Raw genomic sequence first — 140,101 nt, forward strand, 5'->3', positions numbered from 1 at the left:
AGGAACAGATAAAGCACAAACTCGAGCTGATACAACAGCTGTAGTGCCAATACAAAGTTACCTGGGTAATTATTCAAGTCACAAATTTTGTAAGAGGAGTGACAACAGCAAATGGCTAAGAAAGGCAAAGAATACAATATTTGGTTAATTTTTCCTCTGGCAAATTAGCAAGGTTCTTCTCCCCTCACCAAATCAGCAGCATTGACTCAATAAGCACTGCTGAGGTTTTGTTATTTTATTAGTGATTCCTGGGTTCCTTTCCCCTATCCTCCCTCGCCTTTGTCACTGCCCTTCTAATCAAGTTGGTGTACAGGGCCAGGACACAGCAGCGCACAAAGTCTGCTGCACATTAATTCTTTTTAGTATCTGAAGCTTTAATTCCATTTCAACACCATCAAGCACCTAACTTAATAGTGTTTACTTGTGTGGGCGCGATGAGGTGAAGGGGTTTCTTCATGCAGTAGTCTCTGCCCTCCTGCCAGTCTGCTTGGCTGACCTGCACTGAGTTCACCGTGCCAGGTAGTGCTTTCCTCTCTTCCTGCAGGTGAAAAAGACAAACTTATATTCTTAATAAAAAAAAAGCGGAGGGTCTTACTAAACTTGCATGCAGCCCCGCAGCATTGGCTTTGAAGGAGCAGCCCTTCCCTGACCCGTTTTTATCATCCGTCTTCTGCCTGAGCCACCCCGCAGAAAGGCTGAAAGACAGCTTTAGTTATTTTTTTTCATGTACCTTTTATTATTTTTTTCAATTAGTTTTTATTTTTTTTTCCCAATAGTTTTTTTTTTTTTTTACACGGCTTTCTGCCAGCCGAAGCTCAGCCAGTGCCTACCCTGCCCCGCGCCTGCGCATGCCCGCCCCCAAGATGGCGGCCGGCGCTGCCGCCCCCCGCCCCGGAAGCGCCGCCGCCGCCGCCCGGCCCGTTCCGCTCCGCTCCGTTCCTCTCGGCTGGGCTGCGCCTCGGCTCGGCGGGTCGCCATGGGGGTGCCGGCCTTCTTCCGATGGCTCAGCCGCAAGTACCCCTCCATCATCGTCAGCTGCGTGGAGGAGAAGGTGAGCCGGGGCGGGACGAGACGGGACGGGACGGGACGGGGCCTGCCCGCGGGGCAGCGGCCGTGGCGGCCGCGCTGTGTGGTAACCGGCGGGGGCCGCGGGGCCGCCCTGAGCGCCCCCTGAGGGCTGTATAATTTTTAGGTCTTTCTAATTGTTTTTGTTTGTTTGTTTGTTTGTTTGTTTGTTTTTGTGAGGCTTTTTTCTCACTTACTGGTCTTTCTGCAGCCTCCTGTCTGTGCTTTTCTCTGTTTTTTTTTTTTGTTTTTTCTTTTGAGTACCCATCAACACAAGATGTTGTGACTGCATCCAAGATCAACACAGGTCTGTACTCTTGAGCCTGCTGCTGGGCTCGTGTTGTGGCTTGCACTTTCCCGCTGCATCCTGCCGTGCCCTGGGAGAGATGTGCCTCTTATCTGAGAGTTACCATACCATGAGGGAGATAGAAATGTGCAGGAAAAACGTGATAAACTATGTATTGATACCGTTTTTTGACTTCGTACATTATCTGTTTGTCTTAAGCAAGGTTTCAGTGTATCTGAGTGGCAGGCCATTAAATCGTAGTTACTGTTCAGCTCTTGTTGTAGTCATGGTGTTCTTGCTTTTCAGGTTCAGGCAGGGAAACATCTGCATTGATGAAATGCTGCAGCTCTTTCACAGTTAAAACTGTGAGTTACTCTTTATCACCAATGCGGCTTATTAGCTTGCCTTAGCAGAATGTGTGAAGGTGGTTTTACCTGCAGCTGGAAGAAATTAATTTGTGACTGGTGCACAAGTGAGGTTTGAGGAACTGCTATAAAAAAGGTGGTTTGTTTGCTGACGGGTATTGCTTAAGAGATGCTTGTATGAATGCTTTCTCTGGAATAGGCTGTTGGCATCCAACAGTGATGGCTGTGGCCACTTTGGCCAAGTCTGGTTTTCTGTGCCATCTCAGATGTCATCCATTCTGAGGATCCAGGCTCAAGGAGACAGTGCTGCGTGCTTGCACGTGCTGGGGAAAGTAGGTGGCAAGTGTGTAATGTGGAGTCGGACCTTTATTTAATCAGAATTGCTGTGATGGCCAGGTAAAGCGAAGGTGTGTGCAGAGGTGTTTGGAGTATGTTTTTGTGCGTCTTTTTACTTCTAATAATCCAAATTATAACAGCAAACATTCTTTATTAAAAGAAAAGGGAAAAATATGGCAAGTCTTTTGAGTCAAATAGATAGATGATAGTGGAAGCTTCAGACAATGATGTCTCTATCTGTGTTGCTTTGTTCCAACTTAAGAGCATGTTGCATTTACAGCTAGGAGGGCTCGTGAATACCTCACATTTATGAGACCATGTATGAATATAAAAAGTTGTAATAAATTTGAGAGTTGACTAGGACCGCAGGGAGAAGCTGTAGTTTGTCTTACTATAGAGGAATTTAAATTTCTCACACAATATAATCGTTCCTATGTGTGTTTTAGGATGGCTTTGAAATCCTTCTAATCATAAATTTTGTACCTCCTGGTAGCTTCTCTCTGAAATATTAAACAGTTGATCCTCATTCTCTTACCTAGCTAGATCATTCATTTTTCTTAAATCTGATTAATCTTTCTTAAGCTGAGCAGGAAGAATAAGAGGAAGATCTTGAAGATAATATAAAATCTAGGAGATCCTTAATCAAATTCCTTCAAGCTGCATCTAAAGTATCATATTTGAAGATCTATTTTCAGTCATTTCAAAAGCAGCTGTAGATTAAAAGTGAACAGTTAAGTTATATCACTCCCAGATACTTAAGTCTGTTGCATTAAAAAGCTGATCGGTTTTGAGCGTGTAGTGGCAAAGTTGCTGACATAACAGTATGCAGATGAAAACTGAATGGTTTTCGAAGCCATCTGAAAGAGATCAGACTTATTTTGCTTTACCTTTAAGACTGAAAATAGGACCTGTGGAGAGGGCAATTTTATTTTCCATATCATATAGTTGTAAGCCTTTGATATCTTCTGAGTCACAGTTAGCTTTGGCAAGAGGTTTGATGAAAGATCAAGTAGAACACAAGACAAGCTGCTTGTCCTGTTATCTGATATAAGTGAGAATGAATACTCTTCTTTTAGAACTGTAGGTCTGGGTTGCCCAGAGTGACTTTATAAAAGCCATAAGCTGCGGTATGGTGTTTCCACTTGACAAGTAGTTTCTGCTCAAGCCAAGGGTGTTTTTGTGTTTTAAGAAGTTCAGTAACATGCTAACATGCTTTTTTTGAATTCTGAAGGATCCAAACGGTGGTCAAGATTTCATCTGTAGGAATTTGACTAATTTGAATGAATGATAGAAGAAAGATGTGAATTAGCATGAACTTTGTATGTCTTAAACATGAAATAGAGGTACTTAGTGTTATTTAAAATCAGCAAAATTGCACTGGAAATGTTGCATACTTCTTCAACTGTGAAAACTGTAAATGCTGAATAAAGACTTTGGAGGTTTAACTTTTGCCTTTTATGACTGGAATAAGTTCACCTAGTTCTGCTCCTACTCTAGGCAGGAAGACTGTAAGGAAACTGGTGCTATGGCCTGCAGGTTTTAGCTTCTGAATGCAGTGGTTGGAGCTCCCTCCTAGAGATGTGGGGAGCTCAGTACTGTTAGAAGAGCAGCAAGTCTGCGGGTGGGGGTTAAGAGGAAGCACTTGATGCTTGCACATTAGCTGTCGATGGGTTTCACCTCAATAGGAGAACCAGTTTTCCTTGTGGCCTCATGTAGTTCTCTGATAGTTGCCTTAACATAAAAATAGACACTATGAAATGCGAACTGTTCTAGAGTACTCTGCATTCCAACTTTGTCATACTTTATAACCTTTTCCAGCCATGACTTCTTTAAAAATGCATTTGACTTTATCTTGGTCACTCACCTCTCTTCGCTCCCTGATGTTACTGGTGTTCAGTCTGGTGATTTATACCTTCTGCTGTAGTACTGTGAAAAGGACAATGCAGAATTGCTCATAATTGCTGTGCGTGTTGCTAACTACTTATTGACAAACAAAACCAAACACACAAAGAAGTGTGGCGAGGAATCAGAATAGAATGTGATTGCTAATCCACCGTGAACAGAGGAGATGGATCTCACCCGTGTTTCCAAGCTTATTTTTTTGACTTCTTGGGAGAAGGGGATGAGTGCTCACGTAGGTATTATAGGTGCCAGTGCTGATCTCTGCCCAGGGCTGGTTACAGAGACTGTTCTCTTTGCCAAGACAGTTGCTTTTTGTTGGCGTGCCGGCATGAATAAAATAAACTGGTATTATGTTGACCCCGCCTCTCCTTGAGTAGTGGGATCATTTATTACTTCCTGGGTGTTCAGCTGAGATTAATTTTCTCTGTATTCGTGGATTTACCACACTTAGTTTCTTGCAAGCATTCAAGATCACTGAACAATTCCCAGAATATAGATGGCTGTAGGTGTTACTGTTTAACACTGAATTTGATGTTTGGCATGTAGCAGCCTCGTAGTACAAAATGCACTAACATAAAGAAAGAGAAGCATTAGAGCTGAAAGTTGACCCACTTTCAGAAGTGGGAAGTAAGGACGGGGATTTATTTAGCATTTCAAATATATCCATGGACAAACTCAGAGTCAAGAATTCAGAGGTTTGAGCACTTCAGTGCATTTGATAGCCAACAGGAAAAGTAATATGTATATATCCCAAATGGTGACTTTTGTCTGCTGGGATCTCCTTTCTATGTATAGCAGACTCCGGGGGAAAAGAAAATGTTCTTTTCTTTTGCTCATCAGGATGTACTGATACACTGTTACTTGCATAAGCTTGTCATGTCATCTGCTTCACTCCAATATGCGGTCACTGTTTTGGCTGCCTCCCCCTCCCCAGTTGTGTCTGTGAATTAAATGTTGGATTGCAGTGAGGAAAGACAATGGTACGAGTTTGTTTACGTGTGTCCATCTGGAAAATTGAGTGTTAAAAGTAAGAAGATTTTTAACGTTTGTTGTCACATTAACTTTAGAGCATTATATTAGAAACTTTGAAATCCCTTTACTACATTTTGAGGGAGTCTGTATGGTTCTGGTGATAAAAAGAATTATTTTCCTGGAAAATGCAAGGTGTGGAAACTTCTTGAAACAATATTTATAATACATGCTAATCAACAGGTATGAGCCAGCTCTGCTGTAGTTCATCATAATGCCTTCAGGTCATGCTAATTTATAAAGGTCTTAAAACAAAATCGCTTTAATACTATAAGTGTGATACTCCAGGTAATTATCTTGTGGGTAGTTTGTTGCTGTCTTTTTCTACTGTTCCTGAAGTAATCAGCTCCTGTGTGTCCGTACATTAGTGTTTCAGTTGGTTATTTTTTGCAACTTCCATAATTGAGTACTAAAATAATTGTTTCATCTGCTTTCACAGGCAAAAGAATGCAATGGTGTCAAGGCTTCAATCGATACAAGCAAGCCTAACCCTAATGAGGTTGAGTTTGATAATCTATATTTGGACATGAATGGTATAATTCACCCTTGTACACATCCAGAAGACAAGTAAGGCAGTTTTTTGTATCTATCTTTAAATAGGAATTATTCATAGCATTTCACGTGTTAAATGAAATAATCTATGTTTTAGGCCAGCACCTAAAAATGAAGATGAAATGATGGTTGCGATTTTTGAGTATATTGACAGGATTTTCAACATTGTACGACCAAGACGACTTCTATACATGGCTATAGATGGAGTAGTAAGTATTGATATATGTATATAGTTCCTGGTAATAGCTGTTGTCAGCATTAGGATCGATGACATCTGCTATTATAAGATCCTTTATGAAATAGTTTCCTAAAATGAAAAACTGTAAGTAAAACGTGCTGTTAATTAGATTTAGGTGAGGGTATTTAAAACCATTTGTGAGTTTTGTTGTCTGTGGGTTTACCTAGGCTAACTGATGTAGTCTATTGCAATTAGAACTTTGCTTCTACAACGCAGGAAAATTCCATAAGACGGTAACATTGCAACTATTTCTTATCTTCCTCTATTCTATGGCTTTAGTAATGATTTATGCAACAGTCTTGTTGCATAAAGATGAAAGGGAAAGACCAGAAAACCATTTAAACACATGCACTTGAAACAGGCAGTGACTTAATCATGCTATGGAGTGTTTCACAGGCTAGCTTTACCAGGACATTTAAGACTATCTTTTTCCATACCTTTTCCCTATCCCACCTGGCATATCAGTTGGTCTGATGAAAGATGCCACCTTTTTGTAAAACCTTCACTTTACTGAATTTATCTCTATCCAGACTGTGTTGTCTCAGTGAAAGACACCAAAATACCCTAGCAGACTTCTGGTAGGTCTGCTAAGTTTTGGCTGTTTGTCTAGGCTTTGCAGTTTCTTCAAGGTAAGATGAGCATTATTAAATAGAAAGATTTTTACTTGCATTCAAGTGCAGGAATTAGTGAGATATTTGTCTCTATAAAAGTGATCCAAGCTAAATGTTGGTGTATCCTTTTAAAAACCCCAACATACCTGCATTAAGTAATAACTAAGTACCGTCTGCTGTAGTCTTTTTATTTGCAAAAGAGTCACGAATACAATTTTACGAAATTGTTTTTGGAAAAAGGGTTATTTAATAAATAATTATTTTCAGATACGTGGCCCTGCAAGGTTAATTTGTTCTGTGAAGGAATCTTTGAATTCTTGAGCACTGTGCATTTCTGAGATGGTGGTAAGAGATGTGCATACTGCTGGGTTTCCTCACTTAGAAGCTGAAGAAATGTATTTTAAAAAAATTGTCCAGACCCCTGTCCTGCCATATGAGTGTTAGTAGTGGTGACAGGGGAGTGAGAGAACAGAATCCCAGTTTCAAAAGACTTGTCTTAAAAACCAGAAACAACCAGAAGATAGAAAATACTTGGCTAGATGCAATAACTGACGCATTGTGGTACCTGTTAGGCTCCTCGTGCAAAAATGAACCAACAGCGGTCAAGAAGATTCAGAGCATCAAAGGAGGGCATGGAAGCTGCTGAAGAGAAGCAAAAAATAAGACAAGAAATTCTGGCAAAAGGTAAAGCTGTGACCACATCTGGTGTTTTTTGTGTTTTTTGGTTTTGAGTGCCTCAGTAAAGGGTTGTCTTGCTCCCTGGATATTTATCTGTGCCTTACTAGAAGAAGAAGGGTATAGTAAACCTATGGAAGGATGGATCTGTTCTTTTCCAAAGTTAAGATCCAAGATAAGAGTGACATCTTGTTTTACTGTCCCCCTGCCTGAAATAGATTTGTGTTGAGTGTTTTTATTTTTTTTATGGAAAAAAAAGAATGAACAGAAGAACAGGGATAAATGTAGTAGTGGGACACTAAACAAAACTCTTAATAGAAGGAAATCCATATCGTAGGGCTTAACAAAAAGAGTCACAGCTTAAAAGTAGGGATCGTGAAAATAGTACGGCACAGGAATAATGAATGAACGGCAAGCAAGTGTAGTTACTTGTCAGAGTGGAAACTGAACTCAACAAGGGAACAAAGCACAACTTAAGAGTGACAGTAGCATGACTTGAATGAAAGCAGTGTGTGTAACTGAAACATGCTGGTTGGTTTGGAGAAATTAATTCAGGTGACTGTGTAGGAGGAATGAATATTCCAAGTGAGAGGGCCATTGTGTAACCTAAGTTAGAAATAAAAAAGGGAGGACAAAGACTTTTAACGCTTTTTCCTGTAGCATTTCTAGACTATGAAGGCCCTTTATGAAGCTCAGAGATTAAAGAAGTTGGTGTAACCTTGTTTGGGACCCCAAGTGAATAGATAGTGGAAACATAGGGGAGAACAAGTAAGAAAATTTCCTAATGTTTTATCTCGTTTAGCAAGTTCAGTTTTTTTGAGACTTCTTTCATGATTTTCGCTAGAATAGGTAGTGAAATCGCTTCTCTGAAGCAACAAGCAACATTTATACATGTAGGAGTATCATATTTTAAGATGAAGATAATGTAATGGTAAGAGCTGTTTTGAAACAAAGTAATTTTTCACTAAGTGTTAATTGTTATCAGGGAAGCGTTCAGGGTTTTTACAGAAGTAAACCAATATCGAACACTCAAAACATTTTGGCATGATAAAATGTCTTTATTGCTCTAGGTGGCATTCTTCCTCCAGAAGAAGTGAAAGAAAGATTTGACAGCAACTGTATTACCCCAGTAAGTAATCTTGCACTTTAACCAGCAATTGTCAGTGTCTGGATGATGGCTTAATTTATTTTCTTCCGTCACTTTTTAGGGAACTGAGTTTATGGACAATCTTGCTAAATGTCTCCGCTATTACATTGCTGACCGTTTGAACAGTGACCCAGGGTGGAAAAATTTAACAGTAAGTTTCACAATTTCATACTTAAGGAACATTTAGGTGATCTATCAGGCTATGTTGGGATATGATTGAAGAATATAAATTTAACAGATTTATCTCATCTTCTGGCACCATTGTTATTAATAATGGGCAAACTTGCACATTTTTCTGGACTTCAGGTATTAGGGTGAAACGCATAATACAATCTAAAAGCACCATTTGTTTTGATTTCATTTAAGAGCAATGAAAAGATTTGATATGGGGAGCTACAATTTGATGTAATGGGAGACAGTGTTTTAGGAATACTTTGTCATCTTGGGGACAAGTGTCAAGATCCACCGTATATGTGTTCTTTTCACTATTTTTAACTTGTTTGTTACCTCGGACTACATTTTCCCTATTATTCTAACGATGGGCAACAGCAGACGATCAACTTTTATGCTTTCTGGACTTTGAGATTCTCCCCTCTAGTTCCTCAACAACTCCACCCACATCGAGTTCTGTTTCTGACAACAGCCCTGTTTTTGCTGATTTGTACAAGAGGACAGAATAGTTAAATGCAGATGCAGTGGTCTCTTATTTTCTATAAGTTGACTGTAAAAGTGTTGTAATTAGAGAGCAGTTGACTTAATTCTTTCCATCAGACATGAGGTTTTAAAACCCTAATGTCTATTTCAATTGCCTTAATAATATATCAAGAAGCTAATGATGTGATAATTTCAGTGGTATTTGAATCAACTTGTCAGCTTCATCCTAGAATTAGTAGAGGAAATGAAGGTCTATTCATTCAAACTCTTAAATAACTTATTTTTATATCATAATATTCTAGTTGACACTACAAATTAAGATTTCAGATATTTGTAAATCGGATTCAGTATAAAAACTAATTTTTATTTTTTTTAACTGTGACAGCATAAATTGTTTACCTAATCTGTAAATCTTTCACAGGTAATTTTGTCTGATGCTAGTGCTCCTGGTGAAGGAGAACATAAAATCATGGATTATATTAGAAGACAAAGAGGTAAACTTGAAATAAATGTGATAGTTTTGTTTTAAACTAAGGTATTGTTAATAATTTGTCTTACATGACTTTGGTTCGCTAAATGTAATTTTCTTTTGTATAGCTCAACCAAACCATGACCCGAATACTCATCATTGTCTGTGTGGGGCTGATGGTGAGTTCATGGCTAGCAATGTCTTATCATCAAGGGACAACATAAGGCAGCTTAACGAGTTGGGCTGTAGTGTCTAGGCTTTCATTTGTATTTGTGTACCTAAGCTAATTAATCTGTTAATTTTTCAAAAACTGTGTAATACTTGGGGAAAGATCTAGCCCTGTCCATGAGACTGAAGGGCCAACTTTCACTTAGTTGTATTTGTGTTCACGCTTGCTTAAATTAGAATGTATTTGACTTAAGGCTTTTTCTTTTTCGAAAGAGCTAAACTGTTGATCCTTCATTGTATTTTACTCTTCTCTTTTGATTGGTAGCTGATCTAATTATGCTCGGTTTAGCTACACATGAACCAAATTTCACCATAATTAGGGAAGAGTTCAAACCAAATAAACCCAAGCCATGTGCTCTTTGTAACCAGATGGGTCACGAGGTTAAGGATTGTCAAGGTTTGCCTAGAGAAAAACAAGGCAAGGTAAGAGTTTTGATATTTCTAGAAATTCTTCTAATTTGTAACCAAATTTATGCATTGAGATCCTCAAGTTATTCTTGCTGTCAGTTTTGCAATTTGTCAATACAAATTATGTTGCTGGAATTACCTGGATTTCCTTCTATATTAATAAATAAAGATTGTAGTTCTGTAGCCTATAAATACTATGTGGAACTTAACTTCCTCACTTGTATTGGTTTGCTTTCTTTTTCCTACTCGTGAGAGAAAGCAATCAGTCACTTAACAGATACATAAAGTATCAAGATACATTCTTGCATAAGAACTTGAGAACCTGTGCTTATCTCTCTCTTTAAGTTCCTTTCAGAGTAAACTGTAAAATTGAGCTGGTTAAACGTTAAAGTGAGCTTGGATGTAATGCAACTTTTGCCTTTTACTGTAGCATGATCAGTTTGCAGACAGTCTTCCTACTTCTGAACAAGAATTTATCTTCATCCGATTATGTGTTTTGCGAGAGGTATGTTGATGCAGTTACAACATCTGTTTTGTATAAATAATGTTTTTAAACTCTATGCACAAAACTTTCTGATGTCTTTTGTGCATGTTGCAGTATTTAGAAAGAGAACTCACTATGGCCAGCTTACCTTTCACCTTTGATTTTGAAAGAAGTGTTGACGACTGGGTCTTCATGTGCTTTTTTGTTGGAAATGACTTTCTTCCTCATCTGCCATCTTTAGAGATCAGGTATACACAAATGTGTTTCACTTTTCTGTATATATAGTACAAGTATATATACCATATACGTATATGTATATATACGTATATGGTATATATACATGGTATACATATGTATACCATATATAGTATAGGTACTGTGGTTTTAAATGTCAAGTCTCATGCTTTTGTTTGTTTGTTTTTAGGGAGGGAGCAATTGATCGCTTGGTTAACATATATAAAAATGTGGTGCACAAAACTGGGGTAATTTTTTTCTCTTTTTTAAATATCTGGGTGCTTACCACAAAAATTGTTTAGATTTTTAATCATTTTATTTTGTATTTTACAGGGCTACCTCACAGAAAGTGGTTTTGTCAACCTGCAGCGAGTCCAGATGATCATGTTAGCTGTTGGAGAAGTTGAAGATAGTATATTCAAAAAGAGAAAAGATGATGATGTAATTTTCTTGTTACATTATAAGAGTTTCTTTTTGTTTTGTTTTTTTTTTTTTCATGACTTCTGTTAGGCTGCGACATTTCTCTAATAGAGTATGAAAAAAACCCTGTTATCTCTAGTGACTTCGTCTGTATTTGAAAATGAGTTGAGTGCTTCCAGTTGATTTACTTTTTCCTGGACTGCAGGACCTGTTTTTCTGGTTGCTATCCCAAGTAACAGCAAACTAAAAACTGTATGTGAGTTCTGTTACTGCCTTGGACTTCTTGAATAGCTGCTGTGAACACTAAACAAGGAATTATTCTGTACTTTGCTGCAACCTGTGGAAGAGCAAGCAACAGGCAGGGGTGGAGTACTAAATAATAGTTCAAAGTGCATTCTTGCCTTGCAGCACCTCCTGCCATTTTAAATGTGTTCAGAAATTATTTGTGTTTTGGTCTGCCTCTGCAAACTTTCTGTGCCATTTTTGGCACATGTATTTTGATTGCAGTGTATTCGTTAAGCACAGGATAAAGAAAATTGTCTTTACTATCCAGTCAAAAAATGGTCTGCCAGTGCTGGCAAAATGTTTTATTTATAATCGCCCCAGTCTATGCTACTCTTGAAATAAAAATGCTGATTTGTTGTTCAAGTTCTCAGTATCTTTGGTTCAAGATCTTTCCTTGTGCCTCATCTTTTCCCCTTTCTAGAACTTTCTCGTTTGTTTATTGTTTTTTTTTTTTTTTTGGCAACTGTTCAAGTCCAGACAAGGAGCTTATGTATGTGTTACCACTTAGAGTCCTTTGATACCTTCATGTCACCTTGAACTTAGTCTAGTACCTAAGCATAGTAGGTGATAGAAATCAATCAAAATTATGGGGCTCTGAATAAGCACCTACTCTTCACCTTTTTCTGTAGGTTTTCAGTGTAAGGTAGAAGTTTCTAGCCCACTTCCATTGGATTTACAGATAAAAGAACTGATCTTTATCTTATTCAGAACATTACTCTAAACGTTATGGTCTTCTTGTTGCTAAAGGATTATAGTATCTTTCCAAGAAATCTGTATGTTTGACTTTATTTCTCTTTATTCTTTACATAGGATAACTTCAAAAGACGGCAAAAAGAAAAAAAAAAAAGAATGAAGGTAAATTGATTTCTTTCACAGTGCAGAAACTTAGGAAGAATTAAAATATGTACTGTAGAATATGTTGAAGCTGCAATTGTAATCGTGATATTTTCTGGACTGTGTAAACTAATTTTTAGTGTTTTGTTTTTTTTGGTGGCTTTTTGCAAACTGGGGCTTTGAAGGAATTGTGTATTACAGGTTTCTTAAGGGGAAGGAAGGAGAGAGCTGAATATGTTGGCTGATACCTGTATGTTTTGTCCTTCAAGTGTACACAGTTATGCACTTTCATGATGACTTAATGGTTTAACATGAACACTGTACAAGAATTGCTTTTCCATGTTTTGATAGCAGTCTTCTCAGCAACCCTATTGTTTAGGCAGATAGAGTATAACATAAGAGTTTAGATTTAAATATGTATACCCGTTTGTGTTAAATTGGTTTGTTTGGTTAAAGACACATTTCTAACAGAAAAAAAAAAAAGCTTACCCCAGACTTATAGTTACCCATTCTGCCTGCAAGTAAGTCAGTGTTGCCAAATATCTCATAAATGTAATAGAGAAGCATTAACTGTTGTTGGAACATTTGCCCTTTCTGATCCATGTAAGCTGAATTCTTTAAAATTGTGATTGGAAAGATACTGAGTTTTCTTTTATTCGTGAAGTGTTCTGATAGTTTTAAAATGGGTTATGGTATGTTTGGTTCAACATAGGTTTTCTCTTGGTTAGGATATTCATGTAAGTGCAGCTTCCAAAATTTTCAAGGTGCATGATATACCTACGTGTACTCAGAGTACTATAAGTATTCTGTATTTATTTTTTAAATTAGGTATTTTCATATTATCCCTGTTAGAATGAGAGAGGTTATGCACTTTGCATACAAAGAGTACAATGTTCCTAGTAAGCCAGATGGAATCTCACTTCCCGAAAAAACTGCCTTTCAGCCCAACTAGAACATTAGCAACAAAAGTGTTGTTTGTTTGTTGTTTTTCTTTCTGAAAGAGATTAATAAATTACAGGAATGTTAGGGTCTCACGTGTCATCTTATGTCTGGCTAGGATTGTTAAACATAACTAATTTAAACCGAACTGAGAAATGTGCTTGTTTATGTAAAGTACTAATCTGAAAATTCTGAGACATGACCATATTGCTGTGGAGATTACATTTCTTTTTCAGTATTCCAGTATGTACTTATTTTTTAGAGGGATCATCCTGCTTTTATTCCCGGTGGTCAGTTTTCCCCTCAAGCTCTGGGAAATCGATCCAGTCCTCAAGCAATCAGTAACCCTAGACAAGCTGCCTATGAGATGAGAATGCATGACAGACCGAATTCTGTAAGTAGAAGTTTAAAGGTATTTATAAATAAAAAGGAAAATAATTATATCCTGTGTAATTCTGGACAACGTTTTTTCTAACCTGTCAGGTCATCTTGAAAAGCGGACCAAGAAATATGTATTTTTCAGAGAAATGGCTTTTAATACTCAATCATTGTGAGACTACTTAAATAAAATGGTGTTCTTTATTTTAATGTTTGAAATAGTATTGCTCATTAAGTCGTTAAGGGAATGCAGATGTGGGGTGAATGCATCTGAATCAAATATGGTGACTACTCAGCAAACCACTTTGGCATTTGTGGAGTCAAACCTTCTGAGAATATAGTTTTAGAAGCTTCATCAGTAGTTTTGTGCAAGACACAAACTGATTCCCTGAGCTGGAGATGTTCTTTTAATACATATATTTTCTGTTTACTGCTTTTGGAATTTGTGACATCTCTGCACTCTGACCTGTTTGGTTATTAGTTTTCTGTTGGGACTTCCTGCCTCTCAGTACTGTGAAGAAATAGTAAAACAGGCTGAGAATTATTGAGGTATAGCTTGAAGCTGTTCTTTCATATCCAGAATTGCATGCTTGGGAGGACGTATGTGAAACGCACATAAAATGTGTGCATTTTGTTTGTTTCAGCGATTGATGTGTGTATAAAGAACTTGTTTTAATCAGGAAACTGAAAGACCAGTATGTACAAAAAAAGATGCAAGCTGCCATTTACCAGTGTGTGCACAAAATATGGTATCATTCCCCACCATGACTTTTCCCCCAAGCTGTATGTCTCCATTATATTTCAATAAGTTCTCAGAATTTCTAGTATAATTATAATTTTCAGTACCTTTTTTTTAGTAAGAGCTTTAAACAAAAAAATCAGTCTTCAATAATAAACATCTGTCTCCTAGATCACTTTTAAAGAGTACATGTATGTTTGTGTACATATATAGGTAATACCTAATTTCTAATACCTTGGAAAGGTATTAGAAGGCGATGGGTAACTGGAAATAAGTTCAATGCTCTGTTAGCGGTCTCAATTGTTATATTGTTATTAAAGTTAACATTCTTTCTGTTCATAATTTTTCATTGAAATACTGAACGTATTTCTGAGAAAAGGCTCTTTTCATCATGAAGATTTACTTTCTGTCTTTTAAGTCTGAATAAATATAGTTTGCTTTATTTAAAATACAATTTCTGCTGTTCTTCCCTTTTTAATCTTGAAACTTTTGCACATGGGTTAAGCAAATCAGTTCTTTTATGGAATCTATGTACTTGTTGAGGTTTCTTTTAAAATGCCAATTCTTATTTTATTGCAGCTATTTATCTTCACTTTGTAGAACTGAAAATGGCAGACTTTTTTTTAAGACTATCATATTAAAATACATAAATTTGAAAGGAGGTCAAAGGATCAGTTGTGAGAAAACAGTATTTCTGCCAGTTTTGAATTACAACCAGTATTTGTATGGTACTCTGCATATGCATTTTTCACTGTCACTGTAAAATGAAGTTGTAACATGAGCTGTAGGACTAAAGACAACAGTTGTATTACAAAATTGGAATATGTCAGTGGAATGTCTTATCATTTTATAAAATGTTTGTTTCATCATGTTTTTTTTTTCTTTCTAAAATACAATGAACTTTTTGGCTGTATGAATCAGCACCTGCCTTCTAATAGAAAGATGTGTTCTTTTCTTTTGCTGCTTGGCTTCATAGCTTAAGGATTGTGTTGCCTTGATTTTTTGAGGAACTAAAATGATGAGTGTGATTTGTCTTTATCAAATAGCTGTTAATTTTAACTTGAATTTAAAATGTCTAATAAATCCTTCCCCTCCCCCCCCCCCCCCCCCACTTATTTGTCATAATTATGACCCTAGACAACTTCATCTCCAAATACCAGTCTCAATTCTGATGGCTCCCCATCCCCGGCAGGAGGAATTAAGCGAAAAGCTGAAGATAGTGACAGTGAACCTGAGCCAGAGGATAATATCAGGTGAAGCCATTTTTTGTAGCACTTTGTTAGCAAATTGCTGAAATAGATGCAGTCTAATTAATGCCATTTAGCTTAGAGCAGCAGTGCCTTCAGATGCTTTTCTATGATCTTTTTATCCACCGGTAATTAATGTGGAGGGTTAGAATATTCAGTGAATTCCAGTGAGATGTGTAAGCTATAGCTGTTAAATCTAAGTATCTAGATTAGTATGCGCGCAGGTTTTCATCCTGCAAGCCACTACTCCCTTTGAGACCATGCGCTAGATTGGCTAGACATCCACTGTTCAGCTTTGATTATGTGAGCTGAATGCCTCTGTTTTCAGGTTGAATTTTTGAACTGTTTAACCCACAAAATTCAGTTGCACTTTCATGTGCAGCATTATTTATTTTGGCTATCACAATAGGTATTCCTCCATCTTTGATTAGTAGCAAGTTCATTTTTGGCTGCAATAAATTTTAAAATATTGTTCCCTAGATGATTAAAGGATAGGAATTTTAATAGAATTAACTGACAGTGAATTACCAGTGAGTGTAAATTTATCAAAGGTTTAAATCAGGCTATTACCCTTTAAGTCAAGGGTGAACACCTTGTAATCTTTGTTGAAGTTGCTGTCCTGATAAATGCAACCGGTGGATATTGTATTCTGTTGAGCCAGGGGACATATTTAGTCATGAGGAAACAAAAAGGGTTACTTCATTGTGAAGTACTGATCACTAGTGTACTGTAGTGTTGTCATGACATTTGTTGCATCTAGCCAATTTGATCTTCCAATAAGATAATCTGGCTGTCATTCCTATTTTACTTATTATATATGCAGATCTGAATGAATGGGTTTTGTCATTGTGTTTTCTATATTGATCAAGCAAAATTTATGTCTAATATCAGAATAAATGTTAGTGTCATGTTTTGCATTTGAATTCTAGCAGAGATGCTAAAAGAAGCTTTAACAGTGTTTTATTTGTTCATTTTAAAGCAACTAGCATGAGTGAATTGTGGGGATTTATAAGTAGTAAATTTTTTCACAAAGGTGGTACTGACAAGCCAGTGGATATACTACATTTATCTGCAATTTTTTAGTTCTGCTATAGCTCAGAATATTTATTTAGATCCTTTTCTGATTGAAAAATACTTATTTGATTTTCATTGTATTGGGAAATGTTAAACAAATGAATTTTCTTAGACTTTTAAAAGTGTGATTTGTATCAAGTTGTATTTAGATGAGGGTGGAAATAGATTTAAAATAATCATTTTCAGGTTACTAAGTAAAAATGAATGCATAAGTGGACTGGATACAGAAGTTGTTTACAAAAATACCTTTTGTAATTAGAGTGACTTTAAAACTAGCCCAAATAGTTCTAGTCAGCTAGCAAATTTGGGTGTTTGCTGTATTGTCATCTTACGGAAAGGATTTTGAAGCTCTTGTAGGAATCCAGCTGCCAGGGAGCTCATAGAGTCTTCTGCATGGACTGCAGATGTTCCTGACTCTTTCCTTAAAGACTTCAGCACAAGCAGCTCTTGTCCTTGCTTGTCTGGCTATTTGTCTTAAACTCTTGAACATGTCCCTTGTTTTTTCTACCTCCTCATCAGTTTGAGCCATCTTTGAGCTGGCTCAGGTTGAATATAAGTACTATCCCTGTACTGGTCAACCAGCTTGAAATGGAAGCAAGGAAAAGATTCTTTCTGCAAAACAGATATGCATCTTGGGCTGGTGTTTTTTGTTTGTTTGGTTTGTTTTTTAAATAAGTTTAAAGCAACCTTTGTTCACTTTTAAAGGCTTCATATACTATATCTACTGTGCTATGAGACTGTCATGCCTAAGTTTGAGCTGACCTGTCTAAATTACATACGGAATCTGTAGGACACATGTAACCTGACAGGTCAACTCAAAATTAAAGGTGCAATAATGACAAATTTTGAATTGCTGAGAAAAAGATTATACATAAAAATGAAAATCATTATTAGGGCATTATCTGATTTAACCGGTTTGTAACTTGCTTTATTATAGTTCACTTAAATACCGAAATTCACATGCAGGTTGAGATGCGTGTATAAAATGCATGCACCACATGAAAAAAAAAAAAAAAGATAGCTTTGTGAGGAAGGCCAGTTTTTGAAGCATGACATCATGGTTGAAACAAACTTTAAGTAGAGCTTAATCTGTTATTTAAAACTGGCTTTGTAGATAGCAGTTTCTAAACTGAGCCAGAATTTCCCCCAAGATTTCTGTGTCTGTTAAAGCTAACAAATGGATGTTTTATGTCCATGTTAATAGCTTCTTGCCTGTGGCACAGTTGTTCTCAAAATTCACATCATCTCACAAACAATCAGGAACACGGTAGTTGTAGTGAGCTGATAGGTGTCCTAGGAAGAAAAGCTTTGTAGTCTGCAAGCGGTGATGCCTGCTGCTGCCCATGACATGCATTCCCCCTGCTCTTTTTTTTTTTTCTTTCTCCTAGAGGAGCCTCGGGTATATATTATCATTACTTTTCATAGTATACCTTTTCCTTGAAGTGTGGCATTATGTTGTGTTAGAACTGATGAGGGATTCAAATGCTTGTCAGTGATGAGCATGCAGTTGTTTTCCGTGCCCCATCCCTAAGTAGACATAAGGGGGAGCTGTGTGAAGTGTGATAAATAGTGTCTGAGACTGCGTTTCTGACTCCAGTATCCCCCTCTGGCATGAAAGATTGAAAATCCCTCTGTTAAAAGGCACTCATGTAGTGCAAGACAGCAAGCACCGGGTTCCTGAGTTGCAGATAATTCTGCTGGTAGTCATAGCTTGTGTGAAAAGCAATAGAAAAGTTGGTGATTATTATTAATAAAATAATAATTTGGTTACTGGCCCTCTTTCGCTTGGGAAGAGTAGTAAGAATAGAGGTTAGTGTGGCTGCAGGAGATTAAACCACCTTAGATAAGGAAGAAGAAGAGTGTTTTTGTTTCTAATGGAAGAGTTGAAGAGCAAAACTCAAATATGAATTTTGGTAGTAGATTCCTGATAAGGAAGATGAAATTATGGACTAGGAATAATAGACTGAAGAATTTGAAGAATCTTGACAGTAGCACCCTCATTTTGAAAATGTACTCTGCTTCTAACTAGGACTTTGAGGATGTATTTGTCAGGATGATAGCTTCAAAATTTCTGTGGATTTTCCGTATGTTAGCCATTGGATTTTATTATCTTGCTGCTGAGTATCAGTTTTCATGCTTTCATTTAAATCAGTATTAGTATAAAAGTGCGATTAAAGTAGAGAGTTATTTTGCTTTAAACTTTGATTTAGAAATGTAAATTGACATATATTAACATGTATTGACATCTATTTATATTTATTACACAGGTTGTGGGAAACTGGTTGGAAGCAACGCTACTATAAAAACAAATTTGATGTTGATGCATCTGATGAGAAATTTCGTCGTAAAGTTGTACAGTCCTATGTTGAAGGGCTTTGCTGGGTTCTCAGATACTATTATCAGGTACTTAAGAATTTCTTCCCTGGAACTTTAGTTTCCTTTTGTGTCTGCAGCCTTCCTCTTTTCAGGAAATAATAACTTTTCATTGCTTATTTTCACAAAGCAATCATTTTCTGAAGATATAAATGCACTCCCATTCTATTTGACACTTGAAGTTTGAATGCAGTTTTTGTTTCTATCGTACAGTAACAGTATTTCTTAGTTTATTAAGAACTGATGCATGTTTTTTCTTTGCAATACATGGCTGGTAAAATCGCAATGACAACGAGCAAACAAAGGACAATGCCTGTGAAATCCTAGTAAGAATTTTGAAGGAACAGAGTCATGGTCTTCTCCATAGATTGTAATAATGTTCCATGAAGTGCTTTGTGATTGAAGTAATCTGTATCTGATTTAAATCTTTTGATAATTGAGATGTCAGATTGGCAGGAGATTAGTTAGACGTATTGGCGTTTGTTGCACTGATGGTTAATAACTAGTTTCGTGCTCTGCAAACAAAGTAAGTTATATTTTGTGTGTGACCTGGGAATAGAATGTGCCAGCAAATGAAGTTTATCTGTCTCAACATGGTGTGTAGTGTGAATGCAGTGCCATGCAGACAAAAGTGCACGCTTCTCATAGGCAGCTCGTACCTGTCTGACTTAAAGTACAGGCGGGGCAAATATCTCACATGGATGCAAAAAAACATAGTTTTATATAATATGATTTTTTCCTTCCCTTGGAACAAAAAAGGGGGCATTCTTTTCTCTTCCGCTGTATTTATCAGAGTTAGGGCTCTGACTTGCATGTTGTGGTGGATGAAAACAATAGAGCTTAAGGCTTGCAAGTTTGTTGCAGCTGATCTGCAGGAGAGCTGAATTTAGCTGTGCACATCCTTGAGTAGCTCCTCTGGCCACCTGGAGTTAGTGGCCACCTTGACATGCAGAAATTCCCATGATCCTGCACGCAGTTAAGGTCTGCTGAAAGCTTACTGTGTTCCTGTTAATTGTGGCAAGATGTATTCCTAGAACTCTATATGTGCCCGTGTGTCTGAGTTGTGTAAATAGATTAGCTATAGATGTCTGCTGGAAAGCTGTGAGTGCAACCTTCAGTATTGCAATGGTTAAAAAAGAAACAAACAAAAAACTGCAGAAGACAGTGTGAATTATAAAAGAATTTGTGAGTAGATGTTCGTGAGAAAATACTTATGAGATCAAAATATTTACATTCATTTGAGCTTTGTAAAAATTAAGGTTCTTTTATTCAAATGAGTGTGATATACAGTCATTGCTCTGTGTTGAGCATGCCACAGCCTAGTGTAAATATCATGGTGTGTTTTTATAACTGTTCAAACCTTGGTACTTCTGAGAGACTTGTGTTTTTAAATGCCACAATGCTTTAAATACAGGAGCTGATAAACTGACAGATACCCAAACTTAAAACAATACAAGCAAGTCCCTATGCAGTGTTCCCTAGTTTAACACATAAAACCCATGTAGTTAATGAGATGTATGTGGGTGACTCCTTGTTCTCCGGAGTTTGTAGATGGAAGTAACTGATACACACAAGGATAGATTATTATAGCTGCAAAGAAAATAAATCAGTGAGGTTGATAACTTCAAGTTTCATGCAGGACCACAGTGCTCTCAAGAAAATTGAGGAGGAGTGCAAATAAGATCTCAAGGAAAAGTGGCTGTATAGAAGTATTTCTGGTTGAGTGAAGTTCCAAAGGAAAACTTGAACATACACAAATGTTTAAGGCTTTTTACTGCTTTGCTTTGTATTCAGATTACTCTAAAAGAAGGCAAATCTCTCTAGACCTTGTTAAAAAAAAAATAAAATACATTGCTGACTTAAAACAGTGTAGCAATGAAATGCTTGCATGTGCTAGCTATACTTGCTGAACAGAGCTATGTGTAGGCAAGATTCTACAACCTGCTACAGGTGGGCAGTCAGTTGTATCAATATGGAGCAGCAGGCAAATCACTTTTGGCCCCTATGGAAGTTAGATTAGCAAACTGTTGGACTGGGGGAATGTCAAAACAGGTTTGCTTGATTTTTGTTTTTGTTTGCCATGGTACAAATTGCTTCCAGTATCCACTGTTCATTGTCCATAAAACGTCTGAAAGAATGTTATGTGCATTTCTACTCCTATAAAAAGCTAATAACATAGAACATGCACCACTAGTAGAAACATCTGTTTCAGGGGAAAAAGATTAACAAAAAGCACATATCCACCTGGCTTCTGAAACAGACTGAAACCACCTGAGGAATTGTATCTGATATTAAAGTTGCTGTAGGTTTATACCAAAAACATCACTGGAGGAGCCTCATTGACATTTACTTATTCAGAATTGGAAGTCAAAATAGTAGGCATTGTTTCAAGTGCTCCTGCTAAGATAGCTAGCTGAAAAGGTGAAAACTTGACTTAGACCTTGTAGAGCCACATTTCCTCTAAAGTGTGTTGTGTTCCGATGTGTTTGAGTTGATTTTTTTTTTCTTCTTTTTGAGGATTATTTTATGACTTTGAAGTGAATGCACTTTATATTTACCAGTATTCAAGACGAAAGAGTGAGAGGGAAAAGCAAAATATTACCTCAAGTGCTTGTTAGTGTTTTTACTGAATAGAAGAGTATCAGTTTAAAACAATACTTTCCAACCTGCAACTAATGCTGTTCAGATGGAATGCAGTCTACATCGTGTGAATGTCAGGTTTCTCTGGTCCCTCATATTCCCAAGTTAGCAGTGGGATATAGCTTTGAAAAATGGTAGCGCAAGTTCTATGCTGCCAGAAAAGTACCTCTATTCCTGTTGAGACCACTGTAATGGCTTTCTGAGTTGCACAATTCTACTGTTTATATAGTCGTGGAGAACTTGAGAATTCCTCCTCTGCATTTCTATGTTCTGAGATGTGCCAGCAGCTCTACACAACTTGAAAATATGTCCAGTTGCTGTAAGCTCCTTGACTTAACCCCAGGGGCTGGTTAACTGTATGGATAGACTGTGTTTTCCTGCTCTTTGCAAGACACTTGTTTGATTTTATTGGATTTCTTGTGCGTGTGTGTGTGTATGTTTTTTTCTAGAGGGGGAAGAAAAAAGCGTGAAGTACGTTACAGTGTCCTGAAGTTAAGTTTAAGAACCTTCTGTAAGGTGTTTTGTGTTGTTATGGTGCTAGGTCTGTCTCTTTGGCTGTCTCCCTTAGTGACTCAAACCTAGCACATAGCAAGAGTACTTTGGCAGAGAAGTCAATCTGCTGTTCTGTGCTGCTGAGGAAATGCCTGAGGTCTCCATTCACTGTCCAGTGATCTCACTCGCTCTAATCTGGCTATGAAAAGTTAAGCCCCAACCTGAAGTCCAGAGTACCTTTAGAGGCAAGAGCTCTTTCTTTTCTAACAACGGGGATTCCTCTTTCTCCCAGTTGACGCTGGGTTAAATTTTGTCAACTTTAGTTACTGGGCTACATGATATTTTTTTTCCTTTTGCACTTTTGATTTGCCTGATTTTGCTTGTCTTGTTTTGCTGTCCTAGGGTTGTGCCTCCTGGAACTGGTATTACCCTTTTCACTATGCTCCATTTGCTTCTGACTTTGATGGTATTGCAGACATGCCTTCGGATTTTGAGAAGGGCTCAAAGCCGGTAGGGCATTGTTTATTCATTTATGATTTAACAGCTCATTAGGAATGTCCTTCATCAACCTGATTACTTTCAACAGTTCAAGCCTCTTGAACAACTTATGGGAGTATTTCCAGCTGCAAGTGGAAACTTTCTGCCACCAAGTTGGAGGAAGCTCATGACAGATCCGGTAAGAATCCTTAGCGTATTCCTCTCTGTAAGGCATCCTCCTTAGCAAAGGGTCAGCTAACACAAAACTAAGTACAGCTACATAGCGAAGCTTCATAGTATTCTGAGCCAATTTCATAATTGGTTTTAATTATTTTTTTTTGTTTGTTTTTCTCATATACAGGAATCAAGCATAATTGACTTCTACCCTGAAGATTTTGCTATTGACTTGAACGGGAAAAAATATGCTTGGCAAGGTAAAATTTCAAGTTGCTTCTTTTGAACTACAGTACGCTGACCTTAGTCTTAGGAATATATGTTTTAAAAAAAGAAAAAGGAAAAAAAAAAGAATAAAATGGAAAATCATCCTAGTGAGATAATGACACACAAAGTAGCAAAGGTAACTTGTGTTACTTGGTGTGGGGGAGATGTATTTTGCAGCAGGCTTATTTTTAAAAAGAAATTTGTGTGAAGAACAAATTATGGTTGAGTAACTGATTTAGGATTGGCAATGATTAGTAGTAATTTTAGCAGTCGTTCTAGATCTGTTAATTTGTCCTGAACTAGATTAATCATTTTTCTATTTTTATCAGCCTTACTATGTAATTGTCTCTTGTCTCCTTTGCATTTAATTAATGGATTTTATTCTGTTCAATCAGTGGCTCATTAGTACCTTGTGAAAAATGCTGTGGGGAATATAGAAGTATTTGAATACATACAAAGAATGAAAAAAAAGATACTGTATTTAATGTGGTCTCGTCTTTTAGAGAATATTAGTTTTAATGAGCTGCCAAATTTTCTATCTGGTATGTAGCCAATAGCGTAACATCTCCATTAGGTGTATAAATAATGATTTGGGCACAAACTGAAACACACAAAATTCTATCTGAACATATTAAAACACACTTGAGGACTTCAAACACTGGAACATGCTGCTTAGAGAAGTTGTGGAATCTCCATCCTTAGAGATAATCCAAATCCAACCGGACATGGTCTTTGGCAACCTACTCTGGGCCCTCTGCGACCATACTCGAGCAGGGGGTGTTGGACTGGATGATCTCCAGAGGTTCTGGCCAACATCTGTGATTCTGTGGTTCCTCCTCTCCCAAATCCTCTTCTGCCTTGAAATAGCCAGTCAGATACACTAGTGCCTTATTCATGATAGTGTTCCAAAACCAAAGAGAATACACCTAGGTATTAAGAGATGTGTGTTGCTTAGCAGGTTTTCCCTCTGTAACTTGAAGCCCTTCCCCTAGGTGTAGTTCTGGCAACTTTCCTCAATCCTTATGTCTGGTTATCAAATTTACAGTTTAAAGCGGTAACGTTTTAGATAGCTTCCAGTAGCTTTTGGTAATCTGTGATGTTACTTTTGATTAATTTAATGCTTAATTGCGTTATAAACTTTTTCTAGATTGGCATCTGGAATTTTCATGTTTAAGTGGCAGTTGTGAAACAAGAAATATTTTCCAAGCTAGAAGTATCTTGATTAAATATTTTCTAGTGCTTTTGATGAAATGTTTGAAGATCTTCCTTTTAGAGTTGTGATTATGCTTCTAAAAGCTCACCATTGATCCTTTTTGTAATCTCTGGAGTTAAGAACGCTTCCCATTTTGTTGTCATTCTGCCAGTGGGTTGTGAAGGTGAAACTAAAGTGTTTTCTAGGGTAGGCTTATTGCTGTTTCCCCTCAGTAGTAGTTATGTTCCAGCTGAAACTTGAACATGGCTGTGGTCTGGTGCTGTCTTTGATAAAGCAGTAGTCAGTCAGTGTGGAGGTTATCCTCCTGAACTTGGTGATAATGAAGAGCAGTGCAGCGTTCTTGCTTGGTGTGGTTGGCAACAGAAGTCTGTATGGCTCTGCGCCTTGCTCCACAGTAAGCTAAATAATATTCTGACACGTTCTGTCAGTCTAAGTACTGACTTCTTTAATGCTTTTTCATGGTTTCTTCCAACCTGCTTTTGTAAGAGAGGTAACAAACTTAAACGTAATGTGTCATTACATTTAAAAGCCAAGTTTTTGGTTACACCCCTTCCTTCTTCCACCTGCTCCAGGATAATAGTATAAGTTTTAATAAAGCCATGTGAAGACCAAACTTGCAAAACAAAAGTGGTGCAGGCAGACCAAGTTGTAGATAAGGAATCCATGCCTGTGGAAGTTCAGAGTCTCCGTGAATGTTATGTAGCGGAGTTTAATGACAAAGGTTTCTGAGGTCTGCCTGCTGGTGTAGAACTGTTACTAGATGCAAATAGGAAACTGTGAATGTTATCAGTAGGAAACCTTTGCTGTCATCTTGGTCAGATAAAGCTCTAGTGTTTATGGTAAGGGAAATAAAGTAAAAAACTAAAATAATGACTCCAAATTCCTACCTTTAGTAAGGATAACAGAATGAAGTCTTCACAGAACTTTTGTAGTAAATTTCTTAGTGCTTTTTCAGCATTGATAATAGAAGAAGTATACTGGTGCACACCAGGGAAGGCTACTCTCCAGTTTCATCAAATGTGATTAAGAGTGGGCTCATAGAAATGTGAGATGTGCCGCTTAGGAAGGAATTGTGATCCTGAGAGGAGCATCCATGTTATTTCAGAGTTGAACTAGTAGCTGGTATGAATAGTCCCTAATGGATAATATAACGTGTCACCTCATCGCTGAGCTTCATGTGATTTCTTCCCATTACTGTCTCCTAACAAATTGAACAAAGTAGCATTGAATTATTTCAGGAGAGTAGCAAATGAGATAAATAGTGACTGTCCTAATGAGCTCATCTTACTCCTAAATGTAGCAGGTATGGGTAGTGGATACTTCTTGAGTGTCTGGCCCGGACTGTGGAGAGGGAGAAGGAGAAGAGGGATGCTCAGATATAAGCATCCCCTTCCAACCTGTACTACTGCTGAACCACATTGGGTGGGTTTGTTTGTTTCTCCTAAACAGCTTGTGGGGTCACAAACTGAAAATTTAGGCTGTTTGTTTTTTCTGTGCTGATGTGACAGTTCTTTCTTGGGTAAAGAATTTATTGGGGCTCTCTGTCATATCTTTTCAGCGCTACCCTTTTAAGAGCTCCTGCTTATCCTTCCTGAAGCCATAGCAGCTCAGAATACAGCAGTTCAAAATCTTTTCTTTGTGATTTATTACAATGTCTTGTTAAGTTGAGATGTCTGAGCTGTCTATTTCAAACTTTTGCCAATCAGTCGTCATTTTGAGAACTTGGTATTCTGGGTGGTTTAAAGCAGCAGTAGTCTACAGAATGGTGAATCACACAGAGTATTGCACTGTGTAAGTAGCCTAGGTGGTTTCAAACGGTGGTAGCCAAAGCTAAATCCTGTGACAGTCATGCTTTCCCAACTTCCTGTGCTATTCTTTCTCTCCTATTTTCCCTTTTCATCCCAGAATGAGAACACTCTAGTTCATTTACTCTAATATAGCTTGATCTGTTATGGAGGACCACATATGATATTTATTCTTCTGAACAGTGTGTAGCAAAGATAACTTTCAATGAGATGGTGTCACAAGTTAAGTGATTTTTGTAACGTCTTGACTTTTTCCACTCGAAAAGGAGGATAGTATTTTGTCTGTTGTTCTACTGCTAGATGTTTTAGATTGGGGATGAGGGATGGTTACTTCTCTGGGTAGGTTGTTGGTTTTTTTTTGGATGCTTTTCCCTTAGAATGTCTCTGAGATGAATAATTCAATTTCAGCAAGCATGAAAAATAATGGTTTGGTTTTCACAGGTGTTGCATTATTGCCGTTTGTTGATGAGCGACGCCTTAGAGCTGCCCTGGAAGAAGTCTATCCTGACCTCACTCCCGAAGAAAGTAAGAATTGTGATATGTTGTTGTGACTGTGGTGTATTCACTAGAACTTGTTCTTGCTACTGTTTCACGTACCTTTAAACCCTAAATGAGCAAGAATTGAATTATAGAATCATAGAATCATAGAATATCCTGAGTTGGAAGGGACCCTTAAGGATCATCAAGTCCAACTCTTGACACCGCACAGGTCTACCCAAAAGTTCAGACCATGTGCCTAAGTTCACAGTCCAATCTCTTCTTAAATTCAGACAGGCTCGGTGCAGTGACCACTTCCCTGGGGAGCCTGTTCCAGTGTGACATATAGCTTATGTCAAGCTATATCCACTTCTCTGTGGATGGTGTTGGTAATTAGAATGCTCTGCGATGGGTTTATTTTTGTAACTTTCACTTGCTTTTATTTTAATGAAGTAGACTTGCATGAGATCTAACCTGAAAATTAGATGGCAGCTTAATCATATTAAAAGCTTCTACCAGTGTAGTCAAAGTAATTGTTAGATTAGTATGTTGGAATCAAAAGAATAAACTTGGTTTTCAAATTTAGTCATTTAGTGGGATGGCTGTGTCCAGTTACAGTATGCAAAGCTTGATGTTCTACTTATACAGACAAATTTGGGCTTCACTTTCTGCATTATGACGAAATGATAGCTGGTTCTTTTAGGTAAAGTGGTCTTTGGAGTTGTATATATTTTTTTTCAGCCGATGTCTTTGTCTTTGTTCTGAATTCAAAATTCCTGCCACTGAGCACAATATTCTTATTGTTTTCCTGTCTACTACTAGTCTGTGTGACCGGAGGCCTCCTGTTTTAGGCACAGACATGATAAGAATTTTCAAAACTTTCTCATAAATCACAATGAAGCTTTCCTGTGGAGCAGAACTGGTAGAGGTCTCACCAGAATGGTGTACTGGTATGCTATATTCCTTACCTCCTTCTTTCCTCTGAACTCTTACCTCGCTCTCTTCATCTTTTTTAGACAGAAGAAATAGCCTTGGTGGTGATGTTCTCTTTGTTGGAAAACACCATCCACTTTGTGACTTTATTGTAGAACAGTACAAGTCCAAAAATACAGAGGTATGTTATGTTTGTTGTAAAGGGATTGTGGAAGTGGTGAGGGTGGAGTTCTCATAATGAGCTTCAGCTGAAAAATTATTTCTTCCATAGCCAGTGGATATACCGCCAGAGTTGTGTCATGGAATCCAGGGAAAGCTTACACTGAATGAAAATGCTGTTCTTCCAGATCAGTGAGTATAGCTTTCAGCATGGGATGTGTGATGCTAAAGGATACTTTGTTCAGTTACATCTGTATTTAAATTAAAAACAAAGAAACAAACAAAAAAACATCAACTAAAAACCTCTGCTCACAATGAGAAACCTAAAACTTCTGGCAAGGCAGTGCATTTAGTTGTAAGGCTAAAAGTGCTTTCTGCTAGGACTTTAAATAGATATGTGCTATAGTTAGCATATAATTTAAAAAAAAGTAAGAACTCTTATTCTACAAGCCTATTTTATCCCATTTTATTATCACAGCAATAGTCTTTTAAAACAGCATCGGAAATCTGTAAAGCACTTTGTGTGTTTATAATTGCAGGTATTTTTTTAATTTGTAATTTCATCTTTTGAAGCCTGTTGTTGTTGCTTCATTTATGTATTTATTACTGTTTGATGAACTTTAATAGGTAATCAGGGATCATATACTAAAAGCTATAGTGATCAGTGGCTTTCCTGTGTAACATCATGTTGTTTTGGTCTCTGTGCTATTTTATGAATGCTAATTTAATAGACTGATATAACTTCCACTAGGGCATGCTGATTTCTTTTTTTTTTTTTTTTTTTTTTTTTAAAAAAAAAAAAAGCTTTTTATATGCTAATCTTAATTTCATTAAAGAAAAATACAGATGGAGATGTATTTTGCCATTTTCTATTTAGGGTACAGTGCTAAATTCAGGAAGGTACCTTACCAGCTACATGTACAAAATGCGCTTCCCCCCTGCCCCCCCCCCCCCCCCCTTCAACATAAGTTTGAGAAATCATCAGTGTGATCTTCACATTGTTGGAAATGCATTCATTTTTCTAACTTTCCTTAGAGGCATAAGCAGGTGTTCAGTAACTCATTTGCATTAAATGCACAAATACTCCGATTTTGTTGGATAGATAATGTATCATAGGTCACACTCACTAATATACATTTCTATATTCTTGTCATGGCTTGTGAAGGGTATGAGTAAGTCAGAGCAGTTCTTGGAGGGAATAGTAATGCAGGAAAAAAGAAAATTCTTATGGCATTGTCTTCCCTGTATAAGGTATGAGAAATGGATATCTATTTTTACCTAGAGAGGTACTGTTTGCTAGGAATTCTGTGAAGATGAAGAAGCATTTATGTCAACACTTCAAAATATGTCTAGCTTTGCTAAAAAGGTTTGGATTAAATTCAATCAACGTGTGCTGTTTGTGACCCGTGTATAATATGGGTGTGTGACAGTTGTGCATAGTGGCATGAACTGGAGGCATCTAGCTCCTGACTGATGAGGTTAATTTTTTTTTAGCATATAGTTTGTCTGCTTGATGTGAAGATACAAGTTCTGAAGGAAAGGGTTAAAAAGCATCTGCATCTCAGCCTATTGAATCTCAGTTAGAAAGGAATCTCTTCAAGTGCTATGTAAAACGGCTGCTAAAAATATTTTTTCCTTCAAAGCCTTTTTTTCCCGGGGAAGTCAGTTTGTGTCCACAAGGTGTCTGTATGTCTGTCACTCTTGTCTTCTCCTGCCCTCGTAGAACCTGTTGGCTTGTTATAATCCAACCTCAATGATATGGAAAGGTTTCCAAGATGCAAGGTAGTTCTAACTTGTAAACAGATAGCTGGGCAGCAGGAGGTGTGTGAAACCACTATTAGATGTTAGAGAATGCAAATGCAGGATCAGCTGCAAAAGTGATATTGTTAGGAAATAAGAGTTCAGTAACTGTTGCTTAAGAACTATTTGATTTATAGAAAAGATTATGTATTTTTGAAATCCTTTTACTTGTTGTAGGTTTAGTTGACAGAGTAATTTGAGTGGTAGCAACAGAGAAAGAGGAGCCAATGATGCTAAATGATGATGATGTTAGATGTTTTAACAGAGCTTTTTCTCTTTATCAGGACCGTGGAGTCTCCTGTTCCAATGCTGCGTGATCTTACACAAAATTCTGCAGTCAGGTAAGTAAATGCTGGATTTTAATACAATGTTGTACTAAATGCAGTAACAAAATTTAGTTTACTATGTTGTTTTGTATTTTTGAATTTGTTGCGGAATCAGTCTCTTAACTAAAATGATTTTTTTTTGTTTTAAATATTTCTTTCTTTCTGTGAAAATTGAATCTAAAACATTGTAACATAGTGGGCTTGAGTTACAGCAGTTAAGCAGAGTTTGTGCTGGCCTGTCCTGCAGGGGTATCCAAAATGGTTGTTTCTTGGTCCATCAAACCCGGTATTTTTCATCCCTTCAGAAGGACCTCATTGTGCCTGCTGTTGCTTTTTTAGTTGCTCTCTGTCATGACTTTTGTATCGTTGGCAAGCAGAGAGCAACACCTACAGAACTCTGTATTCTCTATCACGCCTTTTAAATTAAAGAAAACCAAACTTTCTTAAGACCAGGTCTCTGAAACAGAATTGGGTATTGATTTTTTTCAATCAAGAGCCCTCCAGCTCTTGATTTGTGCTTCTTGATTTTTTGTCCATTTTCATTCCTAACAATTCCCAGAGGATGTCTGAGAATATAAGCTTTGTGTTTTAAAGAAGAGTAAGCAGTGAGGAGTTTTTTCCTTTTTCTCTCTGTGAACGGCTGGGTTTCCAGCCCCATAAGAGGTGAATGGCAAAGATCTCTATAGAAACTGTTTCCATTGCTAAGATTTCTTTTATTTGTTTATTTGAATGCCTTCTCTCTTCTGGAGACTTGTTCTCTTCAGCTCCATGTCTTAGAACTCTTGGTTAATGGAGAGGTTCTTCTGATCACTGAGACTTGTCCACCTGCACATTGGGGCTCTCATGACGAACCCACCTACTAATTTCAGCCCCTCAAGTGTTGGCTGTTCTCCATCATTCTGGTGCAGGAGGCTGGTGTGAGGCTGGTAGTACCTGCTGGTTCCTTTAAGAGTTGGTTCCTAATCTGTTAGGTTAAATAATTTGGATGTGGTAAAGGTGACTGCAGAGAAAGGAGTTCCAAGACAAAAGCTTCACCCCTAGCAATGCTTTTTTTTTTTTTTTTTTTTTGCCTCCTCATTGTTTTAGATAGTATGAATAATGCTGACTTGGCCTGTGGTGTTTGGGAGAATAATAGGAAACTTAAGAATGAATAAAAAAACAATGAATTTCCAATGATAAATCCTGTGGTCACCAAAGAATTGAGTTATTCTTGCACTTGACAACAAATTCCTGTATGTCATTGTTACTTAATTTGACACAGTTTAATAAGTATCTAAGGCTTGAGCCTATAACCTTTTGTGTCTTAATGTCATATAGGATACTTGGGACACTGAAAATCACTTGTGATCTGTTTGCATGCTTTGTCTCCGAGGAGACATAACTTGTTTCTTCTAGTACAACTATTTACACGCCATAAGAAATGTTAAGTTGTGGATTGTCAGGGTATTGTTGAAATGATGTTCTGAAATGGGAATTTAGTTACTTTGAGTTAAAGGTAGTTTTTAGCTTTCTATCTGCCACTGTCAGGAGGTTTGAATTGTTTTATGCTTTTCTCCATTCCTTTGTTGCAAAGAGTTTTCTTCCTGTCTTTTGAGATAGTATGGGTGGTTATTGCTTCTGCTCTTCAGTTCCTTTGGTTGAATTTTCCAAGGCACCATTATTCTCTTTCCTTGGAGTCTAATTCATTCTCTGTGCTGGAAAAAAAAAAAAAAATATATATTTCTGCTGGAGGAATGAAACTATTCTGCTTAGTGGTTTGTTTTTTGTCTTTCTTGGTATCCCAAGCATTCTTCTATCAAATGGTTCTTCAGACTGGTTCCTAGTAGCTGGTGGGGCCTTCCTGAGGCATGGGTGCTCATACTGGAATTGCTAGCAGTGTGGATGAATTTACCTAAAGCAAAGCCAAAGTGCTATAAAGTGCATTTTACCAGCAGAAATTGAGCTTTCAGCCACTAGTTGCTCTACTAGTAGTCAGTATAACGCTAGACAGCTCAAAATGCAGGGTCTGTGAGATGTCACTGAAAATACGTGTACCTCTCTCTACTGGAACTACATGCAACTGCAAAGCTGCCTTTTGGGATAAAAACTCCCTGTTACAGGAAATTCCACTTCCAAGTTTTGTACATTTTTGACTAGACTGCACAGCAAGCTCATACCCTTCCTGTCTCTGGACTGTTCTCTAAGCATGGGACTTAGTTCCAAAACAGTTTCAACATGGGACTGTTGACTAAGCATTAAACTTTCTTTTGGATGGACTGTTGATACAGAGGAGGAAAAAGGTCACCCTGTGCAAGATAATGGAGATATCCAACTCCATTAGATGGATATAGTCAATATATCCATGTATAATAAATGCATTTTTACAGTTTAAGTCATGGGTTCTTGCATCTTAACCTTATCTATTGCGTACATCACTTGATAGATCAGTGATTACTTTTTCATCTTGCTTGTCTTGATTATCAAGTAAACCTAATCTTCAATTATTTTTGTGTAGCATCTCTTTCAAAGATCCACAGTTTGATGAAGACTTTGTTTTTAAGGCTACAGTGTTACCTGGTGCAAAGTAAGTATCAGTTGTCAGATTTCATATAATTCAATTTTATTTCATTAATCTGAGCATTTGCTGTAATAACTACTTACGGAACTATTTTTAATGTTCAGGAAACCTCCTCCAGTTCTGAAGCCAGGAGACTGGGAAAAAAATAACAATGATGGCAGGCCTTGGAGACCGCAGCTTGGTTTTAATCGAGATAGAAAGCCAGTCCACTTGGACCAGTCAGCGTTTAGAACTTTAGGGTAAGACTCACAGCAGGGCTACTGACTATACCCCTTTATTGCCCCTCTTAAAAACAAACCACCCCCACCAAAAAAACAGCAAGGGAGTGGAAACAATAAGAGATTAGATGCTGGTGCTCCATGTTGGAAACTTTGGTATATGATATTTATATTCAGTGTTAATTATCATACATGATCATAATTTTGCAGTGGTACCGTGCATTCTTCTTAATTTTGGGGGTGTTTTTTTCTTAATATTTCTAACTAGATTTCCTGTTGTTTTTTTAACTTGTTTGGTGATACTTGCCTGAAGTACAGAAGATATGATGAGGTTATTTCACACAAGCGTTAGTTAATATTATTACGAAGACAGGAATGTCTTTCATGCTTTTAAAAATTAGTGGTTTTTTTTTTGTTGTTTTTTTTTTTTTTACAAACCTTTGTTTGAAGCACATGTTGCATGATGCAATGTATTTGATCATCATGTTTCAAGGCATTTTCACAGTTGTTGTTAGTTCTCCAAAAGTCCAAATAACTTTCATCCTTTGCTCCAAAGCATTCTCACATACTATGAGAATAGTTCTGGAGCATCTGAGAGCATGAGCTGAGATTATGTATTACAAATAAAATGAAATGTTCTTCCCTTACTGGGAACTATAAGGAGCTGTATGTCTGTCAGAGCCAGAAAAGGGAATGTTTTAAAGGAGGCTATGCCTGTGAACAATCTTCAGTTCTTCCATGTTACAGTTACAAGGAAAAAAAAATGTAGTTACGTTATTGATCATATATGATGTCGTATTAAATTGTTTTCTAAAGTGGAGACACTACAAGCGTTAATTAAAATCTCATTAAGTCTTAATGAGAGTGTAGTTCTGCACAGGATAAAAACAGCAAAGGCCTGGCAAACGTTGACTCCATCATTTATAGATCCCGTAATTTCTGTCAGCTCTCACTTCACAGGCAATGTGACTAGTTCATTTTTACTGAATACTTACATAATTTGTAGAAAACGTTTTTAGTGTTGTTTTTGTTTTTTTTTTTTTTTTTCCTGCTTATTGTGGCTTGCTATGAGAGTTTTTACTGGGACCAGTTCACAAAACATGTGCTTTGTTTGTGGTGTGTCTGGGACCCTTATCTGTAAGTGAGTCATCACATCATGTTTGTGTACGTCTCCACTGATGCATTGGAGAGAGCTGGGTATTTAATGGACTGGGTAGCAGCTGTGCTGTAAGATGGCATTGATAAAAACATCCTATTCTTTTTCCTTTCCGTTTCTTACGCATAATAGCCATACAATGCCAAGGGAAAGAGGGATGCCAGGAATGTATGCCAATGCTGTACCTCTTGGAGCTTATGGGAGCCCATACAGCAGACCGCTTCTGAGTGGGCAGCAGCAGATTCCTAAATTGTTGTCAAGTAAGTGGGTTCTGCTTTATATATTTCTGAGTTTGAAAAATATTGCAGTTTGATTTTGGTCTGTTGCACTGTTACAAATAAGTGGATTCAGGAATTCATCTTCGTCCTGCAGGAGATGCATTTTGACTGCTTTGATGTTCTTCTGTCAATGGACATTCAGGCAATACTTTTTTATACACTTTTTTAAAAATTTCAAATGGTTATACTCAGATATCCTAAGTGATTTGGTGTCCTTGCATGGTGAGGTCCTGAATTTTGAACACTTTTCACATCAGTGGATTGGAAATGTCTTATATTGCTTCATTTGATGTTTGTTATGGAGATTGATCCTGCCAAAAAGCAAATACCATTTCCTCCCTCACCCCTGGCCACATAAGCAAATAACTTATGCTTTTAGGAGAGGAAAACCTCTTCTTTCCCATGAGAAAACAATGCTTAGTTCACTATAAATCACTATAAACAGTGATTTTAAAATTTTTATCATTTTTCCTTAAAGTTGCTGCAATAAAACAGCAAAGTATATGTTGCTCACTAGGAAAAGTGTGCCATTATCAATGCCAGTTCAACTTTGTTGTTTCGTTTTGACTAGCCTTGCTATTCAGAGCCTGACCAGATAGTTTCGCCTGTAACAATGTTAACGCAGTGCTAGAAAATAATGAAAATACACCAGAAAAAATGTTCTTGAAAGCCCTTTTTTCCTCCCTTTATCTGTTAGTTGGCATCAGTTTGAGGGTGGGGGAAAGGTGTTTGAGTTAATTCACAAAATTATTTTGTTTAGACTTAGTTAAATGTCAAGTCACAATTTGAAATGAATGCAACTCTTTTTCTAATGTCTGTCTTGCATGAGTTGGTTTTATTTTTGAAGAGTCCAGAAGTACATACAAAGTTCTAAGCACTTTTGTCTGTTTGGAAACTGGGAAGCAGAGTGATTAACCTTGTCTTGCTCTTCTCCATTACTTTTCTTTTTTGGAATGGCTGTAGTGAAATGTACTAAATTTGTTCTGACTCTAAAACGTGAGTATGTGCCTGTAAGCAAGATCCCACTTAAAATACTGTGCCCAATATTCAAGTACAATAGGAAAAATTGCATTTAGTGTAATAGGGATTTTCAGTGTCCATTATTCTGAGCATATTAAGTATGTAGCTGAATCTCAACATCACCAGCATTGGTGAGCTTAGAATTTTAATGCTTTGTGTCTGAAGAGAGGGTGCTGGCCACAGAAAATAATCAGTGCACAGTACATGGTGGCTGCTCAGAAAAGACTGTAGGACTCTGAGAGAAGAACTGTGGTATCTATCTGAGAGTTGCTCCTGCTGTGCCTGAACTGCCCAGTCCCTTTTGATGGTTTGTGCCTCTGTCTTTTTCCATCTGCTACTTTTGTTTTGGGCAATTAGCTTCAGTTACCCAGGAAGGAGGGTTGTTAACGAGTCCTGTCTCTGTGTGTGATCAGGAGCTGCACTTCTGTAATGGTGGGAATGAAACGGGATGAAACTTCACTAAACTGCCTAAAAAGGTGCTTTAAAGTTGGAAGTTCTCGTTTTTAGCTGAATTTGTGCAGTGTTGAATTATGTAAATATTTGAAGCTTCAGCAGCTGAGATAGGCGAGTTTGAACTACAACATTTTGTCATGTATAGGAGACCAGATCACTGCTTAAAGAAGCTGTCTGACTTTTTATAGTTGACTTGTATTTCTTGACTGCATATAAAACAGCAAATAATTAATATCAGTGGCCACTCTGAATTAAACTTATTGTCTGGGTCCAAAGTAGATGAAGTGTACTTAAGCTGGGCATGCAGAAGCTTTCCTGTGTGAGGAATCAGGTTGGTTCAAGTGGACAGACAGATTGAATATGAGAGTCTGGAGCTATTAACTTTGATTAAAGGAAAACAAGTGTTTGTTTTTTTTTGAGCAAACAGAAATACAATTTTAAAAGAAGACTGTGGGGAATGGGAAGGCAGAATTACCAGGCAGGCATCATATTTTTGTACTCCTCTCTAAGGAGAGTCTGTGTGGTTTTGTGGGGAGATAAAGTATTCGTGAGCCCACAAGTACCTGTACTATTGTTCATGTCTTCTGAAACTTGAACCTTCATGCTTTCAGGGAAATAGTTATTTCAAAGCAGTTTTATGAGCTTTGCATACATGGAGCTTATTTTGCCAATTAGGTACTTATAAAGCTCTCATCCTCATGGTATATGAGCACCTTGTGTTGTATAGGAAACACTCCAAATGCAAATATGCCCCAGTGCCACCATTCTTTCAAATTGAGGAGGCTTGAATCTGCTGATCAATATGAAATCCCAGTCCATCTGTTGGCCTCAGAAATTGTCTGGAGGCTTTCCTTCACACATCTCTTTCTCCCCTCATCTCCTGCCCCTTCCTCATCCTCAGATTGTCTCAGGCATCCCCAGTTACTGTTCCTCAGGTGTGCCTGGCAGATCTAAGAGGAAGGCTTTTTTTTTCCCCTTCCCCATTGTGCCTCTTCCTTAGCGTTTCTTTTTCCATTAGGCAGAGGTTGTTTTCTTTCCTGGACATGCAGTAAAAAAAGGTGTCAGGTTAGCCCTCCCTGTTCGGTGCTGCCCATGGTCATTGTACAAAGGCTCTTGCACAAAGCAGGGTTGGCGGGCGGTCGCGCTCCGGGCTCCTCATTCCAGAGTTGAGAAGCTGGTTCCTGGCACGCTGTTTTTGCTGTGAAATCTCAAAACTGAGGAAAGGAGTGTAACGCACTGAAAATGTGTCTTGTCAGTTACTTTTGCTGGTTTTTTTTTTCCCCTTTATAAATGTTAACAAGTTGTCCTAGGAGATTAGTCTTAAACCCTAATTAACTTCTGATTTAAATTGACTGCAATGTGAAAACTTGACAATTAACGAACTACGGTGGTTCTTGACTTAGTATTTGGAGAGTATCTTTCTTTCACCGTCTTGTCGTTTCACTGAGGTGCAAGGACAGCCACTGTCTCAGTCAGTGGGACAAGGCCGGGTTGGACAGCAGGGGCGGTGTGCCAGCTCACCCAGGAGGCCAGCAGGGCGTCCTGCAACCTGGAGGGTGGGCCAGGCCTGGCCGTGCCAAGTGGCCATGGGCATCTGAACGCTCCTTCTACTGAGTAAAGAATGAGACCTGCTCACACCATTTAAAGGCACTTGTTAAAATACCTTCAAGTGTCGTAGCCCAGAATTTCTGCTGAGATCAGTCTTTCCAATGTTTGCACTGAAGGATGCTTTTGAAAACGGAACCATGAAAACATCCCTACGTGGTAATGTGTCATGGGTTTAGTGTCAAGCAGATTTGTTGAGATGGGAGCACATCAGCATCCCTCTGAAGCTTGCTTCAGTAGGTGGCATCTTTTTGAACAGGAATAGCCTGCGTGGACAGCATGCTTACTTTGATGGAAATTTGTTGTCAGAATTAAGCATGTAGGCCTTATCTCTCCTTGGCACCAGTTTCAACCAGTTTTCTGTCTAGGAGTACCAGGAGGTATTCCTAGATCTGAGAGTACAGCTATCTTCTTGCCTTTGCAGCCATGCCTTTCAGTTCAGGCACAAATGCCTCTGTCAACGTGCACATCTTCAACTAGAAAAATGAATTATGAGGAATTGGGAAGGAATAAGCAGAATGTTCTTAATGGGGGAAATCTCTTGTGTCAAAGGTGTTCATCGGCTAGATCACTGCAAGAGTGTAGAAAGTAGAATGTGTGAAAGAACATCTGTATGCTATGGAACAATTGGGCTGGGAAGCTTCCTGAAAATGCACGTTTATATATTCCTGAAAAACTAGACCTCATGTGGTTAAAATGCCCACATTTTGTGAGACTGATGCAAAACAACTTTTCATTTTATATATAACACTTTTATATGTATGATGAAGAAAAAATAGAATCTAGAAGGGCAATGCGGTCAACCAAAATGCCATCTCTCCTTCAAGAGCGGTCTGTGGGTGTTCCTGACTTGTTCTCTGATTTGACTTTGATGTGCCAATTTTCAGTTGATGAATAATTGCCTGTGCTGATAACTTGGGGAGTCAAGTGTAGTATGGTAGTACTCTATGAATGGCATATTCGGTTTCTGCAACACATGGTATCTGATTTATGACTTTCATTTCAGTCAGTAAACTTGTCAATTAGCTGTGTTTGAAAAGTGATTTTGATTAGTGCAATCAGTAAACACAAAATCTCATCTTTGATTGCCACACTGATTAGATAAATTGTTACTTGAGGAGCTGCTGCAGAAGGCGGTTTATTTGGCCTTATAGCTCTAGGAAATGCCTAAGTTTTGAAGATTAAATAAAATATTAATTGTCATTTCTCTTCCGATTTTGTACCTTTTTGAAGTGCAGTGTTCCAAGCTTTTTCCCCTTCAAAGATTGTTCTGTCAGAGTCATACAAATGAACAGTAATAAGGTGGCTTTCAGTGTTTTTATAATGATTTCATTAAACTCTGTCTTAAACTGTTCTTAAGCTGCAAAAACATGTGGTTATAGGAGGGTAGTCAGGCCTTTTCTTCTCCAGGTGGAAAGAAAGTGATTAAATGTAAATCACTTCAGTGACTTCACTTTAGTGAAAGTAAATTTTTAACTAGCCCTTATTCAAGGATCCGTATGAATGGGAAACACCATACAGGGCAAGACCAGTATCTTCTCACTGGTTTCCTCACTAGAGCACTATTTGACCCTGGCTCTGCAATGGAAAATGTGTTAATAAATTTCAATTACATGTGAAGCTCTGACCAGGGAGGGTCAGGAAGGGAGAGATTGTATTAGTCTGTGTAGTTGTCAGGGGGCTTTGCCTAGCTCTGTCTGCGTGGAAGGAAAGAAAAGTGGGGGAAACCTCACCTTCATGAAATATGGTTTTTTGTTTCTCCTGGTAGCTTTTCTCCCAGCAAGCAACAAGAGAACTGAGTCCCCTTCTCCCATTTTTTTTGTCAACTGATACTTTGCATTGCAATGTGACACAGGTATCTGTGCAAAAAGCTATAGCTTAAAAACTATGGTGTATCAAGGTATGGAGGAGAAAAATATCAGACCTGTAGGTCTCCTGGGCCAGGCTCTGGCAGAGACAGAACTTTAGAGTCATCCTGCTGGCTGCAAGTGAAGAGCTGGTAGTTAGAAGCTACAGAGCACACAATCACAGAACTGTAGGTGTTGGAAGGGACCTCCAGAGATCATCAGGTCCAACCCCCCTGCCAAAGCAGGTTCCCTACAGCAGGCTGCCCAGGTGGGCATCCAGATGGGCCTTGAATATCTCCAGAGAAGAAGACTCCACAGCCTCCCTGGACAGCCTGTCCCAGTGCTCTGTCACCCTCACCGTGAAGAAGTTCTTTCTCATGTTGGTACGGAACTGCCCGTGCTCCATTTTGTGGCCATTGCCCCTTGTCCTGTCCCCACAAACCACTGAAAAGAGGTTGGCCAAATCCCTCTCTCTCCCACACTTAAGGTTTTTGTAAACATTGATAAGATCCCCTCTCATTCTTCTCAAGGTTGAACAGACCCAGGTCCCTCAGTCTTTCCTCATAGGGAAGAAAGAGATGGAAGATTTTTGTATCTGAAAATGCTTTTAGCAGAGCTCAGTTCTGCTGTGTTGCATATTTTTTGTGTGGTGCTGGTATCTGCAAAACTGTGAAATTATTGGAAATGAAAAGTCTTGCTGGATTTTTGGATTGAAGGGAGTGATGCTCATGGGCTCTGCCAAATTTACAATTCTATGTAACAATTTTGGAAAGTATTGATATTATCTTCACTGTATACTTTCTGTTTAAGTTTCAGGTTAAGGCTGTGTCTTTGTATCAGTCAGTGTGTGCGTGTATATTATACATGTGTATAATAGATTTAAAAGAAGATGCATGCCACTCAGCTGTGGACTGTTCCGTGGCCTAGGCCACGGAGATTAGCTCCGGCTGGAGGCAGCCGGGGCAGGAGCAGTGGTACTGCAAGGATCAGAATTTATTTCCACTGACAAGACTGTTGTTTCAATAAGGCAGGCAGGCCTTATTGAAGATCTATATGCTGTGCTCTCAAGTGCTGCCATGAAAGGTTTCTGTCCAGGTTAGACCATTAAAGCATGCAGACAATCCAGCCAGAGTTAGGAGAGAGGCTCGGATTTTCCTCTATCCATTTTTCTCCCTGTTTCTTTCAAATTATTGCAAAGCTTTAGTGTACTTGAATATTGGCAGTTTAACAGGGTGTTACTGTCCCACCGTAGTGTGTCCATCAGACAACTTTTGGAACCAGCTGTTAAAATCAGGTCACACTTAACCACCATTGAAGATAATCAAAGGTGCCACTGAAACTGAAGCTTTTGATTGATGCACAATTTGAGTGTTGTGAACTGACCAGGGAGCTATTGATTAGCTGTGTCTTTTATCCTGTTTGCTGACCAGTTTATTTAGAGGAACAACCACCATTTAATTGCACGTCCTGTTAAAGCAATGTTGTTACTGCTACGCCTTTGTAAAGAGTTAGTTTGGGTAGAAGAAACAATTGAGAAGTGGGTGGTCCTTTTCATTGCAGTTTCTTATAACTACAGTGCTGTCTTTGGCCAAGTTTTTTTACCCAAAAGGATTTAACTCGGTCTAATTATATTATCTGAGAGATCACTAATAGATTATGTATTATTACCAAAGTTAACTTATAATTGCATCTTTAATCTCTCATTTGTATACATCTCTAATATCTTGAAATTTTAAATATAAATCAAAAATTATGTATATTTAAACACGAGTAAAGTGAAACTGCTCACGTTATTACATCCTCTGGTTGTTCTTTTGGCTTATAGAATAATTTAACCTAATCAGAGGGAACCTTGCACATGCTGTGAGCATTAAATATTTGTTGCTTACAAGCATGGAGAGTCCTCATGATGATACAGCAGTGATGGTTGTTTATATACATATCTATTTCTTTTCAATATAGTGTAGTGATGAATATACTTCTGTGAAATGTAAATATTAAATTAAATCTTCAGTTCTTACAGTAACAGACATGGTTTTTGCATTTTGAAACATCCCAGACAGCACAGTTACCTGTGGAGTGTCCAAGCATTAATCAATGATAGTTCTGGCGATTAAAATCGTCTTCTTTTATAACTTGAAGCTTTTTGAACATATTAGAAAGGTCGCCTTTTATTAATATTGAGCTTGTCACCAGCCACCATAAAGGGGCTCTGTCAAAATCAGCAGTAGTAACCAACAAAGATTTAGTGAAATGTGTTCTGTAGTGTATCCAGTCTGCACTTTTCTGTTCTGTTTGCCTTCTTAAAAGAAGTGCTATGGCATGTTTAAAAGTGATGGAGTGTGGAAAATGGAGCGCAGTTCTTTTAAATATACTTATTCTGTTTTAACTTTTTGTTTTACCCTGTAGATCTTAGACCCCAAGATACTTGGCGAGGCCCTACACCTTTGTTTCAACAGACACCACAAAGGTAAGGCAGGTGGGACTGGTGTTTGGTTAGATGTGGCTAGGAGTATGTGCTTGTTCCTGTCAGGCTTCACAATATTTTTACTTCTGTTTTGAACTTGGTTGTTTAAATTTGTTCAAATCATGAGATACAACAGATTTTTAACGTTAATTAATGTCCCATGATTTATTTATGTTTATGAGTGCACTTTGCAGTGTTCATCCTTTAAAAGGTTTGAGTACTTTGTATTAAAAAAGGAAGGCAAAAACACTTTCCATTAAAACTCAGACTTCAAAATTAACTTTACTGTTGGTGCTTTGGTACCATTCTTGGTTCTTTGGCCTTTATCTTATTGAAGCTTTTGAGATACTATGAAATTGAACACAGAGAGCTTAAAACTGCATTAGATTTTGGACAGGCTAAACAAATTTCTTTTTAGGAGGGCTGTGGAGCTTAATGAGGCATAACTAATGGTGTTCCACTTTTATCGTTTCTGTGCCGCAACCACAGCATTAGTACAGACTAGCCATTGATTCTTGCTACAAACCTCTTGAAGTCCTAATCAGCTTCTTTGGTACAAGTTTTTCAGGCCTGACAAGCCTATTGTAGGGCAGTGTCACTGTAGGTCAGTAGTTATTAGTTGCCACTGAAAACAGTTTCTTTAACTACTTAAGACTGAACTGAATTAAATGCAGAAGGGACTCAGAGAAGGATTATGGAATCTGCAGTCCAATAAGTGCCATCGAATAGAAGGAATGTGACATGGTTTGATAATAAGGGATGTTTTACATGCGATCCTTCATTGATAGGTTGTATGCCCTTAAGTCAGGCTGACTTTACAAACTTAACCGTACCTGTGAAAGCTATGAATAATTATATTTGTTTGCATTTGTGGAAGAATAGGAGTATCTGTGAGATCCTCTGAAGTTTCTGCTCTTAGGCAGATTTTTTTCCTTTTTTTTTTTTTTTCCACATTTTTATTTGCAAATGTTAACCATTGAAAATATCAGCTTTAAAAGAATTTATTGAGCCCTCTGCTGTCACACTTGCCATGGCAACCATTTTGATCCCTGTGGAAGTTCAGCTCCCTTGTCCTGTGCTATGTCAACATGGCATATTGCATTATAATTGAATCTTGCATTAAGGACTTCAATATTAGTTTGTCCAGGAGAGTTGTTATCCCCACACCTTACATATATACAGTTTGTATATTGCCATTTTGTGAAATACTGCTACAGTTCTGTAATTATTTTTTACAGTGCTATACTTTTGCCATCTTATCAGGCTGTTTAATTTTGGAAAGTAGAAGAGTTTCTTGGTTCACACGCAAGTAGTTCCTTTCTGACAAATTCTGTTGTTTCCCACTTGAAACATATCTTTTTTGGTTTTATTTGCCATAGTGGTCTGTCTCTTCAGAATCTTGTCAGAGGATTCCTCCTGCACTTGGTTCATGCTATAATGTTGTTAGAAGTGATCACATGCTGTCCTGATACATTTTTGCAGACGTACAGTGCTGCTTGGAGAGCTTCATTCATGAATTAGAATTACAGCAGTGTATTTACAATGCTTTCCCCTCCTGTCTTGTATTTTGTTGCACCTCTGGGAGTTCATGAAAAGCACTAACTTGCCAGTCTTAGTGCTGAGGATAAGTAACTTTGCCATAGTTTTGGAATGTATTTGATTTGGGGAAGAAGGGTGTGCAAACAGATGCTTAGGGCTGACATTGAGTTAGTTGCCATACAGAGATAAGCATAGAGGTTTAAGCAAAAGTTTAAACATAAAGCTGCATCAGGGCTACCTACCTGTAAGAAAAAATGGTCAAACCAGTTGAACTCAGCCCACCCCAAAGAGTTTTCCAGTTTCCCACTTAATTCCCTGGCAGCTGCCAGGCCAGCAGTGGGCTGTGTGGTGCTGCACAGCTGCTGTTGTGTGCACTGCTGGCCCTGAGTCCATTGCTGTGTACTGCTGCTTCAGGTGCTCAAAAAGCAACCCAGAGCTGCATGGAATTTCTGTTCTCTGCCACTTAGACTCCCAGGAAGAAAGCAATGGAGGGAGAGGCCAGCCCCAGCTCCAGCCTTTTCAGATGAAGAGGGTTGACAGGAGGTTGCAATATACTTGATCAAGCAAGGGATAAGCGAGGAGCCTGTCCCTGCCAGAAAAGCTTTGAGCCTTTGTGCTTTTTCTGGGATAGAGTATTGCAGCTGTGGCTAAACTGGCTCTTCTTTCATAGGCCTGAGTGGAAAAAAAAAATCAATAGTGTAAAGGTTTTTCTTCATAATCCAGATGATCTTGTCTCCTGCATGAGATTTTCCTTTTCTTAAATTTAGGGATGCAATTCCATATATAGCAAGTTAAAATAGAATTGGTGAGTAGTTGTTGAACAGGACACCTTTCAGCATACTTGAAGGGAAACAGAAGGTTATTTTATATTCTTGCCTTCAATTTTTGTATATTTTCTACCAGTTTTCCTTCCTAATTGGAAGGTTGTAATCTAGTGGTTAAGCAAATCCTTTTGCCTAACCTGTTCGTAGAAGAAATCTCCTAGGAGGCTGACTTTGTAACACAGATATGCTTTACTATATAAAGTTTACTGAAACTGTATTTTAGCTATTCTGTCTGTATATGCATTAGTTTAATTATTAGTTGATGTAACTCTGGGCAGTGTATTTGTGTAACTCTGACAATATGGATTCAGGTGATATTTCAAATAGCACAATTTTTTGTTACCCACAAGGCACAACTTTACTGTGTACAAATCTCCACTCTCAGGTAACTTAAATCACTAATCAATGCATCTAATAGATGGACATAAAGTCAATTGCTATGAGACCTGTAGTTTCCTGAGTTGTTTACCCGATGATAATGTAAAATTTTGATTTATAAAAATAGGATATAGCTCAGTGAATTAAGAGCAGCAGAAAGGTGTAATCTGCTTTTCTGACTTTAAGATCAGAATATGTACTGCACCTTTTTTTTTTTTTTTTCCTACTACGTTTATCCCCGGGAACATGTAGTTCTAATTGATCATCACCAACTTCAGTGCCCTCCTTAAGAGGGCCTTGAGACTAAAATGCTAAATATACTGACTTTTCACTAAAAATCGCTTTGTAAAAATGAAACGTTTAAACTCTACACAAAATGCATATTAATGTCAAATTAAATTTGTTTTGAAATTTCCCATTCCAGGCATATAATAAAAGTTTTTGCCTGTTAATTTTCAGGGCTGAAATTATTTATCATAAAGACTTTGCCAAAGTCATAGAAACTGATGAATGACTGATAAACATCTAGAACTGGGGTTGTGTAGGTAATTCAATAGACTTTTTCTTAAGGCTGAGCAGTATATTCTTCCTGAAGAGCCTGCTGTCTTCTAAGAATAATGAAAAAATATTAATATTCAAAACAATCAAAAGGAATATCTTACATACAATACCGATTTTGAGTGGCCCCTGAAAGTATAATGTGCTGTGAAGTTCAAATATGATATTGCTCTTTCTAATGCATGATTCAGATAACATCATGCATTTCTAAACATCTCTGAAGCTAAAAATAAAAATGCACACTTCCGTGTTGCCATTTAGCTTTTGTGTGAGTTCATTTTTAGTACATTTGTGGCCCATCATGTTAATCAGTTGCATATTGATCAGGTTAGAGCAGTGCTTTTATAAGCAGGTATCATTTGTTTCATTTTGGAAAATGGTAGGGGGAGGGGGGGAGGTGTGTTTTGGTGGTGGTTTCTTTTTTCCTTTTTTTTTTTTTTTTTTTTTTTTTTTTTCAATTCAAAATTTAGCTCCATTCCATTTGGTGAAATTTGTCGCTCCCTCACTTGCCCAAAGCTGTGTTTGCTTGCCATGGTGCAGCTGACTACAACTACTGCCTTGGTCAGCCTCTTCCTGAGGTCATACCTCTTCCTTGAACTGCGTGTGTGTTCAAAAGTAGATATCAAACTCAGCCTCTGGGTAAGGTTGTTTGTCCAAAGCTGCAGTCCTACCAATTTACTCGAACAAATCTAGGGAAGGATTCTTCAAAGACAAGCAAAGCAACTCTCAGAAGTGCAGCAGGTAAATATGAAACGCAGTGCTCATGCTCAGTGTGTTCCCACTGCTGTCTCTCAACAGGCTATCCACACACTGTTCAACAGGCTCTCTTAAACAGGGGTCAAAAAAGATTAACTGTTTCAACTAGCCAATAGTTGTCCATTACAACAATATATTCTACTGCAAAGCACAACTGCTATGAATTCCGTAAGGAATTGTACCCTCACCAGTGCTTAGCTTTAAAGATTATATCGTGGCTATATCATTTTTCTAAATATTTTTAATCAAACAACGATTTGATGTATTATACCTGTTGCTTTATAATTGTAATGTTAGAATAGGTGCTTGAAGGCAATTAAAACATTTCTTGCTGTTAGTAATCCGGGATGGCAAACTAGGTTATAATGGATGTTGAATTTGCGTTCCCATATAAACTGTACACCAAATGTCAGTCAGTCCATGCCAATTAGTGCTTATGTTGCTAGGTCACCATGGTCAATTGAAAACGGCATCAATAGAACTTGAAAAGGTTTCTTCCCGATCGGACCTTCTGACATATTGAGCAGAATAATGGATGGGAAAAAGCAGCCAAGGCCCCTACCCTAGATTCAGAATACTCGCAGTAAGAATTCATTTGCAACCTGCAATTAACTAGAAAGAATGGACTCCCAGAAAGAGTCTGGACATTTAGAAAAGAAAGCCTCATTCTCCTGTATTGCACATGTTTACTCTTTGGATGGTGTGTTACGTTTAGCTAACTTGATGATATCTGGGTTTTAATCAACATTCAAGATCACTGTGGATGAACTGGCAAATTTGCCTCTAAAATAAACGATGGACAGAATCCTTTCAAGGAATTTGAAAAATATGTGGGTTGTAAAGTTGCTTATGGTAATGCATGGGTCTGTAACGTCTGAGCTGTGGTGACGGAAGCAGGGAGCAAATGTGGCCATTTCGTAAGAGAACCTCAGAAGTTGTTTTTTTTTCCCCTATTTGTCTCCAGTGATGTTGCCATCTGCAGTACCACTGCAGGAGTGGTTGGATGTGACAGAGTTCAACTCTGAGGCAAATGGCAGCATGCATCAAACTAGGATGTAGAAATTTAGATTTTGTAGTATGAAACTCTAACCCTGCGAGTTAAGCTCATGCTGCAGTGTGTTTCTTCTCTCTTATAGAACTGCTGGAGCTGCCCCTCTGCTTGCCTGGAACCGCGTGCTGCCATCCCAAAGTCAGTATCAGCCGGGTCAGTACCAAGGGCTGGGCGGACCAATGAGTTACCCGCAGAGACCTGAAGATCGAATGGACAGGGGAAGACAGGTATGAAAACATTGCCTGATTTTTTCCTTGTTTTGCTCTCCTCCTGAGTAACACTTTCATGCTGTGTGGCAGAAGGGTGTGAGCGCAGCATAGGTGGGCCTTCCTGAGCTGGTTTTAGTCTGATAGCTATGTCACCAGTGCAAGTACTGACAAATAAGCTTCCCCTCCTTGTCCAGTCCCTCTGCGGGTGCTTGTGGCAAAAGGCCCATGCCATCGTTGTGCTGCTGCTGCTTTTCATTAAAACCAGATCAAGTGTGTTACCAAGTCATACACGTCTTGCTGCTTGAGAAAATATAAGCTATCGTTATCTTTTTTGAAAAACTGTTTAAATGTTAGACTCTGGTGGCCAGAGAGATAAACATGACTGTGAGAGTACACGTGAAAATAGCTTTGTGTGGTTAAATGAAAACAAGCAAACACAGTAAGAGGACCTCAGCCAAAATTATAGGTAGCTTTGTCATCAGTTCCTGAAAATGCAACAGAATTAAAATACTTAAAAGCAGCAGCTTGTTTTGCTTATGAGATATTTCTTGTGTGTGTATGATCCCAGTAAAAATATAATTTGAATACACCTGTGTGCTAGAAACTTTGGCATTACCATGCTATTTTCTAGTTTTAAATAAATTTCAGATATTTATATTAAACTTCATATTCTGTCGATGTTTTTGTAAATCAGAACTAACGGGGGAAGAGAAAGAACACTCAGCTGCTTGCTTACAGCACTATTTCCCAGTCTTTATATGGAAACTGAGGCACAAGCAACTCGAAATTTGCTTTCTGTTGGGACCTGGTTCTTTGGCTACCTCTCATAAACGTGCTCCAGACAAGTCACTTTTTAGTTTTATGATCTTAGTTTTCTTTTTCATCATCCCAGTCTGCAAACACGTGTTACACGGTGTGATGCAGAGTCAGATCTGGTGATTGATTTCTCAAGTTTTCTCCTATTTTTCCATGCTTCTGGAAGCATATAGTGATTTTCATGTAGGTCAGAATTCTGTCCTGTGGTGTGTGTTGGATAACATCCCAATCTCCATTGCTTATGCAGCGCAGGGGCTGCAAGCACAATCCATTTAAAACGTAATGTCACACAGCACACTGAAGTCTTACAACATTTTTACGACTTTTGATTCGTTGTCCACTTCATGTTTTTACTTTTCTGACTGGGAGACTCGGGTAGCATGATCTATCACCACCACTTTTGCACCATGACATTGTTACAGTCTGGGTTTTGTAAGGCAGCCAGTGTAAAAAGACAGGTACTGTCAAACCTGGTCTGTAACAGAAGAGCCTTTGCCGAGGAAGCTTTCTACAGAGTGCCATGTGCTTCTGTGTCTGGTGCAGATTGTCAGAACAGCAGCCCAGCAGAAGCAGCCTGCGAGCCACTAATACCATTCTCAGCATTGTCTGCTGGCTGCCGGATTACATGTTGCTGCTGAAAAGATCTATAGCCAGCAAGCAGCCTGCCCTGGTGCTCCCAACTCTTAAACTCTTGTTTGGCTCTGCCCTTGTTAGCAGCAGTGAGATTCCCTCCTTCACCCCTCCCCAACTCCTACCCTGAAGCATTTTAGCGCCAGGGAGGTTTTTAAGACAGGAGTAAGGCTTGTCTCCAGTTCATTCAGTTGTGATACTGGTGTTGCAGCAGGAAACGAGAGGCAAGTATACCATGCGCTCTTCCTCTTGCTGTAAACAAAATTAGGCAGGGTGTGTTGTGATCACTAAGCCTTAGTGGGGAAATGGTGCTCTAGGCAGGGGTTGAATCCTGGTTGTGTTGCCCAACTTGTCCTCAGTAGTTTTTCTCAGTATATTTGACACTTGGGTAAGGTATGTTGAGAGGATCAGTTTTCAAAAATCTTTCTTTTTGAGTTACTCTGGTTTAGTCAAAACACTGGAGACAAAGAAATAAATGCATAATTGCTTTAATACCTAATTGAAAAGTCTGTCTGCTACAACATACCACCCTGCTCCTTCATCCTAAGTAGAGTAGGTGGGTATTTTGGGGAGAGAAATCGGCACTGAGGCTAGTTTGTTTCTGACCATAAATCTTAGTGAATAGCAGTTGCAGCTGGACGAGGCAAAAATGAGCAGGAATTGCCTTAGAGGAAGGTCTGCAGCATGGGCACAGGGAGGGCACCCAGCTGGTCCCACCTGGGAGGGCATATTGTGGCGGAGACCTCGGGGCACCCAGGCATCCGCAGCCTGCAGGACTGACCAGGCTGGCTGTGGCATGCAGCCTCTACCCACACAGCTCTCTAGGGGCTTGCCACCTGAACGGTTAAGTAGGAAGCATGATGCTGGTAATAGTGTAGCTCTGCCCAAAATGTAATTCACCTGTCATTAGCATGGGATGTATCTGCTGGATCGTATTTTGAAGTTACAGCTGCGTGGTTTTATTTGTATTTGTGGCGTGATGGTTATTAAGGAAAAGTATTTCTGGCCAAGTGAATTTGCTTCCTTAAAAAATAAATTATTAGCAATTATGTTGCTTTCCAGCTGTTTTTGATCTCCTTTTTAATTTTTGTTGCTAGTACTTTTTGTGTTAATTTTAAAACTAACTTTAAGATGTCATTATTTCCTTGGGGCTGACAGCAATGGAGTAAAATTAGAAGCTACCTGAAAGGGTTTAGGGTGCAAAACCAATAACTGAATGTAGCATTGCTGCCTGTAAATTTCAAAGCTTTAAAGCCTTGAAAAGGGATTCAAGTGGAAGTGGTGACACATAGCAGCATAAATAATTATCTTTGGTACCTTTCACCTCTGAATTCTTTTTTACAGCATACAGAACATGGCCTGAAGAGGTTAATAAACGCGCTGCTACAAAGTGCTTACAAAATTAATGCAACTGCCATGGATATAGGCTGCTCAGTGATAGTGTGTGTTTGTCGGTGTCTTTGAGGTGTTCAGAGAAATAAAGAATAAATCCGATCGTGTTGCTCAGATGTTTGACATCGTGATTTTAGCCTGTAATAATACGTAACCGAGTGTCCAGATAAATTCCTTGTGTAGCTGGTACAAGCGCTCCTATGCTGCACTTCTGTGCACATGCTGGCAGGGATCTCCGCTGCTCATGCAACTGCAAGGATTATTCAAGGGTTACAATCGACTTGGTTTTTAATTGATTACAATTAAAACCAAACAGACCATCTTCCTGTGAGTGGAAGCAGTATCTTCTGTGCATCTCTTCTGAGATTCTGTTAATAATAGGGTGTAAAAAATTGTTTTCTGTTGAGAAAGTCCTTTTTGATTGTCTGATGCAAACATGCTGCAGCTCACCCTGCTGTCACTGGTTTGCTCGCTGTCTTGCCAGTTTCAGTGGTTGTCTCTGTGCCCCCATAGGGCTGGCCAGGGTGCAGATGGATTTCTCTTTTAAAGCAGGGAGTGAAGCCCTCCTCGCCACCCCTGGCCATGCCCCATCCCACCGTGTCCTCCCCCCAGAAAAGCAAAGCCTCTATAGCTATTGTCAGCAGAATGAACTTTCTGGTCTCTGCAACAGATCAGGTTTTAAAATCATTTGAAGTGTTTCAAGGGGACATCTTTTTTTATTAAATTTTCCAACAGTTTTTTACGCTGGATAATTGTAAATCAGATCACTGTCAGATCTAAATTTAAATAGAAAAATGTATCTAATGTGCAATAATTTCCAATGTGACATTTTGGGATAATTCACCTATAACTTAAAATGAGTGAGTGCTAAAAAATGCTGCTTCTCTAACAAAAACAGTTTCTTTTTTTTCGTAAAGATACCTGTCAGTAATAATGTCCAACTTGTTTTAGCATAGGATTGCTTATAACTAAAACAAAAAATGAGTAGTCAAGGGAATTTTTTCTCCACAAAATAATAAAAATAAACCTGCCTAATCCTGCTAACAGCATACAGGCATCACTGGTAATTTAGTTCAGAAAAATTACACTTAGACCGTTTGTCTTTGTAAAGAAAAAGTGCATATACTGCAAAACCCACATTTCTGTAGGATTTAAAAATTGGCATTTCAGATCTGCCCATCAGGTGTGGGTTTTGTATGTTGTTGGGTTTTTTTTTCCGCTTTGTACCTTTTTGTTCCCAGTATTGCTGAAAGCCAGGAGTACGCAGTGGTGGTGTAGCTTGGAAGGAGCCTGTCATTGGTGCTGTCTTGTGATGGTTTTATTTCTTATTTAGAAACTATGCTGCTCCCACAGCACAAACGTAAGCATGGGGTTGGTGCTGTCCAGAGTTGCTCTCCTTTAGTGGAAGTTAAAGCTTGTGCTTTCAGGAGAGTGTCTGGAAACGCTGTGAAGAGATGGTCAGCTCCATCAGCGGTACCTTTCTGTGTAAAGGATGCATTGTTTCATTTTTGTATGGCGCCTAAAGCTCAGCTAACTTGTTTACTATGATGTTAATCCAAAAAATAAATGCTTGCTTTTGTTTGTTTGTAGGCATATGGCCCCGGGAGGCCCTACCCGCTGCCACCTCCCTCAGGAAGATACAGCTGGAATTAGCTTTTGACTTTTTTTTTTTTTTTTTTTTAAGTATAGAAAACGTCTGTTGTTTTTGTTCTTTTATTAATTGGAAGGGGGGGAATGGAATCCTGTAGTTTAAAACTATGATACTTGTTTTAAACGTGCACATTTCTTACTGAATTGATTACTTTGAGGGGTGGGGGGCAGGGGCTGTGTCGCTTTGAAATAGTGTATTGCAAAATACGAGTAAACTAGATTTGCTAATTTGCTTGTGAGACATTTGATGAGGTAGGAGTGCTGTTTTGTCTTTATTATGTGTACAAGCTGTGCTTAGCTATGCCTGTCAATTTGAACTCCAAACATCCTTTACTTCACACATAAGAGCCTGAAGCCAGACACGGAGTTTTAAAGAATGCACAGAAATCGGATTTTATTAACTCTAGGAAGACACAGCAGGCAGTCTGGGGAACACGATGTTTAAAGGCAAGTCTGTCAGTATTCCTTATAAGATGCTTCTTTGAATTTCTCATAAAAAGAAGAGATTTTTGGACTTTGTAGTTAAAACATTTCAACTTTTACAACTTGTGCCTGTTTTCGACTTCTGTTATTGTAACATAAACAAGCACAGAAGGTGTATTTGTTTGTTTTGATAGATAATTTAAAATCGCTCCCAAGTATGGAGTTTCCATTCATTTTTAGTACTCTTTCTAGGGGTTTCCATGTGAGTGTACCAAATCAGTAAATATTTTTATTTGCTTTATAAAGTGGCTTTTGAAATTCTAAGCTGTATCGAGTGGTTTATTTCTTTCCCCCTCCAGAACACTTTTGTATCTGTGTATATGCGCACACATTCCCTGTTATTTATTCAAAAAAAAAAAAAAATTGCATGCAGCCTCCACAATAGTTAGTAAAACCTTTGTTTATTCAAAAACTCAGCAGCTTTCTGCTAACAGTAGAGCATCCAGGTAAGGTGAGCAGGTTAAAGCTGATAACCTCTCTCTTGGTTGTGCCACCTAACCTTTTTTCATTAAACACGCGTATCATATCTACCAGTAAATGTGGAAGTTTTGCCCGCAGGGGTGTAATAAAAGGGTGCTTCTTTAGCTGTCTCCTTGGAGTGGTTTTCAGCCCCTTCCTCCGTGGGCCCAGATGTTGATCACCAGCACCAAGGAAAAAGCCCAGACTGCTGTAACCTTGGGAGGAAGAAATCACAAAACTGGATTCATTATTTTCAAGTGATTGAGGTGGAGTGGAATCCTTCATTGTAATGCAAAGAGTTGCCGTCTTGCATGGACCTGGAAAATGCTCGCAGCGGCCTCTTTATGCGCAAACCTTTAGGTCTCAGAAATAAATTTTGCTTCTCGGGTGGTACAAAACCGGTGGCAAACGCCAATGCTCGTGCAAAGGTGGTGGCCGGGAGCGAGGCTGGTCACAGGAGCGGATGCCCCTGCTCCTGGGGAAGGACCCGGGCTGCAACCCCCGGCTCTCCATGCCGGGCGAGCCGCGTCGGGGTGGGATGCGCCCGCGGTGGGGTGAGGTGGGGTCCCCCTGCCCGGCTCTCCGCCCCCCGGGAGCAGGTTTCGGATGGGCTCCGCGCCGCCGCCGCCGGCGGGGATGACCCGGCCCGAAATCCGTTTTCTCCGGCCCAGAATCGACCCCGTGCGGCTCTCTGGGCCCGGGGTAGGGCCGCTACGCAATCGGGAGTGCGGCGCGGAGCGGGGGTGGCCGCGGTCTGGGAGCGGGCGGCAGGGGCAGAGCTGACGGCGGGGGCCGCGGGTGGGCGCCGGGAACGAAGCGGCGAACTCCTCAGAACAACGTTTCCTTTTATTGGTAAAAGGAGAGAGAGCAGAGAAAGAAAGAAGAAGGTAAAAAAAAAAAAAGGAAAAAAACGGAGGAGAAAGTACAAAGGAACAAAAAAAAATATAAAAGGAAAAAAAGGAAAAGGGAAAAAAGAGGAAGGAAAAGAAAACAAATAAAAAAAAGAAAATAAGGAAAAAGAGAAGCCATCGGAAGCTTCCGAGCTGCGCTTCTCGGCGCGCCCGCGGGGCAGGCGCGGCCCCGTCCCGTCGGGTCCCGTCCCCTCAGGTGCCCTCGGGCAGCCTGGGCCCGGCCGGGACCCGCAGCGGCTCCGCGACGCCGCGGCCCCGGCTCCCGACGGAGGCGCGGGGCCTGCCCGCGCACCGCTACCGAGCCGTCCTAAGAACGAAGAAAAGTTTCTCCCCCGCGATCCGGGCAGCGAAGCTCCAAGGCTTTCCGCCCCCGCCGCTGCGGGCCTGCCGCGCTTTGTCCCCGGGCTGAGAGCGGCCGCGGCCCGGCGCGCCCCGTCCTCCAAAGACAGCGGCTGCTCGCACTGCCCGCCGCCTCCTCGGCCTCGGGTTACAATTCCATTTACCTTCAATCAAATAATGATGAAATTGCACTTCAGGGGCACCCTTATAAAATTAATTCTGCCGAGATAAGTTGCACTTCAGAGGATTTATTGTTGACGGTCAATGGGTCTGTAAGGTGTAAGCGCAGCGGCTCTGGCCCCCGAGCGCAGTTTGCTTCCGCCGCCGGAGCGGGACCGGGCGGGGAGCGGGGCGCGGATCCCCCTCGCCGCCTGCCCGCCACATCGGGGCCGCCCCGCCGGGGCACAGCGCCGCGCACACCCCCGGCCGTGCCCGCTCCGCCGCCCGCTTCCGGGTGAAGCCCGTCTGCCAAGCCCCAGAGCGTCTAAAAATGAACGGGGCCGGGGTGGGGGGGAAGGGAGGTAGGGGCGGGAGGCACGGACGAGATCGGGAGGCGGTGGCCCGGAGGTGCCGTCGGGGCCCGGTCGCGGGGTCTACGCCGGGGGCGGCACGGGGGCGATTACCACGTCCTGCCGTACAGCAGGTTGGGGCTGACCATGCCGCCGCTGTAGTCGACACCGACCGAGTCCATGGGGGCCAGGGGGGGCACCTGGCCATGCAGCGCCGGCGGGCTGGGCGAGAGCTCCTCCAGGTCGGCTGCCTGCCCCAGGGAGCCGGGGTGCGGGTGTGTGGCGGCGGCGGGCAGCGCCCCGCCGGAGCCGCCCGGGGGCGCGGGCGCGGGCTGCCCGGGGGCCGGGGTGCCGCTGCCCGGCGGCGGGCAAGGCTTGCCGTCCTTCACCAACACGGGCACGGCGACGCGGCGCGGCGAGTGCTGCTGGCAGAGGCCGCCGGCGCCGTCGGGGTGCAACTGCTGGGCGGCCGCCTTGTCCTTGGCCTGGCGCTTCATCTTGTAGCGGTGGTTCTGGAACCAGATCTTCACCTGCGTGGGCGTCAGGTGGATGAGGCTGGCCAGGTGCTCCCGCTCGGGCGCCGACAGGTACTTCTGCTGCTTGAAGCGGCGCTCCAGCTCGTAGACCTGCGCCTGGGAGAAGAGCACCCTCCTCTTCCTCCGCGGGGCCGCGTGCAGCGGCACGATGGCCTTGGCGCCCTCGGCGATGCCGCTCAGGCCGCCCATCCCGGCCACGTTCATCCCCGCCGACGGGCCCATGAACCTGGAGACTGGGCGGGACGCGCGGCTCAGGGCCGGCGGCCGCCCCGTCAGGGGGCAGCGGCCGCCCCCGCCCGCCGCCGCCGCCCGCCGCCCCCGCCCGCCGCCGCCCCGCGCCCGCACTTACTGCCGGGGTACCGGGGGTCGCCGCCGGCCCCGTACCAGCCGCCGCCCGCCGCCGCGCCGCTCCTCATGCCCTCGGGGTAGGCGGGCAGCTCGCCCACGTTGCCCAGGCCGCCGTTGCAGTAGCCCCCGACGGCTCCGTGCGGGAACTGGGACACGCCGTGCGGCATGTGGTAGGCGGCCGCCCCGGCGGGGCCCGCCACGACGTGCTGCGGGACGGTGGCGGCGGCGGCGGCGGGCACCGGCGGCTGCCGGTAGGGCCCCAGCGGCGCGCCCAGCCCGGCCGCGCCGTCCATGCCGCCGAACTTCTTGTAGCTCTCCTCCATGGGGCTGAGGATGTCGGTGACCGAGAAGGGCGTCGTGTGCTTGGGGCTCAGCGACATGGCGGGGCGGGGCGGGCCGTGCGCTCCCGCCGCCACCGGCGAGCCGTGCGCTGGCGAGGCGCGGCGGCCACCAGCCCCTGGCCGCCCGTAGCTCGCCGTTTCTTTTAGCCCGGCGCCAGCTTTACGCCAGACCCGGGGGGGCGGAGCGAGCGCGCCCGGAGGGGGACAGCGGCGGCGGGCGGCCCCGTCCCCTCCCCGCCGCCGGGCAGCGCCCCCGCCTCCCGCCCCGGCCCCCTCCTCCCGGCCATTGTCCTGCGGCCGCCGACGGGCTCTTAAGCTCGGCCGCCCCGGGGCACCGCCAGAGCGGCTCCGGCCCGGCCCTTCCCGCAGCCCGCAGCCCGCGCCCGTAAGTACCTGCGGCGGGGCGGGCGGGAGGCGAGGAGCGGAGCAGCCCCCCGGACCCGGACCCCGGACCCCCGCCGCTCCCCGAAGCGCCCCCCGAAGCGCCGCCGCCGCGGATCGGCCTCAGGACGGCGCGGCCCCGACGGCGCGGTCCCCGCTGCGGCCGGGAGGGCACGCACCGGGGAGCGCCGCTGCCGAGAGGGTCCGAATCCCCGCGCAGGAGGCCGCTCGGCGCCGTTTGTAGGTGGTCGGGTTGGAGACCTTCTGGTTTTATTTTTTGTTGCTGTCGTTCGTTCGTTCGTTTGTTCGTTCGTTTTGCGACAACGAAATGTCCCCTCCGGGCTGCCGCAGCCTCCGAGCCGGAGCTGGGCCGCGTTCCCCTCGCTCCGGGCTGGGGCGGCGAAGCCTGCTGCGCCGTCGGAGGCCGAGCGCTGCCTGTCCCTCCGGCCCGCTTGCGGACGGGGAGCCCGGGGCGCTGCTGGACCCTTCCCCGCCGCCCGCAGCCGAACTTCCCCGGGCCGGGACGCGGGAGTTGCGCGCCGTCGGGGCGGGCGGGCAGGGGCCGCAGTCGGGCTCCGCTCCCTCCTCCGGGCGACGGGGCGGCCGCGCCGTGCCCAGCCCTGCGCCCGGTGTGCGGACATCTGCACGCGGAGGGGCGGCGGGGCCCTCGGGACCGGGACCGGGACCGGCCCGTTCCGCACCAGCGCGGCCCCTCGGCGGGAGCGAGGCGTGGAGCGGGGCGTGCTCCCGACCGGCTGCTCTCAGGCCCCTGATGTGCGCACGGCAGCTCCGGTACGTGGTGAGGCTGCTGCGTGCCATTGGGCTGCTCCACGTCCACTGCCCCCACTGCCCTGCCCGGGTGTCCCTGCCGTGCCCTGTGCCAGGGGATTTTCCCTTCCCCAAGCCCCATCCTTTTCCTGACACCTTGGGGAGAACACGACAAGATAAAACACCCCAGAGGAGAGCTCTGTGTAACCTTCATGCCCCCCCCAAACCCTGAGGACCCTGGTGCCGCGCAGTATTGAACACATCCACAGCTCTGCGTGCTTTGCCGCTTTTGCAGGTTTGGCTGTCTGAAACTCACGCTCCCCAGCCAAGTTTACCTGCAACACTTTATTCAATTCCAGTTTTTCCAGAGATTAGGCACAATTCCTGGTGCTTGCATTTTATTTTTTTTTCCTGGTGCACCTTTCTTCCCCTCCACATCCCACCTGCCTTGGCTTAGTTGCAGGTGGGGGCCTGGGGCTGGTGGGGCCATGGGCTGGGCTTGGCTGGCTGCCCAAAGGGCACCCAGGGCATGAGGGCCAGGTGTCAGCACCAGAGCTGGGCTGGGTCCCCAGCATCCCAAAAACAGGGCATTTCCAGGTGCCAGCAGAGCAGTTGCTTTGCACATGGGCTGCTGGGCAGCCTTGTAGCTCAGCTCCTGCTCCACCAGAGTCTTCCTCAGAAGGCTGGCAGTTACACCCATGTTTTAGATTTTGTTTCAGTCATTTTATCATTTTGTTCTGCTTTGTTCCATGTGTTCTGTCTGCCTCCTGAGGCTGGCCCCCTTCTGGAGCACGTCCCCTACTCTTCGGCAGTCCCACTGCAGACAGTGGATGCTGGATGCTTCCCCCACCTGGAGGGGGTCCCCTGACTCACGGCCCCTCTGCAACACAGCCCGAGCCCCCAGGCAGGCAGGGGATGGCAGAGTGGAGTGGCTGAGCTGGTCTGGGATGCCGACATGAGCCCATGGCAGCTGCTTCGGGGCTGCGTGGCTGGGCAGGACATGAACCTGGCAATTGGGCCGGGGCCTCAGGGTCCCATGCAGCTGATGTAACCTGATGGGGAGCCGTTGAGCCAGGCACAGGGCTGGTAGCATTGCAGAGACAGGCCACAAACGGTGTGGAAGGGGTGGGCTGGGCAAGAAGGGGCCCCACAGGCCAGAAGTGCTGCTGGGAGAAGTGGGAGGGGGAGCATGGAAAGGGGGCAAGGTCCCCAGGGGCTGCGGCACCCCCAGGATGAGTGCAGCCACCACAATGCCATGCCTGCTCACGCCGGGAGCACCCCTGGTTCTTATTAATAAATGAAGCACTTTGACAAGGCCAGTGTGAAATACCTGGTCCCAGTTCAAATGAAACATGGAGGTGATTTTTCCCTTAGCTGTTTTACTTTAGCAGAAACCTGGTACATTTATTTGTTTCCTTTCGATTTCAGTGACTCTGGCTTTGCCAATGGGAAAAAATATTTAATTTCTTTAAAATATGTTTGACCAATGCTAATGAAAATCCAATTAATAAGGCAAAAGTTGCGGACAAAAAAAAAAAAAAAAAAAACAAAAAAAAAAACACCTTAAAGTCATTCTCATTTATAAAAATGTATATTCTTCTACCTTAATCAGTCATTATCTAGAAGTGGCATGCAAAAGTGGACTGTTTCCTTCCAGAGCATGGGAAGGTCTAGTTGCAGAATTTAAGCTAAATGCTTTCAAAAGAAGATTTTTAAAAAAGATATACAAAATGCAATAAGGGTGACTGATAGAAAAGCACCTACCAAGAAGTCAAACTATTAGGTTTTAATTTTTTTGAGTTATTTCCATAGCTTCTTGATTACACATGTAGCCCCAAAGGTCACTGTTACTTAAAGCTGTGGGAGTGCAGGTGTCATTTCAGAAACCAGTTTGTCTTTCTGATAATAATGACATACTTTGGCCATACGGCACTCATTTCCACAGATAAGTTGTTCTTGCTATTTTAGACTGTGTGTATTACAGTAAAGATATTGACCTTGGCAAGACACAATTGACATATAGATAGAGGCTGATTTTTTTTTTTTGTCATTTTTCAATAATCCAGTATAAATGCTAATTTATTTCCGTGGTAGCTCACCTAAAAGCAATAGTTTCTTCTAAATAATCAGCAGTAGTCACTCATTGCTGAGGTACAGTGTTGTGATCACGGCTGATGGCAGTTTGCCTTGATTCTGCTCTTACCAATAATTTGCAGAGATTAAAAAGGTCTTGGAAATGGAAGCTTAAAGAATTGCTTTCTAAAGACGTTGTTAGATTGAAAAAGGAACCTGGGGTTTCCAGTGCACTCTAAAATCATTTCCACATAAACCCCAGATTTAGTAGTTTTAAGTGTCGCTAAATGGCCTGTTCACGGGGAAGGGATGATGTTTATGCGGCACGGAGAGATCTCGGCTCCCACTGCAGACGTGGCTCCTGCTGTCCGTGCCCAGCCGGGTGGTGTCTCCTCGCCAGGGATGTCGGCACCTGGACAGCAGCTGCAGGAGGCATTTTCTCAGACTTTGTTGGCTCTGCTTACACAGAATAGTCACTGGCAGACGTAGGCGGCAGGGGTGGTCTCCTCACTGAACCTGGCACCTGCCCACCCCGAGGGCCCCCCGCCCCATCCATCTTTGCTTGATGACAATTACCATTACACAATTACCGTTTGCATTTTTTTCCCTTGTGACTGCAGGCGTTGCACATTTTGCTGCTTGGGATGAACACCGAATGCCTCGGACATCTCAAACCTTCCCTGAGAGCTGCGCACGCTTGATGGAGTTTCCCTTGGGACTGCCTCTCCGGCCAACCCTCACAGCCCTTCTGCTTCTGTGCTTTGGGCCCAAGTCCTCTCCTGGGAGCCCCCATCACCCTGCCCTGGGAGGTGAGCATCCTTCCACCCACCCGTGCTGTGTGCCCTGAAGCACCATGCCCCGTACCCATGTGGGTCTCAGCACCCTTTGGCAATAACCAGCTCCTGCCGCTCCTGCTGGCCAGTTCATCTCTGTTCCTGGAGCATGGCTGGGAACACCAGCTGGCCCCTCAGGCTTCCTGCCAAATCACTGCAAAAGGCACCAAAAGACTCAGCACCCTGAGGGTTGGCACTAGGTGCAGGCGTTGTCTGAGATCAGCTCCTGTAAAGGAGAATTACACTGATTTCAGCTGTGTCTCGTTCTGTGCTTAGCAAAATCCCTTGGGCCTGGGTTAGGTGGTGCCAGTGGTCACTTCCACTGCATATTGCTTCAGTCTCACTGAAATACCACAGGACTGCTCGTTCTGCTCCCTTCTGCACACTGAGGGGCACTGACCATGCCGCTTGCTCCCCATTCTTGCATTTCTTGCCAGTTTCTCCTTTTTTGCATTTCTTGCCTCAAACTGCAAAGAGGGAACTGGGGGGTGGCTGTGGGCTGGCACAGGTGCTGGCTGTTACCAGCCAGCCTTGTCTGCCTCCTGTGTGGGGCTGGGCAAGGCTATTAATGCCTGTGGGCAGGGCAGGCTGCTCCATGAAGACTGTGCAGCAGGAGTAGGAGCAACAGGGCAGGCTCCAGCCCCTGGTCCTTCTGCCCCCAGAGAAGGGTGCTTTCAGCTGCAGAGACCCAGGTAAATGTCCTGTGTCCCCAGATTTGCCTGGCTTCTGTTGAGAGAAATGGTGTGGTGGTGTGAGTAAAGCCATCTCCTGTCAGCTCCCAGGTGCATCCTCCTCTTCCTCCTGTGAGGGCCCTCAAAAGTTGGTCTATTCAAGAGTGCATGCTGCAAACAGCTTATTTAGCAAAGTACATTAAAAGGAATATCCAAGAGCTATTTTTATGTTTCCTAGTCACTAACACTGAAGAATATACTCCAGTGCTGTGTTAGCATCATCTTGTGCAGCTTGCTCTCAGACAACAGAACACAAATATTTATTTAGGGCTTTGGCCTTTGTTGCAAGGTGTCTCACACTGTGTGTTACTCTGGGCTGGCAGCAGGCCCGTGCCCTGGCTGGGCTCCTTTGGGTGCCTCAGCAGCCTCCTGGTGAACTCTCTCTCCTGGCTGATACAGCATTCTTTCATTCTGTGCTGGGTTCGTTTCATTTTTATTTAATATAGCTGAGTAGCAAGGATGGCTTTCCTCATTGCTGCAGTGTACAAGGCTCGATGACTTGTCCGTGTGGAAAAGCCAGTTGAATGTCTCAGTAAGACCTGGGCTGCAAAGGCATTGCCATGTTGCTCTATGGCAGTGTTTAAAGCTTCCTCCTGATCCCTGCTGCTTGTAGTTAATTGCTCCTGGCTGGGGAAGAGGAACTGACATGCATTGGAGGTGTCTGTGTCCCCACACCCTCCCTGGTGCTCAGGACTTCACACCAGCGGAGGAGGCGTCAAACATCCCTGTGCTGCTGGGTAGTGTGCTGGGGTGAAAGTCAGCCTCCCCTTTCCTGGACTTGGCAGAGGTGCCCTTTCTGCAGACATGAAGGCCACTCAAACCCATGCAGTTTCTTCCCCTTGCCAAAGAAGGCTTGGTGCTTCCCTCAAGCACAAGTTGTGTGCTAATGTAACACTAAATTTTTGTCCCCTGGCACCCATCTCCTCCTGTGCCTGGATCAGGAGGGAGCTGAGACGTCTCTTCTGTCAGATCTGGAATCTCTGCTGGTCTGAGAAATGCCAGCCTCTGTTTGTCCCAGTGATTGCCGTAACTGCTGGGTTCTCGTCTGTGGGAGGTCTCTGTGGTGGGGCTGGGGATCCCTGCCTGGTGCCCCCTGCCCTGGGTGCTGCTGACACTGCAGGGGCCGGGGACATCCTGCACAGGCTTTTCGCCCTTGCTGCGTGCCCTGAGCTGGATGTTAGAATGGCAGGTAGCAGGGTCTGGGCTCCTTGGTGTGTTGAGTCTCTTCTGTTTGCTTTTTTCAATCCTGAAACTTGTATTGCCACTGAATTACTGGCTTTGTGCTTTACAACATGGAGTGAAGTATGGCATTTCTCTACGAGTCATGCAAATAAAGGTTCTGATCCTGGCAATGAGCAATGATAAACCCAGCTAGAGAGAAAGGGCCCAGATTCTGTGAAGGCCCTCAAAAATTTGGTCTGTAGGCATATTCAGGAGTCCATGCTGCAAATAGGTTACTTAGGAAAGAGTCTAACGTGTTTTATATTAATAGGGAGAGTCAAAGGGTGCCAATACCTAGCCTGAGCAGTAGGTAGAGAAGTTGGACAATCTGCAGATATGTAGTTGGCTATAGATGAAACTGCAGATAGGCATGTAGCATCACACGTGTTTTCTTTGGAAAGGGGAAAGAATCAGGAAAAAACCTCCACGTTCATTTGACATCTCCTGATTTCTTTTGTTTGCATCCTTATGTCAGCCTGTGGTCAAGGTGACTCTGGGTTAGATTTAGATACAGTGTGAGGGAATCACAAAGTAGAGAGACTTACTGAAGGATCCTCTCCATTGCCTTTGAAGTCAGAATAATATTCCTTGCACAATTAGAAGTAACCATAGTTACTCAAAGCCCTTGCTCCTGGAGGCTGAGTGGAGCAAGGTGGCAGCCAGAGGGGGAGAAGGCACAGCGCAGTGGAAGGGGTGAGCCCAGCCAGGAGCATGTGACAGCAAGTGCTTGTGTGGGGCTTGGGGGCTGGAGCTGTGCTGGGCATGGGGCTGTGGGTAGGGAGGTGCTGGGTCAGGGGCTGAGCGTGGGGGCCCTTGGGTGCTGGAGCCGCTGTGTGTGTGGGTTGCTGGTGGCCCTGCAGCTGCAAGGCTGGGATGCGCAAGACAGCAGGACAAGTGTCCTCAGGGGATTGGAAGGGGGCAATGGAGCTGCGGGGCGGAAGGATGGTTTTCTAAGGAAATGACACCTGAGCTTTTTCTTTTAAGTAAATTAAAGAATGTGCATGCTGAGGGAAGCTGTGGTGTGTGATTTGACTCGCAGTACTGGCTATCAGGAGTCCCTGGGCCATGCTTAAAATTAACTCACTGAGCTTGGGTCCGAATGCTGTGGGAGGGACTGAGCAGAGCCGGGCTGGTGGTGGGGTGGGCTTGGGTCTGAGGGTGTCACCAACCTCTGTCTGCCTCGTGTCACATCGTGCTGCTGTTCCACAGAGTTTACCTCTTTTTGTGTGCAGTGTTTTAAAAGGGTGACTGAAGAAAGCATGTGTCTTGTGGCCATCTATAGCCACCATTCGCCATGAGAGGATCCACCAGCTTGGAGCAATTTTTCTCAGTCAAAATGGTTTGTGTGATGTGAGTGGGGTTTTTCAGGCTTTGTGAAGGATGTTAAATGCTGTGAGGGGTCAGTGCTCCTAACCAGGAGGTGGTGTTGGAGAGGGTACCAGCTACCTTGTTGCCACAGCTCTCCTGTGTGCTCAGCCCTGAGGTGCTCTAATGGCTCTGTCTTGTTAGGTGTGTCTCCAGCTTCATCCAGCACCTTCTGCCTGGGGCTGGATGAGACCATGCAGGCACCCTTAACATTTGGTCTGTATGCTCACTGAAACTGCAGGCTGGCCTCTTTCAACACCTGTGACAGTTTGTGGCACAACCTGGCACGGAGGAGGCCTGAGCTGGGAGGATTTGGTTAAATGAGCTTCATGGATGAAATGCACTTGGAGCAAGCGGTAGCAAATGGGGTTCTGGGGAGGCATCACCAGATTCTTCCCTGGAAATCCCCATTGTGGCAGCCACTGTTGTCTTTTGCCTAGATTGCAAGCACTTCTCTAGGGGAATTACCTTTGGATTTTGGAAGGCTGTAGGGGTGAGTGCCCTGCTGATGCCTTTCCAGCCTCTGGGGTAGGCTGCTGCACATGGAAGGGTTGCATTTGCAGCCTGAGCCTGGCAGGGTGCTGTCCCCTAGTGATTACTGGGCACAAAGGAGCCCTTATGTCACTGTTCCCTCCTGTGGGAGGCAGCACTGTTGGGGAGAAGCCTCTGTAAAGGGTGCCCCTTTGGAGTGCTGACATAGGCCACTAAGATGGACAGGTGTGTGGAAGCAGAGGAGGGGTGGGAAGGAGAAGTTTGGTATTTGAGCAAAGCACCCGGGCAGATGTTTAAGATGTGCTGGCCTCTTCCAGATTGCATTAATGAAGGATTTCATTAGGCTGAGGAAAAAAGGTAACTAAGGTTGAGGGCCTTCTCTTCTCTGCTGTTTTCTCATCACCAAGGCTATGCTACTTTCATACCCTGGGTTACTGCTCTGACTCCTTTTTCTCCTTTGGTGCTATGTGTGCTCTGCAGGCTCTGACCCCCAGTGTCCTGGGTGCCCCTGTGGCACCTGTCCTCCTGCAGCTGATGCAAAGTGATGGTGGCATTAAAGACTGAAAAAGAAGCCTTGCCTTCTGTAACCAGCAAAGCAGAACAAACTGTACAAGTGGTACTGCTGTGGGGAAGCTTGGGAGGGTGGTGGCTGGTGGAACTGCCCCGTTTGTTCACTTTTTTGCCCCCAAGGAATGCCTGAGAGCCAAGGTAGAAGAGGGGGAAATGAGAGGAGCAGTGTGTGCCTGTGCACAGTGTATGGAAGGAGCCCCGTACCCCAGCATGGAGATGTGCAAGCTCACCCCGTTTGCCCCTTTTACATGAGCCCACTCTGCTCCAGAGCCCTGGGGCCTTACGTAGGTGCTTTGAGTCTGTTCCTTTCAAGGGGCTGGGTGCGTGGGGATCAGGCTGTGTGTAGGATCCTCCCGCTGCCCCGGTCCCGGGTGGCAGTGCCCTTGTGGGGCCCTTCTCCAGCGGGCGGTGTGGACAGTGGCATCCCTGCCGCATCCAGGGCGGCTTGCCCAGCAAGCATGCTGGTGTGGAGGTCCTGTTGCTTTAATATTTATAGCACCTTTGCTATGTTCATTCTAACACTAAACTGCTAATTAATTATGACATTTGTACTACTTCATTTTTTGCTGTGAATCTGCAGGACCTGGCAGGCAGTTAATTAGCTCTCTCTATGCAAAGGGTACTAAGAAAAAATAATTGCTTGAGGAATCATCATGTTCTCTCAGAAAGGTCTTACCTATGAGCTGGCTTAAAGCTTGCTGGATTTGCACTTTGAAAGATGCCTCTGTCAAAGGCCAATCCTTTGGAAGAGAGATTTGAAGGAGAAGGTTATCTGGGAGATGCAGCTCAGAGGGTGTTATTTAGTGCTTGTAAGTCCAAGGGAAATCAATTATCTAAACAACCCCTGTTCTGGGATGGATTTCTTTATTCTTTTAAAAATATGTCCTCATCTTTGTCTCCATATTGACATGTACAGTCAACACACCCAAGCTGGGGGAGGCAACCTGTCCTCCTCGGGGCTTCTCACTGCTGTTGCGCAGGGACAGATGAGGATCTTCCCATGGGATGTTTTTCATTTTAAAAACAGAATTAAAAAAAAAAAATCTGTGGGGCATGGTGCTTGTGAACAACTCTGGGCTTCATCCTCGTCTTCTCTTCCAAATACTCATATGCATGTACCTGCCTTGTGTACCAAGTGCCTTGCTGTGTGCTGGGAGTGTTTGCATGGGAATAGCAGCACCTGGGGGCCCTGGGCAAGAGCCCTCATGGCTTGATTCCTGCTCTGGTGCAGCTTCCCTGTGGCCTGGCCAGCCTCACTCGTCATCCATGCTTTCTGGATTCTGTAAAGAGGACAGGTCAGGCCACTGACAGCTCTTCGGGGTAGCATGTGGGGCTTTGGGTTCTGTTGCCAAAGATAACCAGGGAAATGGGGTAATGGAGGTGGTACACGTGCCTATGGGGATAAAGAGGCATTTTCTTAAACAGATTGAAACCTGCAGTAGGTATGCTTGCCCTCAGCGCTTCCTTTGAGAAACTTGTTTTATTAGCAGATAGTTACATGTTGAGGTTACAGAAGGAGCATTACAGTAATGGAGTTGACATCTATATAATGGAGTTGACATTTTATTGAAAAAGGAAAAAGAAAAAACCTTAACAGGGTTACACCTCCCTCCCCCTTCCTTTATTTCCTTATTTTGCTGTCATCAATTGCAATAAGGCGCACAAACTTTGAACAGCCGTTGATGCTGGCAATTTAATAAAATTTCATACAACAGTAGGTGCTTCAGGAATGTTAGCAGGACTAATCAGTCTGCGGTAAACTTGAACTTTGCTGAGAAATCAAGGCAATAGCTTGTTCAACAGCAAATCATAACAATTTGAATCAATTCTTGGCAGTACACTCGTGTTATTAACTATTACGCACAGTCTTGGCTTCCAGTTTGTGTTAGATGCTTTTAGCAAGAAGTTCAGAACAGGGATCCTGGAGGACAGCACCGCATTTCTAAATGAATAAATAGATGTGCTTTGCTCTGTTGTGGCCTCTGGTTGTACTTCACATCATTTTGAATTGAATTGGTCTGAGGTGTAAAGAAAATTCTTTGCGTGACAGATTGATTAGGGAAGGTTTAGAATAAGAAGGACAAACAAACTGGCGTGGGCTTACAAAAATGAAACGAGGCACCAGAGCAAGGTGCCAACTGGACTGCAAAGAAGATTAGAAAAGGGAAGACAAAAGCATCTTCAGGCTTTGAGCCCCCGAGAAATGTCAATGAAGCATTGCTCAGACCTCCATCTCCAAGGGTTATGAGTTGGGATTCTCACACCAGCTCGTGGCAGATGAGTATGTGGCTGTCACTAAGCACCTGTAAAATGTGCCACCTCCTCGTTGCAGGAGGGCAGCCCTTTGGGCCCCATCTCTCTGTTGGGTGGCCAAGAAATGGGAACCACCTGCAGTTCTGCTTGTGCTGGGGCTTCCTCTCCCTCCCTGCCAAGACATGCTTGTCCCCTTCTTGGGGAGGCTGCCCTCATCCTGCACAAGCACTCAGGCTGGCTGCCATGTCAGCGCAGGGGGGATCCCGGCTTGGGGATGCTGCAGGAGCAAAAGCAGTAGAAGTGGAGCCAAGCATTGCTACTCAGAGTGCTCTTATCCAGTATTGCTAGCTGTTATTAATGTAGTGTTTTCCCAAGTTCACAGCTGCTGGGTTCCTCAGATGATCCTCAGTGCTTCTTTTCTTTTTTTTCTTCTTGGAAGAGCTGCAGACCTTACTGTCCATCTGGTGCAAAAGGAAGTGGTGACAATAAAAATATAGTAATTTAGGAAGCTCTGTGGTTTTCTCCTTTGTGTTTACAAAGGCTGCGATTGCATCCTCCCTGTCTTTCCTTGTTCTGACTGTGACAAAATAAAGTTTAAGAAAAACAAAAGTGAAATACTTTTCAGAAGTAATATTTTATTTTTTTTTAATTAATTAAAGTTCTAAGTCCCTTGTTGGCTTCTGTTCTTCTCTCTGTCCTACAATTTAAATAATACATCTTTCTTCTTTGGATAACTTGGGTTACTACAGCCCATTGACATTTATATTTCTAATGTAATAATCAAATGCTAAAATACAGAGATTACACTTGGATCAACACATTCAGTTCTTAAACCGTGAAAGTAATTATCTTTTCTCATGTACAATGATATGAAAATATTTTCATGTTAACCAGTAGTGGCTGTGTTGTTTGAATGTCAGCTGGTGGCACCACTGTGGTGCCCTGTGGCTTCTGTCAACTTGGAGCCTGAGGTTAGACCTGGTGGGGAGCTTTGGGGGAGCTGCCTGTGCCCCTGGGCTTGTCTACACCAGCCTCCCATGCTGGGACAGATCCTGCACTGCAGGAAGGTGCCTGGTAGCAGAGGCAGGGATTTCCTGGCTGAGCTTGGCCTGCTGTGTGTCTGTTTCTGCGCTGTGGCACACAAGAGGCACAGCTCTCAGCAGCAGGTGAGAATTGGCTCAAGCATCACAGTGTGCCTGGAATGAGGAGACCCTTCAAGGTTCCATGGCTGAGTGCGCAGCTGAGGTCTGGTTAGCTCCATCCCTGACTCCTAATTTAGAAAAACTTTCCAGAGATGCATGGTTGAACTGAGCCCTGAGACACCCTGGGCTTCCTGGAGCAAGGCTTGATCTCAGCCATGTTGTGGTGATTGTTTTTTTTGTTTGTTTGTTTGTTTTTTTTTTTGACCCACTATAAGTTCAAAACCATGCTGCACAGAAGCTGTTAAACTTTAAGAGCTTCTTGCAAATTCCCATAAAACGAGGAGAGAAGGCAATTAATCCCGTGGTGAGGCTGGAACTGTTCCTGACTGCACGACGCTGCTCAAAGAAGCGGTGGGTCCTGCATCGCTGCCAGCCTGAGCCCAGCAATGTGCTGTCACGATGAGATGTCTTGCAGCAGCCCTGGTGTTTCCCTGCCTTTGTGGTGTTTTGGCTCCTCATCTGAACTGGTATAAAGTCTCCTGTTGGTCCTCACTGGCCTCTTGGGTGGGTAAGTGTTCATTTAGCATTCACTGCGGGTGCTGGTGCCAAGCAGCTGAGCTTCAAACCAGGCTTTAGGTTCTGGCTTTTTGACCAGATCACCCCATTGTTTGCCCCTGAGCAGTTCTGTGTGCTGACAGCTTGAAAGCAATGGGCTGCTACACGGTGTGCTGTGTTTGAAATAGATGTGTGTGGCAGCTTTGATGGATAAATGGCCTGAACAGTTCCTGTGCCAAAAAGGTCCAGTTTCATGTGAATCACTGTGGGCAGATGAGGAGCCCTTTCCCCTTGTCTTGGTTCCAAGGCAACTGCTTAAATGCCCGGAGGTAAGGATCTGGGCTGATTGATAATGTGTTTGCCCAAGTCTAAGTATTTCTAAACTGTGCAGAGATATTCTGTTCTTAAACTCCAGTGTGTTTCAGACGATGTGTTTTTATCTCTCAGCTGTGAAAACAACATTGAAAATCTTGTAACAGTTTCAACCCCTGATGACAATCTAAACTTGATGGTACAGTGGTACAGCACCTAATAGAAGTTTGCAGATGTGACAGTGATCAGTGGAGACCTGGTGCAAGGTTTCTAGAAAGGACTTCAAACACCATGTTTAATTTCCTAGTGCTGTAAAGCTGGAAAATCAAACTTCCATCAGCATGCTCGCATGGTCTCATAAGGGGCAGAGATGAAGCTGTGTGTCCTTGTTAGCACCTGTGGATGCATGGCAGTGATTATGTTCCATGATGCTGGAGCGATACTGGGGCAACCCAGCAGTGAGTGGTGCATTGTAGTAAATATACTAGCATCTAATTCCTGGTTTGGAATCGCAGCTAAATTCCTTTGGTGTCCTGGCAAACCTGGCTTGGGGAGGGGAAGGAGCACTTCTACCTGGTGGTGAGGACATGGGTGCTGGGTGGTTATGGCTGGGCCCCTTGGAGGGCCGGAGGCTGGTGCCAGAAGGAGTGTGCCCAGCTTGCCTTGTGAGTCCCTTCCAAGGCAGGAGGATGCTTCAGAAAGCATTTGATGTGGGGAAACTGTGCAAGTTGATAAAGAAGTCGATAACAGTGCGTTTCTGAAGTGGAACTTAAACTGCTGAAAATACTTTGAAAAGCACTGACCACAATTAAGCACTTAATCAGGAGAGCTGCAATTTTCTGAGGCTCAAAGTACAAAAATCATGAAGTAGAGATCCAGAGATATGAAGGAAAATGTCTCTTTGGCAATTAAGATCCATTCTGCTCAAAGGCTGAAAATGGTATCATTGAATTACTTTTGTTGTACAGTTGATACACTGAATTATCTAAAATGTAAACCATTGTGCCTAAAATGCCACTCAATAAGTAAAACAGCTTCTCCTGCTCAGCTGTTACTCGCTCTGTGGATTGGATTCTGATGGTATCTTATTTCCCTTCTTTAAAAGAAGGTTTTTAATCAACTTCTTCTTCCCTCCCCCATAGTACAGTGCTGGCTGGAAGGAGCAATGTGGAGCACCAAGGAGAGGTTTTCCAGCCCTCGGACCTGCCCCCATCACCCCAGTTCTTGCAGTGAAGCACGTGCAGATGGGCAGGCTGTCTGGGGCTGGCAGGTGTGCTGACATGTCCCAAAGGGACACCGTGCCAAGCTGGGTGCCAGCCACACCGGGAAGCAGCAGGAGGTTAACAGGAGGCACAATTGCCCCACTTGTTTCTCCCTCCCAGTGGAGCTGCAGTGACTGAATCGTCGCACATCCAGCTCCGTTGTGTGAATGTCTCTGCTCTTGTCCTTCCTAACCCTGACTTGTTGATCGCAGATCGGCGGTAAGTACCGCTGGAAGTGCTTCGTGCTGAAACTGTTGCTGTTTCCACTTATTTTACACTTGATTATAGATGATGTAAAAAAAAAAAAAAAAAATCAACAACAAAACTCTACATCTGTGACTTGTCAGAACTCTTTGTCACATCTCTGAGTGCCAGTAAAAACATGAAGTCTGCATCCATCAGTCACTTCTTGTAGCTTGTACTCCCTTGAGAGCCTGATTCAGAGTCTGCTGAAGTCAATGTGAGTCTTCCCATTGATTCCAGTGGGTGGTAAGTCAAGCTCTTCTCCAGACTGAGATGGCAGGCGTTGTCTTTGAATTGGTTTGGAGTGTCCCACACCTAGTGTGGTGGGACCCTGATTCGTCTTGGGGCAGCCAAGAGCTATTTCAACAGTGAAGTCATCATAAACAAATACAGATGAAATCCTTTCTCACAAGACAGCTTTTTTTTTTTTTTTTTTTTTTCATGGTGGTGAAGACACAGAAAATCTCCCTGAGAGGCATGCAGACTGTGTGCACTCCTGTGTGTTTTTATTCAAGCAGTTTAGGAAGTGGGACAAGGAGGATGGAGCATGGGGAAGATGCTCAGATAACATGCATTTGGTAAAGACAGTTAAGGTTGATAGAGGTGGTGGCAAACTAAGTTGTCGTATACATCTCTGGTTGCTCCACTTTAGTGTTTGTTTCCAAAGCTTATAGTGCAGTACAGTGTCACATTAACGTAGCCTACAGAGGAGTTAAGGGTGGCTTTTATCCTCTGCTGACTAATGTGCTGCAGCCAGATAGAATGGTATAAATCTCTTCTTACACACAACAAAGCCAAAACAAATATTATGCAACGATTAAGTGACAACCCAAACAGAAGCAGGCATCCTGTGGGCTGAAACAGGAAATCTTGGGTTACAAACCTCAAAATACATTAATTTAATTTGATTATATATTTGATGACTATCTTAAGTGGCCCATGAATAATTGATGAAAATTAGAAAAGCTGTTGTTTGCCTTTAAAATCAGCCTATGAAAGGTAGGAACTGAATGTTTAGGAACATAATTACTGTTTGCATGGGTTGTGTGAGAGGTCCCCACACAGCCTATGACTGTCCCTGGCAGTGCCAGTAGCCAGAGTAGTGCATGTGGAATTTCCCCAAGTGTGGCTCCATTAGTGCTGTACCACAAATTAAGTAAGGATGCTTACGCTTGGTCTGTTCAAGCTGTGTGAAGAATCGTTTCATGCTCATGGGGATGTGTCTGCAAATTGGGTGCCTCTGCTTCGGAAGGCAGCACGGTGTGCTGACCTGCGGCTCCATCCCACCACGCACGCAGTGTGCAGCCTGGCTGAGGGGCACGGTGGCTTCCCGCAGCACTCCATGGCTGGAGGCCACCAAGAGCCATGTCACTGGCTTGCAGCAGCCCCCGAAGCTGCTCTTGAAGGCAAACCCAAGTGCCCACTGTGCTCTGCCCTTGCTCCGGAGGAGGAAGAATGAAGCTTTGCCCTCATCTGTGGCTGAGACAAGACAGGAGCCTCCTGAAATTCAGGTGGGTGCCGCTTTCCTCAATTACATAAGCTACCTGTGGTCTGAACGAGAGGGGACAACAGGACCTAGCTTCTCCCACTCTGCCCTAACCAAGTATGCCAAGATGTTGAACAAAGAACAAGTCTGGGCCACTGTGCCTGCTGCTGGGAGGGCAAGAGGGCAGGGCAAGCCCCATGGAAAGTGTGGAGATGTGATGGGGTCATGTGCCAGTGTTTCAGCTGGGGAACTGAGGACAGCATGGCATGCTTGTCCTGCAGTAAAAACCACACAGCTCGGCCTGGGGCACACAGCAGCCGATGGCTGTGCATCCTTGCTCATTGAGGAGGTGTCTGAAATGGAAGGGGTGAGCTGGCAGTGACTACTTGCTGTCGTCAGGGTCAAAGCCAAGATAAAGGGAGAACAAGGAAGATGGGCAAAGAGTCATTTTTAAAATAAAATAAAAAAACTTTTATTTGACTGGGCCTTTGAAGAAGCACGGTGACCCAAGGCACAGAACGCATTATTTACCTCAGGAAGCGATCATGAATTATACAGAAAGTTGTCCAGGTGCCCCTCTGGAGCTGTGACCTGTGGTGATTTGTGAACAGAGAGCGCGCTTGTGGCGGGTTGCTCTCAGCTGCAGTCAGTGTCACACCCCACGGGCTCTAATGGAGAGACGCCAGCTTCCAACAGCTGAAGATCTGACCTTAGGAGTAACTGAGAGGTAAAAGCAAGTAGATAGAGAACAAAAGCCTGTCTTTAGCATACTTTAAAGTTCTTAACCTAGATACAAAGCATAGCTATAAATGAAAAGACAACCCTAGAATTTTAGTTTAAACCAAACAAAATCGACTGGTTATGGAAAAAGTCTTGTTTACTGCTGAGTTTCAGTTTTACATTTGAGATGAAAAGGGGATAAAATTTAAGGGATTACTTTTAGCTCCCCATTTAAATATTCACATAATGATTTTAGCCAAATGGAAAGTCTAGACCAATTCAGGTTTTTGTTTTTATGACGTTGTTGTTCTTTAAAGAACTGAGGGTATGTTAGGCCAGATGGCTTAGAACATGCAATTGAGCTGATTTATTCCTTCACCAATGCTGGGGTGCCTAGAAAAATCCCAGTTCCTTCTGCATGTGCTGCTTATTCTAGCTTTTCTATGTGAGTTTTCTGAAGGCAGAAGCCTTCTTTAATGAAGTTATTAAGCATCTTCAGATTTCAAAGGGTTTGGGGCCAGCAGAAGGTGAACCCATAGCTGTCTGGATGGAGTGTGATGTTCAGGTGCTTTTTTCCCCAGAGGTGGTGTGCAATGGCCACAGTAACTTCCTTCCCCAGCCTCTCCTGCAAAGCTGTGCTCACTGCGAGGACAGTAAGGTCATGTTTACCAGCTGGCAGTCACTTATCCGTCCCACAGTGGGTTTGGACAGGCCATGTGCTGACCGGGTTGTTGTCACACGGACCCAAGGCTGCAGCTGAATCATCATGTTGTGCCGTGAGGCAGGTTGCAAACACAAAAGTGCGCAATTCAACAAGAATTGAAAAAAGGGGGGGGCGTAAATCCAAAGTGTCCTGGACTGTAAAAGGGCAAAATTGCTGTCAATGTTACAGCTTCTCTGTCATTTTAGGCCAATTCTGTGATCCATTCAGTAATCTCTCCCCACCAAGTTGCTGTCCCCAGGTCTTTGACACCTCTCTCTTTCCCATGTGGTTGCTTTACTGGGGCATTACCCCACACAAAATGCACTGTGGCAGCCTGCTGGTGCAGCATGGGTGGTGATAGCTTCTCTCTTTCCATCTTCTTAATCAGCTTGGATGTTCTTTTTTGAGCCTGGGTTGAGCTTTATTTCTGCCTCTTTCTGAAATGCTTACCTTAAAAGAGAGCCGAAATACAAAAAGGTAGGCAAGTTTCAGTTGTGCTTTTGCCCATAATATGGAGTTTTAAGTGGCCTCACTTGACAAGAACAAATTAAGCAGTTTTCTGAAAAATGCAGCATGCAGCTGCTACTGAAAGTCACTGCTCATGATTACACTGAATTCTCTTCTGTAGTGGATTTTTGCCTGGCTGTCACCTAACTCTAAACAGGACCATCAAAGGCAAGTTCCACCCCTACTCATGGCTTGTGGGATGCTTTTTGAAGTAACAGGCAAGTTTTTCTTTTGACCCTTAAAGCCTTTGTCTTTGGAAATCATTGGTAAGAGTTCCCTTCCCCTCCTCACTTATTGCCTTGCCTGGGCAGGAAGGTGATGGGGCTGACACAGTGCCACAGCCCCTCTCCAGGTGGGAGGAAGCTTTGGGAGTTCCCAAAACCTTTGGATACATGTGATGCAAGCTGAGCTCTATGTGTGTTTTGACAAAGGTAATGCTTCATCTTGCGTTTAAGGCAAGATATGGCCGGGTTAGAGGTCATTCATAGTGTGCAAATGGGTCTTCTAGGATCACTCCATGGCTGGTCCATACCCAACTCAATCTAAGGCACCACAGTATGCTTTGACTTAGGTTCTCACAGCTGCTGTTTTTTTTTTTTTTATTATTATTATTTTTAATTATTATTATTCCCTGCAGAGGACTCTTTTTCCTGCAAGATGTGGGCAGCACATCCTGAAGGCTGTGGGGAGAGGAAGCTCTGCTGCATGTTGTTTGAAATCTGCACACCTCCATCAGCCCCAGTGGGCGCTCCTGTCAGTGGTGTGACCAAAGGATAGGAACACCATGCCTGCCCTGAGCTCAGGGGTGGCATGGAAATGGTGCTCCTACAGCTGGGGCAGAGCAGGGCCTTTCCTGGCTACCTGGTGCTGTAAAGCTGCATGTTCCAGGAGTAATCACCACTTTTATTTTACTGGTGTGTATGTGACCTTAGATGCTAAAAGGGTCCTGAGCCTTTAAGCCCCCCAAATCTCCCCCATTTGATGTACTTCCTGGGGTCAGAGGGGGTGCTTGAATTCTTTGAGGTTTTGTCCCTGAGTTTAACTGGTATACTGCTGGTTTGTGTTCTTGGCACTAAAAAACAAGAGCTGTCAGAATACATATATGCTGTTCTAAGGTACTCTTTCCTTAAACAGCTGAAATAGTTCAGCCTATTTGACCAGACCAGGCTGTGATAACACTGTTTTACACAATTTATTCTGAGCAGCTTTGCTTGCAGTTTTCTTGATGGATAACTTTCTCCCTGAAATGGTACTAAACCCCATGAAATACAGCAGATCTCTATGAAGAATTGAGGGACTCTGATGTTTGCTTAAGTCAATCTGCAGCAATTCAAGGCAGGTTGTTCTGAGCTCTCTGATTTGTACATTGCATTTTGAATGTTTTCTATTGGTAGCATTGAGAAGGTTTCTGGCAGCTAAATCCCCAATGTGTAAGTGGAATTAGGGGCCATTTTATGCATCCCAGTTATCTCTGACAGTTCTAACCTTATTTGTGTAAAACAATAAAACACCTAAACATTAAAAGGAGATGTGATTCATGTTTTTAGATGACTTTTGCCTGATGTGTAAAACTTTGAGAAATAATTTGTCAGATTTGCATGCCAGCACATACCTGTGGTAGGGGAAGGGAAGATCACGCTGCTCTCAGACCCTCCTTGTTATCTGTGGGAAAGGCTTTATATTCTGTGACCAGCCAAGCTTGCAGAGTGCTGTGGACTGTGCTGTTGGCCTGGGGTGCCTGCAGGAGGGAAAGACTGCGCACCCAGTTGCCTGGCATTGGTCTCCTGTCCTCATTTCCCAGCCCAATGCCTGTCCCTCGCATTGGAGCATCATTCCAGGCCTCTGGAAACCTGCCTGTTGATCAAGGGTTTTGGGGAGGCAGCTGGTGTGGGTGGCATAAGTGGCCCTGGGGTGCTCCCTTCAGGAAGCAGGTGAGGCTGAGGCAGCTGGGAGAAGGCAGGACAGTGGAGTGCTGTGCTGTGGGCCTGCCAAAACCCAGCATGGGGCCAGGTAGGGAGGGACAGCAGGCAGGTGCCTCTTATGGGTAGCTGCACCCCAGTGCCTCCAGCCACCAGGTGCTGCTCTGTGTGCTTCTGTGTTCCACATGCAGGTGGAGAAAAGCCAGAACTGTGTGTTCCTTATTTACAAAGTGCCATTAGTCGCCATGTTTTGGTTCTGAAAGAAACGGCAGCTGTCTATGGGATGGGTGAGAGTAGGGGGGTTCATGTGTGAACGTTCCGTTTCCAAGGAAGATCTATGTTTTAAAGGGAATGTCAAATCCTGGAGATTGCTTGGCTTACTTACTGAACTAAAGCCTCGCTGTTTAACAAATTAAATGCAAAAATTAGATATGGATCATCTGGAGAGAAATAAGTGTGGAGTGGGTAAGTCTCTAAAGAAGGATAAATATTTCTGGGGCTGGAGCAGGGTGATGTCCTGGGAAAGAAATGGGGATCTCCCTCTTCTAAAGAGCGCTTGTGCTCTGTCCTGGGGAAAGCAGCAGGCTGGCTGCTGTGGAGCTGGGCCTGGGTGTGCCTGGGTGAGGTGAGGGCTGTGGTCCCTGCTGAAGCACCCCAGCAGGGTCAGCCTGGGGGTGAACAGACCGTGCTGCTCCCAGCAACGAGAGCCACCACTCATTCCATTTCACTTCCTCTTCCAAATGAGGTTACAGAGCTGTCCTGACTGCTCTGATACTTTCAAATGCCAGAAGAGGGGACAAAACCGGAGGCTGGCCTTGGTTTTGACACAAAATGTGACTATTGACATCCTTTTAGACTTTGCTCTAGCTAACACAAGAAACCTAATAGGCCAGAGCACAGGGAAAAATGGTGCCTCGATGCCCCAGTGTGTATGAGCAATGAAGGCAGCCATGGCTATCCACGTACTTGCCACTGCTTTGACTTCAGGCAGCGGGTAGAAGAGGCTGAGTGCTGGGTGAGAGCTGTGCTGTCAGCACCATGCACCCATCTTCGCTGTCTCCCCTGTCCCCCTGCACCCTTGGTGCTCGGACTGGAGGTGAAACGTGGGCTCCTGGAGAGGGGGGGTCCCACGTCGGGTAGCTCTGCTAATAAATCGGGCTACCAGGGGCCCTGCTTCTGTGTCTCTTTGCGCCGGGTCGCGATTAGGGGACAGCCGTTTCCCCATCGTGGCTCCCGACGGGCGGGCTGGGGGAGCTGGAGGGCGCCGGGGGGGCGGCGGCCCCGACGGCGCGTCCCTTGTCCGGCAGCGCCGCGGTGCGGCCGTCCCGTCGGGAGGGGGCGGGGGCCGGTGCCCACCGCCTCAGCTCCCCCCGGCCCCCGGCACAGAGATGCCCGGTCCCCGCCGCCTCCCCGCCCCGGCCGGCTCCGCGGGGCTCCGCGGCGCCCTGCGCGGGGCTTTGCTGCCTCCCAGCGGCCTCCCGGCCCCGCGCCGCTGCAGGAAAATTAGAAAAAAAAAAAAAAAAAAAAAGGCACCAGGCAAATCCCCGCAGCTGCAGAGAGCAATAAACCCCGAAATTGTTTCCTCTGCGGAAGGATAGCGAGGCCGTTTGGCTCGGGGGGGGGGGGGTGTCTGCGGGTTTGGGTGCGGGGCTACGGGGCGGCGATGCGTGCCCGCGCACAGGAGCGCGTTCCTGTAGGGCCGCATCTCGCCACCCCGGGGGCACTGGCCACGGCCGGGGGGGGGGGGGGGAGGGTGGACGGCCCCGGCTCTCCCCCGCCCCCGGAAGCCCTTCCCCGCCGGCCCCTTAATAAACACCGCCGAGAATTGTTCTTATAGTCGGTAAATATTGGATTAGCTTTTCATTGACCAGCTCTCTTGAAAAGACCCGAAAAATCCACACCGGTTCCAAACTAAGCCAAACAGTCAATAGGTGACGAGAGTAAGTTATTTCCAGGGCTTAACGGGGCTTCCAGCTCATTATCAGGTTATCTGATTCGCCTAAAGAGTTTCTGCCCTTCGAGAGGCTGGAGGAAGAAGGGGAGGAGGACGAGGAGCGGAGCAGGGCAGGAGGCGAGGGTGCAGCCCCCGCAGTGCCCGCTGCCGCTGGACGCGTGCGGGGGGCTTCGGCCAAACGGGCGGGAAGGGTCCTGGGATGCCGGGGTCCGGAGCCCAGGTGAAGTCTCCTCTCCCCTCTCCGGGCCCGCTCCCACACCGGATCAACCCCAGCCCCCCTCGGCTGCGTGGGGGGCGGTGGAAGCGTCAAGGATGATTGCTTTTTTCTTTTTCTGCCTTTCTTTCTTTCCTTCTGTCTCTCTGTCTTTTTTTTTTTTTTTTTTTTTCTCTCTCTCTCTCTCTCTAATCGCCTGACTTGCACAACGAGGAGCTAGGACAAGAGAGAGACAGTTCTCTGGAAAGGACCGGGACTTGGTCAGCGCGGCGCTGCCGGGCTGCATAACATTAGAGGGTGAATGCGCCCTTGTGTGCGCCCCGAGCGGCTGCGGGGCCGGCCGGGCGCGGAGCGGGATGCGCCGGGGGAGGCGAGACGAGGCGAGGCTCCTGCGCAGCGAGGGGCGAACTTGTCAGCGGGACCGGGAGAAAAGGAGGGCCTCTGTTATTCTTCAAAGAGAGAGGGAGAGCGAGGGAGAGAGGGAGAGAAAGAGAGAGGGGTTCTTTTTCCCTTTCCTTTTTTTTTTTTTTTTCCAGAATAGATATAGCACGAATTTTTAATTCGTCTTCCTTTCACAGACAACAATGCTGGTTTTGAAAGCTGGGCACAATTTGGGTTTTGTGAGGGATCCCCCGGCCCAGCTGGCCATATGGGATACAACATGTAGAACATGCCTAACAATGAGCACGAGTGACAGCCGTAACAAAACGCAAAGGACACTGCTCCCTGACTCCGAGATGTACTGCCTCCGATAAATGAATTGAAAGGCCCTAAAAAGAGGGAAGGGGACGGAGGGGGGGGTGGGGTAGAAGAGAAGGAAGGCGCAGGGAGGGGGCCCACCCCCCCAGACTGTCTCTCCTTTTTTTTTTTCTCCCCCCTCCGGCCCAGCCCAACCCTGGCTGCCTTTGCCTCCGTCTCCTTAATATGCACGCCTCTAACATGCTCACCTCCCTGCCTCCCCCATTGTGCTGTTTTGTGAAGTCTACTGTATATTGTGCAAAGATAGACTGCCCGGAGCTGGCCCGGCAGCATGGGAGATATAAGGCCACGGAGGTTAGGGCCACACAACTGGTTTTATAGACTTAGCAGAGCCTGGGGGAAAGAAAACGGGGAGGGGGGTGAGGGGGTGGGTTAGAAAGTGAGTATTTTCCTGCACTCCCGCGCCTGGCTCGTACGCCGCTCTGCCCAGGGGAAACCAAACCCGCAGAAGCGCGGCGGGGCCGGGGGCGCGTAGCTCCCGCGGGAGCGCGGTGCGGGTGCCAGGGCGCTGGGCGCTGGGCGTCGGGGCGGTGGTTTCCGGGCCACTGGTTTCCGGGCGGGTGAGAGAGGGAGAAAAGGGGAAAAGGAAAAAGAAAGAAAAAGGAAAGGAAGGCAGTCCCGAGCGCGGTGGCTGTGCCGGCCCTTCGCTGCCCGCGGAGGGCTGCTCGGGGGCGGAGGGGCGCGGACCCCCTCCCCCGGGGCCGCCGGTACCGGCTGTCCGCCGCTCTGCGCGCTGCTCGGCCCGGCAGCTGTAAAGATATATATTTGTGGTACCTCTGGCAGCCTAAAATCGCGGAGCGGGAGAGGGAGAGAGCGGTGAGGGTATGAGCGCTCACGTCCCGCGGCTCTGCCCGAGAGGACCGGGTGTCCCCAGGCAGCGCTGGGTGCCCGCCGCTTTCCCCCCAGCCTCTCTTTTAGGGTGTCGTCCCTCACCCCGGCAGGCGTTAACCCTTTCTTTCTCCCTCCCGCTCGCGCCCCGGCGTAGCCCCGAAGTTTCCGCGCTCCGCCAGCTCGAGGGAGGCATCTGTGGCGACAGCCTCCCCCCGCCGAGGGACCCCAGCTACCGGAGGGGGTGGTTCTGCGGCGTGGGAAAGTGGCGGTGCCGGTAGAAAAAGCCCCGCTGCCCCTGCTCCTCTCCCGGCCGCGGCGGCAGCAGAGCCCGGCCCGAGGCAGAGCCGCTGCCAGGGCAAAAGTTGCCGGCGCAGGGCGGGAGCGGTGGGACCCCAGCCTCCTCCCGGGGGTCTCCCCGCCGGGCTCCGCCATCCTCAGCCTGGCCCCAACGCGTCCCCAAAACCGGCGCCGGGCCCGGCAGGGAGGAGGAGGCGGCGGCGCGAAGTCCAAACGAAACCGGGGCTCGGCGTCACTCTCCGTCCTTTCCTTTCCTTTCCTTTCCTTTCCTTTCCTTTCCTTTCCTTTCCTTTCCTTTCCTTTCCTTTCCTTTCCTTTCCTTTCCTTTCCTTTCCTTTCCTTCCCTTCCCTTCCCTTCCCTTCCCTTCCCTTCCCTTCCCTTCCCTTCCCTTCCCTTCCCTTCCCTTCCCTTCCCTTCCCTTCCCTTCCCTTCCCTTCCCTTCCCTTCCCTTCCCTTCCCTTTCCATAAAAATCCCAAAACAGCGTTTCTACTAAAATTTGTAGTAAAATGTGGAAGGGCCCTGTTTGCACACAGCTCCGGCGCCGGGCTCTCCCGTGGCGGCGGGCGGCAGGTTTCGGCTGCGTCTCCTCTCCTTGTGCCCCTGGCTTCCCGGGAATAGCCGTGCGCGGCCCCGGGTAAGGAAAAGCAGAAGGAAAGCCCTGGCTGTTGCATACGGCGGCAATAACAACAACGATTTCTAAAAATACCCCTGCTAATAGTTGTCGGGAATTACGCACAGGCAAAATTGTGCCAGAAGGGGAGAAATCGATCTCTCCGTTTCGGGGGGCTCTGCACGGCGCTTCCGAGGCCGGCAGCCGCGCTCTCAGCGTCCAGACGCACCTCACAAAACCACAGGAGCACCGGGGTTTTTATTCTTTTTTTTTATTATTATTATTATTCTGACGACCCTCCCCCCCTTTTTATTTTAGTTGTAGGTAGACAGGACCACTGTGAATGGCGCAAAAAATTCTGTAAACAATGACGCACAAAAACACCTCCCCTCCCTTCCCCCCGCCTCCCCCCGAAATGAAACCGAGCCCCCCAGAAATGGAGGGGAAAAGAAACAGGAGAGGGAAAAAAAAAATCAAAAAACAAAAACAACAAAACCAAAACCAACAAAACATAATAATAATAATAATAGCAATAATAATAATAATAGTAATAGCGTTTCCCTCTCCATTCCTTCCCCTGTAGTTTTGATTTTCTTTTTTGGAGCATCAGTCTGTCTGTCTCTCTCTCTCTTTATTTTTTCCTCCTTTTTGCGTGTGTGTGCGTGCGTGAGGTTGCGCGCGTGGGACGTGTGCGTGTGTGCGCGCTCTCCTACAGCGTTCACCAAGTCCATTGCTGAGCCTGTACCAAGTGGTGTGCTGTGGGGTACTGGGGGTTGCTGGTCGCGCTGTACTGGGCGTTGTATTGCATATGCTGTAGAGACTGGGCGCTATAGGCGGAGAAGGGGATTCCCGTCTGGAAAGTCGCGGCTGCCAAGTCCTGAGCTTTGAGCGTGTGGCAGGGCTTGCCGTCCCTGACTAAGACCGGCACGGCCACCCGCCGCGGGGAGGGAAGAGGAGTCACTTCCATACCTTTCTCGGCCCGGGCCCGCTTCATCTTGTAGCGGTGGTTCTGGAACCAGATCTTCACCTGTGTCGGCGTCAGGCGGATCAGGCTGGCCAGGTGCTCCCGTTCGGGCGCCGACAGGTACCGCTGCTGCCGGAACCGCCGCTCCAGCTCGTAGGTCTGCGCCTTGGAGAAGAGCACCCTCCTCTTCCTCTTCTTCCCCGCGTCCCCGCCGCCCGCTGCCTCCTTCTCGTTGTCGGGCGACTCGTCGGCCGACGGCTCCGGGGACTTGGCGGCGGCGTCCGGGCCGCCGCCGCCGGCCGTGAGCCCGTGCACTGCGGGGAGCGGCGGAGAAGAGAGGCGCCGTCAGCGGGCCCCGACGGCACTGCCCGCCCCGGGACGCGCCGCCCGCCCGGCCCCGCGCGGGGCGAGCCCCGGGCCCCCGGCCCCCTCCCGCCCCCGGGGCAGCCCCGGCCGTCCCCCGCCCCTGGGCCCCCGAGCCCGGCCCGGCCCGCCGCACTCACGGGAGTACTGGATGCCCTCGGCGCTCGCCAGCCAGCGCGTGTAGGGGTTGTCGCTGTTGTCGTAGAAGGGGCTCTTCAGGGGCAGCGCCTGAACAGTGTCCAAGGGTGTCTGTCCCAGAACGCCCGCTTTCTTGGGGGGCTCCGGCGCTTCGCTTTCCTCCTCGCCGCCCTCCGCGGCGGAACCGTCCTCGTCGTTAGTGTCGGGGAGGTCCAGGATGTCCTTCACGGAAAAGCCCGTCTTTGTGTTGGTCAGAGCCATGGTCCGGGTAAATTGGGGCAGGGGACTTGGAGGAGCAGCTTGCCGAGCCGCCGTGTCACCCGCGCGCACGCACACACGGGGCAGCGGCGACACCAAGGCACACGCACACGGCGGCCGGGGGGGGGGGGGGGGGGGGAGGCGCGGAGGAGGAAAAAACACGGCGAAAAAATAACCGGGGGAGCTGCGCGAAAGAGCAAGAGGAGCCCCGGCCGCGGCGGTGGATCTCAGGGTTTCTGCAGGCTCCTTCTGCCGCGGGGGAAATTTGGAGAGCAGGAGCAGCAGCTGGCTTCGAAAATAGTTTGTAACTCCAGGGGAAAGGGGGAAAGACGCACAAAAAAAAAAAAAAAAAAAAAAAAAAAAAGAGGAAAAAAAGAGGTAAAAAAAGGATCACTTCTGGATCTTGCTTAAACACCCCGAACCCGTGCCTGCCGCTTGAAAAAAACAAGCCATTGCTGGAGCGAACAGTCCATATAAGGCTGGTCCCCACACATGAACCTGCCGAGAGGAGGGAGAAAAAAAATACATTAAACCCGGGAAAGGTTGGCCACGTGTGGGCGGGTCTTGGAAGTCAAGTGGATGAAGACAGTGTTTGCAGATGCGAAATTGCGGGTTTTGGGCGAGCTCCGAGCTTCCACCATTGGTGATGAGTGGTATAACGTGTCAGTTAATTACCGGCGTGGGGAGGGCCCTTCCTCGTGTGTGCGCGAGAGAGAGAGAGGGAGTGTGTGAATTCTTTTTTTTATTAAACACAGTATTTACATACAAAGAGCCTCGCACCAGCCCGATATTCCGCACACTCCAAAGTGTGTTTTTCCACCGATTGCCTTGAAAAGCAGCTAACAAAAACAAAAAATCGGGGGGTGGAGTGGGGGGGGCGAGGAGCCTTAGGCCGCCTGCCCGCTCTCCGCCCCCCCGGCAGCATCTCCCTCCCGGCCCACCCGAGACCCCCGCCCGTCGCGCGGGGCCGAAGCACGGCGCGGCTCAGATGGCAGGGGACCAACTTATCTAAACCGCCTAGGTCAATATTTTGGTTGAGGCTTAAGGATGAACGCTGGAAATTAAACAGCAAGTAATTGATTCTAGTATGCTCCGAAATTAACAGAACTGGCAAAATGCTATCGTCAGTCACGACCCGGAGAGATCTGCTACGCGATTAGTGGGGGAGTGTTGGCGGGGGGGCTTTATTTGAAGAGGTCTCAGTGATTTTGCCTCTTTCTTCCAGGGGAATGGAACCCAACCCGTCTGGTTAATGTAATGGGCTGGAGCCCAACGGACTTTCAAATATGACTGCCTACATTTTTATTTTATTTTAATTTAATTCTTATCACTATTTCTGTTCCAGGACCTGTGGAAGGAGGAGGCTGGAGGAGGGCTGGCTGTTCCCGAGGCGGTTCCGGAGGCCGTCCCTGCAGGTGTCCCCGGCCGCGGGTCCCGGCGCTGCGCGGCCGCGACCTCCCCCTGCCCACCCGGGGCTGAGGCCGCTCCCTTCCCAACCCCTTCCGCCCCTGTCGGACCGACACCGACTGCTATTTTAGCACCGCCACCCCCCTTCCTACACCCCAAAAGGACCCTGCTCGGCCGTGAGCGCCCTTCGCCGTGCCCGGCCCGCACCTTCCTGGTCCCTGAAGCAGCCAAGGGCCGGGGGCTAAAATCTGGGCACGGGCTTCTCACCGCCACCTTTATTTCTGGGAAAGAAAAGTTGTCTGAGTTTGTCTTCCCGCAGGAGGCAGTGGGAGTCGGGCTGGAAGCGGTGGGCAGAGAGGAAAACGGTCCCTCAGACATCCTCCTATTTGCCGATCAATTTATCCGCATCTTCCCCTCCTCTCCCTCCCCGCTCCCCCCATCTTTCCTCCCCCAGCCCCCAGCCTGCCTCCCATAAAGTATGTGATGTGGCTGACAATGCCCAGGGATTTTTTTTTTTTTTTTTTAAGCGAGCCCCTGAGCACATCCTGGGTGGTCGGACCCGCGCAAACACAAATACAACCCTATGGCTAAGCTGGAGACAATGTCCGCAATGTAGACAAATGTCCGGCTTCTGTTGGAACCCTTTGTCTCGGCGCAGTTTTTGCATTTATTTCAGTGGCGAAATAATACGTGATTGACGCCCTCTTTCAATGTGTCCTAACTGTTGGGAATAAATCTGAGGTTGTTCCTAGTTGTCATGGTATTCAACCGCACTCAATGGCTATCTCTTCATCCATTTCGGAGTCCTTCCTCGATATTACGGGAACCCCTTCTTGTGGGCTCTCCCCCGCGACTCTCCTTCCCCCGCGGGGAGGGGCCTGGGCAGCTCCCCGAGCTGGGTATTTGTCCTCGTGTCTGGCCTCATCCCGGCCCTATAGACCCTTTTATTGCCCCGGCCCGACCTGCCGGCGCGGGGGCGGCGGCCGCGTTTCGCCCCGATGGGGCAGGATGGGGTTTCGGGTCCGACAGAGAAAACAGCAGCAATAAGGGTGACAGTCGCGACAAGCGGCGTGACGGCGACGAAAGGTCCCGAATGAAGGCAGGCCGGCGGCAGCCGAGGGGCAGCGGGGCGCTCGGTGCGGCTAGGAGTCTCGGCCTTGCGGATAAAAGCCAAGAACCCCAAAACTCAAGGAAAAGAATAAACACACACACAAATAAAAATAAGAAACGACGCCGCAAGGCACCCCACTACCCAAGGCAAATGGCCGCGCAAATGCCGCAGCAGGCAGGCGGCGGCTGCCGACCGCCGGGGGCTGCAGTGGGGCGGCGGCAGCCCCACGGCCACGGGAGACGGCGGTGCCCACGCGGGCTGCGGGAGGCCCCGGCGCGGAGGGGCCTCCCCGGGGGGAGCCGGCGCGGGCGTCCAGGTTCCGGGGGCAGCGGGGAACAAAGCTCCCTTGTGGGCCCGCACAAAGCCCCGGGAGCGGGCCCGGGCTACGCAGGGCCGGCGGCAGCCGCGGGCGGCCCCCACGCGTGGGCACCGAGCCTGCGGGCCGGGCCCCCCGCCAGCTGCGGGCGTGACGTCACGGGCGGGGCGTGACGTGAGAGCCACTCGGGCCCTCTGACGTCACGAGGGGCCGTGGGGCCGGGCCCGTGCCAGGAGTCGACGAAGGGGGAAAACCCGACGGCAGGTCGGCGGCTGTCGCCACTGAGCTGGGGAGCCCGCGATCGCGACATGCTCCCCGCCGCCCTCTGTGCCTGTCCACGCTGCGCTGTCCTCCCCTCGGAACTCCCCTCGGGCGCCCCCACGGAACTGGCCGCCCCCGCCCCACCCGTCACGCAGGGGGAACAAAACGGAGGAACAAGGCGGGGAGACCCCGCAGAGCGCCCCCGGCTGCTGGGAGAGGGGGAGCAAGGGGCCGGGGGCCCGGCTGGCTTGCCCGGCCCGGCCTGGCGGAATTTGAGCCCCAGCCCCGCGGCCAGAGGGGCTGTTTGCACAAGCGAACAAGAGGCTGGAGGTGAGGTGCGTGTACACAGGCTAAGTGGCTGTACTTCAGGACAAGTGCCCTCTAGGAGCGGGGGAGTGTTTACCTGTTTACTTTCGCAGGTAGCTCAAACAGCTCGCATTCTCTCTCCCTCCACCGCCCCCCCCCCCCCCCCCCCGAGCGGCGCGGGGAGCCCCCACCCCGGCGGGCGGCGGCTGCAGAATTTAGCTGTGTTAAAGCTCTTCCCTTCCCTTCCCCTTCTCTCCCTTTCCCTTTCTTTCCCCCCCCCCCCCAGAGAGGGGGAAGAGACACTTGGTGGGGGATAAGAGGGGAAAAGAGCCCTTCTGAGCGGCTGTCAGCTGCTGTGATCCCTGAGAGGCGGCGGCGTGCGCGGGGCGGCCGGCGCTCCCCGCAGCTCCGCGGATACGCGTGGGGCCGCAGAGCAGACGGCTGCGGCTGGCCGACACCTCCCGCCCAGGGGCCGCGGTTTTGGGGCGGCGAACTGCTGTCCTCCGCCGGCCAGCGGGGAAAAGCTGCTCCGCGGAGCCTGAGCTCTGCTCGCTCCGAAGCACCAGCCGTTTCCCACTGTTTTAAGCCACCGACGCTTCGTCCCCCTCCCCGGCGAGTGATATCATACACATACACTATATGTAATAACATGTAATATGTGTATAAATGAACGCGAAGATGCTTGACAGGAGTCTTCCGCTGCTCCTCCCGTCCCTGTGCAGCTCGTTCGCGCTGACCTCTAACCCATCGCCACATCGCATCTCCGATAACAGCCGTCAAGTGGATTAGTTTATTGTCTGATTAGACCAAAGGTGCGAGCTATTGTTTTCCTTCACTCCAGACCACAAATAAACAAATAAAAAGAACCGCACCTTGCCGCTCGTTAAGCGAAGCCCGCACAAAGCCTTTGTTAGGGGAACAGGTTTATTTTATCTCTTAGAATGAGCTACACTTGAAATAAACAGGGGAAGGGAAGCGTAGTTCCTGATAATTGTTATTAGGAGATTCACCTGAAGAGCATCCCCGGTAAGCAATACAGCCTTTGTTTTACGGGGGAAAGGAGGGCTGCGTCATTAAGAGAAGACATCTTTTGTCGGTGATAAAAACAGCCACCACCACCCTGCCACTTCTAGCTTTGCCCTACGCGAGCCCCGCACAGGCGGCGATAAATTGCCTTCGCCTGGGCATCGCGGCCGCTTCCAGCCCCGGAGCTCAGCAGCGGCCGCGGGGAGGCTCAGGGCGCCCGCAGCCGGGTTACCTTGCCCGCGGACCGCTACAAAAAAAAAAAAATCGGATTTCCTGAAATCACGGGGAACCGGGGCCCTCTGAATCCTCCGTGGCTTTCAGGAACTTAATCGTGATGGGCTCGGAGTTTCTGGTGGGTGAAATTCCCTTCTCTGTTCCTGGCTGAAAAAATTGTATTAACAAAGGCGTTAATGATGTTTTTTGGTGGGGCGTAAAAAAAAAAAAAAAAAGGGGGGGGGGGGGACGAGGGAGGAGAAAAAGGGGGAAGATTCCCCCGCATACAGAAAGGGAGCTGGCAGCAACCTTCCCTATCGAGGCTCGGGAGAAATCGGCGCTACCCCCCAAAATCCCCATGCCGGCCTGCCTTTCTCCCGGAGACAATTAAATCTTCTCCAGGACATAGGAATCTAAATGAGCTTTCCTATTCTCACGATTACTCTCTCTTTCCCCTGAAGCTTCAAAGATGGAGAAATCCTTCAAATTCACCGATATTACTCATAAATTTGTAGATCTAGATATAGTCAACCCCCCAGCCAACCTCCCGAGGTGGTGAGTTGTAATAGAAATTCGGATTTTCCCCCTCCTCCCTGGGGGCTAATGGGGTTATGTCGGAGCCGGAGGGCACATGTTAGGGCTTTGATAAATGCACTTTAATGAGATCTTTGAAAATATTGCCAGTAGAGTCGGAGGCAATGCCAGCGCGAGGCAGTTTGTTAGCGCAATGCGTGCTAGCACAAAGCCGGCAGATTGAAGCCCCCGCACCTCGCAGCCACCCGGCCCAGCTATTTGTTTGTCTTATTTAGTTTTTCCTTCCGGCCCAAGCTGTAAGCCTGGCCCGGGGCCTCCCTTCCCGTTCCACTCTATTATAACTGTTTTATTTCCCGGCCAAATGTTTCGTCCCCACCAGCGAGCCCCCCGGCTGTATTCGTTCACATCTCTCTAATGATTAAACGTGTCCCAATGAGATTAAGCTTTGTCAGAAATGTTCTTCCTCGCGAAGAAAAATCCAACTCGTTTCGATAAGGGTAATTTGAATGCGGGAGATTTATGGCTCTTTATGAAACGCGGCCCTGAGAGCACTTTCTTATCTGAATTTACTTCTTACACCCGCACGCACAACATGGAGGGCTCGAGGGCCAGCCCGGCCCCGGCTCTGCCGCACGCGGACCGGGGGGCGCGGGGAGGGCGCGCACGGACTGCGCGGAGGAGCCGCGAAGGCTCCTTGCGGGAGAGGGACGGCGGCGAGGGGGATCCTGCCCGGCTTCCAGGCGGGGGGAGCCGCAAGGAAAAGGCAGGAAAGGCACGGCCGGGGATGGATGGAGGGAGCGGCACGGTGGGCAGAGCCGGCCGGCCCCCGGCGACGCGGTGCGGCCCGGCCGGGCCATTCCCGGTCCTCTGGCGGACTCTGCCGTCGCAGCCGAGAAGTGTCCCGCCGCAGCCTTGCCGGGCCCGGGGGCGCTGCCCCGGCCCCCCCGGGGCGGGGGGGCCGCTCGTCCCAGCCCTGCGGCGCACGGAGGGCGCAAAGGCCCTGCCCGTCCCGCCGCTGGTACCGCCAGGCGCAGGGGGGGCACACGCGACGGGACGGGTTGGGACGGGCAGGGCAGACCCCGCCGTCGGAGCCCGGGGAGAGGCGCTGCCGTCGGTGCGCCCCAGTCGCTCTGCGCCGCCTCTCGCCTTCCCGCAGCGCCCTGCCACCGCCAGCCCCCCGCCCCGAAAAAAAAAAAAAAAAAAAAGGCACGAACCCACCTGCTGCTCCCCCGCCCAGGCTTCCTTACACCCCCCGGCCCCGGGGGACCCCCCGCCCCAGCCCCCCGCCCCGCTCACCTGCGGCCGGCTCTAGGCTGGCGGGGGCTGAGCGCGGCGGCCCCACGCCTCTCGCATTGTCCCCGCCGTGTGCGGGCGGCCGCTCCTTCACCGGCTTTACATCGCCCGCTCTGTTTGCTTTCCTCCCCGGCGTGTGACGCCAGGCGAAATACTGGCCATATGTTCGGCGGTAATAAATTGGTTATAAGCGCAAACACGCCGGTTCCTGGATGGCTCTTTTAAGCCGGCCCCGGCCCCGCTGCCGAGCCGTCCCTCTTCCCCCGGGGGGTAGAGCCCTCCCCCCGGCCCCCCCTTCCCAAAGACGCCGGGAGCCGCTTTCTGCCCCCTCCCAGCGCTGCCCGAAGCCGGCCCGACTCCGGCCGCCACCCCGCTCCTTCGCACCTCCCAGCCCGCCCCGCCTCGGGCAGCCGGCAACTTCCCCGGCAGCCCGGGCTGCTCTTTAACAAGCTCGCCCTCTATAAATCGCTCGGTAGCTAAGACGCTATAAAAAACAAATAGCCAGATGTGGCACGTTATTTATGTGTGAAAGCTCGTTTACATTAGATATGCTGATCCAAGCTTTGATAGCGGGGGTTTGCCAGAGATTAGAGCTGGGTTTCCATAGACAACTCCAGCTACAGCCCCCCTCCTCTGCCCCTCTTTGGTTTTCTTTTTCTTTTAGCAGAAATTTTATTTATTTGTGCTTTTTTTTTGTTTTGTTTTCTTTTTTTTTTTTTTGTTTTGTTATATAGTATGGGTGAAGAAAAGCCAGTGGAGCCAGTGGTGCTATCTGACTTTCCTGAGGCTGTGGACAGAGTAATAGAGTAATACCAGTTTGACAGAGGATCCTCGTAAAGGTACAGCCCCCTGCAAACACAGACAAACAAGGAGAGGATTCCTTGGCACCCCACCCTATAACCTGTGCCCCCCAGACTGGCCCTGCTCTTGTCCCTCTCATGCTGCAGCTTGGGAAGTGCATCCAGTCCTGCTGTGAGGTGGGACCCCAGCCACCCCTCACTCTGCCAGCCCCAGGCCAAAGCCAGGGTAGCTCTTCGGGTGTCAAGCCCCATGTACCAAAGGATTTTGCTGCTCCATTTGAAACCCAGGGACCTGCAAACACCACGACCCAAGGCATGCTTTCAGCATCCTCAGGAGAGCTCCCCACCTCCACCAAGCTCAAAGTCCTCTTGCAAGGGCGTCACTGGTCGCTCCTAGGGCTGGTGGGAAGGTGACAGAGACACTTCTCCATCTCACCTCACCTAGATTCTCTGTCACCTGCTGTATTTTTAAAAACACTGGAGAGACCTTGGACTCCTCTGTGAAAGTCTCCAAGGCCCAGGTCAGATATCGCTTAGCTAAATACACCCTGGTCACAGGCGGCTCTAACAGAGCAGCCTGCAGATAAGGAGATTGATCCTCAGAGTAATCAATAAAGATCTTGTTCTGGGCGGTTAATAACTTTGCCAAACTTGCTTTGCTTGGATGAAAAAGCGCCCACATTGCTGACCAAGAGAGTGAACTTTGGGGAAAAACTAACTATCCTGTTGATGAAAAATTAAAAAGAAAAAAGAAAAAAAAAGCTAACAGTTAGATATGTATTCACATACCTGGAAAGTCTTTAGCCTTTATAACAAGAAATTCAGTCCAGATGTCTGGGGCATGTCTTGCTACATCCCCCCCCCCCCCCAGCTGCTCCGTGTGGAAGTGTGCTGTGCCCAAGCTGCGGGAATGGTGCTGGGAGGAGGGGAGCCTGGGAGCAGCACCAGGCTGCAGCAGCAGGATTTGAGGTGGGTGAAGGAGGGCTCGAGGGAAGCAAGCTGGGACCTGTGGGAGGGCAGCAAGGGTGAGGAGGGCACAAAGGTGGCCAGTGATGTGAGTGGCAAGCTGTGCCTTTGGGAGGCTAATGCCTTTGGGATGCTGCCCCTTCCCATCCCTTTGCTGCCAGATCTTGGGAAAAGCAGGTGTCTCAACCTCCGTCTGATACTGGCTGGCACAAGACCTGCCATGCTGATGGTGGTCCAGAGGGAAAGCAAGGAGTGATGGACCACAGAGGTGCAGACGTCCCCTCTGATAGTGACAACCAAGCTGTGTCTCAGATTGTATTTCAAAACATGCATTTACATTTTTGTTAATAAATTTATATTTTTGTTCATTAGTACAAGCAAACCTTTTTGGAGGCTTTCTGGTTCCTGATGCATGTGGCAGAGCACTGCACCAGAACTGCTGTCAGCCAGTGTCCTGAACATCTCAGCTGGCCCCGCGCATCAGCAAGTGCTGTGGTCATCTGTGCTGCACCCAGCTCCTGGGGTGTGGGTTCCCAGTGGGTACTGCTGTCCTTTGCACTTAACCATGTGATTTGAGTCTTTATTGGTGAGTAAAATCTGCCTGGGGTCTTATTGGGTGGTGTGTTTCACAGGTGGGGAGGCTTTTTGAATATTGATTTGTCTGTAGGGTCACCAGGAATTGTTGCTTCAGGAACAAAAAGGCGTTCCCTTTTCCTTGAACAGCCCCAATAATCACAATGGCTTTGTTGGAGGAGGCTGGGCTGTCAAATTGTGTGGATGCATTGGGAAGGGCTCCCTGACACAGTGTAACTGCAGGGAGACAACGGGTGCAGATGGCTGCTGCTCCCGTCCATCCCCTTCGCCCTCCCCTCCTGCACCCAACACAATACCCTGCCCATCTCGAAGGAGGTGAGGGCAGCAAGCCCAGATATGCTGGTTGTGTCCCAAAGAGGCAGGGGCCCTGTGGCTGCTGCTGCTGCTTACTTTGAATCAGTTCAGGCCACCATGTCCCCGCTAACACCCCCTTCCTGTGTTCCCTGTGTGTAATCCCTGGTGCTTCAGGAAGCAAGGTCTGCGGGGGTGGGAGGTGGGGGGGGGGGATGAAGCAGTTGGGCAGAGCACCAGCATGACGTGCAGGATGGGGCTGTGCTCCTGGTCCTGATCCAGAGCCGTGCTGGCTGCTGGGGCTGGGTCCCCAGGTCCCAGGACAGATGTTGCAGGTCAAAGGGAAATGTCAAGGGCTGGACCCTGGACCTGGGGATCTCAGTGTTGATTGGATAGGGTGACTATAGCTGGGGTATATATTCCCTGCAGGGGTGTATTTCCGCTTTTCATTTACATGCACCCACTCCTTTTTGCAGATGTGAAGGAATTTGGAGTGACCAGCAGGCAATCCTCCCCTGGTGAGGAGAGCTGGCTAAGGGGCTTCTTTGGCTCCATGTGTCCAGAGATATCACATTTTGGTGGTGAGCAGGGACCGCTTCCATGAGGTCTGGAGGACACCAGGTGGGCAAACAATGCCTGAGGTGGCCGGCAGGGCTTTGCAGCACAGGAGCTGTGGACGTGTGGACCCCAGTGGTGTGGAACATCAGCCAGGGCTGGCGCCCACCCTCCCGGCAGCCCCACGCACACCACAGCCCATGACTGGTGTGTCTGAGGGTGCCTCTGCTGCAGCCTGTGCCGTGTACACACCTGTGATGAACAGATGGCCACAGGTCATCACTACTGGTTTGAACACACAGCGCAATCTGGCTGCTCCCCGGGATGGCTCCTTGGCTCTGGTTCATGTTGGTGGGAAGAGGGGAGGAAGAAGATGAAGCCCATGGAGGAGGAGATGGGATTTGCTCCTTTCAGCCAGATTTGATTTGGAAGAGGGCACTAATCCTTCACTTTTCTAGTTGGGGAGGTTGCAGTGTTGCACAGGATTTGGCCCAGAGCTGTTTCCAGACCCCAGCCATGGGCACAGGGAGTGGTGGGTCCCCCAGTATCACCCCCAGAAAGGGCAGGGGCAGGCATCTTCCAGTGGTACTTACAATTTCCCACTGGGACTGGTTTTCTTCTCTCCTCTTAACAGCCCATCCATCCATTTCCTTTTCTCTGTAGCTGATCTCATTTTTTTTTCTGTGTGCACCCAGGTTTTTGTATGCCATTTGCACTTGTGATGTTTGGCTAAGAATTGCCATGGAAGATGCTTCAGAAGGATCCAGCTCTCAGTGGGCCTGCCAGGACAAGTAGGTACCAGTCTGTCCATACTTGCACACACTTTCTGTGGACAGTTGGGAAAGACGGGTCATGCCCCGAATGGCTTGTCCAATTTTACTAATCCTGAAACAGAGTCACTGGGGTGCATGAATAGGTGTGAAAGAGCCAAAGCAGGCTTTTTTTTTTTTTTTTTTTTTTTAAACAAACAAACAAACAGAAACCCAGGGAAAGACAGTGACATTGATGTTGTAAACCCTGAGAGCGACATTGGAGCCAACTGGGAAGCCACAGATAAGAAGTGTATCACGGGCATCCCATCAATCACGCGTCCATCTCTGGGCACCCAGACACCGGCAGAGCAGGTGGGAGCACAGCTGCAGCATTGCTGTCAGTGAGGATCAGCAAGGATGCTGGTGGGGCTGCTGCTGCCTCCTGGCTCCAACCTGGACTGAACCTGGGACCCAGCACTATCCCTGGTACACTGATGGGGACAGGATCTGCTGGCATGGAGAGGGGGCTGCTCTGGGAGACCTGGGAGCTGGAATAGAAGCTCTGCCAAGAGTGATTTTGGCCTGTCATCACGTAGTGTGCTTTCCAGGTGAACTTGCCATCACCAATGACAATATTATCAGGGCTTTCTTATACAGAGCCACAGTGGAAGCAACAACTGCCAACCCTTATGGGCATTTCTACCTCGAGCTCTGTGCTTGGTGTAGTGCAGAAACCATGGTCAGAGCAGGTGAAAAGAGCAATGTATTTCAAGGACTTACCTAGGAAAAACGTGACACATCCAAAGTGACAGTCTGAAAGATGATACTGGAAGGGCTGTTCAAAGTTGTTTTTGGAGGGGGCTTGCTGCCTGTTTTCTTTAGTTTCCATGGAAACCAGATGCAAACCCAGTGATAAGGCAGGCTGAGCTGTGTCCCTGGTAAAGCAGCACAGCTTGCACCAGGGGGATGCTGCCCAACAAAGCCAGGCCATGCAGTCCCACACCTTCAAGCTGAGCACCAGCGTCAGCACCGGCCCTGCTGGCCACAGTGGCAAGTCCCTGCCATGACCTTGCCACCAGGAGAAGATATTTCCACTAGATTTTGGTAGCTCAGCCCTGGCCATCCACCTGTTTCAACAAAGCTGGTGGGGCTCTGTGTGGTTGAGATCTCAGCCCAATCCAGCGGTCAATGGACTTGCAAAGCTCCATGGAGTGGAATAGGACAGAAATAGAACAGGGGAAACAGAACAGGCACACACACATACATGGGGTGCTGGCCCGTGGAGGGGGGCAGGAGGGTCTGCAACCAGGGGCAAGGGGGGGCCCCGAGGTTTACACCAGCACCAGCAGGTGCCACAAGACCAGGACCTGCCCATGAAGGGTCTCTGAGGGTGCTGGCGAGGACAAACTTCAGCAGGTTGAGAAGCCCCTGCCTGGACTCCCCATGGCTTCTGGCAGATGCTGACACCACAAAGCAGGCGAGCAGAAAGCTAGGTAAAGGTGGCACGAGCGTTACACATTAACAGCATGACCGACTGCTGTCTTGTAACCCTTCCTATTACCAGGGACCTTGGTGCGGCTGGCCTGGCTAATGTGTAATCCCAGATCTTCCCTGCTCCCACCCCAGGGATGTCCCAGTAGTCAGGATGGTGATGGGAGGTGTGGGCTGGGGCTGTATAGGCAGGTCGTGCATGCTGGGGAAGATATTTGATGGTGTTGATCTTTATGGATAAATATTTTTCTAGTGGTCCTAAATGTTTCCTTGTGGGCATAAAGCAGACCTGGGAGCTCGTGAACTAAAGCCACCTTACAATGAGTCTGTTTTTCTGTGAAAACATGACTGACAAGACACTAGTGTTTTCCATGCACGCTTGGCTGGGTCGCCCGAGACGCTGTGGCTGTTGCCACCCGGTTCACAAGATCACATTTGGGGTGGAATTACAGACGGTGAGCTGCTGGCGTCAAGTGGTGTGGGGAGCTTGTTCAGCTGCTGCTAGATGCTCAGCCTTGAGCTGCCGCCCTGTTATGGCTTGTATATGCATGGAGATTAATGGTGTTTCCGTGGTTATTGCTACTCATGAGTGTTGCCACAGAAATAACTAAAAGAAATTTTGATTATTACTTCTTCTTGGTGTAGAGACTTACTATTTTTTATTTTTTTCCCTAAGACTAAAGTATCTGGGATTTGAAGCCATGGAGGAAGCAGGACAAACCACTGGCTGGCAGGGCACAGGTAGATGGTAAGTTGTGATGTGCTTCTCCTCTTCTCTGAAGCCCGTTTCATTGGGTTTTGTTTGTTTGTTTTTAAGTAGTTATGCTAGATAATGACTCTCAAGTTTCTTTTTTTTTTTTTTTTCCTCTCAGTACAACTAAGTCAACTCTTTTGCTTATGAGATAGCGTTATACACCCCATTTATTCCAATAGTAGGTCACATTATATACTAATCAGGATGCTAAATACTCTCTGTAAACCCAAATTTTTCATCAAAGGAAAAGACCTGAGTGAACAGCTGAGTCAAGTAATGAATATCAGGAGGGTTCTGCTCTTCAAAGGCAGAGAAACGTTTATTTTTATTTTTATAGAAACGTTTTATTTTTAAGATAAAAGCCTGATGTTTAAAAAATAATTGGAAGTAGACCTAGACGATTTACTTATCACAAAATACTATTCACACAAATAGCAGCAGTCTGATTTCCTCCCCCACTGTAGACTGCACTTCAGTCGCAGGAAGACCTGACTCAAGAAAGGTGCAGAGGAGAGCCAGAGAGGAGCGGCTGCTGTTGGGTAGAAATTGGACAGAGTAGAGACTCTGATTTAGGGGTTCCTCAGAAAATTGTGTGCTTTAAAACTTGTGTTTGGAGGGGAGCCACGAGAGCAGGCACAGCATCCTCATCAAGCACTGGCAAGGCAAGGCTCGCCTTGAGAGCTGGCCCAGCCACACTGGGTACCGGGATCAAATCCCTTCACCAGAGCTGTTTGGGGCTGAGGGGAGGAATTAGGAATTGTGCCCTACTGCTAAGTGTGCCACAAAAATCAGCAGGCAGGCCTTGAAAACGAGGAGATTAACTTAAAAAGGAAAAAAAATACCCTGAGACACAAAAGGGAAATCTTGCTCTAGTCCTCCACAGAAGGCGAGCTCTTCTGTGGAGCAGAGATGCAGGCAAGCTGATAAAGCTTTTGACTAGTGATTTAGCTGAATCCTGAATGCCTGACCCACATTATAATCTGAGAGTAATTAATAGGCTGTGATGTGTGTAGAGAGATGCCTTTTTTGTTTTTGTTTTTGTTTTGTTTTGTTTTGTTTTCTCATAGTACCTAGCCAATTTCGGATTTCTTTCTCCCACTCTCAGATAACACTCAAATGTAGTGGAATGAAGCTAAATGAGCTTCTTCAAGTCATTTTTGTATTTTGTCTCTGTAATCTCTGGGTTTATTTAAATGTTCTTGTTGCAGTTATTTTCTGAGACTCTCTTTTCATGTCGAACATCTCCTGTTGAATAACTCCTCAGACACTATAATTTCAGGATCAACAATGATGCTGACAATAGAGGAAAAAATTACCTTGTGAGGCACAGAAAAATGAATCCATATCCCCATCTTTATTCTGCCGTTCAGGGAGCATCTGTGTGTGCAGTGCCCAAATGAATACCATCATCGACTTTTGCTCAGCGATAATTTTGGAAGGAGTCAGTCTTGTTAAATGCCGGGAAACACTCGGAGGTGCGTAGGCACTGTTTCATCCCATGTGTCCCAGCGGGGGCACGCTATGGGAGGTAACTGCTGGTCCTGGGGCATGCTCACCCCGGCTGTCCCCAGGCACTGGCACAGGCTTGGGATGCTCACAGGGAAAGGGCTGGGCATGGGTGGGATGCAGGGTGTGCAGGTGGGCTGCAGCTCTGCTCTGGGAGCCCTTGCTTCTCACCCACCCCTCCCAGCTGGGTGCCTCATGGGGTGCCATGGTTTTCTTTCCCCCAGTACACGATCTGTATGAATTCACTGAATAAATTCACTGATCCTAAGCCCTTCAGAAAGAGCCAGCCAGCCCAATGCTGGGCCATCATGCAGCAAGTCACCTGTGGCAAGCAGCAGGGCAAGAAGCAGGGCTGGTTTCTTTGCCATTACCCATCCGTGGGGTTTCACTGACTTCCCGGGGCAAGTTGCTTTAGTGGCACCAAAGGAGAGTTTCAGACCCAGTGGTTATTATTTTTTTGCTAAGAGGCAGGTCACATCACTTAGGTGCATAGGGCTTGCATTCAGCAGACTAAAGGTTTTGGTGTTATTAATCATTATTCACCAAAGCAGAAGCCTGTCTGGAGCAGGGGGTGCAGCGTGCAAGTAGGAGGAACAGATGACAGCTCAATGAAGGAGGTTCAATGACTTGTTCTTCATGTCCTGGACACCTGGAATGTTTTCCTTGAACTTCCAGCATTCAGTCAAAAGCCCTACATTATTTTCTGAAGGACATCAGAGATAATTTTATTCATAACAGAATAAATTCTGTGACTGTCTGTAAAAGAATAAATGAAGAGACTTAACACAGCGGAGGATATGGAACATGTCACAACTGTGGCATTTCATTGAATATGCAGCATGTCTTTCTCGACTTAAGTGAATTGAAGAGCTTTAAATATATTCACCAACTCTTGTAACTACAAAAAAAGTAAAGCAAGTGCATTACTGGGGTTGCAGATGTCAAGTGACTTAGCATTTTAACATTTTCATTATGCTTGGGAACAGTAAACAGAAAAGCAAGCCAAGGTTTTTTCCTATAAATTGCGTGAGGTTTCTGAACGGTGCATGGTGAACTCAAAGCCAACACAAAACTCCAGTGAAGTGAAAGGAAAAGCAACAGGAAGCCATCGGCGTTTTGTTCTACAGGTGACGGGCATGTGGAGGTGGGCAGGTGGGTTTGCCACAGCTGCCCGCTGCAGTTTGCTTGTGCCCCCCAGCCCATGAACCTGGTGGAGAGCCTGTGGGCTGCTTGATGGCTCAGTGCTGCCAGGGAACATGGCAGCAAGTGACCCAAACCTGGCGGATTTGTCCCATCTGCCCTGCAGATAACTGGGTGCAGGATGTGGGCCTGGTCCTGCTGTTGGCTCTGGAGGCACAGCCATGGTGGGATGGACACATGGTGGGTGCCAGGAGCTGGCCTGGCACCATGGGTGCTCTCACCATGACCAGTCCGGTGGGACTTGGGTTTCTCTGGAGGCTGGTGAGGGTCAGGTGGTGAGGGGAAATGGGACCTGCACTGAGACAAAGGCACCATGAGGATGTGGTGATGGCATGAGTGCTTGGACATGTGGTGACCTCCTACTCCATTGGATGGACGCGGCATCAAAACGCAGTGGGCTGGCTCTCCATGGCTGCACTAAGTCTCTGTGCCAAGACCCCAAACCCACCAGCTGCAGAAGTCACGTGTGGCCTGTCCAACCCTGCTCAAAATGCCAGTGGATGGGAAAGGTGCTGACTTTCCCCACCTGCAGCCCCTGCTGGCAGTTTGGCTTGGCTGGCATGAGAAGCTGGCCTTGAACTGCCCACTCCCAGCCGCAGCGCTGTGTGCAGCCACCCCGCCGCAGCCCCTGCTGCTGGATGCGACCCAGCCGGGTGCAGCATGGTGCCCGCTGCACAATGCGCCCAGCTCCTTTGTGCCTCTGACTCGGGAGCTCTCCGCATCTGTTCGATGCTGAAGTGGCTCTTGGGCTGTTTAAAGGTTGAGTGCTACTGCTCCACACGACGGAAGGCAGATTCGGTTAAATAAACACAGGGGCTTAGAAATAAATTGAAGGTTACGTGAAGAGCTGGATCAGAATATAATGTTGTCAGACACATTACAGCACGCCGATCTGAATGTGGCTCTCCAGCCATATTACTCTGAAATGGGCTTTGACACATTCCTGTAAGTCCCTGCTGCTGCAAGGAGGGGGGCATGGTGTGGGGGCTCTGACACAGACTGTGGCTGGGAGGAAGAGGATGGGTGACATGCTGTCAGGACACTCTCCTTTCCCAGTTGTGTGGAAGATGATCTTTGCTCATCTATTTAGCAATCTTTCTGTTTATCAATCTATTAATTGCTGTGTGTTTAACACCCCACCCTCCACCCCCCGTACATAGAATATCCCCAGTTGGAAGGGACCCATAAGGATCATCGAGTCCAACTCCTGGCACCGCACAGGTCTACCCAAAATTTTAGACCATGTGACTAAGTGCACAGTCTTAAACTAAGTGCACACTTCTTAAACTCCAACAGGCTTGGTGCAGCAACTACTTCCCTCAGGAGCCTGTTTCAGTGTGCGACCACCTTCTCAATGAAGAACCTCTTCCTGATGTCCAGCCTGAACCTCCCCTGCCTCAGGGTGACACTATTCATGTGCAACTGCTCTTTGAGTAGCTGTACGTGGCCATGAAGATGGTATGGATCCCCTGCCAGCAGCTTTGGGTCTCTGCTGTCTTCAGTGCCCTGTCGTACAATATATCCTTTATAAAGACATATTCTTCCTTAATAACTGAAGATACTGTTTTACTGTCTGGAAGATTGTTTGGGTTTAATTCTAGCATCTCAACAGCTTTCTGCATGGTGAAGGCAGCACACTTCCATTTAATTCCTGCCCTCTATAAACAGGTATATGATCTGGATGTTGTTTTTGTAGTGCTATAACAAATTTGATTTGATGAGCACTTTATTTTGGACTGAAATGGCCATAATAACATAACTCTTATTACACTGGTACCAGCCTGCCTTGTGCTGCTGCAGCTTGTCTTCATGCTTACTGGTATAAAGGCTTTTCTGCTGGTTGGCTTAGTAATTATGTGCCAGAGTTATGACTTTTGTGTTTAAGCAGTGCCTGTGGCAGTGGAAGCCTGCTACTGACCTGTGGCTCTGGAGCCCTCGGCGCGCTGTGCCGGCGGAGGTGAGGGTTCAGTGTGTTGTTTGTTCAAGGTGTCTCATTGTGGAGCAGACCTCCTCTTTATGCCTGCGCGAGTTCACAGATAATCTTCTGACTGAGAATAGCATTATGTGAAGTGTGTTTATGCTTGCGTTGGAGAGCAGAGAATCCCAGTGGATGTACAAAAAGATTATTCTGCCATGGCTTAGCCTTGTTTTCCACTTGCCTCGGTTTGCAGTGCTTCACACCATCCTGACTATTGGGCTGCCCCAACGTGAAAACTCCAATTTAGCCCATGGAAATTTTGTGTGGAGAGCCCGTTCCAAGCAAAAAATACATGTATTTTGTTTTGAAGAAGACTAGTTTACCCAGAAAATATCCGTCCTTTGTTCTGGAAAGACAATCAGACCTTTTTTTCTTCTGGTCTCTGGGGAGCGCATCTCTGGGGAGCTCTTTCCCATTCCCACTGGCAAGGATGGTTTGGTACTGGTGCCCCAGGGGCCATGTAACTGGCCTGCAGCTCAGAGCCTTGATGCCATTTATCACTGCCTTGGCTCTGGCGGGTTTTGTGTCTGTCGGTAACTGGAACCCAGCACCTCATTGTGCTGGAAGAGGGATGGTTCTGGCCAAAGGGAGCGACTGCATTTTCTTAATGCCTACAATTGTTCTTTGTAACAGTCTGTCTGTGTCCACAAAATGCCTGCCCTGACACCCTAGCTGGATTTAGATCAGTTTCATGTTCCAGAAGGACATAAAATCATACTTGGGGCTTATCGATCCCTTTTATTGGGTTTTATTTGGAACCCCAGAATACACATCTATTTTTAGAACCTCATTTACTGGATTCATGCAATTACATTCTTGTGTGATCTCTGCCCTGGTTTAAAGGGGGAGAAAAATTGCTAGCACCACTGCTTGTGGTGGAAAAACTGAAGTAGGTGCACTCAAAGGGCAGGGACACCTGAAGATGGCTGCAGAAAAATCTACTGCATTTTTTAAGTGGCACTATGTTTGAAACTAATCTTACATTTTTTTCAGGGCTTTCTATTACCTGTTTGGACAGGAGTGGGGAAGGTGATAGCCGCTTTCCAGGCCATCACTGGCCCATCATTTTTGATGATGCTGGTGTTGCCCTGCCTGTGCTCCCATAGGTTCTGGGAGAGAGGTCCTTGTGGGCGTCCTTGAGGCAGTGCTTCTGCTGGTCACATGCTGCCAGCCACATAGTGCCACCTGTGCAGACACAGGTGTTACTGCACCAGTTGGCCCCTTCTCTTAATGCTGCCTCAGTGGTGCCAGAAAAAAAGCTTGAGAGTGACAGCAGCACTTTGCTTGAAAATTTCTGTCCATTTGGTAGCACCTCTCATGGTGTGTCAGGGGTTGGCTAGGATCAATGCTGGGAAGTTGTATATCAGAGCCGTATGTCTGCCCAGTCCTGGAGTTAAATCAGTAATGATTTACAGGGCTATGTTCATAGCACACACTATGTCACTGCAGTGCTGCTAAAATTGTTTGGCCCAGTACCTAACTGAGCAGGCAGCTCACAAGTTAAGCACCCAAGAATTACAATATGAGCACAGATGTTTGGCTGTGCAGTGAGAGAACAAATTGCACTGTGCTGTGCCGTGTTGTGCCATACTGTGCCATGCTGTGCCATACAGAATCACAGAATTGTAGGGGTTGGAAGGGACCTCCAGAGATCATCGGGTCAACCTCCCCTGCCAAAGCAGGTTCCTTAGAGCAGGTTGCCCAGGTAGGCATCCAGACAGGCCTTGAATATCTCCAGAAACTCCACAACCTCCCTGGGCAGTCTGTTCCATCACCCGCACCGTGAAGTTATTTCACATGTTGGTGCAGAACTTCCTGTGCTCCATTTTGTGGCCATTGCCCCTTGTCCTGTCCCCACAAACCACTGAAAAGAGGTTGGCCAAATCCCTTTGTCTCCCACACTTAAGACATTTGTAAACACTGATAAGATCAATACCACGCCGTGCTGTACTGTTTTGCCATACCATGCCGTTCTGTTCCATGCTTTGCCTTACCATGCCATGATGTTCCGTGCTGTGTCATACCGTGCCGTGCTGTGCAACTGTGTGCCATTTCGTGCCGTGCAGTGCTATGCCATGTTGTGCCATACTGTACCGTACTATGCCGTGCTGTGCTATACCATGCTGAGCTGTACCATACCGTGCTATGCTGTGCCATACCATGCCATGGTTTGCAATAGCATACCGTGCTGTGCCATACTGTGCTGTGCTATGTCATACCATGCTGTGTTGTGCCACACCGTGCTGTGCCAAACCTTGCCATACCATGTCATGCTGTGTTACACCATGTCATGGTGTAACATACTGTTACACATACTGTGCCGTGATGTGCAATAGCGTGCCGTATCATGTTGTGCTGTGCCATAGCATGCTGTCCTGTGCCATACCATGCCATGCTGTGCCATATCATGCTGTGCTGTGCCATACCGTGCCGTGGTTTGCCATATTGTGCCATGCTGTGCCATACTGTGCTGTGGTGTGCCATACCATGCCGTGCTGTACCATACTATCTTGTGCTGTGCCATACCATGCCTTGCTGTGCCGTACCATGCTGTGCCGTGCCATATCGTGCCGTACCATGCTGTGCCGTGCCATATCGTGCCATACCATGCTGTTCTGTGCCATGCTGTGCCATACCATGCTATGCTGTGCTATGCCATTCCATGCCATTCTGTGCCATGCTGTGGTGTATCATGCCATGCCATGCCATGCCAGGCTGTGCAGTGCCCTAAGGGCTGTGTCGCTGTTTGCCACCCTTTTGTCGTGTGGAGGGGAGGCCAGCGATGCTGGAGAGATGTCAGCACAGGTGAGTCAGTGGGACAAGATGTGCAGAGTTGGAGGAATAGAGAGCAAGCATGGAGAGGAGACTGGGGGAAACCAAGGAGCTCCACGCATGGCTGGAGGCCCAGTACCGGCGTCATGCCCCCGTGTGCGGGGCAGCTGGGCACAGCCCTGATGCTGACTCCTGCGCTTCCCACCTTGGGCAGTGCATGGCGCCCAGAGGCTGCCAGCAGAGAACCGGGGGGGCTGGGGGAGCCAGAGGGACCGGCGGGGGAGGGCCAGGAGGACCGGGGGCGCCCGGCCGAGAGGGGGCGGGTGGCTGCGGGTAGCGGAGCAGGCTGGCGGGCGGCGATGCTGCGATCTCCGCTGACATCTTGTGGCCGGGCCCCGCATCTCTGCGCCCGCAGCACCATGGCACACGGCTCTGGGCCGCCGGGGGCGAGATCAGGTGTGGGATTTCCCCACGAGGCCTGTCCGGATCTCCGCATGTCACCCGAAACGCTGCCGTGTCCCCTTCCCCACCACCATCCCAAGTGCTGTGCCCTCGGTGGCAAGGCCGGGGACCTCTCAGCCCTGCTTTTGGCAGCCATAAGGCTCTGGGGAGGAAGCATGCCTGCAGCTGCAGGCTGCGTGCCTCCTTAGCAGAGGTGCTTTCTCCTTGGTGCCACATTAAAACCCGCCAAAAGGCCAGCACACCAGGTGGGGTCCATCTCTGGTTTTGGGTGTCTGGGTGAACCCCCTGGAAGCCTCCCTGAAGCTGTCCAGGTTACCTCTGGCTCCTGCTTATATAGCTGGGGAGAGCCATTGTGTCTAATAAAAGAGGAGCAGCAGCAAACAAAACCCCGATCTGATGCAGCACGCAGCTGATGCACCCTCTGCCTGCAGGAGGGTTGCCCTGCTGCAGCCAGCCCGGTTTGCAGGAAAACACCAGGGCCATGAGGCAGCAAGGCAGGCAGGGAGCACTGGTGCTGCTGCCAAATCGAGCTGTTATCCTACCAGCAGGAAAATGTGGTGTTACTTGTTATTACTACTCATTATTAGTAGCACAAAAGTGCTAATGAAGGCAGGGATAGCTTTATGTGGCTGTCACAGAAGGTGTGTTTAGGGGAACAAACATCCCTGTGCTCACAGCAACGGCAGGACCCTGCAAAGACACTTGCTGTGTCTGAGCAGTGTGGTGTCTCTGCTTTTCGGGACCTCTGGACAGGAGGAGAACAGAGCTAAAGGAAAATTTAGAGCTCAGGAAAGAGCCTCAACAGTAGACAATGGAGCCATTTATGGGACAAAAAACAACTTTGTGTCCTGTGAGATTGTCCTATGGAAGTCATGGGGTGAGAACCACATCGAGGGGAATGAATGGGTGTTTTACTCTTGGTTTCAAGGGAGCCAGGACTTTACCCACTGTGCAGCCACTTCAGATGCTGTAGCTGTTTTTGTTTTTGTTTGTTTGTTTGTTTTTCACAGGATCAGAGCCAGAGAAAGAAAGGGAACAAAAGCATCACATTTGCTGTTGAAAATGGAGGAGGGGAGTGAAGGGGCTTTAAAATAAAACACTGATGGGAAAATATGAATATTCCCCCTCAGAAAGCAAAGCAGAAAGGGCCCGAACCTCTTGCAGAGCTGGCTCTGATAGCGGCCCGAAGCACGATGCCGGGGCAGCCTCTCCCCAAGCACAGGACACGGGGTGGGGATGTGCAAACTGCACCTAGCCCTGCTGCAGAGAGCAGGGGCCAGGGGTGTGCGCGCCCTGTGTCCGACACCCTGGCATAAGGGGGCATGTGGGAAAGGCATCTTTTTGCCCCAGCAAGCCCTGTGGGACACAAGCTGGTACAGGCAAAGGCAGAAAGTTGAGGGAAGGATGCTGCAGGCACCCGTGTTCCTTTCCCATTTATGCTCTATTTTACTTCTGTCTGTCTAACACTCAGATTGGTGGATTTCAGTAGTGGTTTGGTGCAGGAGCAACAGGCTTAAAGAAATATTCATCCAGAGACAGGGAGGAAAAATGAGAGCTGCTTCCTTTGGCCTAACTTAGCCCCTCGCTGCAGAGGAAGTGGGGCTGCTCTCCTCCTCGAAGCCTGATGGCACCCGGGTTTAGTGTCACAGCCATTATTTCAGTTGCCATTATTTTATTGTGTTGTATTCGCTGGGAATTAGCTGTGAGATTTGGAGAGCCTACAGGAAAGTTGGAGGGTTTTCCTGGAGTTTATTAAGTTAAAAATAGCAATAATTTGAGAGATCAGAAAAAATGGAAGAAGGATAAAGCTAGCAAGGGAGAGCTGAAGACGTGTGGTGGGTGGGTGCAGGAAGGACGCCCTTGCCTGCTTTCCTGCCCCTGGGGCTTGGTTTCTGTCAGGGCTCTGATCCATTTTCAGGTGCTTGCTTCCACTGATAATTGCTTTCAAACAAGCATCTGGCATGGGATGGGTGCCCATTCTCTCGGTGGTGATGGCAACACCTCTCAGCTACTGTGAGCCCTGCAGTCCCCCCACACAACCCCCCCAGCGCTGTTCTGGGTGCAGTTTGGGCAGGATTGGGCCATAACACCCGGGGCCCTGGGCTGCTCCTGAGCCGCGGCTGCTCAACCACCACACGGCCGCCTCTCCCTGCTGCCAGCTGCTCTGTGCACGGGGTTAATTAGCACAATTAATAATGAATGCTCTAATTGCAGACATTTAGTGGGGGGCTTTATGATTATTGTTTTCTAATGCAATTGTGCTGAACACTTGGGTGTCTCTTTATTAAAGGAAATAAAGCCATAATTAGTCACAGTCTAATCCTAGTGCTGGCAGGAGACCTGCAGGGATGCAGCAGCTCAGTCTGGAGCCAGGGGTCCTTAGCAAATGCTGTCATTCCCTCACTCCCAGGCTAAACGTTGTGGGATTTGGGGTGGGCTGATGTCATTTTGACCCAAAAATGGTGGGCTCCAGAGGGAAGTCTGTAAAGCAAGGCTCCCAGAGTATGCAAACAAACAGGGGCTGTGGTGTGCATCAAAAGCAAACAAAAACTTAATGATGTGCCTGAAAAACCCAGGGCTGGGTCAGCCCTCATTGTGTAGAGATATGGTAATGAATTTCTCTTTTAAGTGAAATTAATGCACAGATTGTATATGTATAGGAGTGCTATGCTGCACTATGAGATATGAAGATGTGTCTGAGAGTTTCATCTATACTCCGAGTGACACTATTCATACAAATTTATCTCTTTTATGGATTTGAAGCTTTTTCAGATACATATCAAAGACCTTTCCTTGCCTCCAACATGAATAATATATGCTGGCACTGCTTACAATAAATCATCTTGGTTCTCTGTGCCCCAGCGAGCAAACATGGCTATTTTGAGCACAGCCATCTGCATTACAGAGCCCCTCTAACACCTCACAAACATATTTTACCTTCTCCTGTACAGGTGCACATGCTTGGCTATAGCCAGGTGCCTTGGATGCACTGTGCTGGCTGGTTCATTGGGCTGGCAGCAGATGCCAAAGGACAAGGAACATCTTAGATACCATTCTCCTCCTCTGAGACTGTGGGCTGCAGAGAGCCAGACCTGGCCAGAAAGGAGACACAGTAAAAAGGAAGAAAAAATCACAAAGAACATCTCAGGACCTGGTTCCTTCATGGGGCTCCTGGCTTGCCCTTGGTCCCCAAGGATGCTTGATGCCCACAGGTGGTGCACCCAGGGGCATCATATGGGGGCCAGGTGACCACACGGGCACAGCTGCAGCCCCAGGCTCCTCTCGCACCCATGGGAGCAGCTGAGCATGGATGGGGCTCACATACCTCCACCCCAAGTTTGCCTCACACATCCTTCCAGGTGAAAGCTTGCTGTGTATAGCACGTGAGAGCATTCTCTTGAAAATCAATTGTTTTGAGTTAACGGAGTGCATTTTCTATTACCTAACGTGCTGCAGCCAGTATATCTGTTGATTTCAAGGATTTTTTTATTTCACCTTGGCATGTCTTTTATCAGAAATCATTTTGAAACTTTTTAATTTATGGGCCTTTATTGCAATACTCAATTCATCCTGAGTAGTCTATTATTAAGTGTTCTAGAGTCTCTTATTGTCCTTTATCAGAGGATTGTATCTCTGTGCAATTCATCTGTAGTCATTCTTCATAGGGAAAATCTTTCATATTAGGTTTCTTTCATCATTCGATGACAACTCTTGAATACATCATTATTCAGCAATGGGTTTAGAAATTATAATCATTAGGCAATTTTTCATATAATCTGATTTTATAAACTGTTTCTTTTTATTATCTTTTGATGGAAAACAGTAAATGCATCTGTCTATTTTGATCCTCTCTGATAACAGTAATAGAAAAACTAAGTAAGGACATCTTATTGAGGAAACAGCCCAGCTGCATTTTTTATATGCACAGAACCAAAGATTATTTAATGTGAAGTAAAGCTCGCTACTCTCTTGAATGCGACACACTGAGCACAAACATCCACATGTAAATTCTGCAGTTCTTGCGCATGACTTTTCACCGCTCAATTGACTCTGTACTCCAGGTGGCTTATTGTGTCCTGGGACTGGGTTTATGCAATTAAATAACATGTGCACATCAGTATCAGAAGGAAAAATTACACCAAGTTTGGGGCCAGGTTCTCAGGAATAAGCATCCCCTTTCCCCTCAGCAAGGTAGGAAAAATGTCACATATATTTGCAATCCCCTTCCTCACTCTTCTTTTCCCCCTTTCCTCTTCTTTTTGTCCAGATCCCTCCATTTTCCTTTTCCAAATGCCCTTGTTCCTGTTTTGTTGCACTGCAACCATCACCTCTGGGAGCTGCAAGGAAAAGCACAATTAAAAACTAAAAATGGTGGTAAACACATCACAGGGTTTTCTCACATGGTTGCAAAGGCGGGCTATGTCTATTGGAGCCGTAAATCAGATTTCTTTCGGAGCCTTACAGTAATCAGCATTGGCTGGCAGTCCAGCTGTGGCGCAAATCTGGGCCTTCTTTCTTAAAAACTTGCACCTTTGCTTTGTATTTATGGAAAATCTATGGCAAAGAGCTTATTTCCCAATTATTTTTCCCCTGTTTCTGGGCATTTAGAATGGGTCATTCTAAACCAGCCATGACTTGGTTGCCTGGAGAAAAGCATCATAAAGAGGAGTTGTCCTGGCTGCAGGCTGGGACTGGCACCCCAGCAGGAACAGCCCCTTCACCACCTTGGTAAGAGGAGGCAGAAGCTGAATTGAGTGGGCTGAGGAGACGGCTTGCCCTGTGGCCCCGGGGTTTGTCAGACCCACTTGTGCTGGTCCTGCTCCCTGCGGACAATCAGTGAGCTCTCCAGAGGCTGGGAACCCAGTCCCTTTGCCCTGCTGCTTTGCTGCTGTCTGAGCAGCAGTCTTGCTTGTGGGGTTGCTGCAGCAGCACTGCCCCATGCCCCTCAGCCTCTGCTAACAGAGTATTCCTGCAGCTTCCCCCTGCATTTCCCTGGGCACGGCTTTTTCACCTACTTTTGTCTCAAGCCCCAGGAGTTACAATTACTCTGGAGTAAACATATGTATAACATGAAACACACATGTGTATGTGCATACACTTATAAACACTTCTATAAACGCACACGGCCAACACATACCCGTTTGTTTATCACCTCATATCTGTATATGTGTTCCCAGGGACAAACACAAGTGTTTCTTTAAGCCTGCTTCTAGAAACATGGCACTATGCGCACAGGGCAGCTTGATGTCTTATTTAGTGTGGCCATAGCCAGCCTGCGGTGACATGAGCCAATAAAACATTGTTGATTCAAAGCTTAGTTCGTGACGCCTCTAATCCTACAGCAGATAGCAAACAGATAACAGAGACGCTCTAATTTTCAATAGTTTATTCGAGAATATAGAAGCAGATGATGCGCCGCAGGGCAAATACACTTTATTGCTTTAAACAGAAATTAAAATAGAATAGAATAGAATAAAATAAAAATAAAAATAAAATAAAATAAAATAAAATAAAATAAAATAAAATAAAATAAAATAAAATAAAATAAAATAAAATAAAATAAAATAAATAAAATAAAATAAAATAAAATAGAATCCCCAGTTGCTTGAAAACATTTTGGAGGCATTTCCCAGTTCTGAGGCCAGCTTCTCCCTGGGAAGGTTGATGTGTGCCCCCTCATGGGTTTCCTCCCTCATGCCATTCTGGTTTTGGCCCCCCAGGGGCTGTGAGATTGCTCCTTGGAGGGGCTGTTCACGGGCTGAGGGGTCGTGCATGGAGCAGGGCAAAGCACTTGCATTGTCTGTTGCAGGGAGGTGGCTTGGGGCTGCTCAGGAGGCAGTCAGCAGAGCAGCCTGCTTCCCTGTTGGTGATCGCAGGGACGGTGGTGCAGACAAGCCTCTTGTGTTTGTTCCAGGGCCTCTCTGCAGATGAAATGAATTGGATTCCCTGGGCAAATATTTGACACATAGCACTTCTGTGTGTGTTGGCGAGTACGCAGGTATATAATAAGGTATGTAAACTGGAGCTTGGGCCTGTCATTTCCTATGATTTTGTGGCTGATGTAACGGCAGGGCTCAAAGGTGAGGAGAACAAGCAGTCTGCAGGTGAGATGCACAGTGTTTATCACTCCTGGTGTTGCAAGGCTGAAGTTGTCAGCCTGGCCTGACCAGCAACAATGGCAGGGCTCGAGCCATGCTCACACCTACCTGGACAGAGCAAGAGACCCCTCCTGAAGCCCAGCAGTAGGTGCCCGGCCTCCGAGGCTGCCAGGAGAGAAGCTGTGCATCCCTGGCACCCTGCACTGCGGGGAGCTGCATGCCCTGACCCCTGCACCACCACACAGCCCCTGCACCACAAGCATGGCAGTCAGGCCATGCACTGGCACCCACTCCTTTTTTTTTTCCTTTTTTTTTTTCCAGGTCAGAAAACTTTCTTGTTGATTCTGACAGCTGGCTTGGCATGCCCCAGCCTGCTCCAGAGGTGTGTGTGGAGAAATGGCCTGGCTCCGGAGCTTGTAATCATCCCAGTGACCCTCCCATACCAAAAATACAAAACAAAACATCCCCAAGCATAATTTCACCTTAGAAATCATTATTTTGAGAAAAATAGCCTTTTTTCTCATTTTAAAAATTGAAAGTTTTTCCCAAAAGGCATGTGTGGAGGGGGGTGCTGACAATCCATAAATGTTTCTAATTTTTGCCAAACAAAGCCTGCTGAACTTCATCTCCATTCTCAAATGTCAGACCTTTGTGACTCAGAAATGATGGCTGATGAGATAAATTACCTCTTGCATCTCTGCTTTTTCATTTCCTCTTGAATCCAGCAACATTGCCAAAAAGAAAAAAAAAAAAAGCAGCTTCAGTGTAAAGATATATGTGTGTGTATATATACACACACTTTTTTTTGTTTGTTTGTTTTTCTGTGACTTAATGAGTGAAGATTTAAAGAACCCAGCAACATTTTCTCCTCCCATCCCTTGGTGCTTGCTGCCACGTTCAGACACGGCCTTTTCACTGCAGTGTTTGGCACAGGATGCAGGAGTGGTGTTTGTCCTCTTGGCCAAGAAAAGAAGGTGGAACCAGTAATCCTGTTCGAGTTGGCTCGGCCAAGGCTGTAAGAAGTTTCCAAGGAGTGCCCACCAGTGAAGGTCCCCAGATTTGCCCAACAAATGGTATTGCTTCAGAGGCTGGGTCTTTTGGTGCTGGACTGATCTCCAGCAGTGTGTTGGAGGCTGTTCTTCAATGTGCTGCCATTTGCTTGGTGTACTGCAGGCTGACCGAGCTTCCTGGCAGCTCCTCCTTCACAGGGCTGCACCTGCATTCGGTCTGGTTTAGAAATGAGTATTACAGGTGGCATCGATAGGTTGAGCATCCAACCCAGGGCCCCGCAAGCACCTCTGTCACAATCAGGTGGGGATTTTTCAAAGTCATCGGTTTATTTCTGTGCTCTACTGTGCCAAAGAAATGGGGTATTTTCAAGGCATTTAATGTCAGAAGCACCCTCCTGTAGAAATGCAGCATCCCACTCCGGGCTGGCCATGGTGCAAGGACACGTGGGGCAGTGTTGGGCAGCAGGAGGCTGCCTGGCCGTGCACACAGACCTTTTGCAGCACTTTTGGCACAGCCGTGGGTGGTGCATGGATTGCACCCGTTGCTCAAGTGCCCTGTGCCCCCCCTGCCTTTGCAGGGCTGGCACTGTCATCCCCACTCTGTAGGGGATGATGCTGGTCACAGCCAAAATCGATGCTGAGGCTGCTGCCGTGAACCCTGCCCAGGGCAGAAGGTGAAGAATCCAAAGTGGTCCTCTTTGTCCACCCTGTGCAGCTGCCCAGGAGTGCAGGCATGGCTGCCCCAGGTTGTACCCGAGCACCCTAAGACAGACCAATGGTGCTTATACTGTGCTGGACATCAGCAGATAACCACAAAGGAATGAAATGGGGCTGTTTTCCCCATGAGGGCACTTGTGTTCTCTCTGCAGGTTGTTTTTTTTTTTTATATATTTTTATTTTTATTTCCCCTAATAAATGATCCTGGGGAACTCACTCACCTTTTCTGTGCTTCTGGTTCTCTGCTCACCTCTCCCCATTTTGCTGATCCAGACAAGCTCTATGGCACGGAGCCTCCTCTGCAGTAGGGCTATGGTTAGCACCCATGGTCAGGACACCAAAAATTGCTGCAGGACGAGTAATGGGGAGCAGCTCTGTGGGCAGCCAAGCATGCAGAGCTGGCAGCCAGAGGTGGGCTGTCCTGCCTCCTACCCCCGTATCCCCAGGGATTTCACCCCAGAGCAACATCTCTTATTGTAACTTCTGAGGGAAATGGATCACTTCCAGGTTTATTGGGGGCTTTATTAAATCACAAGTTTATTTCACAAGTTTTCACTGGGAGAGCAGATCCATTAGAAGGAGCTGCATGCTCTGCTAAGTCCACACCTCTTCATTTTGCTCATTGCTCTGCTAAAGAACTTGGAAGAATGAAGTTAATTATATATATATATAAAAATATGATATATATATATATATATATATATATTTTTTTTTTTTTTTTCTTTCCCATTTTCCCTCCAAATTTCACTCGTGCCTGATTTTCTGGCAGGGCACGGCCCCAGCCATTGCCTGCTGGCCTCGGGGATGGCTTTGTGCCTTGCCCACAGGTGCAAGTTCAGCATGTAGGACCTCAGCCAGCATGCTTGTGTCATGCCCTGTCTTGTTTCCTTCGGCAGCCTTGTCTCATCTAATCAGAGTTGGGGAAACAAACAGGAAAATAATTAGGGGCATAAAAGAAAATCAACACAGCTTGGCAGTTCAGAACTGCGAAGGGTCTGGTCCATGATGTTTGAATTTTCACAAGGATGCATGTCAACTGGATGCGATCCCAACATGTTAAATGCAACTCGCGTCTAATTGCATTGTTTCCGCTGATCTCTGACAAAATTATTTATATGTATAACAAGCGTGTTTGGCTGTAATAGTTTTAAACTTTATATGAATTTTCCATTTGCTTGTTTGCTAAAAAGAGACCAAACACTAGCAGGTTTGAGTTATTTTTTCCCTCCAATTAATTTTGTTTTTCTTTCACTCCCTCACATATATTTTTACTCTCTCCATCCTCTCTGGTAGTGCCAACAGCAGAACAGGAAGGGTGGCTGGAGAGAGGCCAAATTTCACTTCAGATCATTTCTCTTCAACACACACTGGTCTCTGAAAAACCAGATTCTGTTTGTCATTTGCTTTGCTCTCCCAGCATTGTGTCATGGCGATGGTATTGCTGATGGATTTCGAGCTTGCCTCGTAGAGCAGTGCACAAGGTTTTCATAAGCACATTAATCTTAAAAGAAAAACTGTCAGAAGCAAACAATACCCCTATGAATGATGTTGTAAAGACACATACTAACTCTAAACATCCATTACCAAAGAATATTAACTTATAGAGGAACTCCATTTCCTCTTACTCCTTTTTAATAGGTACCTGAAACCCAAAGTACTTCCACATTTAAAAATTTGCTCCGAGATTTGAAATTGCACATGGAAAAGCCCCTTAGTGGGATCTTTTCCAGTGAAGCCCCAGCAAAGCGCACATGGGGACAAGGAGGAGGGTGTCCTGTGGCATGGGGCCAAGGGTGCTCTGCTGGGGTTTGCTCCCCCTGCAGGGGTCCCTCTGTGCCCTCAGGCCCTTGGCCCTGTCAGACACCAGCACTGCCCAGCCACTGGTGCATAGCCCAGCTGGCTTCACTGGCGGTCACCATGCTGGAGGAGGGAAAGCAGCGGTGACACGGGGGCCACCACCACTTTGCTGCCTGGAAGTTGCTTTTCATGTGCCCATGTTGGTGGCTCTGCGCAGCCCCCCCCCCAGCCCCAACACACACACACACTTTTTGTTCATAAGCAAGCAGCCTGTGTGGCAGAAATAAAACATCTGAGATCACTTTAAATGTCAGTTGGAGCCAAGCCAGGAGCATAGGCAAGGAAAAGCTGGTAGCTTGTTTTAATTTAATGGTGTTGAAGTGTTCTACTGCAATTAAGCATCTGAAAATTAAACAGAAACAGTCATTAAGTCTGGTGATACAAACCCACTAGACCAGAGAATATAAATTATTTCAAATGGTAAATGCCAAAGCAGTGTTTATGATAGGGATGTTTCCCCTTATTAGCCATTATCTGTTGTTTTAAATCAGAGGAATTTAATCCTGAGGAAATTAATCACTGCAGATGTTGAATCCTGGAGCCGGAGCAGGTCACTCACTCACTGCAGGTTGCTAAAAGCAAGAGTCAGGGCTTGTGGCAGAGCAAATGCAGGACAGTGCAGGGGCCTCAGGCACCCATCTCCCCAGGGAGTTCCCGTCCCTGTTTCCCCAGCCCCCCCACCCCAGGGACAGATGATGGGGCTTGCACAGAGCTCACTCTTGTGTCCACAGGGCCTCTGCCCCAGAAAACTTGCTTTTCTGTGGCGGGTGTGCGCGTTCCCATGAATCACCCTTTTCTGACTGACACACCACCAGGCCCCCAAATGCAATGTGTTGGGGCAGGACCCAGCCCACAGTCCCCTCCTACCTATGATGCTCATCCCTGCAGCACCATTAGTGATGCAGCAGGGAGCACAATATTGTTTGCAAGCTGCAAATCGCAGCCCCTGGAAATTGGAGCAGATGTGGCCACATGTCTTCATCTGCAGCAGAGCCCTTCCCCTGCACTGTCCGGACAACTCAGACCGACAACCTGGAAAAGTAAAACTTCAGATGTGCTCTATTTCTGTAGTATTTCTTTCACGAACCTCAGCTTTGCTCTGCTGTGAGCACAAGCCAAACTCTGATTCAAGGTAAGCACATAAATGCTTGTTTAAATTCCTTGTCTTTCAGCACAAGCGTATGCTTACATCTAATGGCCTTTGGTGAGACTTAAGCCTGGCTTTAAAGTTAAGCATGTGTTTTAAGTGCATTCCTGCATCGGGGCTCTTAGATCCGTTGACGTGAACAGAGAGATTCCCCATTGGCTTTAGTGGGATTTTTCTTGCCTGAAATGGAGTCCAGATCTCATGAAATAAATACCCACGTCTTTGTAGATGTGGAACCACATGGAGACTTATGAATACTTGTTCCCAGAAAAGGATCCAGCTTATTCATATGCCTACATCATGTGTATTAAATTCTCCTGACATCTACCACAATTCTAGCATATAAATGGAAAACAGAATAGATACTGTGCCCTGAAAGCACTTAGCTATTGATGCTGTTGAATTAATAGCAGGAAGCATTGTTTGCATGCAGCCTTTACAAGTTGTGCTTACATTTTCCTCTTACATTGTCTCATTCACATTCTGCCCGATCTGCTGGCCCGTCCGGCCGTAGCCCTCAGCTAATGGGGAAACCCGCCCTGTGGTGGCAGCGTTGACTTTCCTGGGGCTGTCCCCTGGGGACAAGAGGGCAGGATTTGGTCCTTGGTGCAGGTCCAGACCAGGCTGGGGTACTGCTCATCTCCCTGCTCCTGTCTGGCAAAGGAGGGACAGGCAGCAGCAGTGGGAGTGCAGGGGGAAGGAGCTTGTGCCATGCGGGGCCATAACTGCGCACAGGCAGTTATGCCCCCCGAGCAGAGCTGCTCGGAGCAGCCACTGGTCACACCACCATTTGTGTGGGAATCTCATGTGTCCCATGGCTCATGGGGACTCAAATAACCTGCGAGCTCGTCCTGTGGGAGTGTGCCTTGGTTTGGAGTGGGAGCGGCAGAAAGGAGCCGTAATCTGCTTGCGGTTCGTGGTCCCCATCCCAGAGATGGCAGCCAGCTACTCAGATGTTCCTGTTTCAACACCCACCGCTCCTCCAACCACCAGAAGTGCTACCAGAGAGCAGTGGGAGTACTGAAATAACTTGCAGCACATTTCATTCTCTTCTCAGATCTTGGGGTGATGCTCTGGGCTCCCTGGGAAGCAGGGGCCATCTCCCTGAGGACGCTGAACCCATCCTGGCTGCTGCTGCTCCACAATCCCAGCCAGCCACCCCCACCCATTAGGATTAGACAAATTTACGCAGGTTGAATCCCCAGGTGTGTTCTGCAAAAAGCCAGCAAGTCCCTCTGGTCTGGGATGTGCCTGGGTGGCTATAGAGCAAGAAAGAGGCTCAGCTATGGTCTCAGGGGGACACTTTGTGCCTGAGGTCTCTTCCAACCTAGAGATTCTGTGATTCTGTGATTCTGTGATTCCCTGATATATTGAGTTGGATACAACACCTGGTTAAAATAACATCTATTTAATAAAATACAACTATTTTAACATCAGGAGGAGAAAGAAGAGAAGGAGGAGGAGGAGAAGGAGAAGGAGGAGCAGAAGAAGGAGGAGGAGAAGGAAGGTCTGTGCCTTGGTGCTGTTCACAGGAAGAGGTGCTCCAGGGCTGCAGGAACCACTAGAATGAGCAACAAGGCAGCTTTTCACTGCCGAGCACTTTCTGTGCTGTAAATCCCATTTTATATCCCCCGTGTCACATAGAGGGAGGAATAAACACAGTTTTGAGATGATTATTCAGAGTCTTTACGATGGTTATAATGTTCTCTGCTGCTCACCTCACCCCTGCCTTGCCACCTCAGTGCATTTTCATATTGATACAAGTTTCTGCTGTGAAATGATCCCTGAAAAGAGTTTACCTGCCACTAAATGGCTCTGACATTGATGGGATGCTTTGGTATGGCCGTGTGAAACACAGCTCGTGGGTGCCTAGAGTAGCAAGTCATGCACACACCTCTCAGAGTGCCCTTCTTACAGCAGCTGTGGCTTACTTTGCAGTGGCACAAAGGGCTGCAGAAGGAACCCCACGCTCTGTGAAATGCACTGTGTTGTGTCCTTCATCACCTTTCTGCATGTCCCTTCTTTTTCCTCACATTGTCCCTCCCCAGGATGCCGCAGGGATGAGCAGATCCTGTGCACAGCCCACGGACAAATCACCAGGAATGTATGTCCCCCTGCCCGAGCCTGCTGGGTGCTGATGCTGCCCCGGGGCCTCATGCCACAAAGCCTGGCTGCCTCCTGCATGAGCAGGGGTCTCTGAGCCCCCGCTGACGCATCTGCTGCCGCTATTCTTTGTGTGCAGGGTGCCAAATGCAACAAGTCAGCCGGGTGCTATTTCAGCCTCCTCGATGTGTTTTTCCATGAGCGCGACCGAATGTCTGCTCCTATGCCAAGTGTGCAGCCTTCCCACTTCATTATGGTCATGAGAAATCGATTTCAGTGCGAAAACAAAGGAATAGATTTAGCAGCCCTTCAACCCTCCTGTCTGCAAGCACGTGCGACGTTTGTTTGCAAAGTTTGGTGCAAGCTAATAACCTGGTCTTGCAAAGATTTACACTCAGGCAAAGACTTCCATATGGGCTTAATGGTAAACCAGACCTTAATCTAAAGGAAAACACTATTAGTGTTATTTTTGTTTCTCTTTCAGTGCACTGCAGGACCAATATCCACCAAAGGGAATGGAGGGGTGGCATTGATGGCCTCCCCTCCCATCAATGGAGGCTCCCAGCAGAGCCCCAGGGACCGCCAGCACCACGTGGGGCTGGGTGAGGGCTCGCAGGGGGCATGTGGCTCCATGTGCCTCCAGAGCCGGGGGCGTACGCACGTTTTCACCTGCCCCAAGCAGAAAGGAGGTGGCCAGGCACTGCAAGGCTGTGAGATAGGGATGTCACCCGGTGGGGACAGCCTCTGCTGGGGCCCTGGCCACCTGCAGCACCCAGAGGTGGGGCACAGGCAGAAGCCCCCGAGAGAGCACTCTGCAGGCTGGCCTCCCTGTGAGGAGCCGTCCTGCTGCATCCCCCTGCAGCTGGGCTCGGTTTCTGCCTTCAGCCCGCTGTTCCTGCTCGCCTGTCCCCTCACACACGTCAGGCAGATGTCCCTGTCACCGTGTGAACTGCCCTGCAGTTATCAGATTGTGTCGTCGAGTCAGGCCAGCGGGTGGCCCACAGCAGTGCTCCCCTGTCGCTGACGGCAGCCCAGTGCATCTAGCCCCCTGCTGCCCACATGGTGCTCGGGACATTAAAAGATACCTGAAACCCACCGACGGTGACTTTCAAGTATTTTTAAATGGTTTGCAGGCAGAAAAGGAGGAGGAAATGGTGATGCTGTCAGAAAAAAAGGAAGGTAGGATACATCCATCACTATTAATTTAAACAATGGTGATAATGTAAAATGATTTGTATTGTCCTCAGATCAATGTGTTTTGCACAAGAACTGGACAGAATTTATTAAGAATCCAGGGTCCTGGTATCATTTTCACTTTAAGAATCTGACTAGCATGAAGATCAACATTTAGTCTTAAAAAACAGCAACAACAACAACAACAACAACAAAAGAAAACAAAAACAAAAACAAAACAAACACAATAATCCAAACATAAAAATCTATTTTTTCTTCCCTTATGTGGAATTGAGAAGCAGGGTGTATTTTCTACAGCTAAATTGCTTTTGACAAATGAAACCAAGTTATTCTTAATTACTCAACCTGTGGCCTTTACCAAACTTGAAATATATGATTAAACAAAATGGCTCAGACAGCACATTAAGCTTTGAAGAATGATTTTATTTTTGAGCTCTCCAAGCCTTTTCTTTAGAAAACAGAAAGCATTTTTTTTTTTTTCATCACAGCAGGATAGTTCAGCTCTCTATATTTAGCCAGTGTCAAAACGCTCAAGAAAAAAATTGTCAGAAGTAATTTTGTGATCCTTCTGACACAAAAAGCACACGCACAGGCACTCAGATAATATTGCACTCCACTTTGTGAGAGAGAAACGTTATGCTTTGCAGTGCGTCTGCTGTGAGCAGGCGCTCAGTTTGAACAGCCTAAAATAGGATTTTCTAATTTTGATTGATTGTGACAGAAAATGAACTCCATAACCATGACTAAACTAAATATTCCCTCTAAGAACCACAGCCATTCTGACTCATTAATGAGTACAGAATAAATAACGGGGAAACACAGGGGAACCCCTACCTTTAACTACACTAATTGACAGCTGCCATGGTAGAGCAATGTTCTTGGTATTTCTACCACAAAAAATAAAATCAAAAAAAGCATGGCTACCTGTTTCACTGCTGCTACATTTTTTCAGCCAAACAAGCCATGCTATGATGCAGCCATGTGAAGCTCGGCCCCGGGAACACTTGCCCTACAAACACCCCCACTCTCACCCGTTACCTCAGCATGGGGGGCTCTGGGGCTTGAAAAAGAGAAAATGAGAGGAGAGGAAGAGGAAGAGGAGGACGAGGACGGTGCTCCCAAGCCTGCCCCTCACTGGGGGTACAGGGGCTGCCCTCCCCTTGCTTTCACCCCAGCCTAATATTTTCCATGCTGGACTCTGAGCTCATGATGCTAAATCAAAACCGGAGGCAGGCGGGAGTGTCAATAAACCAAGAGGGCTGAGAGAGGAGAGGGGAAAGAAGGGGTGGAAGGGGGGAAAGGAGCCCGAGCAAATTAAAACCATCTCGGAGGCAGGGCGGGGGGCAGGGAGGAGCCGCTCCGGGGGGGCGGGAAGGGGAACAGGCCTGGGGACGCTGAGCCCGGTGCTGGGTCCCACTCCCTGGTACCAGCTGCCGAGGGTGGCCCAGGGCTCCCGGCGGTGTCGGGCCAGTGCTGCTCCCTTCCCTAGCGGCTGCCGTCGGGCGGCCTCAGAGAGCGGGCGGGAGGGACCCCCGTGTCCGAGAGACCCCCTCTCTGCTCTGCCCAGGCTGCCCACAGGATCCTGGCCGCTCAGCCCCACACACTACAGCCGCTGTCCTTCCTTCCTTTTCTTCCTCTCTTCTTTCTTCTTCCTTCTTCCTTCTTCTTCCTCTTCCTCCTTCTTCTTCCTTTTCTTCTTTCCTTCTTCTTCCTCTCTTCTTCATATTTTCGTTTTTATTTCTTTTCTTTTTTTATTTTTGTTTTTGTTTCTTTTTTTTCTATTTTTTTTTTAATTTTTCTTTTTTTCTTCTTGTTCTTGTTCCTTCTTTCCTTGTTCTTTCTTTTTTCTTTTTCTATTTTTATTTTCCCCCTTTTCCTCCCTTTTTTTTCTTCTCCCTCTCTTTGCTTTTTTTTTTTTTCATTTTCTTTTTCTTCTTCTTGTCATTCTTCATTTTCTTCATTTTCTTTTTCTTCTTTTCGATCTTTGTTTAATTTCCATCTTTTCATATTTATTTGTTTTCTTCTTTTTCTTCCTCTTTTCATTCTTCTTTGCTTTCCTCTGCCCTTCCTCGTTTGTTCGCTTTCCCTGTCTGCTGTTTGCCCGCTGGCAGCAGGCCGGGCCGAGAGGACCCTTTCCCGTTCACATAAGGCCCGCAGTCACGTCCCAGACCTCCTAAGGCGGCCGAACTTCTGCTCCTCCTGGCTAGCAGCCGGTGGAGCCACGGGCCACCCGGCCGTGCGATGCTGCCCCGCAGCAGGTGCCCGGGGAGGGGCATATTTATTTCTTCAACCGCCCAGGGAAAGCCCCCCCCCGTGCCATCCCTGGCGGGATCCCACCCGCGGCTGCCCGGAGCCCCCCTCCCGGCCCGGGGCGGATTTCTCCGCACTTCCCAGCAGAGGAAGACGAGAGATTGGCCCGGCCGGGGGGCAGCGGTTGGGCTGGGGCCGGACCGGCTCGGGGAGCCCCAGTGGCCGCGGGCTGCTGCCCCTGCAGCGCTGCCACCCGCCCGGCCGCGCCGTCGGGGGCTCGCGGCCACCGCTGCGCCGGGTTTCCCAGCCAGCAAGGAGCTCGGGAGGGTCCGTGGGGTCAGGAGCGGTGCCTGCTCGGCCGCCCCCGGGCAGGCCTCTGCCCCAGCCCGGCTCGGAGCAGGGCTTGGGCGAGCAGCGGCGGTGAGCCCCACTGGGGGCTGGGGGCAGCCCGAGGGAAAAGGCTGAGCCGCGAGGGGGGCCGGGACCCCCAGACGCACCGGAAAAATTGTTCCGTCGGAATGACGGGGCAGGGAGAAAGAAAGCTCGCGTTCTCGGCCGCCTTTCGATTGCCTCCTTCCCGCACGCTGCGGGGAACTGCTCCCGTCCCGCTCGGGCGGCCGAGGAAGGGAAACTCCTGGCCACGGCGCTCCCGGACCCTGCAGCCGGGGAGGGCTAAGAGGGGGGGAAGCAAACGCGGGGCACCCATCCCTCCGCAATGCTTAACTGCTTTTTAATCGATCCGCTCCACTCTCCCGAAGACGGATTCCCAGCTCTCGGGCGGCACTGCCTGCTGTGGCCCCACCGTGCGCGCAGGGGCTTAACCAGCCCTGGGGAGGGGGGCGAGGAGAGGGGGCCCGGGGAGGGCTTGTGGCCGTGCCCGTCCCCGAGTGGCCTCCGCACCGCGGGCCGCAGACGCCGTTTGCGCTCCCAAGCGAGCCGGGTTCGCCCTCCTGCAATTTACACGCGGCGGCGGAACCGGCGCAATTAATGCCTGCTGCTCGTTAGCGAAAGGCCCCTTCGGAGGGGTGGGGGGGGAGTGGCAGCGGCTGCCCTGCTCGGGCCGTCGGCGGCGAGGCCGGATCCGGGGCGGCCGGCGGGCCCGGCCCCGCGTCCTGCCGCATCCCGAAGCGCAGGAACGGGGTCGCGGCGGGCGATGCCCGCGGCTGCCTGCGAGGAGATTGCCCCCTTCTCCCCCCAGCCTTTCTGCCGTCTGCGTACAAACACTCACGATCTTTCGATCTGCCTTTCCTGGGGGAGGGGGAGGTGGACGGGGGTGGACGCAAAAATCAACCAAACCTCAGTGCTCGGCGCTCACCCCACTCGCGTTTCACGAGGCTGCTCTTCTGTGTTAGCTGCCGGTGCGAGAGCGGGGCGGATTTCAGTGCGGGCCGAGCAGCAGCAGGCTTCGGGGAACCCCAGACGAGTCCGGCCCGGCCCGGCCTCCAGCTGCCCCGTCGTTGTCCCCCCTGCGTGTCCGTGCCCCGCGGCAGCCGTCGGGGCTGCGGGCTAGAGGCGGCGCAGGTGCGCGTCCCGGCCCCGTCCCGCGTGGGAACGGGCGCGGGAGGGGTCCGGGGGGTCCCCGCCGCCTCGGGCGGGGGACGCGGGTACCCCGCTACGCCTTCCCTCGGCCCGATAGCGGGCGGGGGGCGCCCCGACAGGGAGGCGGACCGGGGGGAGGCGCGGGCGGACCCCGGGCGGGGAGCGGCGGCCGCGCCGGGGCGCTCGCCCCGAGGGGGCGGGTGGAGGGAGCCGGCCCCCCCCCCGGGCCGCGGCCATTTAGGAGAGGGCGGGAGCCAATGGGCGGCCGCGGGGCGCCTCCAGCGTGACGGCCGGGATTGACGTGGTTCCCACGTCAAATTGATCCCAAGTAGCGGCGGGGGCTCCCCGCGAGCGGGGAACCGGCGCGGCGCCGCCAGGACAGCCCTGCGGCCGCCGCCCCCCGCCGGCCGCCCCCAGCCGGCCCGGCCGGGCCGCCCCCTCCGCGATCCCGCGCCCTCTATGCCGGGCCGGCGGCGGCGGCGGCTGCGGCTGCGGAGCGGCGGGCCGGCGGCGCCCCCTCCCCGGGCGGCGCGGCGCTCCCCCGGTACCGGGCGATGGGTAAGCGCGGGCGGCTGTGGGGAGGGCTGGGACCGGGCCGGGAGGCGCCGCGACCCGCCGCGGTTTCGCTTTGCGGGAGGAGGGGTGCGGGGGGGCGGCGGGCGCCGGGACGGACCCCGGCCCGTCGGCGGGACCGGGGTCGGGGTCGGGGTCGGGGTCGGGGTCGGGATCGGGACCGGGACCGGGACCGGGACCGGGATCGGGATCGGGATCGGGATCGGGATCGGGATCGGGATCGGGATCGGGACGGGGACAGGGACCGGGACTGGGCGGCCACAGAGCAGAGGCCGGGCTGCGGAACGGCTTCTACGGGCCGTCGTGGCGGCTGGTCCCGGCGTGGGAGAGCGCTCGGCTCTACCCGACTTCTCGGTCTCCTTTCCTTCTCCCTTCTCTCTGCTGTTCTGCTCTTTTCTTTCTTTTAATTTCTTTCTTTTAATTTCTCTTTCTTTCTTTCTTTCTTTCTTTCTTTCTTTCTTTCTTTCTTTCTTTCTTTCTTTCTTTCTTTCTTTCTTTCTTTCTTTCTTTCTTTCTTTCTTTCTTTCTTTCTTTTTCTTTCTTTCTTTCTTTCTTTCTTTCTTTCTCTCTCTCTCTCTCTCTCTCTCTCTCTCTCTCTCTTTCTCTCCTTTCCTTTCCTTCTCTCACTCCTTCTTTCTCTCGCTCCCCCTTCTCTTTCTCTTTTTGCTTTCCCCTTTCTGTTTCTCCATTTCTTCTTTCCCCCCTTCTCACTCTTTTCCTCTTTCTTTTCCTATTTTTTTCCTATATTTTTTCTATTTTTTTCTTCGTTTTTCCTTTCCTTTCCTTTCCTTTCCTTTCCTTTCCTTTCCTTTCCTTTCCTTTCCTTTCCTTTCCTTTCCTTTCCTTTCCTTTCCTTTCCTTTCCTTTCCTTTCCTTTCCTTTCCTTTCCTTTCCTTTCCTTTCCTTTCCTTTCCTTTCCTTTCCTTTCCTTTCCTTTCCTTTCCTTTCCTTCCCTTCCCTTCCCTTCCCTTCCCCTTCCCCTTCCCCTTCCCCTTCCCCTTCCCCTTCCCCTTCCCCTTCCCCTTCCCCTTCCCCTTCCCCTTCCCCTTCCCCTTCCCCTTCCCCTTCCCTTCTCTTCCCCCAAGGGGCACGGCTTTCGCAGACTCGTTTCTGCCCCCCCCTCCGCTCCTTCCCACCGGTGCCCTTAGCCCTGCTCCCCTGCCCCGCTCCCGGTGCCCGCTGCCGGTAACGCTGTGTCCCGGCCCGGCGTGGCCCGGCCCTGGCAGAGCACACGTACGGGGAGGTGAACCAGCTGGGCGGCGTGTTCGTCAACGGGCGGCCGCTGCCCAACGCCATCCGGCTGCGGATCGTGGAGCTGGCGCAGCTCGGCATCCGGCCCTGCGACATCAGCCGCCAGCTCCGCGTCTCGCACGGCTGCGTCAGCAAGATCCTGGCCCGCTACAATGAGACGGGCTCCATCCTGCCTGGGGCCATCGGCGGCAGCAAGCCACGGGTCACCACCCCCAACGTGGTCAAGCACATCCGCGACTACAAGCAGGGCGACCCCGGCATCTTCGCCTGGGAGATCCGTGACCGGCTGCTGGCGGACGGCGTCTGCGACAAGTACAACGTGCCCTCGGTCAGCTCCATCAGCAGGATCCTGCGGAACAAGATCGGGAGCCTCTCCCAGCCTGGCCCCTACGATGGCAGCAAGCAGCCGCCCCCCCAGCCCGCGCTGCCCTACAACCACATCTACCAGTACCCCTACCCCAGCCCCATGGCCTCGCCGGCCGCCAAGATGGGCAGCCACCCCGGCGCGCCAGTCGCGGCGGCCCATGTCAGCCTGCCCCGCTCCTGGCCGTCGGCTCACTCTGTCACCAACATCCTGGGCATCCGGACCTTCATGGAGCAGACGGGTGGGTACTGCGACAGGCGCGCTGTCGGGCCGCAGCCCTGCCCTGCGCTGCCCTGGGAGCGGCGGGCTCGGCAGGCATCGGCCCTTCCCCACCCGGCGAGCAGCTCTCCCTGGCCCGGGCTTTGGGGGATTTGTTTTATTTTATTTTATTTTGTTTTATTTTATTTTTTTGATCTCCGCACCCCGTGCTGGCAGGACGGAGTGGCGGGGCCAGATGCGGCGAGGCTCAGACATCTTGAACTTTTTATGAAAAATGTGGAAAATATTTTCGTAGGATGATAGATTGCCGACCGCAAATTCGGAGCCCTGAATTTCCCTTTGCAAAGAAAAAAAAAACAACGGAGGGGATGGGGGTAAAAAGGGGGGGGAATATGCCAGGGAAGGGAAAAAATCAGGGAAAGAGGGGAAAGCAAATGGCTTCTGAGAGCCGGGCGGCACGGCGGATCTCTGTGGCCGTCCCCCGAGAAATCTGCCCATTTTTTTAGAGAAGGAAGAGGGCCGGAGGCGCGTCTTTTAGGATGGATGTCACCGCATCCCCAAGCTCCGGCTCGGTTCCCCCGCCGGCTCCGGGGTAGGGCGGGGGGCGAGTCCTTTTATCCTCCCCAAACCCGGGTAAATCAACCGCATGCATTCCCCTCTGCGCAACCATTTATCTTTAAAAATTCCAATGTCACTTTTATAAATCTCCTTCGCCAAGAGAGAGGAGTCGGGCTTCCTAAATTATGGAGAGCAGGAAAGTGCCGGGGCGGTGGGCAGAGCCGGACAGGGGTGCCGCGCCTCGGCTGGCTGGGGCAGCGCAGCGGGGCCGGCAGCGGGGTCCCCCCGCGGCTGTCCGCGGAGCTCCCCCGACCGGGGGGCGAGGGCCGGGGCTAACGGCGCCGCGGCTCTGTCCCGCCCAGGTGCGCTGGCCGGCACCGAGGGCTCTGCCTACCCCCCCAAAATGGAAGACTGGCCCGGCGTCAACAGGACGGCCTTCACCCCGGCTCAGCCCGTCAACGGCATCGACAAGGCTGCGGCGGACGGGGACATCAAGTACCCGCAGGTACCGGGCGGGGGTCGGCGGGCGCTGGGGGCGCCGTCGGGGCGCCGTCGCCCCGTGCCCGACGTGTGTCTGTGCCCGTCCCCAGCCCGCCCCGGGGCTCTCCTCCGTGGGCAGCTTCCTCCCGGCCTGCGCCTATCCCCCCTCCAACCAGCACGGCGTCTACGGCGGCCCCGGCGGCTACATCCCCCCTGGCCACCCCTGGCAGCCGCAGGGAAGCCCCTTGGGCCACCACGGCCCCGGCGTGGCGGTGCACGGCGGCGACCTGGCCAGCGCGATGGCGTTCAAGCAGCCCGGCAGGGAAGGTGAGCGGAGGCCGGGGGGCACGGGGGGCCGGGAGCGGAAAGGGGCGGCGGGGGGAAGCCTGGCTCGCCCCGACGGGTCGGCGGGAGCCCCCCGGCCGGGGGTTCGATGGCCCTGAATTGTGGCAGAGCGTCCCGGGGGGTGCGGGGAGGGGAGACTGGAAACCATTTTTTCCTCGCCGTGTGCCACTGGCCGAAGAAGCGGCGCGACCCAGGGCGAGCCCTAGCCTTTCCATCCCCATCCCCCGCAGACTTTGCGGGTCCGCAGCCGCTCGGCCCAGCAGCGGGGTCCCCCGCAGCCCCCCGGAGCGCCGTGCCGAGGGCAGCCCCGCTGCTCCCCTGGCAGCCCGGGGAGAGGGCAGCAGTTTTCAGCGTGATAAGTAAATCTTCCCTGCTCCCCGCCGCAGGCAGCGCTCAGACAAAGTCTGTATGCGGAGCAGGCGTTTGCTCTGAACGCCTTTACCAGTGGCTGCTAATTGGGACACTTCTTTTATCTCCTGTTAATTATTTCGGTACAGTTATGGAAGCTTTATTTCCTCGATAGGTGGTTTCGTTTAAGAAATCCCAACTCATCTGTTCTGGATATAAAATCCCCGTCAATATCTTTCTCCTTTTTGTGGTATTGGACTTTCTAATATTTTTCACATTTGCAATTCATTTCCCGCATATTAGTCCATTTCTTTACTCTATTTTTTTTTTTTTTATATGACCTTTTACCGTTTCTATCTAACTACGGGAACATGCTGTGACTTATATCAGTCATCTCAGGGATGAATTATTGCGTGGATCAACGGCTGAAAATGGACAATCGTAAACCTGTTGTGTTTTTTTTTGTTTGTTTGTTTAAAAAAAAAAAAAGAAAACGGAAAGTGAGAAAGGGATGGAGTGAGTAGAGAAAAAAAAAGGAAAGAATAATTAGAAAGAAAAAGAGAGCACGAAAGAAGAAAGCGAAAGAAAGAAGGGGAAAGAAGGAGAAAGGAAAGAAGAAAAATAAAGTGAAAGAAAGAAAATGAAAGAAAGCGAAAGGAAGAGAGGGAAAGAAAAAAATGTAGAAAGAAAGACAGAGAGGAAGAAAAAAAAATGAAAGAAAAAGGAAACAAAAGATGGAGGGAAGATGCCCTGTGCGTTTTTAGTCCGTTTTTTGCGGTGTCCTTCTCACTTTTTAAGTGACTTGGAGGCTGAATTTTCTGACTTGGCAATCCTCAAGCTGTCCTGGTCCCAGCCGAAGGACTTAATTTAATTTAATTTAATTTAATTTAATTTGATTTGATTTGATTTTTTATACATTTTTTGCCCTTGCCTTTGGATCGAATTTCTGGTTCGGCTCTGTTGGACCCGGGGCCAGTCAAAGCCGGGTTACCTGGGCAGCGGCCCGAGGGTGCCTGGGGGCCGGGGAGGTCCGGGGGGATCTGGGGCTGTCCGAGAGGGTCCGAGGGGTTTTGTGCCGACATTTCTTATTTTCAACTGCCGGCAGTAGTCGCGCTCCGCTCAGGGGGGCAGCCCCATGCCGCCCGCTTCTGCCGGCCCGGAAACGGGGGAGCAGGCAGTCAGGGAAGGGAGCAAAGGAAAGAATAGAGAAGGAAGAAAGGGGAGGTCGGCCGGGATATTTCACCCTCTGGCTCAGACCTGTTCTGATTTCACTGCCGTCGCTCTCCCGCAAGATCCCCTTGGAGGAAAAAAAAAGGTTTACGATTGTTTTCAGTCCCTGCCCCGTGCCCACGACTGCAGCAGCCCCGGGGCTTTTCGAACCCCCTGCTTGCCCCGATGGTGCGTACGGGGGCGGTGCGGCGGCTGCACGGGTCCTGCGGCCGTGGTGAGCTCACAAGGAGTTTAAGCCCAGCTGGCTCTGATGGCGGGCCCCATCCCCTCTCCCCTTCCCCTCCTTTCCCCTCTGGTTTCTGCCTGCTGCTCTCTCTGCCGCTCCCTGCACAGCGCAGGACCTGTCTCTGCATCCAAGACAGGGCTCAGACCTGACATCTGGACCCTTGCCCTGCTTGCAGCAGCACCCTGCTATATGACTGTTTGTTAATGTGTGTCCAAAAACATGCAGAAAAAGAGCCCATGTCCCCAAATGTTCCCCCTGCCCCTCAAAGAGCTGGAGCCCTAGAAAAAGGCAGTGCAGGGACAGCTCTGTCCCTGGTCTGGTGACAACCCCCATGGCAAATCAGGGAAACCTCTGCAGGCGGGCAGGGAGGTGAGCAGCCTGGGGACAAGGCAGGACTCGAAGCCTTTCTCCAGCAGGCTGTGGGAGCACAAGAGCCAGGTCCAGGTCAGCTCCCAGACAGATGGCAGGGGGTGTCTGTCCGCACTGCAGTCCCTGTCGCTTGGGAGATGTGTTTCCCCTTCCCTCCCGGTTTCCCCAGGAAAGTTGGAGGCTGGTAATCCACTGCTCTGCTGTTGTCTTTTTTTCCCCCTCTATTCTTCTTGCAGCCACGGACAGAAAACCTGCCAGCCCTGCGGGCAAATCTCCAGACACTCTGAACACCATCCACGGACTCTCAATCCCAGCCTCCTCTTCCTAGAGCCATGGAGCAGCAGTCAAGGGACGGTCACCCTCGGATCAAGCACCTACAGGCTGTAACCGAACTGTAACAGTTAGAGGTGCCACTGAACTGTTCCCAAAGTGCCACTGCCTCCAGCAGGTGCCTGTGGGGACAAGGAGGCCGGTGTGAGGCTGGACAGAGGTTACAGCCTCCCACGGCAAATCCCCACTCCGGGGAACATGGTCGGGACACTCATGCTGCCCAGAGGGACACGTTACCTCCATTGGATCAGAAAGGGGTGACAGAAGAGGCTCAGCCTTCCATCTTTATTTTGTCTCTTTTTTTTTTTTTTTTTTTTTTTTTTCCCTCCTCGCTCTCAGTTTTCTCTCTCTCTCCTCCCTGCTGTCCCTGAAGACTGCCGGACATGGCGCAGCGGGCGCCTCCATTCCCAGCCTCTGCTCAGTGCATCCTGGGCTCTGTCCCTGCCTCGGGAGTGCATCTCCGGGGAGGAGCCTGCAGCCGGCCGGACAGTGCCGAAGCACTCTCCTTGCGAGCCTTCTGCCCCAGAGTGTAAATGGACAAATAAGCCACAACTTTTTATGATATATTTTTATAATAACAAACCTTAATAAAAAAAGACTACCATGCACTGCTGGCATCCTTCCCCAGTGCAGAGCCGAATGTGGGGCAGCATGAATTGCAGGTGCACTGCAGCCCAGGGCAGCCCTGCATGGGGGTCTGTGCCCCCACTGGATGCAGAGTGGTGCTCTGGGGCTGCCCGCTTGAAGCCCACACACTGGGGTCCGTGCCTCCCCTCCTGTCCATCTGGCTCGGGTGCAACCAGAATGGGCTCTGCTGGGCTTTTGAATTCCCTGGCTCCACCAGCCGCTGCCATTGGCTTTGGTCCCTGCATTGTCTGGAGAAGGGGAAGGTCCTCCAGTGGGGCAGGGAGGAAATATCCTGGCAGCAGAATACACGCCTGGCTTTCTGCAGAGAGTGTCTTTGTGGGAGGGAGGCAGAACGATGCCAAATTCGACATCCCACCCCGGGAAATTATTTTGCCTTCAACCTTAGGGTGGCAAAATTCAGTTTTGCCTCTGCCACTACGAAGCCTCCAGCCAGAGCTGGTCTTTGCAACTGACTACAAAGCACGGGAGGGAAAGGGGGAAATTGTAAGCAGGCGAGAGTGCTGTGCCAGGGCCAGGCCTGCCTCCTGCACTGCCACAGGGTACATTTTAAAGGAAAGAGTCACCTGAGAGAGATGCTGACAATTTTTACTAAGTCTAGGCTTATCCACATAAAGCTACATTAGAGCATGGGTGAGACCAGCCCTAGAAAAGAGGAGTGACAGAAATGCCCCTAAAGTGCAAACACATACATGGGGCCTCTGTCTCCTGATTGCTGCAGAAGAAATGCAGTCCCTCAGAGGGAAGAGAGAAAAAGCAGAGCAGAAATTAGGATGGCCAAGCACTGTCTCTGTAGGGACTCTGCTGGTCTAGGAGGCCAGAGGAGCCCTTTGCACCCCCAGCCCTTAAACTTTGCCATGTAGGGCCTGAAGAAGCTCAGCCATCCTCTAGGATGTGGGAACCTGGTTGCCTCCAGGGTGTCCCCGCGGTGTCCCTGGCTCACCCTGCCTCTGAGCAGGATGAACAGGGTGCTTCTGGCCAAGCTCAGTCCTGGGCTCAAGCTCTCTGCAGGACAGACCTGCTGGTGTTCCCTGGGAGTGGCTCAGTGCCCCATTTCAGCCAGCCCCCCACCTCATCACAGCCCCTGGTGGCCCCATGGCAGAGCCACATCCCCGGAGGGGACAGACTGAGTGCCCTGTGTCCCTGTCCCTCTGGCTGCCGAAAAGCCTTCTGCATTGGACTGGCATCCTGTTGGGATGGGTGTGAGCACCCAGCGCTCTCAGCAAACCACCTGAAGCCCCCAGCACCTTCCCCCCACCTTCGCGCCCACCCTGGCCCCAATCCCCGTCACCCCAGACAGCCTCCAAACCCTGCTGCAGTGGCTGCACACCTCGGGCTGGATTTGCCACCAGAGGGAGACCCTATTGTTCTGCAGACACGTGAAAGGAGCTTGCTGCAAGCTGCAAGGAAGGGTTCGCTTTCCCAGCCGGGGAACAGAGGGACGCAGAGGGGATGTGCCCAGTCACACCAAACCTGCCTTGCCACAGGTATAGGGAGGAGGTGTCATGAAGAGCTGCAGCACAAAGCCACAGGATGATGCCTGTAGCCAGGCACAGAGCAGAGCCAGGGAGCAGAGCGAAGCATGCCACGCAGTGGCAGAGTGGCTTTCATCATCTGGCTCCTGCCTTCTGTTTTGTGATCATCTCTTTGACTGTTGGTAGCCTTTATTAAAGATGCAATTCTAACAATCATGACTATAGAAGGGACTTCTCATTAAAGAAAAAAGAAAAAAAAAAGTTTGTCTGGGCATTGTTTCAACCGCTGGGTTTAACTCAGGCCTCTGTCTGAAAGCTTGTAGCTGTCTGAACTTTTCCTGTGCTTTGCTGGGGAACTTTGACACTGGGACCAGGCACCTGACCCCAGGCACCTGAAGCCTGCTCCTCTCTGCCCTTGCCCAGCGCCATTTGTGGTGGAGACGGAGCAGCCAAAGAGCAAAACCCAGTGGACTGTCATCGCAGTGATCCACCATCGCGTGCTGGGGCAGGTCAAGGACACCGTGGCTTGGTGTTCCCTGCAGGAGGGGTCAAGGAGAAACCTTGCTGGGTGGGAGAACCCCCATGGCAGCTGTGTGTCCCCTGGGAGCAAGCCTCGTTGCACCCCGCACTGCTTTGCTGCGAGGCTCTGCCTTGCTGGGTCTGCAGGCGGTGACACCTGGCTCAGACGAGGGGGGACACGGGACTGAGCAGGGATTTTGGAGCCACAAAAAGGCTGTTTTCTAGAGCAAAACAGGCATCCCAGCTCACAGGCTGGCAGTAGGACACAAGCACTGATGGCTCCAGCAGCGGCAGGTGCTACGGAGACTGCAGACACTCCCAGTAAGAAATGCAGATATTTCCAGCTGGAAATGTAACGGGTAGCATGTCACCGTGGGGAAATTTGCCACAGCAAGTGCTTTCCTAAGGCTGACAGCAGCAGAGAAAGAAGTAGTGTGAAGAAGGAGGAAAATGAGCTGGAGTAGATCACCGAGTTTTGAGGAGAAAAAAAAAAAAAAAAAAGGAAAAATAGATTGTTTTGCCTACGGTGGTGATGACAATGATAACAACTACTCTCACTCTGAATATTTATTCAGCATGACAGCCTTGGGTTGGAAGTCCTGAGAGTTTGGGGTTCTGTCCCTGGTCTGCACATAGGAAGGAACACCACCACCATCACCTGGCCCCAGCCTCCCCTCCTTGTGCCCAGGGGGAGGCCAGGCTGATTTGAGCAGCCGCTGTGAGACAGGACCTGCAGGGGTGCTGGGAAGGAGTCCGGGGTGGGGATCTGAGAGGCACAGGGACTGGAGCTGCTGAGAAGTGGACAGCTTACACCTTTGAACCTCCCCAGGGTTATTGCTGGTGCAGAATTTCCTTCCCTTCTGCAAAAGGACAAAAAGCTACAGAAGTTGCGATAATGTCCACAGAATGAAGCTGTTCTGCTTTTTGATGCTTTTTGCTGGCCTTGGGGCCAGCAGCCATGCGAAGCACCCCCGGCAAATTCAGTGCTTACCCCATGCACCTCAGCACCCCATCACAGGGAAATGCTGAGAGCAAAAGCCCCTAACAAATTGCAAAGTAAAATTGGCAGCAAAAACACCTCCCAAACAGGGCTACATCAGTGCTGCTCTGATTCTTGGCTACCCGGGCTCACAGCAAATTCCTCTCTGCAGTGGGCAGGCTGACACAATCGAGAGAAAATTGGACTTGATCGTAGCGGAACTTTCTGAATTTATTGGAACAAAGCGAGAGGGTGGAAACAATCCGTTTTGACACTTTTTCACTGACAATTTTGTCAAAATCGATACCATCCCTCAGAACATGTCAATTTTGATGAAATGGCATTTTCTGATGGAAAAAATTAGGTTGAAACTGTTTCCATCAGCTCTACCTGACCCATATATCTTTATGACCATTTCTTTTGAGAGCGTGGCACAGCATGGAGAATGTTACAGACCTTGTTCTAAGACCTGCACTTTGTTACTGGAGACTCACCGGTGGACCACATATTTATTTTCTTTTTAGCATGTTAAGAATCATAAAGATTTAAAAACATCACTCCGTCTGGAAACAAGTCGTGCCGTGGGAGCGGGGCTTGCAGATGTTTGGCATGAGTACAGACTGCGGCTGCTCTCGCAAGGTCTGCCCGCATCACCCGGTGCTTTCAGCCACTGTCTGCAGCGGCGCGAGCGCTGCGCAAGCACCCGCCTGCACAATGCCACCGTGCTGCTCGCCGCCTGGCCACATGCCCCCAGGGGCTGGTGTTTTCCAGGCTCCGACCTTGCTCTCAGCACCACGGCTCTGCTAAGGCACCATCCCCTGGATTTTAGGGCACTGCAGGCACGGCCCTGTTGGTAACTCATTCTGCAGGGCCACAAACACCTGCTTGAGCAGTGTCACTGGAGATTAGGCTGGCCAAAGACCTGGCTCTCACGTGGGGCCAGTTTTCAGTAAATGTTAGTTATGTTTGAAAACAGCCTATATACAATTTTCAAGCTCTGACTGGTTCAAATGTTTGAGGTCTTTGTAACTAGATCCTCATCCTCCTGCAGGAGCATTTGCAGGAGGAAGCACAAGAATACGTGCCCTGCTCTCCCTGGCTTTCAGCAGAAGTCACAAACCAAACCATCATTTGCAAATTTATAAGCTTTCCCACAATTGCATAAGTCGCTTTTGAAAATGGGACATTGATTCCCAAATTGCTCAGGCACTTCATAGCATTTCCTCCTAAATAGCCTTTTGGGCACTCAGCCTGTTGGGGGCTGGACAGAGCCCAGGGCAGTGTTTTGCATGCCAGCACTTTTTCAGCAGTGTTGACCCACAGCAGGAGCCAAACAGACAGGGACCTGCCCCATAGCCCTGCCCCACAGCCCTGCCCCATAGCCCTTCTGTGCTGCTCACTGCCGACTGGAGCTCTCATGCCGTGGCTGCAGGAGAGGCTGGGCTCAGATCCTCATTTCGGAGCCTGAGATGCCCAATAACTAAACGAGTCCTCCAGAAGAGCCCTGGACCAAAGGCATGAAAGGCATTTTTCTCACATACTGTGCCCATTTTTTTGTCGCCCTGCAGGTGGTTCCCCCACTGGGTGCAGCCCTTCCCCGCACCAAGTCATGAGCTCGGGCAGGCATCTGCAGAGAACAGGCGAAGCCCTGCTGGCCTTGCACTTGCCGGGTTTTCACTTCTTTATCTCACTGTGCAGGAACAGGGCTACAGGAGATGTCTCCCATGCCCAGAGTGTGCTCTGACAGCCACACAGCCTCATTCAAATTGCCACAATTAACAGCAGATAGGGAGGGAGCCCAAATGCGGCAGGCAGTGAAGCCTGGCCATGTCTCGGATGGGCGCTGCCAACAGCGCCAATAGCCGGGGCCGGAAGCAGGCTGCCTGGGCTGGGCTGGGGGCTGGCCCCAGGCTCAGTCCCTCTTCCTCACGCTGCCCAATTCCTGCTCGCCTCTGGCTGCAAACCCTACCTCCTGTGCGTGCCTGTGAATGCGCGCTGCTCCCTTCCAGCAAGTTCATGCATTCCCACAGCAAGCAGGTGCTGGGCACCACGGGCTGCAAAGCAGCCTCTGCTGCTGTGTGCAGAGGCCCGGGCCTCCTCTGGGTGAGGACAGAGGCCCAGTGCTGCCCAGGCACTCCCGTGCTGTGGGACCAGATGTGCTATCCGGAGAGTCCCAGAGGTGACCGCGATAATCCGCATGGTTGTAATTCTGCTTGTACAACCCCCCGTCAGCATCGGCACCTTGTACAGCCGCAATATTTATGTTGCTTGTTTGGTATCCAAGACGTCTGCCCCAATGGCATGAGGCTGGAGAACAGGCTTTTATTTCCTGGAGGTGCTGAGAGACATTTATGACCTGAAGCTTTAGAGGGAAAGGAGATACCTGTTGGCCCTGCCGCCGGGAAGGGAAGCAAAGGCAGGCGAACGAGCTCTGCATGCTGCGGGCAGCCACAGAGGAAAGCTTATTTCCTCCCAGATTGCAGGGCAAAGATATGAAACTCCCTTTTTATCCTTAGTGCTCAGACATATAAACCTCAGACCTTGCTGCTGCAGCAAAGTGCTCATAAAGGTGACCAAGGGCTGCCCAGCTCTGCCAGCCCAGCAACACCGTCGGCGAGTCATGCCAGAGTGAGGGTTGCTTGCTCTTGAGGACCATGGGTGCTGCAGGGCACCGGCCTCAGGGCTGGAACAGGACTCCTGCACAGAGACTTACCAAGACTGCATGTGATGTGATATGAAGGTGCTTTCCAGGAAAGCGTTAGTTTACAGTTTTGCATTTCATTATATGGTTTTGGAAATCCCTGCTGAATTGATGGATGCAGGAAGAAAACTAAAGAAGAGTGGTACTGTCAGGGGGTTTTGGCAGTGGCTCCTCTTGGTAATTGGCAGAGAGCTGGTGATGATAAATTGAAGCAAAAAGAATTCCTGGGCCCTGAGCGTAGCGTTACTCGGCCACCGAGGAGCACCGTGGTTTCCAGTCTTCCTTCAGAAGCATCGTGTGTCAATGGATTTTGGAGCAAGCTGCAGAGTGAAGATCAATGACTTGATCCAAGATGGCAAGTCTTCTGCTGCTTGACTTGATACTATATAAACAAACGTATTATTTCCCTTGGGGAAAACCTTCTTCCACCCCCCCCCCCCCCCACCTCATTCCCTGTTCTGCAGTATAAATAAAAAGTACTTTTTATCTCAAAGTTATATTAACCTGGCAAAGATGACAAAAGCTTTCACTGAAGCTCTCCCAGAGATAGCACTGTTTTGGCATCAGGTTCTCAGAAAGTGATGTCATCCTGAATTTATATGCCAGAGTTTTCCCTTTCTTCTTCAGATTTGTGGCAATGTCAAAGTTCTTCTCTAGAGCAGATCTGTTTCCAATATTTCATATTTACGTTTTTCATTTCAGGGCTGGCAGGAACATCTTTTGGTTTCAACCTTGCAGATGCTTACACGCATGGAAAACCCTAAACTCTTGAAGAGTCTCTTGAAGAATTGGGGAATTAACAGAGATTACTTCTAAATCCACATGGGCCTACATTTTTTTAAATGTCAAGATTACAGAAATCTATGCAGCTCCCCTGCTCCAGTGAGGATGCACCTCTTTTCCTGAGTGCAGGACTTGACGCCAGGTACTGCTGCCAAGGTGCTTTCTGACAAAGCCCTATCTCACAGCTGGTAAAGGCCAGGTCTTGGGAAAATAGCTAAAAAGCATTATTTATCACATAATGTTTCATAAAGCCTTGAGAGCTGGGGGTTAGCATCCGCTATCAGGAAGGCCCTTTGTGTGGCAGATGGAAATGGGGAGACATCACTGAGACCTCCTGGCACAGGTGGTGGCCACCCCTTGCTCTCCTATTCCTCCGATCCTGCATGAAGCCCCCAGAGCAGGCAGGGGGCTCCCGGGGCCACATGGTGTTGGGCTCCTCTCCGGAGGCTGGCCCTGGGGTAGAAGCATGGGACTCGCAGTAACCAGCAGGAATGGAGCAGGGTGGGTGCCAGGCACCTTCGGACACTCTCAGTCGTGGTTGTGTGGTGCCACGAGCCCTCATCCCTTTTCTGCAGAAACACTCCAAAGCTAGTGGGATATTATTTTCTTTTTTTTTCTTCTTTGGGTTGCCAAAGAGTCATATTTTAAAGTTAGAAATACTTGTCAGCATCCTAGCACGGCCCCCAGAGCCGATGACGCAAATATGACAAGAAGCGAGGTCAGATTACAAATGAGGCCACTTCAAAATCTCTCCCGGAAAACTGGAGGTTTGAAGAAAGAGATGAAATGTTCTGAGAAGAAAAAAAAAAAAAAAAGGAGAAAACAACCAACAAACTGCTTCATAATTTGCGTGGAAGACAGCACAGAACGCCCTCCACCGGGAGGTGCACAGAGCACGGGCAGCTGTGTGGAAGCAGCTTGGGAGGGCAAAGCACTCTCACGAGTCCATGTTAGGAAACCATGCTCTTGGGGACGGCTGTGTGGGAAAGAGCCCTGCTATGAATTTGAACATGCTCCCACCCATGCCAGGTGATGCAGTGTGGCAGGGGAAGCGGGCAAAAAGACCGCTGGTTCCAGAGTGAAGCAGGACAAGGGAAGGGGCAGAACTTACCTTCCTCCACTGGGCCACCCCTGAGCACCTCATCTATTTGACTTCAGTTGTGCTCCTGGAGGCACCTGGGGAGACCCAAAGCAGGCTTTGCCCTGTCCCCACAAGCCTCAGTGGGCGCACCAGGTAGCAGCCCTGCGCCACAGCAGGAACAACACATGGCCCCGCAGCCAATGCTGTCAAATTCCATCTGGCTCCAAGACCTGACCTCATCTCATCTCCAAAGCGATAACAAAACATTGTCTTTATGAGAAGTTGTCAAGAATCTAATTGTTTTGCAAACACTGCAGATACCTCTTCCATTTCAAGGAACAAGTAGGGTTGCTTTTGGTTTTGGAAGAATTGAGTAAGCATGAAGACTTCCAAACTTGCTCAGATACAAAACACTATTGTTATGTAGTACAGTGAAACAGCTGTGGTTTATAAGTACCATTAATGTGAAACTTTAACTTAAAAAAAAAAAAAAAAAAAAAAAACAGCCCTAAAAAAAGTTGAAGGAACAGAAAACATTTCATCCATACTAATGTGAGGTTTTAAACATATAGGCTTTTAAGTGAATTGGCCATAACCACAACAATATTTTGGGTCTGACCAGAGCATATATTGTATGCAGATGTTAATTTGGCATTTGCATGCATATGCAAAGAAAAAAATCTTTTCTACATGTTTTTTCTTGAGCGCATTGCGATCTGGAGTCACTTTAGCTTTACAAACTGATTATAAACACTAATTACCTGAAAACATGCTGTTTGGCTTAATACGCAGCCTGTAGACTGAGGTTCTGCTTTATAAAAACACAAAATTCAGCCGGAATCCTCACCCTTCTCTCTATATATAGATATGTGCATTTATAAAAGCAGAATGTGCTGATTTGTACAAAACCCCTATTCCTCTGTTAACCCTCTCCTTCCCATTGAGGAGAGATGTGTGTCAGGTGAGACTATAACATTTTGGGAGGGGAGGTTGAAGCATCTCCAGCGGCTCACCTCAGCTGCTCCAACATCTGCTGTCCCAGGGACCGTGGCAGTGGCCCACTGGGCCTCCTGCCCCTCCCAGCCTCGTGGCATGAGCACGCCAGAGGGACACGAAGGTAGCAAAGACAGTCATCCTTGCAGTGGTGCGATTGTAACTGCGGTGTACGTGCCCCATGGCAGCAGTGGTGGGCTTCCAGAGGGCTCTGCCATGCCACAACAATCCTTCCTGGTTAGGTCCCTGGGGAAGGAGGTCTCACGGATGAACGGTGGGCAGGACAAATTGCTCTAGCAAGTCAGCTCTGCCTGCAGCGGGGCACCCCTGCCTTAGGAGCTGGCCAGCTAGGCGCACGGAGGTCTATAAACACAGCTATCAATAGAACTGATGCCTTCTGAAAGGAGGTACCAAAACTGGGTAAAATAGAGCTTTCCACCTGATTTTTCAGTGGTGGTTTCAGAGGAGTTTTTAAAGCGAATTGCTCTGAAGAGGGGAGCACGCTGCTGGGCACACGTTGGGCATGGAAGAGCCAGAGACCCCAGAGGGAAACACAGCGCTCGTCCATCCTGCTCTTACAGAGAGGGGTGGAGAAGGCATCCAGCACTTCTTCAGCCCTGTCAGCACCTCCTGGGCCTGACACCGGGAGCACTGGGGCCAGACCTTCCCAAGGACGCCCTCACCCCCTTTCTTCCTCTGCTGCACAGGCAGTGGCTGGGGCTGATGATGCCCTCCTGCTCCAACAGCTCTCTGCTGCTCTGCTGACACGGCTGGGGTTGCTCCCAGCCTTCCTGAGGATGCAGAGGGAGCTGGCGGGATCAAACACTTATTGTTGTGCACCCTCAAAGAAATAACATTTGCGGAGCACACTGCCATTTGGGGTGGTAGTCTTGGAAAAGACCCACCTTGGGAAATGTGGAATGAATCCACAGGAGAAACATCTCTCACCTTGGGAAATGTGGAATGAATCAAACAGTGGTAGCAAGTTTCAGGGTAAAACAAAGAAAAATTAAAAGAAGCAATATTAGAGGGGAAAAATCGCTGAGCTTGCCTTATTCTTCTAACTTAATCTTATTTTTGTGCTGGCTTAAGAACACAGTTAGAGCAAGTGTCTTCAGCTGCTCTCTTCAGGATGTGTTTCTGTTGCCCTTTTTCCAAAGGGCGCTCCTCACCTGGGCTTTAGCTTCTGCCCTGCGAAGCCTCCTGCCTCTGTGATGGGGGCTGGGGGTCCCTGCCCCACTGCGCAGCCAGGGCAGAAGAAGTGGACACACACTGTGAGGAGCAGAGCCTTTAATATCCTGCCCAGTTATTAATCTATGAAAGCTCTTCCTTCCTTTAAAAAAAAAAAAAAAAAAAAAAAAAAGAGTTGCAGGAGAACATCAAAAGATGACATTGGCTTGGCAGGTGGAGAACAACTCAGGGAGCCCTGTCCTGAGGAGGAGAGGAGCTGTAAAGCTCTGCCGTCATCTTAGCAGAAGAGATGAAGCTGCTTGTTGAAGCTTTTATGGCTGTGCATCTCCAGTTCTACATTAGTAATAGAGTTATGCTCTGCAGTTATGACTGTGGTTTCAGAGGGCAGTTTACAGTGGGATGAGAGGAAAAATACAACTCAGCCAAAGAAGCCTGCCAGCTGAGGATGCTCCGTGTCCTGACACCCACCATCAGGGCTCAGCCTCAATGCGGCGTGAAATATTCATTACCAGCCCGACCCAAACTTCTGTTGAGTCAGCAGGCAGGTTCCCAGGTGGCTTCAGAAGGCAGAGGAGCAAGCACCATGTAACTCTCCATTTAACATCCTTCCCATTTGTTTTCTATGGTTGAATTCCAGGCAGTACAGGCTATTTGTGTGCGAGAGGTCTGCAGCAAACACGAGCTGAAGTGCAGAGGGCTTCGAGGGGCTGTGAGCAGCCATTGGTTTCCCTGGCTATCACCTTTAAAGCATGAAAGGCATTTTTGGTTGTTTTGAATTTTCATCTTTGGAGTATTTTTCTTGTTAGTTCATGCTCGGCTTTCATTCATCTACAGGGAATAGCGCTGCAGTAACATGATACATAGCAAATATCACAATTTAAATAGAACCAATCCATTGTGAATGAAGACTTCTGCAAAGAATGGGAAAATAGAGCTAAAGGGCTGTTAAGTAAACTCTTTTATGTGTGACATTATGCAGGCAATGGTTTTGGAGTGTAAAAGATATTTTTCATTATATCAGTGTTATTAATTCCATCAGCTTGAACTGGATTGGTACATGAAATGGCTGTGTGTTTCCCAGGTTAATAAATCTGCATAGGTTTATTGTTCGGAATAAAATCTATTTTCCTCAGCAAATAACCATGATCATTTGGGGTTACAACCATTCCTCAGGAAATGCTTTAAAACTAACATTTTTATTGGTATCATAGGAAATTCATATGCCAAATAACATGGGACTATAACTTTTATCTGACTTTAAAACAAAATCTGTTATCTTTTATGGCCAGTTTCATATAGTCCCACTATCAGTTTCCATAAAATTCAACAAGCATTCCTCATTCAGCCTGGAAAATCAATAACAGAGTTGGTTGAAAAGTGAAAATGTCTTTTTGCAAACATTTTTGAAATTTCTGAGTTGTTTTCATTTGAAAGCACTTGCAACTGACTGGTTTCTGGCAGAGAAAAGTCCTCTAATGCTCTTTATAATGTTTTCTCTTCTACTTCTTTAACACGGAAAGAAAGTACATTTCTGGGGACAAGATGAACGTTTTTCATGATATCATCAACTTTAACGGATGGTTCTGTTTTTATGAAAGGCTGATTTTCCATGTTAAACCCTCAACTTGAGTGTGATTTCACCAGCCGCTGCCCTCCAGCCTGACCCCACAGACGCCTGCTGAGCTCTTACTGTGGCAGTGGGACACGGGGCTGAAAGTGCGGTGGTCGCCCCTCGCCTTGCTCCCAGCTTTTCTCTCGGACCCACCGACGCTGAGCAGAGACAGCCCTTGATCTTATTTCTGCACAGCCCCAACCACCAAAGGGATCTTGAGCTCATTAGGAGGCGCTTGTGCATCTGTGCTAGGCAGTCGTTCACCGAACCGCAGTGCAAATGAAATCATCACGGGCATCAGGAGTGCCCGTGGCCTTGCCAAGCCCATGGAAGCTCCTGCCATTGACCTTGGTGAAGCCAGAATTTCACTGAATTATTTCTGAAGCCTGGAGGAGCTGGTCAGGATTGAATGCAGAGGACGATTAAAATAAAAGAATTACAAAATTTTAATTTCAATTTGGCAATGCCTCTGTGAGACCTACTGCAATTATGTTGCCATGCCTCTGCACAGCCAGAGTCTGGGCTAGTGCCTGCTTAAGTGAATGGGAATATTCCCCCAGGATTTGGGCGAGGGATTTAAGCTTCATGTTTGTTTTTTCAGGCAGCATTTCAGTAAGTGCTTACAAAACAAGGCTCTGGGAGAGACACTCACAAACCTCCCATAGTCAATAAGGAGTCATCTGATCATGAACCGCGCTGCTCTTTGAATGGGCAGGCAGCTCTCTGATGGCCACCGAGGGCCCCGGCAGCTTCACAGGGAGGTGCTCGCTGCAGGGGGGTCGGAACCAGTGCTGAGGCAGTGGCAGAAGGGACGGACTGGCATCCTCTTGTGCGGGGCCGCGCATCTATGGTTTTGCAAAGCGATGCTCAGCAGGAAAAATACCGTCTATTGATGGAAATCAGTTTTATTTGTAGGAAAGATTAATGCTTAATGCAGTTCATCCTCAAAAGGTCACTATAACCTCCTGAAAATCCTGCAAATCTTCTAACTCAGTGCTGAATCCCATCTATTGTAAATGCTCTTTTGAATATTTCACAGAAGGTATAATGCTTCTTACATAGAGAAACGATTTATTTTTTTTCAATTGTGAAAAAAAAAAACACGAACACATTTCTTCCTCCAGGAATATGATTTACAGAGTGAAAAAGTTAAACCCATGATATATGTGAAACAGGTAACTAATAAATCATAAAATGGGTCGAGTAGAAGATGGAAAAATACTTAAACTGGATGAATTCTCCCAAATTAAACAACACTATTAAATTGCCTAGCATCCTGCTTAATAAAACTGATATGCTATTCTGTGTGAGATATTTGCAGTGGTAGATGACTTCTCAGAAAAGAATGCATGTAATCTGCTGGACAACCTGATGCAAGACCGACTTAAATTTTCAATCTAAGCCCTGCAGGCTTTAGTGCAGATAGGTGCTGAGACACAGAATCCTCCACCACTGGGAGGCTGCAAGCTCAGGCTCCAAAGCTTGGTGCTGGCTACCAGGTGACGCTGCCCTTCATGTCTGCACTGCTCCCACCCAGAGCCTCTTGGGCACAGGCAGAAATGACAAAGCACTTAAGGGAGAAGAAGAGAGGCTGTCATTTCTGGGGAGGTTACACAACAGAGTGCTGTCCGTGACAGGAAAATGACTGCCTTCACCGAAGCCTGAAAAAGAAAGGCTGTGCTCTGCCTGCTCGAGCTGTGCCTCGCCACCCACACAAAATGAGCAGGACCAGCCAAATAGTTCCTGGTTAAATAAGGTGAAATAGGAGTAGAAGTAAGGAAGTTCACCTCTTTCTTGTTATCAGCTGGGGAATTTGTTTGCAGCCTGGATTACTGTGCGCAGCTGCTCATGGAGGAAGTCCCCACAGCAGCAGGCAGCACTGAACACAGGTGAGGGGCTTAAGAAACCCCACTTTTGCTGATAAATCCCTAAAGCTCTACTGCTACTGTTACTGAGATTATGCGAGGGAAGCCTGGAAACAGCAGCAGTTTGCCTCATCTTCCCAGACTGTGAAGCGTGCTTTTTAGGAGGGACAGCTGGATGCAGAGAACACAGCGGCTGCTGACTCCGGCTCGCCCTGGGTGTACTACCTGAAGTGTGATGAGCCAAACCAGTGTGAGATGGATCATGACCCAGCCCAGGCGAGGGGCAACAAGGCCATCCTCCCCTACAGTGCAGGTGTCATTTCCAACAAGCCCCAGAAGCAATACAAAACCCAACAAACTACGCATAGTAAACAGCATAAATGGTGGGAAATAGTAGCACTGATTTCCAAACAAACTAACTGATATTATTTTAGGCTGGTGCATTTATCATCATTTTTGGCATAGATTGC

At 47.5% G+C, this 140,101-nt stretch overlaps 4 protein-coding genes and 4 long non-coding RNA genes across 9 annotated transcripts; 6 read left to right on the plus strand and 2 right to left on the minus strand.

The window, feature by feature from the left end:
* Positions 1–853: 853 nt before the first annotated feature.
* On the plus strand, positions 854–51,886 carry XRN2 (5'-3' exoribonuclease 2). Of its 2 annotated transcripts, XM_084514299.1 has the most exons (30): positions 854–1,051; positions 5,423–5,550; positions 5,633–5,744; positions 6,957–7,068; positions 8,130–8,188; positions 8,268–8,357; positions 9,282–9,354; positions 9,458–9,508; positions 9,823–9,980; positions 10,396–10,470; positions 10,564–10,697; positions 10,874–10,931; positions 11,017–11,124; positions 12,199–12,243; positions 13,424–13,555; positions 15,416–15,531; positions 18,867–19,002; positions 22,507–22,614; positions 22,691–22,780; positions 22,943–23,015; positions 26,482–26,565; positions 27,534–27,631; positions 27,722–27,801; positions 29,694–29,750; positions 32,230–32,298; positions 32,397–32,531; positions 33,799–33,926; positions 41,279–41,339; positions 46,528–46,669; positions 51,080–51,886. In XM_084514299.1, the coding sequence occupies exons 1-30, from the start codon at positions 977–979 to the stop codon at positions 51,140–51,142; spliced, it is 2,850 nt and encodes a 949-aa protein (XP_084370425.1). In that variant the 5' UTR covers positions 854–976; the 3' UTR covers positions 51,143–51,886. The 2 variants fall into 2 exon arrangements, with proteins under 2 accessions (XP_084370425.1, XP_084370426.1); XM_084514300.1 differs by lacking the exon at positions 41,279–41,339.
* Positions 51,887–53,853: 1,967 nt separating this feature from the next.
* NKX2-4 (NK2 homeobox 4) lies at positions 53,854–55,110 on the minus strand. The gene is made up of 2 exons (XM_084512940.1): positions 54,726–55,110; positions 53,854–54,609 (listed from the first exon to the last, which is right to left on the minus strand). Exons 1-2 carry the CDS (start codon positions 55,102–55,104, stop codon positions 53,951–53,953), a joined length of 1,038 nt encoding a protein of 345 aa, XP_084369066.1. The 5' UTR covers positions 55,105–55,110; the 3' UTR covers positions 53,854–53,950.
* Positions 55,111–59,714: 4,604 nt separating this feature from the next.
* On the plus strand, positions 59,715–69,424 carry LOC311434751. The gene is made up of 3 exons (XR_014691708.1): positions 59,715–59,812; positions 67,170–67,462; positions 68,904–69,424. It is a non-coding gene; the product is annotated as an uncharacterized lncRNA (long non-coding RNA).
* A 307-nt stretch (positions 69,425–69,731) lies between these two features.
* Positions 69,732–74,185, plus strand: LOC311434752. Its single transcript, XR_014691709.1, has 3 exons — positions 69,732–70,777; positions 72,804–72,850; positions 73,320–74,185. It is a non-coding gene; the product is annotated as an uncharacterized lncRNA (long non-coding RNA).
* A 5,356-nt stretch (positions 74,186–79,541) lies between these two features.
* On the minus strand, positions 79,542–81,132 carry NKX2-2 (NK2 homeobox 2). Its single transcript, XM_084514581.1, has 2 exons — positions 80,736–81,132; positions 79,542–80,546 (listed from the first exon to the last, which is right to left on the minus strand). The coding sequence occupies exons 1-2, from the start codon at positions 80,992–80,994 to the stop codon at positions 79,987–79,989; spliced, it is 819 nt and encodes a 272-aa protein (XP_084370707.1). The 5' UTR covers positions 80,995–81,132; the 3' UTR covers positions 79,542–79,986.
* A 4,390-nt stretch (positions 81,133–85,522) lies between these two features.
* Positions 85,523–97,211, plus strand: LOC311434827. The gene is made up of 8 exons (XR_014691753.1): positions 85,523–85,770; positions 88,193–88,297; positions 89,597–89,810; positions 90,586–90,730; positions 91,360–91,455; positions 93,584–93,655; positions 95,032–95,136; positions 95,719–97,211. It is a non-coding gene; the product is annotated as an uncharacterized lncRNA (long non-coding RNA).
* Positions 97,212–112,249: 15,038 nt separating this feature from the next.
* LOC311435063 lies at positions 112,250–114,084 on the plus strand. The gene is made up of 2 exons (XR_014691896.1): positions 112,250–112,393; positions 113,846–114,084. It is a non-coding gene; the product is annotated as an uncharacterized lncRNA (long non-coding RNA).
* A 5,857-nt stretch (positions 114,085–119,941) lies between these two features.
* Positions 119,942–126,046, plus strand: PAX1 (paired box 1). The gene is made up of 5 exons (XM_084515720.1): positions 119,942–120,052; positions 121,294–121,923; positions 122,822–122,964; positions 123,050–123,266; positions 125,694–126,046. The coding sequence occupies exons 1-5, from the start codon at positions 120,049–120,051 to the stop codon at positions 125,783–125,785; spliced, it is 1,086 nt and encodes a 361-aa protein (XP_084371846.1). The 5' UTR covers positions 119,942–120,048; the 3' UTR covers positions 125,786–126,046.
* The last annotated feature ends 14,055 nt before the right edge of the window (positions 126,047–140,101 follow it).

This window comes from Aythya ferina, assembly GCF_964211825.1.
Source record: "Aythya ferina genome assembly, chromosome: 3".
In the NCBI taxonomy this organism is placed as follows: domain Eukaryota; kingdom Metazoa; phylum Chordata; class Aves; order Anseriformes; family Anatidae; genus Aythya; species Aythya ferina.

Excerpts from the sequence above, each read along its gene's own strand:
- XRN2 (XM_084514299.1), top strand. The coding sequence starts at position 977 with ATGGGGGTGCCGGCCTTCTTCCGATGGCTCAGCCGCAAGTACCCCTCC. Across the intron at positions 27,802-29,693 it reads AATGCTGTTCTTCCAGATCA|GACCGTGGAGTCTCCTGTTC; the intron begins GTGAGTATAGCT and ends TCTCTTTATCAG. Across the intron at positions 46,670-51,079 it reads GAATGGACAGGGGAAGACAG|GCATATGGCCCCGGGAGGCC; the intron begins GTATGAAAACAT and ends GTTTGTTTGTAG.
- NKX2-4 (XM_084512940.1), bottom strand. The coding sequence starts at position 55,104 with ATGTCGCTGAGCCCCAAGCACACGACGCCCTTCTCGGTCACCGACATC. Across the intron at positions 54,610-54,725 it reads CGACCCCCGGTACCCCGGCA|TCTCCAGGTTCATGGGCCCG; the intron begins GTAAGTGCGGGC and ends CGTCCCGCCCAG.
- NKX2-2 (XM_084514581.1), bottom strand. The coding sequence starts at position 80,994 with ATGGCTCTGACCAACACAAAGACGGGCTTTTCCGTGAAGGACATCCTG. Across the intron at positions 80,547-80,735 it reads CGAGGGCATCCAGTACTCCC|TGCACGGGCTCACGGCCGGC; the intron begins GTGAGTGCGGCG and ends CGCTCCCCGCAG.
- PAX1 (XM_084515720.1), top strand. Across the intron at positions 122,965-123,049 it reads GGGACATCAAGTACCCGCAG|CCCGCCCCGGGGCTCTCCTC; the intron begins GTACCGGGCGGG and ends GCCCGTCCCCAG. Across the intron at positions 123,267-125,693 it reads CAAGCAGCCCGGCAGGGAAG|CCACGGACAGAAAACCTGCC; the intron begins GTGAGCGGAGGC and ends TTCTTCTTGCAG.